The following is a 141,310-nucleotide window of genomic DNA, read 5'->3' as shown; positions in this document are numbered from 1 at the left end:
AATTGTGACCAAATGTCCCTGCCCTGGACAGGGTGGGTGTACTTTTATTAAGCCCCTCCCCAAACCCTCACCTTGGGCTTGTGCTGCCAGCTGCCTGACAGGCTCTCTCTGTCCCCTCCCCTGTCCTCCTGTCCCCTCTATTGTCACTGCACCCAGCTGGGGCCCACACCTACCTCCAGCTCCACCTGGCCAGGTGCAGCCTCAATGTCTAACTGTTTGACTGCAACAGTGAACGATCTGAGATTTCCCCACTTGCAAACAAATAAGTTACACTGCCACAGTTTTATAGATACTGGCCGAAAACACCAGGCCCTGGGTCAGAGACAAAGGAGTTTTACTCACAATAACAGTATGAGTTTTGCATTTGCATCATTCATGTTGGCCCCACAGCCCGGGGGATGACCAGAGCAGTCCAAGTGGGTGCTGCGCACAGTAGTTCGTGCCCTTCCTGGGTAATCTGAGCCCAGAAATCCTCAATCTTATATGGCGGCTACTAGCACATTTGCCCTACCTTTGCCCTAGAGACAGAGATTATCTTTATGATACTGGATCACAAAACAGAACTATTGTGAAGGGACAATATATTTACTGTCCTGGACAGTGAACAAATTAGTTCTGGTGAAAATATCTTTATCATCAAGGACAGTGAACAAATCTCTACTGGAGAGAGACATTATTTTCTTACTCTGGACAATAAACAAACGTGCTCTGAGGGAGGAGCTGTCCTCCAGGCTGTTTACTAAGCAGCTTGCGTGAGGAGGCAGCACAGAATGAGAAGGTGGGGGTGAGGGGTGTGCTTTAGGGTCCGAATCTGTGAACACATGTGTGTGTGCACACGTCTCCACGCCTCAACTGTACATATTCATATACACATGTGGACGTCTCCACTGTGATTCTTGAAGCTGGAACCCAGGTGCCATGGATTAGTTTAAAGTGCTGTCCCTGTCAGTACCTAAGTGTGAGGCCTAGTTGTGTATACATGCACAGCCATGGCCTCGTGTTGCTGCATTCACGTCCTCAAGTTTGACTACGATGTCCAGCCTCTGAGGCTAAGACTGTCACACATGAGTGGTCACATCTGCTTGATGTCTATGACTACAGGAGATAAGAAAAAGCAAAGTCTTTTTCCTACTCTCACACATCACTCAACACGTTTCTGACACGAGATTGTGGGGCTGTTTCCCAAGCAATTCTCCAGCAAACACCAGATGGGTGTCCTCTGATTCAACTCAATTCTTACACTATCTACCTAGACGTAGCATCAGATCCCACAAGTGAAGTGCTCAGTTCCACAAGACTGCCCCCTACTTCAGGCAGGCGAGATGGCTCACGCCTACAATTGTAGCACTCTGGGAGGCTGAGGTGGGAGGATCGCTTGAGGTCAGGAGTTCGAAACCAGCCTGAACAAGAGCAAGACTCTGTCTCACTACTGAAAAATGGAAAAAAAAAAAAAATAGCCAGGCATGGTGGTGTGCGCCTGTAGCTACTCGGGAGACTGAGGCAGGAGAATCACTGCAGCCCAGGAGTTCGAAGCTGCAGTGAGATGTAATTGTGCTACTGCATCCCAGCCTGGGTGACAGAGCAGGACTATGTCTCAAAGGGGGGGAAAAAAGGATATAATAAAGGATACAGATGAACAGCTGATGAAAAGATACACATAGAAAGGTCTGGAAGGGTCCCGAATGCGTGCAGTTGGGGTACACCACACTCCTGACACACAAATGTGCTTGTCATCCTGGAAGTTCTCCAAACTCCACAGTTCAGAATTTCTATGGAGGCTTCATCACATAGGCATGATGGACTATTAACTCTAGAGAATACAGGGATGGGCTGAAAGCTCCAATTTTCAAGCTTCTAATCTTTCTGGGGCCCAGCCCCCTCCAGAAGCCCACCAAGAATTGCCTCATTAGAACAACAGACGCTTCTACCACCCAGGAAATTCCAAGGGATTCAGGAGCTCTGTGCCAGAGACTGGGGACAGAGACAGACAGACAGATAGATAGTTCTTATTATTCTGCAATGACAGATGGGTGGCCTTGAATGACTCGCTCCAGTCAACCCTCTCTGAACCTGTACCCAGTGCTCCTGTCACATCCTCCAGTCACAGGGAGCTTTTGCCTGCTGGTCCTTTTCCCTCCCGTCTCTCTCACAGGCCCTGCAGAAAATGGGGTAGGGGTGAGACAGGAAAGTTCTGGAGATGACGGGCAGAGGAAAAGCTAGAGAGGGAGGGCAGTGGTTCATCTAAAAAAAAATCAGAGACTTCTGCAGAAATTGGTAGAGGCAACCATGAAGAATCTGCAGGAAGGAGGGGGTCAGGGAGGGGCAGGGGTGAAGGAAAGGCCCCTGTCCTCAGAGATCCTTTACCCCCTCTCCCAAGCAGCCCAGGATAGTATTAAAGTAGAGATCACAAGACCAATGGAACAGACTCTCTATGGCAGTAAGATACCAAATTATAAACAAATCCTGAGGCTACGCCCCAGCAAGGCTTAAGTCGCACCCCTACGCTTCAAGAATCAACTATGTTCTACCTGCCACGAGTGCCTTTGTGTTCCCACTTCACCTTTTGATATATAGGCCCTAATTGTAATACATTTAAACGTTAAGTCTCTACCCCAAAGTGAACATAGGACATATGTAACATATATGTTTGCTTATAACACATGCATGTGACACCTTTTCATGAATATTCATACCTCATCCTATGGCCTGTTAAACATGTGTACTTGGCCATTCAGCATAAATCCCTGTTCCACCCCACCCCCACCTCAAAGCCCCTGCTTTGCAGGATGGCTAGCCAGCAGGCTGTAACCCTTTATAAGAAATAAAGCTCTCCTTGCACAATTTATAAATGTTGTCATTTTTTCAGTTGATGATAGTGACAAGATCCCGGAAGGTGAGGAGTGTGTGCCCCACTCTCAACTGTTGGGAAAATATGATTGAGGAATTAATGAGATGTAGCTCATAAGACCATTATTTTTATTGTATCGCCGTGTATTACTATATTAAAGACAGAAACAGGAGTTTGCAGGGTTTTGCCCTGAAGAAATGTGTGGACTCAATGGATCACTGATTAGAGGCTGCTATCATGGGAGAGCTCTCAAATCTCCAGTAGGGATGTTTTCCAGGATTTCCGATATCTCAAAATCTATGAGTTTCCCTGTGTCTTGAAAGACAAGGCAAGGCAAATATGGCCCACAGGATGGGAGCCGGAGACAATGAGTGCACTTTGCCCAGAGATGAGCCCCGGTGGTTATAAACAACCTATTTATTATAGATGGGTTTCCTGCTCTCTCCTGTCTACCTTTAAGTCCACAATAACTAATCAAAGAAATATAGAGTCACTATACCTCTTTTATTATACCTTTGTTAATTGACAACTACTTCTTAGAACTTAGAAGTTAGCCCCTGAAAGACTTTGTACCTGTTTGTTCACCTAGATAGATTAGAAGCCCCTTGAGAGGACTTTTGACCCCAACCCACTACCTGTATCCCCTAGCAACTGCATTCCCTGATATGCAGATATGTTACCCTGACAACTGGTGATTGATGTCTGTGATTATAAAAACCTGTATGAATCTAACCATATTGCTGGATGTTCATGGGGATATGTCCAGTCTCCTGAGTAACCCCGCTATTATAGCTGATCTTTTTATATAAAACTATAAACTATACCTTAGTCTCTGTGTATTCTTTTATTCTATTTCCTATTAGTTTCCTTATCCTCTGTGGTGACCCCTATCTTAGGGACTTGGCTCCTCAGGAGAAGCAGCTAATTTCCTCGTGGGCCTGCCTCAAACACTCCCTGCACTCAACCAAGGCAAGTGGCCCTCTCTGAGCAGGGGCACTTCGTGGTGCTTCCCAATCACACTGGGTGCTGTCCCCCGTCCATTGCCAACCCAGCTATGAAGACAGGTCCTGAGGGTGCGTGACTAGGGGTCATAAAGCCTGGGTCCTGGGGGAGGCAGAAGCTAGGGTCTGGACTGCTGGCTGTGAGGAAGGAGGGGTCCCAGACTCCTGAGTTCTGAAAGAGGGAGAAGCTATAGACCTAGCCTCTGGGTAAAGAAAGTATAGGGCCCAAATTTTAGGTCCCTGAGGGAAAATGGAGGAGACTGGTAATGTCCCGTTTCCTGAAGTCCTGGCGTGTGAAGAGCCTAAGGGGCTAAGAATCTGCCTGTTGTGGGGGCGGAGCCTGGAGGTTGAGTCCAGATGCCTATGGCATGGGACACCTTGCTTTCTGCAGGACAGGGGCTAGAAACATTGGATTTGGGGTCCTGGATGAGGGTAATAGGATCTCCAGATTCCCAAAGGGTCAGAGGACCCCAGGTTGCCCACTCTTTGGACTGTCCGTCACTCAACTTGCAGGGAACCACCCACCCACACAGCTCCCTGAGAATATGCCTGAGTGAAGAGAATTTGCACAAGCACAATGGCCCAGAGCCGCTGTGGGCTGTTTGTCACTTCTTGGCGTGCCTCCCTGGGCGCTGCCCACACCTACCGCTGGTGGCTTCAGCCTGCATGGTGTTGAGCTGGGGCCTGGTGCCACACCAGGAAACCACAGGGAGCCTTGTGTCGCAAAGTGCAGGAGAGGGACTGGATGTTGGCCCTCCAGGAACCCCAGACAACAGGGCTCCTTGTCAAAGGTGATAAAGGTCAGAACTTATGGATCTCCTCCAACTCCACTGTCTTCTCCAGTGAGTCTCCCAGATACATCAGCATTCTCTCGGCCACACTTTGTAATGAGGACCACCCAGGGTGCTTGATGAACACCATGGTGCCTGCAGGTGTGGAGGGTGGAGGCATGAACTGCTGTGAGGTCAGAGCTGAGATGAGGCCATCAGAGTGAGAAGAGGGATGGGGACAGGTTTGCAAGTGACAGTGGATTTGGATTGGGTTTGCATTGGGTGGAAGAAGATACCAGGGGTAGGCTTGTGAATGAAATAAAAAAGAGCAGTTAATAGGGGTAAGGTTGGGGCTAGATAAGAGGCAGAGCTAGGACTATGCATGAGTTGGGTTTGGGATTGACAATGTGGGGCTTGGATTGAGATGCCATGGGTGGGGTTGGAGATGGGAATGGGTTTGATTTGCTTTTGAATAGGAACTATGTGGGGATTGAATTGGGGATGGAGGGAGATTTGATTTGGGATGTGGAAGACGTGGAGATGGGGTTTGCTAGAGTTGTAAGGATTACCATGAGTTCAGTTTCATTTGGGATGAGGAAGGTATAGGGGAGTGGGTCGGGTTAGGTTAAATTGGGTGGGTTGAGTTGAGTTGCACTGAGGTTGTATGAGGTGGGTTCGGATTGGTTTGGGTTAAGTTGGGTAGGGCTGAGTAGCCTTGGGTGTGGATTGTGTGCAGTGTGGCTGGTCTGGGTTGGGCTATATTTGGTTGAGTTGTCTGGGCTTCTGTAGGGTTGATTTGGATCGGGTGGGGTTGAGTTGCATTGGGTCTTGGTTGAGGTTGTAGACTGGAATAAAATGGAGACGGAGCACTGGATCTAGGAGGCCCTCACACAAGCTCAGGCACCCTTCTCTGCACGTGGGAACCTCTACTGTGAATGTGAGGAAGTGCTGGGATCCAACCTATGGCTGAGTACCTCTTCTACCCAGACCTTATGGCCTTACATTTTGATTATCTTGTCCACTTCCGTCTTGCTCATTATTCTGGGAGCTTCTCTGTTTCCTCAGCTAGGAAAGAAGGAAGATTTTATCAAGGTCTTGACACACAGCTGTGGCTGGCCACACGTGACCTCTTCAGGTTTTACTCAACGGCAGAGATAACCAACTTGTTGATTCTCTTCTTAAACCCCAAAATGTTATTTTCAAGGCCACTGAACCTTGAGGTGCATGAACCTGGCACCTGAGACCTAAATATTTTATAAGGTGGGGTAAGGGGTTGTATTTTGCGGAGAGGACACTCTTGATATGGAAGAGCAGGTCAGCCAGGAGCCTTGGGGCCTTAAGTGCCCAGATCTGGAGAATGAGGAGTGAGGGCCATTGGGACCTCAACTCTGTTTTAGAGGACATTGGGCTTTGGAATGATAGGGAACTTGCTCAGGGGGAATCTCTGAGGGCAGGCAGGAGAGATGGGGACAGTGTGACTGTGGGGGATCGAGGGCAGTTAAAAACCCTAACCCTAACTTAGAAGTCCTAAGAAAGCTTTGTAGAATTTTTAACTGGCCTCGATCCACCCCTTGCCTGGTTCAGTGACCATCTTGAAGATGGCAGCCTGCATTCCCAGTGTGGGCCCCTGGCCCCTGATTCTGGTGGGAGCAGAGCAGACCTTATTCACAAATTATAGTGTTTTCTCTCCTAACCTTTTTATGGACTACCTGAGACCCTGAGGCAGGACACTTATCTCTGTTGCTCTTAACTAGAAATCAGTCAGGGAGGAAAAATGCCAGAGATTGTTCAAAAACAATTTCTGTGGGTTTTTACTTGCAAGGCAAACAAAAATTCGTGCTGCCTGGGACAAAAGATTACAGTGGAGACATAAAATGGACTACCTAAAGCCTGGGGGCAACATGGGAGACAGTATCTTAGCAAATGGGGATGTTTAAAAGGGCCTGTTTGTGCTGGGAAATTAAAAAATCCATGGTCCTGCTCAGGACAGATCACATACTCAGAAAAGATGGGAAGAGGTCCTAAGCTTTCACCTCTCACTGGTCTCTAGGCTGAGCACCAGCAGGAAGTAAAGGCAAAGGCAGAATCACAAAAGACCTACCTAAGTGTTAAAGGAATGACACAACACAGAGCCAATCAGTCTGAGGAACAAAAGAAAAACAAAAAAACAGGGAACAAGGCCGAAGGGACATGAAGGATGACATCAAGTGCACCAACATACACATTATGGGAGTCTCAGAAGGGGAACAGACAGAGAAGAGGGAAGAAAAAAATGTTCAAAAAAGTAACAACCAAAAACTACCCCAAAGTTGATTAAAGGCATGGATTTACATCCTCAGAAACTCCAAAGAAGACCCAGTAGAAAATATGCATACCAAGATATGTTATAACTAAGGTTTTAAAAGAAAAACACAAGGAGAGACTCTTGGAAGCAGCAAGAGAGAAGCTGCTGATCATGTACAAGGAATTCTCCACAGCCAATTATTCATCACAAAACGCGAAGGCTAAAGACATAGGATGACATATTTAAAGTGGAAAAAAAGTATTAAACAAGAATTCTTCATCTGAAAGAAACTATCCTTCTAAAATGAGTAAGAAATTAAGACATGTCAAGATAAACAAAAGCTGAGAGGGGAGATTACAGAACATCTGTCTACAAGAAACTCTAAAATGAGTCCTTTCGGCTGAAATGAAACAACACTACACAGCCACAGAAAGAAATCAATATCTCCAGAAAGGTAACTACTTAGGTTAATATTAATATAAAAGCTACTCCTATTGTATTTTTTTTGGTTTCTAACTCCAGTTTTTTTTGTTTTTTTTTTTTTTTTTTTTTTTTTGAGACAGAGTCTCGCTTTGTTGCCCAGGCTAGAGTGAGTGCCGTGGCGTCCTAGCTCACAGCAACCTCAAACTCCTGGGCTCGAGTGATCCTTCTGCCTCAGCCTCCCGGGTAGCTGGGACTACAGGCATGCGCCACCATGCCCGGCTAATTTTTTTTATATATATATCAGTTGGCCAATTAATTTCTTTCTATTTATAGTAGAGACGGGGTCTCGCTCTTGCTCAGGCTGGTTTTGAACTCCTGACCTTGAGCAATCCGCCCGCCTCGGCCTCCCAAGAGCTAGGATTACAGGCGTGAGCCACAGCGCCCGGCCTCTAACTCCAGTTTTTAATTTTCTACTTCATTTAAGAAACAAATGTATGAAATAATTATTTTATTGGGCATACAATGGTAAAAGATATAATTACTGAAAACAAAAACATAACGGGGGGTGGAGCTGTATATGAATAGTTTTTGCATGCTATTAAAGTTCGGTTGGTATCAATTCAAACTAGCTTGTTATAAATGTGGGATGTTAATTGTGATCCTCATGATTAACACTAAAAAAACATTAAAAATGCATACACAAAGGAAACGAGAAATGTAGTGCCAAGTGTTTTATCATATTACTGAGCATTTACTATGTGCCAGGCAGGGTGATTAACACTTATGGATGTTTATCTAATACTCACAACATCCCTAGAGAATGGGCTCTGCTGGCCTCATTTGACAGATAGGAGCTTTGACCCAGAGAGGAGCAGCCACCAACAGGGAGCAATTTTGAGGATTTGGGGCTGATCAAGAAAAAATATCTCTGGCAGTAGCATATAAAGGCTACATTTGGGCATGACTTGGACAGGTTTGCATTCAACATTCACCCATGGCATGACACCTTCTGGTGGATCAATGCACCATGCACAAACAGAGGAAGGCAACACAGAGGAGAGGAGGGTATAGAAGAGGTTCACACCTGTCTAGGTGGTGTCACTCAGCAGCCAGACAGGAAGTCTCCAGATAAGGAAGATCAGGAGGGCCTCAGTTGCATGCGGCCTTACAATTACAGTGGGGTCTTATCAATCAGCAACAGCTGTCCAGCACGGGTTTGCAGGGAATGCAAAGCACGTAGGCTCTGAATGGCTAAAAATCTGCTCATTTGCACTATTGTTAAATAAATGGATGTGCACATATTTGAGTACTGTGACAACAGGCTTTGAGGTAATGCATGTCAGCCTGCAGTGAAGAAATCAACATTGGGGCCAGTATACGGAGGCCATCTTTGATCCATTTATGTAACACTAGGCTAAGGTCACCATGAGTACAGGGGAATCCAAGCACCACCACATGCAGACAACTTCACTGTCACCTGCCCAAAGAGCTGGCTGTGTGCTTGCATTAGGCGCGACCCCCAGCTGGGGGGTCCCACAGATCTCCTCCACACTCCGAAACTCCTGTCACCTTCTCTCTGTGCCCTCTCCCCAACTGCCCCCACCTGCAGCCAGCTGGGTCACCTCCTACCTCCCTCTCCAGATAGCCAGGTGCAGTCTCAGTGCCCAACTGTTTGTCTAGATCTCTGAAGCACCAGAGATTTTACCTAACCGCAAATATGTTAGCTGCCTGTGTTTGAGGATATTGGCAGAACACACGAGATTCTTGGGTCACAGACAAAGGACTTTATTACTCATGGCACAGCCACAGTGGGCAGCATGAGGTTCAGGGTCACATCAGTTCGCCTTGTCCCTCAAGTCCCACAGGGTGACCAGAGTCGCCTAGGTGGACACTGTGCACACAGTGGTTTGTGCCAATGCTGGGGAACCTGAGTTTACACATCCTCAGTCATACAAGGAAGCCCCAAGGAAATCTGCCTGACCCTTGAACTTCAGGGAGATATTATCTTTATTATCTTGGATCCCTGATAGACCTGCCCTGAAGGAACAGCATATTTACTACCCTGGACAATCAATAAATCTGTTATGGAGGGACATTATCTTTATTACCTGCATAGTAAATAATCTTGCTCTGATGATCTCCAGAAGCATCATTGAAAACACAACCCAGAACTAAAATGTTGCTAATCCCCTTTTCAGAAGACACGTAGAGGGCTTAGAGGGCCTTGGAGAATTGTCTCCCAACACTGTTTAGTTTGAAGCCTTGATGCTTCCCTACAGTAGGACCTCAAATTTTCTTGGCTAAAAACCTCTCCCACCATATCTGCATTCTGAGGCCCCACCAGGGTTCAGCGCATGGGGACAGGAGCCTGTGTTCATGTGTGGTTTGGCATCTTAGGAAACTGAGAGACGGGCTGGATCCATTAGCTCCAGGGTATTTGGAGACAATAATGGGATCTCTGGGTTCACAGAGGGTCAGGGCACCTTAGGTTGACCACTCTTGGATCTTTCCATTTGCTCCTCACTCCACTTGCAGATAACCCCCTGCCCAAAAGCTGGAGGCAGGAGCTTCTAGGCGACACAGTCTGCACCCGTGAGAAGTCCCAGAGCAACTCTGGGCTGTTGGACGCATAATTCAGCAACTCTGCGTTAGGCAGGCAACCACCGCCAGGACATCGTGTTGCTGCCACTGGCCCCAACACCACACCTCGCCAGTCGTGTGCACACCCATAATGTCTGACTTAGCCTGGTATCCGGCAAGGAGTCAGGAAATAATGGGTGCTTGAGACTGGCCACATGTCGGCTTTCTATCACCCTTGATCTCTAGTGCTTCTGGCAGAGGGGGAAAGGGCTGAAATGTAGGTTGGGTCCACTTTCCTCCCCAGATACTTTGCTTTTTGCCAATATCAGCGCTACATCAAACAGGGGACCCGGGTGAGTGAATGAAACTGAATACAGTAGTTACTGAAGGTGTGAGCCAATGAATGAAGTGAATGAAGAAAAATCACCAGGCGGGCCTGCCATGACCTGCTACCTTAATATTCCATGGACGAAGAAGTACAACTCAGTCAAACCTCTGCTCATGCAGACTAAGAGAATGAGGAGGAAACTGCGACAGACATAAACAGGCAAAGTGACAGACACCAGGCAGAGAGAGGAGAAGCCATTAAGAGACACCTAGGCACACACCTGCAGCAACCCAGAGGCACGGAAAGAAGAATGAAGGGGAACAGAGATACAGAGGGGACAGAAAGAATAACTCTAGAATAGCAGAGGGAACTGTGAGGAGGGCTCTGGGGACTGTATCCTTGCTCAGGGGTCTTCTTCCTGGGTCCTGGCCCCTACTCTTGCCCAGGGCACTGTCATAAGGGGCAATGAGCAGGGCTGTCTGGGGAGCATGGATGGGAGTTGCTGCCCTGAACACCTCCACCCCACCGTGTCTGCTGTCCCAGGTGAGACAGCCCAGACTGGGTGTGATATAAGGACACCATGGCCAGGATCTCAGCCAACAGTGAGCATCCTGCCGAGTGTCTTCTTCAGGGATCAGGGGAAAAAGGGAAAAAGAAAGAATAGACATTCCCTAAGTAGAAGTCCCCAAACGTACCTGCATTCCCATCCTGACCCCAGATGCCAACACCAAGACCACAGGTGGAACCTGCTAGACTTGGCCTGTGGGGTCTCTGGTCCTCTGTGTCACAGGTCTCTGAATATGCATGAGAGGAAATGTAGTGTGAGGTTGTGTCTCTGTCTGCAACTGGCTGCACACCTGTGTGTCGTACCTCCCACTGGATGAGTTGCTTCATCTGTGTGTGTCCCTGTGGTGTGTGACAAATTGAGTGAGGCAGATGTGACTGTCACTGATTGAGCTGCAACTGTGTGCAGCTCTGTGTATGTCAGACTGTGTGTGTGTGTGTGTGTGTGTGTCTGGCCAACCTACCTGCTGTCTTTGTCCCCATATAGGGAAGAGGGCCAGGAACTCTCCAAAGGACCCAGGGGACCAGCCTGGAGGAGGACAGGGGCACGAGAATGAGAGTTATGGGCACCTGGCCTGTTTTGGGAGAGCAGGGAGGAGGCAGGAGCTAGGAAGGTCGGGAGAGGGGTCTGTGGTCCCACTCCTGAGCCCCACCCTCCTTCCCGCTGTAGCAGCTCCCACTGCTTTGACTCAGGGAGCAGGGCAGACACACACAACTCACTCACTCACACATTCCCCCAGCTCTGCCCCCAGAAGCCCTAGTGAAACTCAGCCCCAGCTACTCTCACATGAATGGCAAGGACTGCAGCCCACACTTCCAGCCGACTCTTCCTCAACAAGGAAGTCTGACTGGCGAGGGTGTCCTGGTGCGTCCACACTGCATGCTCACTGGGGAGCAATGACCCCAGCAGTGGGTCTGGAGCCTGTGAGCCTCAGGGGGGGCTCCATGCCCAGCTAGGACTGGGGAGTGGCCTTGGTGCTGTGGGCGGGCCTGGAACAGGGGTGGCCTCTATTTAGGGGGCGAGGCCTCAGCTCATGGGGCATGGGCAGGGTTCCAGGGATGGGGCCTGGAAGGGGACAGGGAGAGGTGAGGGGAAGTGCAGGCTCTGTGTGCCGCTGTGGCATGGCCTCTGCCAGGGGTGTGGCCCTAGCCCAGTGGGTGGGCCAGATCTCCCAGAGGGAAGGAGTGGTTTCAGATAAAGGAGAGGGGGGAAAAGGGCACAGCCCAGGTGTCATTTGGGGGAATAGGTGCCAGACCCTGCCAGAGATTTCACAGGAAAAAGCTGAAGAGAAGAAAAGGAAGAAAAAAAAGGTATCAGCAGAAAACAACCCCGGAGAAGCTTGCGCCCTGATGGAGAGTGTAGGTGAATGTTTTGTTTCTGCTTCCCTCACACCTCTGGTAGTCAGATGGCCTCTCAGCTGCTTGGGAGCTTTCCCACCCTCAGGAGCTCAAGGGCTGCTGCAACCCGGTAGTGGGAACATCATGAAAACAAAGCATCAGGCTTCCAGCCCCTTCGGGTCGCTCCCAGTAGCCACGGTCAGGAGCCACAATGGAGGGTGCCATGCTGCTTCTCCTCCTAGAGTGCCCCTTGGTCTGCCCCGGGGAGCTCCAGCCCTTCAGTTTTCACCTGTTCCTGCACAGACAGCTCCCAACTCCTGCCCAGACTGAGGTGGGCTCCAGAGAATTTGTGTGAGCCCAGACATCCCATGTGGGCTGCCTTCCAGGGAGAGAGACCAGAAGGGCTAGAGTGTGGACTCTCCTCCGTTCAGACTCCTTTCCTCCCCTGCCCCTCCACCGCCCACTGTAGCTGAGAGGGCCGAACAAGCTGAGACTCTCAATAGCAGCTGTTGCCTTTCTGTTGGTGCGCCCAGGAGTCTGTGCTTTCCACACCTTTCCCTTTGTGGACCTGCAGCGGAAATAGGGGTGCTCAGCCAGGGAGTTCCCTACCCACTGGTACTCCTGGAGATGCCCGCTGATGGGACAGGGACACAGGCTGCCTCCTGTACCCCCCGGACTTGATTGGGTTGCTTGGGGACACCGAGGGGAGATTTGAGAACTAAACTTGAGAGGCAAGGGAGCCCACGTGGACAGAACTGATAGGACAGTGCAGCGTGGGTCCAAGCTGCAGCAAACTGGTGGAACACCCATCCCGCCACAGTAAAGGTGCGCTTTCAGACTGGAACAGGACCTCAGTCAGGAAAGTTCTCAACTCATGGCACCATCGCTGGCAAGCTCAGCGAGTCTGGCCACCCATCTCCAACCAGACACTGCAAGAGGACCCACAGGGCAGGGCCAGAGGGAAAAGAGCAGGAAACAGCCAATCTGGGAATCTCAGATGGCCCCTCCCTTACCAGCAGAATTTCCAGTTTGGTGAGGCCATTTCAGCCTCTTCCCAGAGCTCTCCCCCACTGGCCTGGGAGCCAACCTTTGATCCCTGCTAAGACAGTTCTAGGGCCTACCTCTATGGAGCCTAAAGGCAGGCTCACCTGACCTAGCCCCATTCAGCTTTGCTCTCCACCCTGTTCTCCACTGGATGAAAACAAGGAATCCCCTGGGAGCTCCAGGACCCCTCCACCTCCTTGGGGCATTTGAGTGCTTCTCCTGTGGGGACAGAGCCAATCACAGACCCCAGAGAACAACAATGTAACTGCCTCATTTCTGCAAGAAGCAACTACTGACAGGGAGAACAACTGGTGCAGCTGTTGAAGTTAAGTTGGTATCAATTCAAACTAGCTTGTTATAAATACAAGATGTTCATTGTGATCATCATGGTTAACACTAGGAAAATATTTTTACACAAAGGAAAATGAAAGGTATTGCTGTGTTTTCTGATATTGCTGAGATTTTAGCATGTGCCAGGCAGGGTAATTAACACTTATTGATGCTCATCTAATCCTCACAACATCCACATGGAATGGGCTCCACTGGCCTCATTTGACAGAAAGGAGGGCTTTGACTCAGAGAAGAGCAGCCAATAGGAGTAGGGAGTGAGTCTGAGGATTTGGGAGTTGATCAAGAAAAAAATATGTGGCACCATATAAAGGCTATATTTGGGCATGACTTGGACAGGTTTGCATTCAACATTCCCCATGGCATGACACCTTCTGGTGGATCAATGCACAGGGGCCACCATCCACAAAGGGAGGAAGGCAACACAGGAGACAACGATGCAGAGGAGGTTCACCTGTCTGGGTGTTGGCACTCAGCAGCCAGACAGGAAGTCTCCAGGTAAGGAAGATCAGGAGGGCCTCAGCTGCACGCGGCCTTAAAACTACAGTGGGGTCTTATCAATCAGCAACAGCTGTCCAGCGCCGGTTTGCAGGGTATGCAAGGCAGGCAGACTCTCAAAGGCTAAAAATCTGCTCATTTGCACTATTGTTAAATAAATGGATGTACACATATTTGAGTGCTGTGACAACAGGCTTTGAGGTAATGCATGTCAGCCTGCAGTGAAGAAATCAACATTGGGGCCAGTATACGGAGGCCATCTTTGATCCATTTATGTAACACTAGGCTAAGGTCACCATGAGTACAGGGGAATCCAAACACCACCACATGCAGACAACTTCACTGTCACCTGCCCAAAGAGGTGGCCGTGTGCTTTCATTAGGCACGACCCCAGCTGGGGGTCCCACAGACCCCCTCCACACTCCTAAACTCCTGTCACCTTCTCTCTGTGTCCTCTCCCCTCCTGCCCCCACCTGCAGCCAGCTGGGTCACCTCCTACCTCCCTCTCCAGATGGCCAGGTGCAGTCTCAGTGCCCAATTGTTTGTCTAGATCTCTGAAGCACCAGAGATTTTACCTTCCTGCAAACAAATATGTTAACTGCCTGTGTTTTGAGGATATTGGCAGAACACACGAGAATCTTGGGTCACAGACAAAGGACTTTATTATTCATGGCACAGCAGGCAGCATGAGGTTCAGGGTCACATCGGTTCGCCTTGTCCCTCAGGTCCCACGGGGTGACCAGCGTGGCCCAGGTGGACACTGTGCACACAGTGGTTTGTGCCAATGCTGGGGAACCTGAGTTTACACATCCTCAGTCATACAAGGAAGCCCCAAGGAAATCTGCCTGACCCTTGAACTTCAGGGAGATATTATCTTTATTATCTTGGACCCCTGATAGACCTGTCCTGAAGGAACAGCATACTTACTACCCTGGACAATCAATAAATTTGTTATGGAGGGACATTATCTTTATTATCTGCACAGTAAATAAACTTGCTCTGATGCTCTACAGAAGCATCATTGAAAACACAACCCAGAACTAAAATGTTGCTAATCCCCTTTTCAGGAGACACAGCAGAAAGGTTAGAGGGCCTTGGAGAATAGTCTCCCAACACTGTTTAGTTTGAAGCCTGGACGCTTCCCTACAGTAGGACCTCACACTTCTTGGCTAAAAACTTCAGGGATCCGCCACCCCCTCTGCAGTTGGCAATGATGTTGCTAAGATCCCACAAGGTGAGAAGTGTCGTCATGAGGTGCTGCCCTCATCTGCCCACACTGGTGCTCTCTGAGGCCTACTGCCAAGCTGAAGGCAGGGTTCAGCTGGGCACAGTGCTCACACCTGTAATCCCAGCAGAGTAGGAAGCTAAAGCAGGATTCCTTAAAACCCAGGAGTGTGAGATCAGCCTGGGCAACATAGTGATACCCCATCTCTATGTAAATTTAAAATTTGCCCTGGCATAGTGATCACACTTGTAGTCCCAGCTACTTGCTAGGCTTAGGCAAGATGATTGCTTGAGCCCAGGAGCTGGAGGTTGTAGTACGTTGTGAATGTGTCATTGAACTCAAACCTGGGCAAAAAAGAGAAATCTTGTGTCAAAAAAAGACAATGTTCCTGGTCTCCTAGCACCTTCTCTGGGGTACCAGAACTCCAGCATGCGCCCCATAGAAGAAAAGGCTGGAGGCCCACACTCCTGGATCTTGCTCCTGATTCTCCTCTGTGACCCCATAAAAGGATTTTCAACACCCCTTATTCCTGAATTGCAAGATTGTGCTTCCTGCTGTGTGCCGTGGGTCCGCCCTGCAGTCACAACTAATCCTGAGGTTGAGACTGGAGGATCCCTTGACTCCAGTAGGTCAAGAGCAGCATGGGAATGAAAGTGACACACAGCCTCAAAAAACAATAAATAGTGTGGCTTCTGAGAAGTAGATAATTTATTCAGCATGCAATGCAATTTCCAGTAAGGATAATCTTCACATGGGAGGGCAGGTGGTCCAGCATCCCTGGGACCTCAAGTGCCAAGTCTGTGAATGAGGTGTGGCGGTCTTTGGGAGCCCAACATTGTGTTAGAGGATATGATTTTGAAATGCCAGAGAAATTGCTTTCGGGGAATGCTGGAACTTAATATTTCTTCACCTGGAGGCGCAAGGACTGTGGATCTTTGAAACCCCACTGTTTGTGAGTAAAATATTAACAGATTTGGGTAATGAGATTCTGAGTATGTGAAGAATAAAGAAGTTCCATTCCAGAGCACACAGGAAACTGGGCTGCTGGCATCCAATTGGTGCACAGATCAGAGAGACTCAGAGCCACACTGCTGATATTTGAGGGCACATGGGGTCTTGGGGATTGAGGTCTTGACGAGAGGTTTACTGGTATGAGGCTTTCTACCAGTAATGGGTCAGTGGGTCAGTGATACCCCTCCCTCCTGTTTCTGCCCACTCGCCCCAGCCTCTCCTCACTGTCTCTCTCCACAAGAGAAATGTCCCAGGAGCTATAAGCACATGTAGCTTCAGCCCCTTGCAAGGTACCCAGAGTGATCGAGGACAGATAGGACAGCAGATACAGGCTGTCCCTCCTCTTCCAATGCCCTGGGGGTAGGAGGGGACTGTCTGGTCCCCATCAGCATGGGTAGGGCCTTGGCAACCATCTGGGTGTCAGCAGGGCAGGGTGTCATATAACGTGGTGGTGGGTGGGAGACACAAACTTTTAAAGGCTCCCCGAGGGAGGGTCTCCGGCTCCTAGCTCACACCTGCCCCTGGACACAGCAGTCACCATGTGGCTCCTGGTGCTGTGCCTGGCTCTGTCCCTAGGTGGGGGGCACTGGTGAGTAGCAGAGGGCATGGGGGAGGGGAAGTGACTGACTCTCCTGCTGCCCTCCCCTGCAAAAGCCCTTCCCCTCCCACGCAGCACCCAGGTCCCGGCCTCCAGCCCACAGGCCACATCACATCAGGGTGGGGGCTCCTTCCTGTGTCTCTTAGCCCCACCCTACAATCCCACCCCAGCCCCTGCACATTCCCAAGGCCCTCCCAGTGCTCATCCCACACTGGGGCCCTGCCCCCTCCCACTTACCCCACAACTCTCTCCTCTTCCCAGGCCAGCACCCTGTTTCTACTCTCTGGGTCACCAGGGCACATCCTGGGCCATCTCTGTCTCTCTCTGTCTCTCTCTGTCTCTCTCTCTCTGTCTCTCTCTCTCTCTCTCTCTCGGAAGCTCTGGCTCTGCCAATACTCCCCAACCCCACCAGACCCTGGGACCTTGATCATCCCCTCCTACCCTCAGTATTCTGTGGCCCAGCGGTCTGACCACTGAGGCCCCAAGTCCCACCACCCCTGGTGACTGTGACCACCCAGCTGTTAGCTTTGAGTCCTGTCTGCCAGACCCTGACTTCTGGTTCCCCCAATATTCCCAAGACCCCAGAATGCCACCAGCATCTCCTGCTCCTTCCCAACTACACTGCCTGGAACATGACACCAGATCAGCCTCTCCTCCTGCTAGGAGGACTCTGTAAGTTTCCCTTCTGCCCTGATTCCTTCCATCAAGCCCCCTTCTAGTGACCCCAACTTTCTCTCCCATGAAAGACATGCAGAACCCCCTACAAGTCCTCATGGAATTCATATCCCTCCCTAGGCTGAAGCCTTATGCCAGCTGAACCCTTCTGGAGAACTCTGGATTCCTGGGACCCCCCAAGATCCTCAAAACCTTCTGAGCCCAGCTGTCCTCACTGACTCCTCCTGTGCCTCAGTGAGGGAGTCCCGCACCCCACATCAAGCAGACCCTTCACTCTCTTCCACATCTGCTTGGTCCCCATGTCACCCCTTTTCCATTCCCGTGCTGGGACCACCCAGACAGAACCCCAGATCCCTCCTGAACGCTCAGAGCCCTCATTTCCTTCAAACAAAGAGCCATCTCTCAGCCCAGCCTGGAAGGACTGTCACTAAGCCTTCCTCCCTCCCAATGCCCATCCCACCCCTGACTGAAGCCCTGTCCCCGAAGCCCCCGGCCCCTTAGATGCCACTGATGTTTCACAGCACCCACAAACCTCACAGGACCCTGCTTAGTTCTTAACCCTAACCTATCTTGCACCTTTGGACCTAGAACCCCAAATTCTCATAACTCTTACAGCCCAGCTAAGCTCCTCCAGCCTCAGTCTGAGAAACTCCAATTCCCCAGTCCAGAGACTCTTTCTTGACCCTCTACACCTCATTCCTTAAATGTATATCATGTTCACACCCCAAACCCCAACACAGACTTCAGTGGATTCCCCAGCTTGGAACCTCTCAGAGCCCTCCACATTCCTGCACTCCCAGCCTGTCACCGCCTCCCTTGATGCTGTTACTTGGCTTCTAGAATAGGGATTCCACCCTCCAAACACATTGCCTCCTATCCCCCAGTCCACGGTCCCAAATTACCTGAAGCAACTGGACCCCCACACTCGCCCCCTGCTCCAGATGCTGCCTGTGTCTCCCACCCGGGTCCCCGGGTCTGCTCCACACTCAGAGCATAAACTCTCCCCACCCAGCACCAGCACTATCACCGAACTGCACACCCAGGGATGGCTCAGGACTCTGGGTCCTTCCCAGCACCTCAGACCCCAGTCCTGGTCCTCTCCGGCTATGCCCTGCCAAGCACAGCACAGCCCGCCCCTCCTGCCAACCTTCCCTGACCCAGCGCCCCCTCTGCAGGCACCACGCCACCGCCCACTCCGCGATAACAGAAGCCCGTGACTGTGAGAGGAATTTACAGCCCTACCTGGTGGCAGTGCTCCATCACAGCAAGCTCGAGTGCAGGGGTGTCCTGGTGCACCCGGAGTGGGTGCTCACAGCTGCCCACTGTATGAGTGAGTGAGTCTGGCCCTGGGGTCTAGGGAGGGGGTATCTGTGCCCCTCAGGCACAGTAGCCGGGCAAATACACTGGGTAATGTCAGGCAAGGCTGGGGGATTGAGAGACATAGGGAAGGTTCTGGTCCAGGTGCATGGGGAGGCAGAGATGAGGCTGGCCCACCCTCCCATGGCTGCTGGGGTCCTTCTCAGGGACTCTTCCTGGGTCTCACCCCTCCCCCATCACCACTGAAAACACAGTCAAGATGGGTCTGAGGGGTCCCCGAGAGAAGGAAGGGCTTTAACCCCAACCTGTGTGCATGACAGGGTGCCCCTCACTCTGCCCAGCCCCCCTCAGGACATCAGTATACTCTGGGGAGACACAGGGAAGGGCTGGTTTCAGCTGGAGCTGGGTGGGGCCACTGGAGGAGGAAGAGGGACCAAGAAAGGGAGAGGAAGGAGGAAGGAAGCTGGAAGGAAGGGGGGATGCAATATCGGGCTATGACCAGGCCACCCCCGCTGTGGGGAACCCCCACAGCCCCAGCTGCAGCTCAGCCACTCTCAGGACGCCCCTCCCCTGCCAAGCCCCCCACTTTCTCTCTCACTCCCTAGACCCCTGGCTTCCTCTCTGCCTCTGGCCCTCACTCTCCCTGACTTCCTGCCTCCACTCTCATTGGCTGTCCCTCACTCCTTCCCTGTCCTGCTCTCTCCTTCCTCTTCCCTGAGTGTTTCTCACTGCCTCTGCCTTGCCTCTTTCTCAGCCTCTTTTTCGCTCCTTTTGCTATTTCTCACTGTTCCCTGTCTGCCTTTCTCACTTGACTATGTTTTGATTCCTCCCTTGCTCCGTACCTTGAGTCTTTACCTCTTTTACACCCTCCCCCGTGACCCCACCTTCCTGTAACACTGTCTGATTTTCCAGAGAGGGTGTGTGTGTCTCCCTGATCTCCTGTTTATCCTCCCCTCCCCCCTGCCGCTCTGCCCCATCTCCTGCCCCTTCTCTACCCCCACCCCTTGCATCCTTGTCTCCTCAGCAAGTACCACGTGTGGCTCGGCCGCAACAGTCTCTCTGATGAGGACCAGTGGATCACAGCCATGCGCAGCTTTCCGCATCCCAAATTTGACATGAGCCTCCTGACTCCTGAGACGTCCCCTCAGAGTGACTTCAGCCACAATATCATGCTGGTCCGCCTGAACAATCCTGCCAAACTCACAGATACTGTGCGCGTGGTGGACCTTCCCACCGAAGATCCCAGAGTGACCAGCACCTGCTACACCTCCTCCTGGGGCAGAGGCGACCCAAACAGACGTATGCCAGGGCCCCTCACCTAGTGGGTCAGACACCTGGGCCTGAGGAAGGAGGGCGCTGGGGGTGGGGACCCCTGAGTCTGATGGCAGAGGGGCCTGGGCATGGACTCCTGAACCTGAGAAAGGAGGGGGCTAGGGGCCGCCCTCCTGGGGCCCCGGAAGGAGGGGCAGGGGAGCCTGGTGGGGTCGGGTACAGCCCTGTTTCTCCATTACTCATAGCCAAGAGGCCGGACGATTTGCTGTGCTTGGAACTCAGAGTCCTGCCCAATGACACATGTGTCAGAGACCTTGGCAAGACACCAAAAAACACCATGGTGTGTGCTGGGGACTGGGAAGGCAGCATGAGCTCGTGCCAGGTGAGCCAGCCTTGTGCCCATCCACTCCATTCCCTCCTGGCCCCAGAGGGTCATACGAATCTGAGAACTGACCTTACCCCATCCCTGCTCACAGCAAGCCATGGTTCCCCAGTGCCCTGCAAAGGAGGGCGTCTACTAAGAGAAAACTTCCTAGACAAGTGGTCTCTGCCATGAGCACTGTTGGGGGCGGGTGGTCCTGCAGAGGGTCCTGCTCCTCCCCCTGCTGACTTGTTTATTGACTATCCTCTCGACCCTGTCCCTGCACCGGAGCTGACCCAGAAGTCCTTTCCTCCTTGTCCAGGACCCAAGCCACCATCCCCTCTATTGGAACCCTGCCTCCCTTCTTCTGCAAGTGGCTCCGGAGACCTGAGGTCTGACAACTAGGCCTCCAAGGCAGAACCCAGGCCCTGCTGACCTTTTGCATTCTCTCTTCCTTCTGCTCCCAGGGTGATTCAGGGGACCCACTAATCTGCAATGCTATTCTACAAGGCATCGCACTGTGGAACAAAACTCCATGTAGCAAGCCCCATTTCCCCACCTGGTACACCCCAGTGCTGCCATATGTGCAGTGGATCAGGGACACCATGGCGGCCAACCCCTGAATGTCCTGCACTGAGCCCTGACATCAGTAAAATCAAATGTTCTTCAACCTCTAGTGTCATCATTCCAAACAGGAAGCACCTGGAAGCTTCAGACTCAGGTGGCTGAGGCTAGAGCCCCGTCCCCCCTCCCCCCGCCCTGCTGACCTGTGTCCTGAGGTGTGGAGTCAGGGGAAGGGGGAAAGGACGCTGCAGCAGCAGACATGTCCCAGTGCTTCTGCAACTGGGCAAGCTTGTCCCCTCCACTCACCACGCCCCACCCCAGGGCACACTGGCAATTTCTGGTCACCTCCTCTCACACGGTTTCTATGAAGACACACACAGGAGGTGAGTGTCTGTGTTATTTGTGTGGTGCAGAGATGGAGAAGGAGTAGGCTCCTCCTGGGAGAGTAGACAATGACACCCTGGGGACGCACTGCACAGAGCACTGAGCAGGAGCTGTAGGCGTGACACAGCACACAGCAGGATGGGCCCTCCAGCCTAGCCCGAGGGACATGTGGGAACCCGGGATGAGACCTCTCATGTCATACCCGCACATCCACTAAACTGCATGCCACAAACACTCCACTAGAGCACAGTCACGTAAGAGATCCTCCTGAACACTCTGGGGAGCGGGTGGGACCCAAGTGTGGGGATGAAACCGAATACACTAGTTACTGAAGGTGTGAGCCAGTGAATGAGTGAATGAGTGAGTGAGTGAATGAAGAAAAATCAGTAGGCGGGCCTGCCATGAACTGCTACCTCAATATTCCATGGACTAAGAAGTACAACTGAGTCAAACCTCTGCTCATGAAGACTAAGAGAATGAGGAGGAAACCATGATAGACATAAACAGGCAACGTGACAGACACCAGGCAGAGAGAGGAGAAGCCATTAAGAGACACTGAGGTACACACCTGCAGCAACCCAGAGGCACTGAAAGAAGAATGAGGGGGACAGAGATGCAGAGGGGACAGAGAGAACAACTCTAGAACGGCAGAGGAAACTGTGAGAAGGGCTCTGGGGACTGTGTCCCGGCCCCTACTCTTGCCCAGGGCACTGTCATAAGGGGCAGTGAGCAGGGCTGTCTGGGGAGCATGGATGGGAGTTGCTGCCCTGAACACCTCCACCCCACCGTGTCTGCTGTCCCAGGTGGGACAGCCCAGACTGGGTGTGATATAAGGACACCATGGCCAGGATCTCAGCCAACAGTGAGCATCCTGCCGAGTGTCTTCTTCAGGGATCAGGGGAAAAAGGGAAAAAGAAAGAATAGACATTCCCTAAGTAGAAGTCCCCAAATGCACCTGCATTCCCATCTTCACCCCAGATGCCAACACCAAGACCACAGGTGGAACCTGCTAGACTTGGCCTGTGGAGTCTCTGGTCCTCTGTGTCAGAGGTCTCTGAATATGCATGAGAGGAAATGTAGTGTGAGGTTGTGTCTCTGTCTGCAACTGGCTGCACACCTGTGTGTCGTACCTCCCACTGGATGAGTTGCTTCATCTGTGTGTGTCCCTGTGGTGTGTGACAAATTGAGTGAGGCAGATGTGACTGTCACTGATTGAGCTGCAACTGTGTGCAGCTCTGTGTATGTCAGACTGTGTGTGTGTGTGTGTGTGTGTGTGTGTGTGTGTGTGTGTGTGTGTGTGTGTGTCTGGCCAACCTACCTGCTGTCTTTGTCCCCATATAGGGAAGAGGGCCAGGAACTCTCCAAAGGACCCAGGGGACCAGCCTGGAGGAGGACAGGGGCACGTGAATGAGAGTTATGGGCACCTGGCCTGTTTTGGGAGAGCAGGGAGGAGGCAGGAGCTAGGAAGGTCGGGAGAGGGGTCTGTGGTCCCACTCCTGAGCCCCACCCTCCTACCCGCTGTAGCAGCTCCCACTGCTTTGACTCAGGGAGCAGGGCAGACACACACAACTCACTCACTCACACATTCCCCCAGCTCTGCCCCCAGAAGCCCTAGTGAAACTCAGCCCCAGCTACTCTCACATGAATGGCAAGGACTGCAGCCCACACTTCCAGCTGACTCTTCCTCAACAAGGAAGTCTTGACTGGCGAGGGTGTCCTGATGTGTCCACACTGCATGCTCACTGGGGAGCAATGACCCCAGCAGTGGGCCTGGAGCCTGTGAGCCTCAGGGGGGGGGCTCCATGCCCAGCCAGGACTGGGGAGTGGCCTTGGTGCTGTGGGCGGGCCTGGAACAGGGGTGGCCTCTACCTAGGGGGCAAGGTGTCAGCTCATGGGGCATGAGCAGGGTTCCAGGGATGGGGCCTGGAAGGGGACAGGGAGAGGTGAGGGGAAGCGCAGGCTCTGTGTGCAGCTGTGGCATGGCCTCTGCTCACAGGGCTGAGGCCCCCTGCTCAGTGGGTGGGCCTGGGCAGAGGCATGGCCTGGGCTCCCTGGGCAGGCCTGCATAGGGAATGTGGACTAGGCTGGCTGTTCTGTGGGCAGCTCTAGGTTGGCACTGTAGGAAAGAAGGCTCTCCTCAGGAAAGAGTAGGTGACCCAGATATGTATACCTAGCCTGGAGGGAATGATTGGAACTGAGACAACAGGATGCAGTAAGGAGAGCAAAGGTGTTTTCATGGAGAGACTGATTCGGCTCTCGGTCCAAATCCCAGCTCGACCTCTTGGGCAATGAGCGAAATCAGCTGAGCTGCTCCCTGAGCCCCATTTCCCATCGTTGAGATAAAGGATGGAAATGTAACCGGAGATGAGGGAGGACGCGGAGGTGCAGCTGGGGTGGCAGTGGGAATGGCGATGAGGACGTGGCTGACCAGGCACCAGCCTGCCTCCTGGTCCTCATCTCCGAAACTAGCAGCTGGGAACCCAGCACTGTACTAGAACTGCACCGACCTCACCCAACAGTCACAACTCTCTACAGCCAATAGGAACATCTCTCCACTTTCTAGGTGCAGAGGCTAGAGGAGGGTAAGTCCCGTGTCTGAGCCACACGCTTCAACTCAGGCAGCCTGACGCCAGTTCCCACGCTCCCCAGCACAGTACCATGGAGAGGGCAGAAAAAGACACACAGAGAGGAAACGCAGAGATGGAGAAACAGGCATGACAAGGAGTAGAGAGAAAGGGAGAGAGACCTACCACCCACAAAGGGAGTGTCATCATAAAAACTGAGACACTTAGGGAAGACACAATTAGAGACATTACAACACAAATACACAGGAGACATAGCAAGAAAATGTAGAGGAATATTTTTATAAAATAGAAATGAGGAAGGATTTTCTTAGACAAAACTCCACATAAATAAACACAAGGCAAGAATGCTATGGAGAATTTAGTATCTAAACAGCAGTGTGGAAATGACCTGGCTTCACTCCCTCCCACAGAAAACAAAAAACAAATACACAGTGCCAAGATCATCTCCACCAATATTCCAGAACTCAAATATGAGGATGAGACAGTACCCACGGCTACAAAGTGAAAAAAAACAAAAACAAAAAACAAACCTGTGAGCAGGTCGTATGCAAATCAGACTTCCATATTGACAATCTCCCCTGAGCCTTCCCAGCACCAGGTACGTGGAAAATTTCCCCTCAACTGACAGTTTCTGTACTGGAAAGTGTAGGATCAAGTTGGACAATCAACTTCCCCACCATCTTGGGTTCCCTGGCAGGAGATCTGTCCCTGCCTCAACCCACAGGAAGCAGTGGCAAGGCCTGAAGGGAGAGCTCTCCCTGAGCACAGCCACAGAGGAAGTGGGGAGGTGGGACTAGCATCCCCAACACTGGGTGTTCCACTCTGTAACTCAGTCAAAGGAGATGCCAAATCAGAGTGGCTGTGCCGCAGCACCACACTGTGGGAGGTTCATTCCACAGGTCCCCTGGGCACAAGCTCTTTCCCAGCCTTCCCACACTACCAGGACATCCCCTTTGGGCGCCCTCATTCAGGACAGGGGCACTCTGATCCTTAACCAGCAGAGGCAAATCTGGACATATGGCGCCATCTAGTGCTAAAAAGGACACAGTGACATGGGGGAAGGGGCAAGGAAGAAAATCAGGAAAATTACATAGAATCAATCTCTAAGCAAACACATCCAATAAAAATCAAAACAACCCAGACAATACTGCAATAAATAACTAATCCTCAATGCCAATACATAGATGTAGATCCACAAGGAGCAACAGGAACTGGGAACCATGTCCTCCTCCAAACAGACAAAGCAAGGAACCAGTGACTGACCCTACTGAGACAGCCATAGTGAACTCTCTGCCCAAGAATTCTTTATACTCGTTTTAAGGAAACTCAGTGATCTCCACGATAACACAGAAAATCATTTCCAAAATTCATTTCAAAAATTTAACAATGACATCGAAATAATTTTTAAAAATTTAACAAAAGAAGTACCAGGCATAGTTGCTCAGGCCTGAAATCTTAGCACTTTGGGTTCTGAGCAGCGAGGATCACTTGACGCCAGAAGTTCAAGACCAGCCTGAACAAGAGTGAGACCTTGTCTCTATTAAAACTAGAAAAATTGATTATCCAAACGAAAACCTAAAGGTAAGAAGCAACAATTGATCCAGATGGGAAGAAATCAGCAAAGGAACTCTGAAAATATGAAGACTCAAATGGAAAGCACACCTCCAAAGAGGAACAGCCCGTTAGAAATGGACATCAACCAAAATAAGACTACTAAAATGACAGAAGAAGAATTTCGAACATGGGTCATAAGAAAATTCAATGATTTGCAAGAAAAACTGGATAATCAACAGAAAGAAACCACAAAAAGATTCCAGGACCTGTAAGAAAAATTCACTAAAGCAATTGAAATAATAAAGAAAAATCATACTGAACTTCTGGAAATGAAGAATCAATTCAGGGAACTACAAAACACAGTGGAAATCCTCAAGAACAGGATAGATCAAACAGAAGAAAGAATCTCAGAGACTGAAGATAACACCTTCCAATTAAATAAATCAGTCACAGAGATAGAGCAGAGAAGCAAGAGAAAAGAGCAAAGCCTACAAGAGATGTGGGATTATGTGAAGAAACCTAATGTGAGGGTTATAGGGTTACCAGAAGGGGAAGAAGAAAACATTCAAAGGTTGGATAAACTATTTGAAGATATAATAGAGGAAAATTTCCCAGGCCTTGCTAAAAATCTCCAGATACAAGTTCAAGAAGCTCAAAGGACCCCTGGGAGATTCAATCCAAACAGGAAGATGTCACGACATGCAGTCATCAGACTGACCAAAATATCAACTAAAGAGGCCCTTCTATGAGCTGTAAGATGAAAGAAGCAAGTAACATACAAAGGAAAGCCAATCCGAATAATGCCAGACTTCTCTACTGAAATCTTACAAGCAAGGAGAGACTGGGGCCCCATTCTCACTCTTCTGAAACAGAATAATGCCCAGCCTAGAATCTTATTTCCTGAAAAACTAAGTTTTGTATATGAAGGAGAAACCAAGACATTCTCAGATAAGCAAAGACTGAGGTAATTCACCAAGACCAGCCCTTCAAGAAGTACTCAAAACAGCATTACCCACAGATCAGCACAATAAATACTCATGAATGTAAATCTACTCAAAAGTTAAAGATCAAAGCCCAGATACCACAATGGCTCAAGAGAGAAAACACAGCAACAAAGTTCAACCCAACATAATGAACAAAAATCTGCCCCACCTATCAGTTATCTCAATAAATGTGAATGGCTTGAACTCCTCACTCAACAGACATAGGCTAGCCAAACAGATAAAAAAAAAAAAAATACAAGCCAAATATCTGCTCCCTTCAGGAAACACATCTAACCTGCAAGGATGCAGTTAGACTAAAGGTAAAGGGGTGGAGAACAATATTTCAAGCAAACAGAAGCCAAAAGAAAGCTGGCGTGGCGGTGCTGATTATAGACAACTTAGTTTTTAAATCAATAAAAGTAATAAAAGACAAAGAAGGTCACTATATAATGGTGAAGGGTACAGTTCAACAAGAAGACATAACAATTCTAAATATTTATGCACCCAACCTAGGTGCACCCAGATTCATAAAGCAAACTCTACTTGATCTAAACAAATGAATAAACAACAACACCATAATAGCCGGAGACAGCACCCCGCTGACAGCACAGGACAGATCATCCAAACAGAAAATCAACAAAGAAATAATGGATTTAAACAGAACTCTAGAACAAATGGGCCTGACTGACATTTACAGGACATTCTACCCCCAAACCACTGAACATACGTTCTTCTCATCAGCTCATGGGTCATTCTCTAAGACTGACTGACCATATCTTAGGACACAAGCCATGTCTCAAACAATGTCTCAAACAAATTTCTATTTAAAAATAGAAATTATACTATGTATCTTTTCAGATCACAATGGAATAAATATAGAAATCAACCATAACAGGAACTCTCATTCCTACACAAAGTCATAGAAACTAAACAACCTTCTGCTGAATGATTACTTCATAAATGAGGAAATCAAGATGGAAATCAAAAGATTCTTTGAACTAAATGACAAAGGAGACACAAGTTATCAAAACATGTGGGACACAGCTAAAGCAGTCCTGAGAGGAAAGTTTATTTCCATAAATGCCTATATCCAAAATTCAAAAAGATCACAAATAGACAACATAATGAATCGTCGCAAAGAGCTGGAAAAAGAACAAACTGACCCCAAACCCAGAAGAAGAAGTGAAATCATTAAGATCAAATCAGAACTAAATGAAATTGACAACAGAGAAACTATACCGAAGATTAATAAAACAAAAAGTTGGTTCTTTGAAAAAATAAACAAAATTGACACACCTTTGGCTAGACTGACAAAAAGCAGAAAAGAAAAATCTCTAATAAGCTCCATAAGGAACAATAAGGAAGAAATTACAATGGATGCCATGGAGATACAAGATATAATTTATGAATACTACAAAAAGCTCTATATACACAAACTGGGAAATGTGGAGGAAATGGACAATTTCTTAGAAACACACAGCCTCCCTAGGTTCAACCAGGAAGAAATAGAATTCCTGGACAGACCAATATCAAGTACTGAAATTGAAACAGCAATAAAAAACCTTCCTAAAAAGAAAAGTCCTGGACTAGATGGTTTCACACCAGAATTTTACCACACCTACAAAGAAGAACTGGTACCTATACTGCAGAAATTATTCCACAACATTGAGAAGGATGCAATCTTCCCCAACATATTTTATGAAGCGAACATAACCCTGATACCAAAACCAGGAAAGGATGCGACAAAAAAAGAAAACTACAGACCAATATCCCTTATGAATATAGATGAAAAATTCTCAACGAAATCCTAGCCAATCAAATCCAAGTGCTTGTCGAGAAAATAATCCATCACAACCAAGTGGGCTTCATCCCAGGGATTCAGGGATGGTTCAAAATATGCAAATCTATAAATGTAATTCACCATATAAACAGAAGCAAAAACAAAGACCATATGATCCTCTCAATAGACGCAGAAAAAGCATTTGACAAAATTCAACACCCTTTTATGATAAGAATACTCAACAAAAAAGGCATAGACGGGGCTTACCTAAAAATGATATAAGCCATAATGACAAACTCACAGCCAATATCATACTGAATGGGGAAAAATTGAAAGCATTCTCACTTAGAACTGGAATAAGGCAAGGTTGCCCATTATCTCTACTTCTATTCAACATAGTGCTGGAAGTCCTTGCTGCAGCAATCAGACAAGAGAGCGGAATTAAGGGCATTCAAATGGGAGCAGAGGAGATCAAACTCTCACTCTTTGCTGATGACATGATATTATACCTAGAAAACCCCAAGGATTCAACCAAGAAACTCCTTGAATTGATAATTGAATTTAGTAAAGTCTCAGGATACAAAATCAATACACAGAAATCAGAGGCATTCATATACACCAACAACAGTCAAAGTGAGAACCAAATCAAAGACTCAATTCCCTTCAAAATAGCAACAAAGAAAATAAAGTACCTAGGAATGTATTTAACTAAGGAGGTAAAAGACCTCTACAGGAAGAACTATGAAACACTGAAGAAGGAAATAGTAGAGGATGTAAACAGGTGGAAGAACATACCATGCTCATGGGTTGGCAGAATCAACATTGTTAAAATGTCTACACTACCCAAGTGACCTACAGAGTCAATGCAATCCCTATTAAAACACCATCATCATTTTTCACAGATACAGAAAAAATAATTTTACTCTTCGTATGGAGCTAGAGAAGACCCTGTAGAGCAAAATCAATCCTAGGCAATAAAAACAAAATAGGTATCAATTTACCAGACTTCAAACTATACAACAAGGCTATAGTAATTAAAACAGTTTGTTACTGGTACAAGAATAGGGACATTGACCGGTGGAACAGAATAGAGAACCCAGATATAAAACCATGCTCATATGGCCATCTAATCTTCAACAAAGCAGACAAAAACATACACTGGGGAAAAGAATCCTTATTCAATAAATGGTGCTGGGAAAACTGGATAGCCACATGTAGAAGAAAGACTGAAACAGGACCCACACCTTTCACCTCTCACAAAAAATCAACTCACACTGGGTAACAGACTTGAAACATTAGATGTGAAACCATTAGAATTCTAGAGGAAAACATTGGAAACACTCTCCTAGACATCGGCCTAGGCAAAGATTTTATGAAGAGGACCCCAAAGGCAATCACAGCAGCAACAAAAATAAATAAATGGGACATGATCAAACTACAAAGCTTCTGCACAGCCAAAGAAATAGTCATGAAAGTAAACAGACAACCTACAGAATGGGAGAAAATTTTTGCATCCTATGCATCCAATAACGGACTGATAACTAGAATATACTTAGAACTCACGAAAATCAGGAAGAAAAAATCAAACAACCCTATCAAAAAATGGGCAAAAGACATGAACAGAAATTTTTCAAAAGAAGACAGAATAATGGCCAACAAACATATGAAAAAATGCTCGCCATCTCTAATCATCAGGGAAATGCAAATCAAAACTGCAATGAGATATCACTTATCTCCAATAAGAAAGGCCTTTATCAAAAAGTCCTCAAACAATAAATGTTGGCATGGATGCGGAGAGACAGAAACACTCCTACACTGCTGGTGGGACTGCAAACTAGTTCAACCTCTATGGAAGGCAATATGGAGATATCTTAAAGCGATACAAGTAGATCTACCATTTGATGCAACAATTCCACTACTGGGCATCTACCCAAAAAATCAAATGACACTCTACAAAAAAGACACCTGCACTTGAATGTTTATAGCAGCACAATTCACAATTGCAAAGTTGTGGAAACAACCCAAGTGCCCATCAATATACAGGTGGATTAATAAAATGTGGTATATGTATACCATGGAGTACTATTCAGCTTTAAGAAACAATGGTGATATAGCACCTCTTGTATTTTCTTGGATAGAGCTGGAACCCATTCTACTAAGTGAAGTATGTCAAGAATGGAAAAACAAGCACCACATGTACTCGCCAGCAAATTGGTATTAACAGATCAACACCTAAGTGGACATATAGGAATAACATTTATCGAGTGTCGGGCAGGTGGAGGGGAGGAGGGGATGGGAATACATACACATAATGAGTGAGATGTGTAATGTTTGGGGGATAGTCACACTTGAAGCTCTGACTCAAGGGGGGAGGGGGACATGGGCAATATTCATAACCTTAACATTTGTATGCCCATAATATGCTGAAATCAAAAACTAAACAAACATATTTTTTAAAAACTAGAAAAATTAGCCACCTGTAGTTCCAGGCGTGTACCTGTAGTTCCAGCTATTTGGGAGGCCAAGGCAGGAGGATCACTTCAGCCCAGGAGTTTGAGGTTTCTGTAAGCAAGGCAGATGCCATGGCACTCTAGCCTGGGCAAAAGACCGAGACTCCGTCTAAAAATAAAAACAATTAAAAAAAAAAAGAGGCAGAGAGAAACTTAAAAGCAGCAAGAGAAAAGAAGCAAAAAAACACATAAAGTAGTTCCAATGTGTCTGCTGAAAGACTTCTCAGCAGCAACCCTAAATGCCAGGAGGGAGTGGGACAACATTTTTAAAGTTCTAGAAGAAAAAACTTCCATCCAATCATACTGTATCTGGTAAAGCTATCCTTCAAATATGAAGGAGACATAAAGTAATTGCCAGACAAAGCTGAGATAATTCACCACCACCAGAAGCATCTTACAGGAAATGCTAAAGAGAGTTCTTCAATCTGAAAGATAAAAAACATCAACATGCAAAAAGAAAACATTTAAAGGTATAAACCCTTGAGTAAAATTAAATACACCGACAAACCCAGAATACTCTAATACTGTAATTGTGGTATCCAATCCACTCATAACTCCACTATCAAACTGAAAAACAACTCCACCAAAAATAACAGCTACAGTAACCTGTCAAGATATAGGCTGTATAAAAATATATAAATTGAGACAACATAAAGTCAGTATATGGGGGGGGTGGAGTTAATGTCTCAAACTGTTTTCATTTTTGTATTTGTTTCTTTTCTTCGTGATCTAAGTTGTCATCCCTTTAAAATAACTTCTTATATCTATAAAAGGTTTCCTGTAAATCCCCTGGGAACCACAATGCAAAAACTTACACTAAATTCACTAAAAATAGAAAACACTGAATTAAAACATACTATGAGAGAGAATCACTCAAGATGGAAGGAAGGAAGAGAAGGAAGGGAGAGTGGAGTTACCAAAAAGCCAGAAAACAAGATTTCAAAAAATTCAAGAAACTTAAAAATTCACAAAAGTAGAAATCCTACCAACTGTCTTTTTTGACCACAATGGAATAAAACTGGAAATCAATAGCAAGAGAAACCTCAGGAAATATGCAAACACATGGATGGACAACAAACAACATGTTCCTGAATGATCAAAGGAAGAAATTAAGAAATTTAGAAATTTTTTGAAACAAATAAATTGGAAACACAACATACCAAAATCTATGAGATATGGCAAAAGCACTATGAAGAGGGAAGTTTATAGCAAAAAATGCCTATATAAAAAAAGTAGAAAGAGAGCTGAGCATGGTGACTTGTTCCCATAATCCCAGCAATTTGGAAGCCTGGGGAGGGGGGAGGATTATTGGAGGCCAGGAGTTCGAGATCACCCTCAGCAACAAAGAGACACCCTGTCTCTATAAAGCATTTAAAAAAGTAGAAATACTTCTAATAAACTATCTAACAATGCATCTCAAGGAACTAGAAAAGCAAGAACAAAACAAACCCAAAATTAGTAGAAGGAAAGAAAGTTCAAAGCAAAAATAAATAAAATGAAGACTTAAAAAATACAAAAGATCAATGTAAAGTTGATTTTTTGGAAAATAGAAACAAATTGACAAACTTTTATCTAGACTATAAAAAAAAGAGAAGATGCAAATAAATGAAATAAGAAAAGAAAAAGGAGATAAAACTATAACATCTGAGACCACAGAAATACAAAGGACCATTAGAGGCTGTTATGAACAACTATATGACAACAAAGTAGAAAATTTAGAAGACATGCATAAATTCCTAGACACATACAAACTACCAAGATTAAAACATAAAGACATAAAAAACCTCAACACATCAATAACAAAGCTGTAATAAAAAATCTCCTATCAAAGAAAAGCCCTAATAGCTTCACTGCTGAATTCTACCAAATATTTAAAGAGAACTAATATGAATTCTACTCAAATGCTTTTAAAAAATTAAAGTGGATGGAATACTTCCAAATGCATTTTACAAGGCCAGCGTTACCCTGATACCAAACCCAGAACAAGCACACAACCAAAAAAAGAAAATTACAGGCCAAATTCACTGATGAACATAGATGCAAATATCCTCAATAAAATACTAGCCACAAAAGTTCAACAAATCATGTACCATGATCAAAGGGATTCATCTCAGAGATCCAAAGATAGTTCACATACCCAAATCAGTAAATCTGATACATCACATTAACAGAACCAAGAACAAAGATCACATGAACATTTCAATAGATGCTAGAAAAGCACTTGATAAAATTCAATAAACTGGGTTTGGAAAGAACATATCTCAAAATAATAAAGGCCACATGTAACAAACCCACAGCTAACTCAACAGGGAAAAATGGAAAGTCTTTAAGATATAAACAAGATAAGGATGCCCACATTTACCATTTTTATTCAACATAATACTGGAATTCTGAGCCAGAGCAATTAGGAAGGAGAGGAAAATAAAGGGCATCCAAATTAGCTTTCTTCACAGACATGATCTTATTATACCTAGAAAAACCTAAGATTCCACCAAAAAAAAGTTAGAATTTAAAAAGAAATTCAGTGAAGTTGCAGGATACAAAATCAATATGTATATTAAGAGTATTAACATACACCAACAGTGAACAATGTGAAAAGGAAATCAAGAAATCAATCCCATTTATAATAGCTACAAAGAGTATAAACTACCTAGGAGTCATTTAAACAAAGAAATAAAAGATCTACATTAGAAAAACAATAAAACTCTGATGAAAAATTTGAAGAGGATGCCAAACACTGGAAAGATATTCCATGCTTGTGGATTGGAAGAATTAATATCATTAAAATGAAAATACTACCCAAAGCAATTCACAGATTCAATGCAATCCCAGTCAATGACATTATTCACAGAAATAGAAAAACATCCTAAAATTTATATGGAACCACAAAAGACCCCAAATAGCCAAAGCAATCCTGAGCAAAAACAACAAAGCTGGAAGCATTACACTACCTCACTTTAAAATATACTACCATGCTACAGTAACCAAATCAGCATGGTACTGGCATAAAAACAGACAGATAGACCCATGAAACAGAATAGAGAACTGAGATATAAATCTACACATTTGCAGCCAACTCATTTTGGACAAAGTCCCCAAGAACATGCAATGCAGAAACAACAGTCTCCCTTAGTAAGCCATGCTGGGAAAACCAGATAACCATACATAGAAAAATAAATCTGGACCTCTATCTCACACACACGAAAATCAAATCAAAATGGATTAAAGACTTAAATATAAAACATAAAACTATGAGACTACCAGAGGAAATGCTCCACAACTTTAGGCAAGGATTTTTTGTGTAAAACATCAAAAACACAGGCAACCAAAACAAAAATAGACAAATGGAATGACATCAAGCTAAAAAACTTCTGAAGAACAAAGAAAACAATCAACAAAGTCAGGATACAACTCACAGAATGGGAGAAAATATTTACCAATTATCCACATGACAAGGGATTAATATCTAGAACATATAAGGAGCTCAAACAACTCAATAGCAAAAAAACAACACCTTAAAGTGGGCATAAGATCTGAATAGACATTTCTGAAAAAAATAAAAAGAGAAAGAGAGAAAGAGGAGAGAGAGAGAGAGAGAGAGAGAGAGAGAGAGAGAGAGAGAGAGAGAGAGAGAGAGAGGAAGGAAGGAAGGAAGGAAGGAAGGAAGGAAGGAAGGAAGGAAGGAAGGAAGGAAGGAAGGAAGGAAGGAAGGAAGGAAGGAAGGAAGGAAGGAAAGAAAGAAAGAAAGAAAGAAAGAAAGAAAGAAAGAAAGAAAGAAAGAAAGAAAGAAAGAAAGAAAGAAAGAAAGAAAGAAAGAAAGGCAGGCCGGCCAAGAGGTATATGAAAAACTGCTCAATGTCACTACTCATCAGAGAAATGCAAATCAAAACCACAATGAGATATCATCTCACACCAGTTAAAGTGGCATTTAACAAAACACCAGGGAATAATGGATGCTTGTGAAGATATAGAGAAAGGGAAACCTGGGTATACCATTTGGTGGGAATGTAAATTAGTACAGCGACTACGGAAAACTCTATGTAGGTTCCTAAAAACCTAAAAATAGAACTGCCCTATGATCCAGAAATTCCACTCCTGGGTATATATCCAAAAGAAAAGAAGTCAATACATCAAAGAGATATCTATACTCCCATGCTGCACTATTAACAATAGCCAAAATACAGAGTCGACCTAAATGTCCATTAATTGATAAAGAAAATGTGGTATAGGCCGGGCGCAGTGGCTCACGCCTGTAATCCTAGTACTCTGGGAGGCCGAGGCGGGCGGATTGCTCAAGGTCAGGCGTTCGAAACCAGCCTGAGCAAGAGCAAGACCCCATCTCTACTATAAATAGAAAGAAATTAATTGGCCAACTAATATATATAGAAAAAATTAGCCGGGCATGGTGGCGCATGCCTGTAGTCCCAGCTACTCGGGAGGCTGAGGCAGAAGGATAGCTTGAGCCCAGGAGTTTGAGGTTGCTGTGAGCTAGGCTGACGCCATGGCACTCACTCTAGCCTGGGCAACAAAGCGAGACTCTGTCTCAAAAACAAAAACAAACAAACAAAAAAAAACAGAAAATGTGGTATATATACACAATATGATACCATCGAGCCATAAAAAAGAATGAAATTCTGTCATTTTCAGTAACATGAATGGAAATGGAGGTCATTTTGTTAAGTGAAATAAGCCAAGCACAGAAAAACAAATATCCCATCTTCTCATTCACATATGAGAGCTAAAAAGGTGGACGTCATAAAGACAAAGAATAGATGGCTAGTTATCATAGGTCAGGAAGGGTTGGGGCATGAGGAAATGAAGAGAGAATGATTAATGGGTACTTAATATGCAGGTTGGTAGAAGAAATAAGACCTAGTGTTTGATAGATCAGTAGGGTGACTATGGTTTATTTCTATTTATTTCAAAATATTAATAGCTAGAAGAGAACAATATAAATATTTCTAGCATAAAGAAAAGACAAATATTTACGGTGATAGATATTCAAATTACACTGATTTGATCTTTCCAAATTATATAAATCATCACATGTATCACAAAAACACGTACATCTATTATGTGCCCTAAAATTATATCAAATAAATGTTATAGATTTTATTATGTCAAAATTAAATACATCTGTTCATTGATTGACAACATGAACTAAGCAAATAAGCAGATGAAAAAAATGTTTTTAAATAGTGATTATGTTCCAAACTGACAAGGGATCCATATCTACAATATACAAGAAACTCCTGCACATAAACAACAAAGAGATGGCATGTCCTATAGAGACATATGCAATGTGATATGAACACACATCGTCCAAAAGGTAGAATCCAAAGAGCTAACAGTCAAAGGATAAAATGCTCAAAACCATTGGTACTCAGATGAATGCCAAGTAAAACAACTGAGCAGTATGTTCTCACACCTTTCAAAAGGCTGACATTAGAAAGTTGGATTAATGACAGATACTGACATGGGCATGGACATGTGAGAAACTTCAACACAATCCTAGTGAGTCTGTAGATTGCTACAGACATGTTGCAGAGCAACCTACACAGCTGGCCAAATTGAGAATCCATACTCCTAGGACCACAAATTCTATTGTGCAGAAATATTCTCACACTTTGATGAGAGAGCCACAAAAGGATGTTCCCTGCCACATTGTTGTGGTGGGGAGTGTGGGCTGCAGGCAGCATGAGCTCCTGCACTGGGGAGTGTGTAAGTCAGTGCAGGGAAGGCAGAGTGCAGCATTCTGCAGACTCAGACGTGCTCAGTTAGGGACAGAGATGCTGTAACCAAGAGACAAGAGACAGAGAGAGAGAAAGGGAGAGAAAAAGCCATTATTTTCAGAGAGAGCTGACAAGGGAGAATAATGGCCTCAGAAATGGGATCAGGGATCTGCTCCTCTTTGCCTGCTCCTGAGCCCTCTCCTGGCACCCTTATCTAGCTCTTGGATCACAGTAGCCCAAGGGAGTTTGGCTGAAAATTGGCTGGCCTTGAGAAATGTCCCCTGTCTCCAGGAGCAGGACACCTCAGACTTAACATGCTCATGAACCCATCAGCACCCTCTCCCTCACCTTCCCAAGGAGTCAGCATACAGGAGCATAGGACCCAAGAGTCCAAGGGTAGGTCCATGAAAGGCCTGGTGATGCATCTACTAGAATTGCTTTCTCTCTGAGCCTTACTCTCTGGCACTGTGTCTCCATCAACCACCCAGAGGATTCCCTCTATCTTTCAGCCTCTGGGTGTCTGGGGCTCTACTGTTTCCAGGACTCTGCTCTCTGTGTGCCTCTAATTCAGTCTTCCTGTGTCTCTGACTCTGTGTCTCACTCTGTTCATGTCTCAGTTTCTCAGTCTCCGTCTCATCACCCTCCTCCATGTTGGCCTGTGGTGCTGGACCACATCGCTGTGCAGTGCCATCTCTACAAGTCACTGGCCCTCTGCAGCTTCCTCTCCTTCTCCCTCTCTCTGCAGTGCACACTCTGATCTGCTGTCCTCCTATGTGCCAAGACTCAGGGCCATGATTTCAAAACCACAAAGCCCCACCCTGCCCAATGACCACCTCAGGAAGGCAAGACAGGGAGAAGCAGCAGCTGGGGAACCTGGGCTAGAAGTCTCCAGACTCACCGGAGTCCTCGTCTTCCTCTCAGGAACAAATGTGATGAAACTGACAAAAACTCTCTCCTAGACTAGACATTACATAGGCTCCTCTGAGGCCTGCTCTCAACTACACCTCCACCTTGAGCTTCTGTGTCCACCCTTGAAGAGTCCACCTTTAGGAAAGTTCTAGGAAAGTCATAACTGAAATGAAAAAAATCTCTAGAAAGTTTCAAGACAATAAGTGTTAAAACAGACAGAAGAAAAAAACAACAACAAATTTCAGACAGGTCACTGAAGTTATCCAGTTTGAAGAACAGAAAGAAAAAGAATAAAACCAGTGAAGAAAACCAAAGGGACCTGGGGGAAGCCATCAAGTGGACCAACATGGACATTATGGGAGTCTCAGAGGGGAACAGACAGAAAAGAAAGAAGAAAAGTGATTTAAAAAGTAACAGCCAAAAACTTCTAAATTTGATTAAAAGTGTAAATCTGGCACTATCAACAATTTCAAGATACAGTAGAACACTTCCACATCAAGATATAATTAAGCTATTAAATGACACACACAATGAGATAATCTTGAAAGCAGCAAGAGAGAAACAACTGATCGTGTTCAAGGGATTCTAGACAAGATAAGCAGCCAATTATTCATCACAAACCATGGAGGCCAAAAGACAATAGAATGACATATTTAAAGTGAAAAAAAAAACTATCAAATAAGAACTCATCATCTGGAAAAAACTATCCTTCAAAGATGAGAGAAATTAAGACATTTCAAGATCAACAAAAGTTGAGAAAGGAGGTTACTAGAACATCTACTCTATAAGAAACTCTAAAGGGAGCCCTACGGTTAAAATAAAACAACACGAGACAGCAACACAAAGGAATAAAGATCTCCAGGAAGGTAAATAACTCGGTAAATATATTAGCAAGTCTTACTGTATTTTTGGTTTTGAACTCTGGTTTTTTATTATGTCCTACTTCATTGATGAAAAACATGAGTGAAAAGTAATTATAAATCTCTTTTACTTAGCACATAATGGTTAAAGATCCAAGGTGTAAAAATGACAACATAAATGGGAGTGGAGCTGTCTATGAACAGTTTTTGCATGCTATTGAAGTTAGGTCCTCATGGTTAAAACTAAGAAAATGTTTTTAAAATATATACACAAAATGAAATGAAAAATGTAGTGCTGTGTGTTTGCTAATGTTGCTGAGCACTTAGCATGTGCCATGCAGGGTGATTAACACTTAATGATGCTCAACTAATTCTCACAACATCCATATAGAATGGGCTCCACTGGCCTCATTCACAGAGACAGGGGATTTGACTCAGAGATGAGCAGCCAGTAGGAGAAGGGAGTCTGAAGATTTGGAGGCTAATCAAGGAAAAATATATGTGGCAGTAGCATATAAAGGCTATATTTAAGTATCAGATGGACACCTTTTCATTGAACATTTCCCCATGGTATGAGACCTTCTGGTGGATCAATGTAAACAAGCCACCATCCAGAAAGGAAGGAAGGCAACCGAGAAGAGGACGCTGAACAGGAAATTCACCTGTCTAGGTATTGTCACTCAGCAGCCAGACAGGAAGTCTCCAGGTAAGGAAGCTCAGGAGGGCCTCAGCTGCATGCGGCCTTACAACTACAGTGGGGTCTTATCAATCAGCAACAGCTGTCCAGAGCGAGCTTGCAGAGTATGCAAAGCAGGCAGACTCTCAAAGGCTAAAAATCTGTTCGTTTTTACTATTATTAAATAACTGGACAGGCACATATTTGAGTGTTGTGACAATAAGCTTTGAGGTAATGGATGTCAGCCTGTGGTGAAGAAATCAACATTGGGGCCAGTATACAGAGGCCATCCTTGGTTCATTTATGTAACACTAGGCTAAGGTCACCATGAGTACAGGGGAATCCAAACACCACCACATGCAAACAACTTCACTGTGACCTGCTGCTCCTGCCCAAAAAGGTGGCAGTGTGCTTGCATTAGGTGCAACTCTCATCTCTGGGGGTCCCACAGACCCCCTCCACACTCCTAAACTCCTGTCACCTTCTCTCTGTATCCTCTCCCATCCTGCCCCCACCTGCAGCCAGCTGGGTCACCTCCTACCTCCCTCTCCAGATGGCCAGGTGCAGTCTCAGTGCCCAACTGTTTGTCTAGAACTCTGAAGCGCCGGAGATTTTACCTACCTGAAAACAAATATGTTAGCTGCCTGTGTTTTGAGGATATTGGCAGAACACACGAGAATCTTGGGTCACAGACAAAGGACTTTATTACTCATGGCACAGCAGGCAGCATGAGGTTCAGGGTCACATTGGCTCACCTTGTCCCTCAGGTTCCACAGGGTGACCAGCATGGCCCAGGTGGACACTGTGCACACAGTGGTTTGTGCCAATGCTGGGGAACCTGAGTTTACACATCCTCAGTTATACAAGGAAGCCCCAAGGAAATCTGCCTGACCCTTGAACTTCAGGGAGATATTATCTTTATTATCTTGGACCCCTGATAGACCTGCCCAAAGGAACAGCGTATTTACTACCCTGGACAATCAATAAATCTGTTATGGAGGGACATTATCTTTATTACCTGCACAGTAAATAAACTTGCTCTGATGACCTACAGAAGCATCATTGAAAATGCAACCCAGAACTAAAATGTTGCTAATCCCCTTTTCAGGAGACATGCAGAAAGCTTAGAGGGCCTTGGAGAATAGTCTCCCAACACTGTGTTAGCTTGAAGCCTGGACGCTTCCCTACAGTAGGACTTCACACTTCTTGGCTAAAAAACTCTCCCACCATATCTGCATTCTGAGGCCCCACCAGGGTTCAGTGCCAAGTTCCCAACCATGGCATTCAGAGTGTGGCATTTCTTCAGGTTGTGCAAAACCCAAGTTCCTTGTGAGTGACTGAGGGGCTGTGGCTTGGGGAGACACATCCACGCTGCCCATGTGTATGTGGGGTCATGGCACTGTGACCTTGAATCATTCCTATTTGTGTCCTTCTGCATGGTGCAGGTGTGCGTGTGTGTGTATGTGTGTGTGTGTGTGTGTGTATGTTTCAGGGCAGAGGGTTATACAAGACTGTGTGTGTCACATCCAAACCACACACATGAATTATGTCCGCATATGAGGAGCCAGGTGAGTGACGTTCAACACCGAGTATCTGACATTAGCTCTTATATAATGGAAAAATATAACATGTCCTGGCCTTGCAACCAGTGTCTCCAGGAAAGGGTCTTTCACCTTCAGTGTCCAGCCCTGTGTCTGGGTTTCTGGCCTCTGGATGTATGTCTGAAACTTTGACTCTCCTCCCAAGTGCCTTGTGGATGAATCATAGTTTTGACTTGAACATTTTTATCTGTCTGCATATAGGTCTGATTTTCTTTGGCCGTATTTGTGTCTACCACCTGAATATCTATCTACACGTACGTCTCCAGAACAAATCCATATGTCCTTGGGTAAAAATGGCTAATATTTAGGAAGCAGTTATTATATTTGTAATAAATATATGTTTTATATTTTTGTCATGTTTGACCCATACAAGAACTTACAAATGATGAAAAAGAAGCACAGAGGTCCAATAATTAGCTCAAATGTCCCTGGGACAGGGAGGAAGAGGGAATTATTGCAGGGAAAGAAGTCCTCTGAGGTTGTGCTGAAGACAGTAACACTGTACAGGGGCTCATACAGATGCTTTTGTGGAAGGAGTCATTGAAGATTAGTGATATGTCACAGACATTAAATGGATGTTGCCACTCCATAAGTATGACACACGGTCCCAGCCCCACAGTTAAGGTGTCATAAGGGGCATGGATGTGGCTAAGATGTTTGGACCCAATAGGTCACACTCTGTATACACTATACCACCAGACTATAGATCCATGACTTCCAATAGGTCTTGGGAAGCCTGAGTACCCATCCGTGTCTCTTCTCGTGTACACTGATTAAGGATGCCATCTTGTATGTCCACATTCTGTGTACACGTGTGCATCTGTCACCCACACTACAGACTCAGCTCTTTGGGAAGCCAACACAGGAGGATCACTTGAGCTGAGGACTTTGAGACTAGCCTGGGGAATACATCAAGACCTCCTCTATGAAAATTTAAAATTCACCAAGGCACAGTGGTGAGCACCTATAGTCCCAGCTACTTGGGAGGCTAATGCAGGATTGCTTGAGTCCAGGACCTGGAGATTGCAGTGAGTTGTGAATATGTCACTGCACTCCACCCTGGGCAACAGAGAGAGACCTCCTCTCAAAAAAACACACAAAACTCTTGGGTTCCTCGAACCTGGGGTGTCAGAACTCCAGCACACAAACCCTGCAAACGAAAAGTCTGGAGGCCCACACTCCTGGATCTTGTGAGAAGTGGGCGATGGGGTCCTGGATTCCTGGGTCTGAGAGGGAACAGAAGGGGCCAGACTCCTGTATCCTGCAAAAGGAGGCTAACACATGGGGACAGGAGCCTGAGTTCGTGTGTGGTTTGGCATCTTAGGAAACTGAGAGACGGGCTGGATCCATTAGCTCCAGGGTATTTGGAGACAATAATGGGATCTCTGGGTTCACAGAGGGTCAGGGCACCTTAGGTTGACCACTCTTGGATCTTTCCATTTGCTCCTCACTCCACTTGCAGATAACCCCCTGCCCAAAAGCTTGAGGCAGGAGCTTCTAGGCGACACAGTCTGCACCGGTAAGAAGTCCCAGAGTAACTGTGGGCTGTTTGACACATAATTCAGCAACTCTGCGTTAGGCAGGCAACCACCGCCAGGACGTCGTGTTGCTGCCACTGGCCCCAACACCACACCTCGCCAGTCGTGTGCACACCCATAATGTCTGACTTAGACCTGGTATCCGGCAAGGAGCCAGGAAATAATGGGTGCTTGAGACTGGCCAGATGTCAGCTTTCCATCCCCCTTGACCTCTAGGGATTCCGGGCAGAGGAGGAAAGGACTGGAATACAGGTCTGGTCCGAGTCCACTTTCCTCCCCAGATACTTGGCTTTGTGCCAACATCAGCGCTACACCAATTTCATCTTGAACACCATGAGGTGTGCAGGTGTGGAGGCCAGAGGCACAGACTCCTCTGACGTCAGACCCCAGAAGGAAAACAGGGATAGGAAGGGGCACATGGGCAGCTTTGAGAGCTGGGATAGGTTTGTAAATGACTGCTTTGTCCCAGAGAAAATTCTGGGCATGGGACTGGAGATGGAGAGGGAAGAGCAGACAAAGTAAGGGAGTAGTGAGTCTCTGGGGTTAGAAGTAGGAAAGGAGTTGGGATTAGATTGGCTTGGCTTTGAACTGGACCATGTGATGGTTGGTGTGGGATGGCCTGGGTTGGGGGAGAGAATGGAAATGGGACCAGGTTTGGTTCACTGTTGGATATGAAATATGTGAAGGTTGAACTGGGAATAGGAGAAATGTTGGCTTTGGGATACACAAGACATGAAGAGAGGGATTAGAATGCATTAGATGTGAGGAAGCATATGAATTTGCTTTGTTTTTTAATCAGGAAAATGTGAGTACTGGGTTGGATTATGTTAAATTGGTTAGGGTTGGGTTTAGTTGAGGGTGTTATATGGGGCGAAGTTCTGGTGGGTTGAGTTGGATTGGGTTGTGCTTTGGCTGAGGTTGTGGGAAAAGGGGTTAGGATAGGAGCAGGGGAAAGATCCAGAAGGTCCTTGCTCAAGAGGCACATCTCTCCACACCAGGTGACTCTGGGAAACCTCTGGAATGAGTGTGTCACAGGAAGCCAGGCCTCTGAATATATGGCTGTACCTCGGTCCCTATGAGCTTAAGTAGTGACTGTCTGTATCCATTTGTGTCTCACTCTCTCCTGGGAGCTTCTCTGGTTCCTCAGCTGGGAAAGGGAGAAGCTTTATACCAAGGTCTCCACGCACAGCTGAGGCAGGACCCACATGGGTTGCTTTGCTTTTGCTGAACAGATGAGATAACTAACTTGGTGCGAACCAAGAAAACCTTACTGGGCAAGCAGCAGAGGCCATAAGGCTCTTGTCCTTAATTCTCCTCTCATTCCCCATAAAATGATTTTCAATGCCACCTAACCCTGAAATAAAGGCTGTGGACCCTCCGGTGTGCCATGGCTCAATCCTGTACTCCCATCTACAGTAGTTTGAGACTGGAGGATGCTTGAGTCTAGTAGGTCAAGACCAGCCTGGGAAGGAAAATGAGAAACTGTCTCCAAAGAAAAAAAAGAAATAAGAATGTGGCTTCTGAAAGTATTAATAGATAATTTATTGAGTATACATTGGGCTTGCCAGTAAGGACGATCTTGACCTAGGAGGGCAGGTGGTGCAGCATCCCTGGGACCTCGAGTGGCATGTCTGTGAATGAGGTGTGGTGATCCTTGGGACCCCAACATTGTGTTAGTGTATATGATTTTTGAAATGCTAGAGAAATGGCTTTCTGGGAACCCTGGAATTACATATTTCTTCACCCCAGGGAGCTGGGATTGTGGATATTTAGAACCCCACTGTTTGTAAGTAAAATAGATTTGGGGAATGCGATTCTGAGTTTGTAAGGAATGGGGAAGTTCTATTCCAGAGCACACAGAAAATTGGGGTGCTGGCACCCAATTGGTGCACAGATCAGGGAGACTCAGAGCCACACTGCTGATATTTGAGGGTATATGGGGTCTCTGGGACTAAGGTCTTGACGAGAGGTTTACTGGTATGAGGCTTTCTAGTGGGTCAGTGATACCCCTCCCTCCTGTTTCTGCCCACTCGCCCCAGCCTCTTCTGTCTCTCTCCGCAAGAGAAACATCCCAGGAGCTATAGGCACCACGTAGCTTCAGCCCCTTGGAAGGTACCCAGAGTGATCGAGGGCAGATAGGACAGCAGGTACAGGCTGACCCTTCTTTTCCAACACCCTGGCAGGAGGGGCTTTATAGCCACCATCAGCGTGGCCGGGGGGTTGGCCACCATCTGGTTGTCAGCAGGGCAGGGTGTCATTCAAGGTGATGGGGGGACACAAACATTTAAAGGCTCCCCAGGGAGAGTCTCCAGCTCCTACCTCATACCTGCCCCTGGACACAGCAGACACCATGTGGCTCCTGGTGCTGTGCCTGACTCTGTCCCTAGGTGGGGGGCACTGCGGAGAAGCAGTGGGGGAGGGGAAGTGACTGACCCTCCTGCTGCCCTCTCCTGCATGAGCCCTTCCCCTCCCTTGCAGCACCCAGCTCCATGCCTCTAGCTCACAGGCCACCTGGCATCAGGGTGGTGGCTTCTTCCTGTGATCAGTGTGGCCCAGGTGGACACTGTACACACAGGATTTTGTGCCAATGCTGGGGAACCTGAGTTTACACATCCTCAATCATACAAGGGAGCTGCAAGGAAATCTGCCTGACCCTTGAACTTGAGGGAGGTATTATCTTTATTATCTTGGACCCCTAATAGACCTGCCCTGAAGGAACACAGCATACTTACTACCCTGGACAATCAATAAATCTGTTATGGAGGGACATTATCTTTATTACCTGCACAGTAAATAAACTTGCTCTGATGACCTACAGAAGCATCATTGAAAACACAACCCAGAACTAAAACGTTGCTAATCTCTTTTTCAGGAGACACGTAGAAAGCTTAGAGGGCCTTGGAGAATTGTCTCCCAACACTGTTTAGTTTGAAGCCTGGACGCTTCCCTACAGTAGGACTTCACACTTCTTGGCTAAAAACCTCTCCCACCATATCTGCATTCTGAGGCCCCACCAGGGTTCAGTGCCAAGTTCCCAACCATGGCATTCAGAGTGTGGCATTTCTTCAGGTTGTGCAAAACCCAAGTTCCTTGTGAATGACTGAGGGGCTGTGGCTTGAGGAGACACATCCACGCTGCCTATGTGTATGTGGGGTCATGGCACTGTGACCTTGGATCATTCCTATTTGTGTCCTTGCATGGTGCAGGTGTGTGTGTGTGTGTGTGTGTGTGTGTGTGTGTGTGTGTGTGTGTGTGTGTTTCAGGGCGGAGGGTTATACAAGACTGTGTGTGTCACATCCAGCCCACACAGATCAATTATGTCTCTGTATGAGAAATCAGGTGAGTGACCTTCAACACCAATAATAAACTCTCCATAGTCAAGGATAAAAAGAGCTCCCCAAAAGCAGGAAGAGAAAAAGAGCAAAAAACATAGAAAGTAGTTCCAAACTGTCTGCTAACAGACTTTTCAACAGCAACTATACAGGCCAGGGGGGAGTAAGACATTGACAAAGTGCTCAATGAAAAAATCTTCCATTCGATCATACTATATCCAACAAAGCTATCCTTCAAATATGAGCCTCAGTTTCCCCATCTGGAAAACAGGGGTTTTGATAACAGGGTTTCAGGGACTCAGATAAAGGTGCCACACCTGGGAGATTGAGAAACATAGCTTCTTCCTGTCCCGATCGGCCACTGCCCTGTGGTATCTGCGAAGCACCCTGTTTAACCACCCTTCCCCAGGATTCTGTTCTCGAGGAAACAGGATTGATAATAATGGCCCAGGATTACTCAGCACTAAGTGCCAGGCATAGATTTCAGGCATTAGCACTTCAAAACACTGCTATAGAAAAAGCAGAAGCAGTTATTATTCCCACTTTATACATGAGGCAACTGAGGTACAGAAAGGCTAAATGATTTGCCCAAGGGTGCACAGTACTACACATAGCAGAGGCAGGATTCAAACCCAGGTTACCTGCCTCCAGAGTCCATGTCTGAATCATGTGCTGTGTTAGCTGGTCTTTCAACCATCGGCCTAATTTCATGATTTACACTGCTCCATGGGATTACCTCATCCAACCCCTGCAAGGTCCCGGCTCTTTCTACCCCACCCCAGCCCAAGACCCTTTCACAGATGAGCACCCGACAACCAGAGAGGTAGGGAGGGGCGGGTGAGCTCTGAGCATACAGAGACCAACAGGAGTGGCAGTGGGAGAACAGGGAGCAGGCTGGAGTGTGGGTCCAGGGAGCAAGGAGATTATCTGAGCTAGAGCCAGAGAGTGGAGGAGATGGAACAGAGAGAGACAGAGGCAGAAGGGACAAGGGACAAGGGACAGAAGGGAGGTAGGGGATAAGGGGAGAGAAGGGGTGAGGATGGTGCCTGGGAATCAGGCCACATGACTGGGTGGACTGTTGGGCTGTCCTTGACATGGGGAACATAGGAAGATGAGAGAGTCTGGGAAAAGAGAAATGAGTTAAGACATGGTGAGTGAGAGGGGCCTACATTGGGACAGAGGGGGAGTGGCACCCACACGCAGGTGGCTGCCAGAGCCTGGAGTTCAGGGTCAGACGGAGGAGACTTGCGTGGCTGGTGACTAAAAGAAGACTCCCGGGGAGTGTTCTCAGGAGGAGGAGGAGGAACAGGACAGAAGGCGGGACACAGGCCTCGGTGGAGGTGAAGCACATCTAGAAAGGTGTCCAGAGGGACATGGATCTATCACAGGTGTCTGACCAGGCCAGAGCCGCGGCCACGGAGCACGGACGTCAAGGTGTCAGGGACGGGGCCGGGCGCCCTCCCAAGGAGCTGGCGCGCTGACTGGGTGTGCGCCCAGGCCCTGCATGGTGGGCGCTCAGTTGGTGCCCCCATTGGTACCTGCCTGCGTGGGTTAGTAGGAGGAGTGCGGGCTCCATCGTGATGGAGAGTGCTTAGCACAGGCCTGGCACTGGCGAAGCTGTCATTATTGCCCCAGTGGCTCACCTCCCTTCCCTCAACACTACTGCGCTCCAAAAAACGGAGGCAGTCCCAGGGGTGGGTGCGAACGGGCCAACCAGGTGGTCCTGGAGTCTGAACACAGGATTCCTCTTCCCCTTGGCCTCTTGCCTTCTGCATGCCCTTTGCCTGTGCCACCCCCTCTCTGGGCCTCAGTTTCCTCCATATTAAAGAGGAAGCTGTAATAACCACCTCACAGGGCTGTCAGGAACATAAACAAGAAAATGCAAGGACAGCACCCAACCCCTGGGAGTGGCCTGTAGCCAACATTCTATAAATAGGGGCTGCTCAACTGAAGCTGTGGCCCAACAGGAGGCCCAAAGACTTTAACCTTCTTAGTGCGGCAGGCCGAAATATCGGCAAAAACACTAGAGGCAAAAGCCGATATTTCCGCCCGTTGCACTAAGAGGTTTAAGCATGAATTTGTGGGGAGACAAAAGGACAAAGGAGTTCTAGAATAACTTTCAGCCTGGGAATCCAGAATGTCTGTAGGTCTGGGTTTGTAGGTTATCTGGAGACCCAAAGTTCTAGAATGCCTGAAGGTCATGGAGCTCCAGAAAGTTGGAGGCTCCAGGGTTCCAGTGTGTGTGGAGATCTGTGGTTCTAGACCATTCAAACATCTCAGATTCCAGATTGGCCAATGACCTAGACTGCCAGAATCCTTAGGGCCTGTGGTTCTAGAATCTGAAAGTCTGGTATTCTAGAAATTTTGAGGGCCTATAATTCTGGAATGGATGAGCCCCATTCATGCAACTCCTTCCCAAAAAGGTGATGGCTTTCTAAATATGGAAAGAGACCATCTTATAACAACTCCCATCTCTTCACTGGGTGACTTGAAGTCAGTCCCTCCTGCTCTCTGGACCACCTCATTAGTTAAGTCACGATAGACCCTAGACAATTGCTCGGGGCCCTGTGGAGTTCTGAGCCATTAGAAGACAGCCTCAAATACCCAAAGGCTTGGGTCATCTTAGTGATTATCTCCACTCTCTGGATTTGAGAATCCAGACTTCAAGCTCCAGAGCATAGAATTAAGACTGTAGGATCCATAATGCAGAGCCCGGGCACCCAGTCTCTAGATTCATAGTACAGAGTAAATTCAAGCAATCTCAGAATCTTGAAAGCCAGGCCCCTGTCTCTACAGTCCAGCCCCTTAAATGTGCTATGCAGATTTGAAACTCCAGACTTCACACTTCAAGTCTGCCCATGAAATCTCAGAGTCTAGATCCAGACTCTAAAATTCAGACCCGAAATTTTAAAATCCAAACCTACCATTATACTGTAGGCCCCAGACTTCACACAGCAGGTACAAAGGTTCCCAACCTCAAGTCCCGGATTGCAAATACCAGACTCTACACTAATACTCGGGACTCTAGCATTCAGAATCTAAGCCCAACACCTGTCACTTAAAGGCCTGATTCAGGGTCCAAATTCCAGACCAAAGTCCCCAGAATTCACACTTTAAACCTTTGCACTCGCTTGCTTTTTTCTCATTATCCACTCGACATTATCCACACTCGACATCCAAGTGCAAAGGGTTAAAATCCACATTCCAAACTTCAGGTCATTAATACCAAACTCGAGACACCCAAATCCAGAATTCAAAACCCAGATCCAGAAGCAAAGATCCAGATCCAGAATCCTGCCCCAGGTGACTCTAGGAGCCAGTTTCCACACTCTAGACCCAAATTCCAGGCTCTGTATTTTGATGTTCTCCAATTTTCTGCTCTAGCCCTCCCATCCCCTCCCCCATGAGGAACTGGCCCTGGCCAGGAATTCCTCCCTGTAGACTTGGACAATAGCTTCAGCCTAATAAATGCTCATTAGGCCAAGTCCCCCGCCCCACAAGCCACCCAGGCATTCCTGCTTATAAACCTGAATCTCAGCCACCTCCCACCCCACCCTACATCACCCCACCTCCAGACCCAAGTGGGGCTGGGAGCTTATAAATTCAGGCATTCTGGTGGCTGCTCCCCTTCTCTGGCATCCAAGCTGCCCTAGATGCTGCTGGAGGATCTGGAGAAGGTGAGATCTTTGAGAAAGATGTCTGGGAAGGGCAGTGAGGAGAGACACAAAATACAGAATGATCTCAGGGGAAGATATGAACCACCCTTGGGGAATTGAGTGTCAAGGGCACTGGGTAGGTCTATGTCTCCTTTATTGAGGCCCCAAGTTGAACCTGAACCAAGAAAATGTCCTGGAGCCACTAGAAGGAGCTACCATGACTGTGGGCGGGGGGGGGGGGGGGGGGGAGGTGGAAGTGATGGAGTGAATCATCAGGAGGACGTCCCTGAAAACACTTGTACTGGAGCCAAGAACATGATCAAGAGTTATCAGAGGCTCAAATCAGTTCAGTACAACGTCCCTTGGTCCGAACAACTCCTTGGTCCCTGAGGGGCAGGGGCCAGAACCATCGGCTTCAGGGTCTTGGGAAAGGGTAGGGGCATCTTGAAATTCCCAAAGGATCTAGGGACCCCAGGTCGCCCACTCTTTGATCCGTTGTCTACTCCTCACCCCACTCGCCCGCACAGCTCCATGAGAGTGCGCCTGGGTGAGCACAACCTGCGCAAGTGGGATGGACCAGAGCAACTGCGGGCTGTCTCTCGAGTCGTCCCACATCCTGGCTACGAAGCCCGCAGTCACCGCCATGATGTCATGTTGCTGCGGCTGGCCCGGCCCGCTCGCCTGACCACCCAGGTGCGCCCAGTGATGCTACCCACCCGTTGCCCTAGCCCCAGTGAGGCCTGTGTGGTGTCTGGCTGGGGCCTGGTGACCAACAACGAGCCCGGGACCACAGGGAGCCCAGAATCACAAGGTGAATGAAAGGATGGAGCTGAGTGTGAGGCCTCGAGGAACTCTATTCTCCAGGGTTCTTGGGTGGCGGGGACAGGGCTGGGATTTATGGGTCTGCTCAAACTTCACTGTCCTCCCCAGTGAGTCTCCCAGATACACTGCATTGTGCCAACATCAGCATCATCTCAGACACATCTTGTAACAAGGACTACCCCGGGCACTTAATGAGCACCATGGTGTGCGCAGGAGCAGAGGGCGGAGGCACGGACTCCTGTGAGGTCAGAGCCCAGAGGAGGCCATCAGGTGGAGGAAGAGGGATGGGGACGGGTTTGAGAGTTAGGATGGGGCTGGGTATTATTTGCTTTGGGTCAGAGAAGATGCTAGGATGGAAGAGCAGTCCAACCTAGAGAGATGGAGAAGGAAGAGCAGTTAGAATGGGGGTGAGGCTGGAGTTGGGGTTGGAAATGGGGATTCGGTTGTGTTGTGTTTGAGGTGCATGGTGTTGCAGTTGGGTTGGGGTTGAGAATGGGAATAGGTGTGGTTTGGTTTCTGATGAGAAATACGTCAAGGTTGAATCAGGAAGGGGTAGATTTTGTTTGATATGCAGAAGGTATGAAAATTAGGATTGGATTGTGAGGATGGCAATGGCTTTGGTTTGATTTTGATGGGGAACATGTGGGGATTTGATTGAGTTGGATTTAGCTTAGTTCAGCTGGGTTGGGGTTGCAAGGGTATAAGGTTGGACATGCATTGAGTTAGTTAAGTTGGGGTTGGGTTGGATTGGTTTTGGTTAAATTGGACTGTATTGAGTTGAGTTGGGATGGCCTGGGGTGGGCATGCAAATTGTGACTAGGAAGGAGATGGGCACACTAGATCCAGGAGGTTCTCACTCATCCTGAGATCCTCCCTTCTCTCCACAGGGTGACTCTCGGGGACCCTTGCAGGGCATTGTGTCCTGGGATGATGTCCCTTGTGACACCACCAAGAAGCCTGGAGTTTATACCAAAGTCTGTCACTACTGTGTTTCTCTGAAAATAAGACAGGGTTTTATATTTATTTTTCCTCAGGAAGACAACCTAGGGCTTATTTTCAGGGGATGTGTTACTTTCCCCTCAAAGCCTCAGCTTGCAGCACGCAGAGGGTGGCCGGGACCTGACAGAGGGAGCCAACCTTATTGGTGGGGCCGCCCGCACCTTTCTGGTCACTTCTGGGATAGTAGCTGTCACGATGGGGCAGATGAGAAGGGCTGATCGTCCTCTTTACCACTCTGCGATGAAATGCATGGGTTGTGCAGATATGTTGCGTAGCCACGCCCAACACTAGATCTTATTTTCAGGGTAGGACTTCTATTGGGCAAATGATTAGAAATCCTGCTAGGGCTTATTTTATGGGTAGGTCTTATTTTCAGGGAAATATGGTACTTGGAGTAGAACAGGGAAATCAGGAAGAGGAACTGACTATCTCGGCCTACTTCCTATATCCTAAGCAGAAGCCCCCATGCCTGGCCAACACCCCTGTCCGGACTTGGAACAAAATTAAGCCATCCTTCAAGAACCTGTCCAAGGCCCAGGTGTTAGCCAAGGACTTGTCCCTCCCGCCTAAAGGCAAAGCTGGTGCTCAAGGTCACCTAGCCTTTAACACCGAGATAACAGAGAGCACTGATCCAAGTTTCTCTATAGGAGTTTCTGTGACTTGCTTCTGGGGATGAAGGTAAACTGGACACAAAGATTGGGTGGGGAACCCACAGACACTGTGCACTGTTTTCACCCACTGCCCCAATCCTGAGGGGAGGAGAAAGGGCTTAAAGCAAGGCTCTCTCCATCCAACGTGTATGACCAGATATGTGATCTTGAACAAGAGGCCCAATCTCACTCAGCCTACGTCTGTCCACATGTAAAATGGAGATCATCATATTGCTTAACTTACAGGGTTGCTGGGAGATTAAATGAGGTAATTCATGTGAACAGATTAGAATAGTGTCTGCCACTGGGTAAATACGCTGTATCTCTGGATCCCAGTTAAAGGACCCAGCAAATACTAGATTACCAAGAATGACTTTTTCTTCAAGACTTAGTTCTGAGCTTCCTGATAGCCATACAAAAAGAAAAATACTGTTCTTCCCTTACCCAGGTTCCTGACATACAGCTGACTCTGGGACCTTATGAGTTTCTTTTTTTTTTTTCACTAAAAAGCCAAGATACCATGTTGGAAGCCTACAGGTTTACCATTGAGGCTGCAGGAATCAGGAATCTAGGTCCTGATTCTCTTCAGAGACCCAAAAAGTGATTTTCAAGGTCACTGAACATTGAAGTACATGAACCTGGCTCCTGAGACCAAAATATTGTATTGGCAGAATGGGGTGGCAGTAATTGGAATTTGTGGTCAGGATGATCTTGACCTGGGAAGGCACGTAGTCCAAATCTCTGGGACTTTGGAGGACATGGCCTTGACAACCTAGATCTGGGGATCAAGGGTAGAAGGGTCAATGGGCCAGTGACATTGTTTGACGGGAACATTGGATTTTTATAATGCTAGAGCATTTGCCTTGGGAGACCTCTGAAACTGCATATTCCTGGATACTGGGGCACTAGGTTTGTAGTGATATGTACCCCAGACTTTTATTATGAAAGGAACAATAGCTTCCGGGACCTAGATCCTCGGTCTGGAAGTGTAAGAATCAAGGAATTTTGAAAGCCAAAGGCTTAGATTTCAGAGAAAGGCTGACAGCTAAGTTGGTATCTTGTCTCTCTGAGTGGTGCAGAGAATTGGAGCCCTCACCGCTGGTATTAAAGGGTACCGGGTCTTGGGGTGCAGGGCTTTATTTACGGGTTAAGTATATGGGGCTCTTACTGGGGGTTTCCATCCTCCTGTTTCTCTTCCCCCTTGCCCCACCATGCCTCACTGGCTCTGTCCCCCAGAGCAAAGCCCCAGGAGCACAGGCCCTGCCCCACCTGGCCTCAGCCCCAGGAATGTATCCAGCGTGATCCAGGGCCTGCAGAACAACAGGTGGTGGCTCTCCCTCCCCTTCACAGCTCTGGGGATAGGAGGGGGTTGTCTGCCCCCAGGCAACAGGGGAAGGACCTTGGCCAGCATCTGGGTGCCAGCAGGGCAGGGGCGGGGCTCTGGGGGTGGGGGGAATGAGGGCCTTTAAAAGGCTCCCTGGGGAGGCTCCTCAGCTCCTAGCTCACCGCCTGCCGCCTGACACCTCTGTCACCATGTGGTTCCTGGTTCTGTGCCTCGCCCTGTCCCTGGGGGGGACTGGTGAGACAGTGGGGGGAATGTGGGAGGGGGACTGGTCCCTGACTCTCATGCTACGCTTGCCCTCCGTAACTCCTTACCCTCTAGCACCCCAGCCTGTGGTCCATCCCAGACCAGGGTGCCAAGCTCTTTCTTGTCTCTTGCAGCCCCATCCCAAAATCCCACCTCTCATAGTCTGCATTCCCACACTAGGTCCTCACCCCCTCCCAGGAACCCTCAGGACTTTCTCCTCTTCCCTAGTCAGCTCCTGCCCCTGCTGCTTTCACAAAGGGGCAGGCCTTGGGCCATCTCTGTCCCTCTCTATGGAGGACCCCTACCCCACTGGACCCTGGGACCCTGAGGCCCTCCTACCTCAGTTCTCTGTGGCCCAATGGTCTGGCTCTGGAGTCTACAAATCCCACCTCAGTGACTTTTTCCATCCAGCTGTCAGCTCTCAATTGTGTCCTCTAGACCCTGACATCTGGTCCTCCCAAGTCCCCCAAATTCCACCAGCCAGCCCTGCTCCCCAAACTGTGTGACACCAGATGGGTCCCCATCTAGCCCGGGGGAATCTACAAATGCCCCTTCCTCCTCTCTGACACAGAACCCCATCCGGCACCCCCAGCTCTCCGAGGAAAACACGCAAGCCATCCAACCACACACTCCTTTCCTTGCAGAATTCCCATCCCTCCCCAGGTCCAGCCCTTCCCCACCTGAATCCCTCCTGCACAAACCTGGTTTTCAGGGGCCACACCTGCAAGATCCGGAACACCCTCCCAGCTAGCCAGCCTGCCCCCACCTGCCCCAAGTATAGCAATATGTGATTCTAAAACCTCACATTAGAGGCTCCTCCACTCTCTTCCCACAACTGCTTGGCCCCTGTTTTGAACACTTCCCATTCTTATCCTGGGACTGCCACCAAGAGAACCCAAATCCCTCTAATACTATCACACCATGAAACCCACCCCATGAGAAACAAGGAGCCTGTCCCACACCCTATCCCATGGTGACTATCACTCATCCCCTCGCTCTTCCTGAGCCCCGTCCTAGTCCTCACCCCAAACCTGTTCTCAGGGCCTCTACCTCTTGGATTGCCACTATTGGGCTATAGGAAGCACCCCAAAACCTCACGGGAGCATACCCCCAGGCTAAACCCTAACCCTTTATTTTATCCTTTAACCTGGAAATCCCAAAATCTGACTTGTCCAGCCTAGCTGACCCCTCACAGTCCCAATCTAAACACCCCAAATCATGGCCCCAACTCCCCAACCCAGATGCGCTTCTTGACCTCTCAGACCTGGTTCCCTAAAGCTGCATCTTTTCCTGAACCCCAAAAGCTCAACCCAGGCACAACTGTTTGCCCAGCCTGAGAGCCCTTTAACCCATACCTTTTCTCTCCCAGCATTGGATCCTCTCCTTTGGGGCCTTTATCCTTCCTTTCTGGAGTCCCTTTCTACACTCCTAACCCACCACCTCCCATCATCCCCAGCCCAAGAACCCAAGTCACCCCAAATGACCTGATGTGTGCTCCAGACACTGTTTTGTGTCTCCTGCCCAGATCCCTGGGGTTTGCTCTGTGCTCAGAGCACAAACTCTCCCCACCCAGGACCAACTAACAACCCAGGAATAGTTCCAGAGTTCTGGAACCTTCTCAGCACCCCTTGCCATGTCCCCAGGCCCCCAGCCTTGTTCCTTTGCCCCCACACCCTTCCAAGGGCACAGCTCCCTCCCAGCCCAGTCCCCCTGCCCCTTCTGCCAACTCCACCCTCCCTAACCCAGTGCCCCTCTGCAGGTGCTACAGCGGCCATCGAGTCTCGGCTGGTGGGAGTCGGGGAGTGTGTGCTCTATTCCCAACCCTATCAGGTGGCTGTGTACCATCACAAAACCTTCCTGTGTGGTGGTGTCCTGGTGGACACCCAGTGGGTGCTCACAGCCGCCCACTGCAAGAGAGAGTGAGTCGGGGCCTGGGGTCTGGGGAGGAGGGCACCTGTACTCCCTCAAGATTGATCAGCCAGTGCCATTGCTCTTGGATAACCTGAGTGCGAGGCTAGGGGACTGAGGGACAGAGGGAAGGTTCTGGTCCAGGGACATGGAGAGGCAGAGGTGGGGCTGGACCACCCTCCCATGGCTACCTGGGTGTCTCTCTGGGTCTCTGTGTCTGGCCTTTTCTGGCTCTGGTTGTGTGTCTGACCATGACTGTGTTTTGGTCTCTATCTCCTGCTCTGCCTCCATGTGTCTGCATCTCCCCTGTCCCTGACCCTCTCTGGGTCACTTTGTGGTCATCTCTGTCACCATGGGTCTCACCCTCCATCTCTCTGTCCATCTCTCTCCCTGGGTCTCTGTCCCACGCCCTCCGCCATCACTACTGAACACACCCACGATGGGCCTAAGGGGACGTCAGAGAGAAGGAAGGGCTTTAGCCCCAACCTGTGTGCATGAGGGGGCACCTCTCACTCTGCCCAGCCCCCCTCAGGACATCAGTCCACTCTGGGGAGACACAGGGAAGGGTTGGTTTCAGCTGGAACTGGGTGGGACATCTGAGGAAAGGAGGGATGGAGAGGGGGAAGGTGCTGACAGGGAAAGGGGGACCCGACCTTGGGCGCTGGGCCAGATCCTCTAGGGAGCCAGCACAGCCTCAGCTACAGCTGAGCTGCTCTCAGGCCTCTCCTCCCCTGCCAAGGCCCCCCTTTTTCTCTTTCATACCCCAGACCTCTGGCTTCCTCTCTGCCTCTGGCCCTCACTCTCCCTCTGACTTCCTGCCTTGGATCTCATTGGCTGTTCCTCACTCCTTCCCTGTCCTGCTCTCTTCTTCCTCTTCCCTGTGTGTTTCTCCATGCCTCTGCCTTGTCTCTTTCTCAGGTTCTTTTTTGCTCCTTCTGTTATTTCTCACTGTTCCCCGTCTGCTTTTCTCATTCCCTCTGTCCTCTATAAATTTTCACTGTTTGTGTCTCTGCATCTGCCTTTTTCACTCACATTTCTTTCTTTTCTCACTCATTGTCTGTCTTTCTCCTCTGTTACCACCACCCCACAGTTCTTCTGTTTCTCTTTCGAGACCCTACCCCTACTCTCCTGATCCAAGACCCTTTCCCCGTCCCCTCTGCTCATCCCTCCATCCCCCTCTTTCCCCAGCAAATACCAGGTCTGGGTGGGTCAACAAGGCTTGCCTGAAGAAGAATACACACCCCAGTTTGTCCATGTCAGTAAGAGCTTCCCACACCCACAATTCAACCTGAGCCTCTTGAAGAACTTCACCCGCCAGGAAGACGAGGACTACAGCCACGACATCATGCTGCTCCGCCTGACAGAGCCCGTTGAGATCTCCGACGCTGTGCAAGTTGTGACACTGCCTTACAAGGAAGAACCCGAACTCGAAGTGCCGAGCATGTGTTTTGTCTCTGGCTGGGGCAGCATCAAACCAAAGAACCTGAGTATGCCTGGGTGGATGGTAGAGACTGGAGGGGGCACAGGGACTCCTGGGTCCAGGGAGAAGGGTCCAGGTGGGGTCTGGCCTCAGCCCCTTTTCTCCCTATTTTGTAGTTGCATACCCAAAGGAACTCCAGTGTGTGGCCATTGAAACCATGCCAAATGATATGTGTGACAAAGCCCACCCCCAGAAGGTGACAGAGTTCATGCTGTGTGCTGGGCACTTGGATGGTGAAAGAGACATCTGCTTGGTAAGCCAGCCCTTCCCCTCAGGGTCTTGAAGGCCTGGGGGAGGGGACTTAACTTCTGAACTGGGTCCTGAGAGCTAACCAGGCATCTGCCACCCACCCTAGGGTCCCCAGTGCCTCCATTCCTCCCAACCCCCTCCCCTTTCCACCCCCACCACCCAGTTCCCACGTGCAGCTCATCCCCTTGCATTGTAGTTCACCGGTTCCTGCATTCAACACACATTTACCATCTAGTCACAGAAAACTTCCTGGAGAGGGGGACCCTGCGATGAGCCCTGCTGGGGGCTGGGGAGGGGCAGCAAGGAGGTCCTACAAATGATCCTGCTCTGCTCCTCAAGCCACTGACCTGTCTGCCAAGACCGCCCTCCTGAACCCTGCCCTGCACAAGAGCTGGACCTGAAGTTCTTTCCTAATTGGCCAGGACCCAAGCCACTTTCCCCTTCTTTTGACACAGAGTCTTGCTCTGTTGCCTGGGCTAGCATGCAGTGGTGTCAGCCTGGCTCACAGTAACCTCAAACTCCTGGGAGCAAGCAATCCTCCTGCCTCAGCCTCCCAAGTAGCTGGGATTACAGGCAGAGGCCACCACACCTGCCTCATTTTTTCCATTTTTAGTGCCCAGCCAATTTCTTTCTATTATTAGTAGAGACAGGGTCTCAATCTTCCTGAGGCTGGTCTCAAACTCCTGACCTCAAGAGATACTCCCGCCTCAGCCTCCCAGAGTGTTAGGATTACAGGCGAGAGCCACTGCGCCAAGCCCACTGTCCCCTTTCTATTGGAATCCCTGCTTACCTTCTACTGGGAATCGGTCCTGGAGGCCCTAAGTCTTGAGAGCTGGGGCTTCCCAGGCAGAACCCGGGCTCTGCTGTCTCTCCTCACACTCTCTCTCCTCCCCTTGGGCTCCTAGGGTGACTCGGGGGGCCCGATCATCTGCAATGGTATGCTCCAAGGTCTCGTATTAAGGGAACAAGTCCCGTGTGTCAACTCCAAGATGCCTTCACTCTACCTGAAACTGCACAGGTACATTGGGTGGATCAGGAACACCATAGAAAGCAACTTGTGAATGCCCAGCCAGTCGCCTACCATAAGTAAAATCAGATGTGCATCAAATGCGCCTCAAGTTCTGCCATAATCTCGCCTTCCAGACTCCAGACTCCTAAACACTTGGGACCCACTTGGCTGAGGTTAGAGCTGCCTCAGCTGTACCAACCTTGTGCCCAGACGCCTGAAGACATGAGCAAGTAGGACAAAGGAAGGGGCCCTAACAGATCTACATAAACATCCAAGAAAAGGCTGAGATCCCAAAAGGCAAGTCAGGGATACCAGACCCCTTTGCTCACACTGGGCCTGACCCTGCCTTGTGGGGGAGATGGGGGCAGTGGAAGATGGGATATGGAGATATTGGATAGCCCCACTCTTTATTGTGATGAGGAAGCCAGGACAGGGGCCAAGGGATGTTATCGCAAGCCACGCCTTCAGGGTCCTGTCTACACCAAATGCTGAGGGTGCCATGTCTACCTGGGAGCAAGAGTGGATGTGGGGCGGGGCTGGAAGTCTGGGAAGAGGGGTTCTGATGGAGACAACCCTGGCTGAAAGGACAGACAGTGGGTTCAGGGCATGGCCTGTGAGGGCTCGGCACCCTGGGGTGGGGCCACACAAAGCAGCCATACCGCAGGGCTCAGCTGAACGCTCAGAGGGACAGATCGGGAGAGGGGTATAGGACTTCCGGAATGGGGCACTGTGAGGCCCCAGTGGACAGACACAGAACCACAAAGGGTGGGCCCTACAGCCATGGTTGGGGTTTGTCACCTGTCCTTGGAGGACATGGCCTGGTCTCAGGGAGTGGGGTCTCAAGGAGGTGTAATCTCGGGGGTGTGGCCACACTGAAGGGGCTGGGCCCAGCATCTGGCCACGGTACCGGTCAGTGTCCTGAGAAGCTCAGGTGCTATTCCTGGCAGAGACTTGGGGGCTCTCCTGGATGCTGTGGGAATTGGGCAGGTGCAGGATGTGCTCAGAGTTGATGTCTGAGTTCCGGTGATTGGATGCGCACCTCTGGACAAAATGATGTATGGCCCACCGGCGCTGGCTCATCCGCCGCCGCTCCACAAAGGTTATCCTCCTGCTCCACATGCCCACTTGGTTTAAGTAGCACAGGGCTCCTGGGGGAGAGAGCTAGCTGGGTCTTTGGACTCCAGCCCCACTCTAGGCCCCGCCCCATCGCCCATTCCTCCAGGCTTCCCCTCCAGGTCCGCCCACATCCAGCCCAAGGTCCCGCCTCTCCTTCTCCCCCTCCCGACATCCGCCCCTGACCTGCTGAGGTCCCGCCCCTTCCTGCCGACGCCTCGCCCTCACCGGCCCACAGCATCAGGGCACTGGCACACCAGCACAGGTAGAAGGCCACCTGGTAGGATATTCGTGGTCTGGGATGCACCGTCTCACAGTTGACTGCAAAGAGCGTCAGGCTGAGGAAAAGCAGGAGCCCTGGGTTGGGGCCAGAGACGGACAAGAGGCTGGACAGTGTCTCTGGGACCCCGGCAAGAGAAGAGAGACGGAGACAGACATCTTCTACCCACCATGACAAGCAGAGAGAAACACACACACGTGACACAAAGAAAGATACTTGGAGAAAGTAGGGTGTGGGGGAAGAGAGGGAAACAGCGGGAGAGATACCCTCCCCCCACACACACACACACATACCCCAACTGAGAAAGACAGGGTAGAACTCAGGTAAACACAGAGGATCAGGCAGAGATCCCAAGAGACAGTCCAAGACAGAGACCTAGCAGATAGCAGGGCTAAAGCCTAGATACTGTTCCTCAAAGCCAGAAAGAGACGCTGGGGTTAGGAACACCCCCACCCCACCCGAGCCAACACTTACCAATGCCGATGCTAAGGGAACTGAAGACAAAGTCGACCTTGTACAGGCGGCGGAAGAAGGGGCGGAAGGAGAGACCCATGGCAGGGAGGAGGAGGAGGCACAGCCCCAGGGACAGTAACATGAAGCCTTCACTCATATGGATAAGAACTGGGAGGACGGAGGACAAGTGTCCCAGGATCACTCCCAGACACTCCTCAAGGTCACCCTCCAAAGTCATTCCCACTGACACCCATGAGCAGCCCAACAAACATCCCCAAAGTCTGGCTGCAGACATCCTCAAAACACCGCCATTCACATCACCAAAGTCACCTCCTAGTAACCCCAAAATAACTCTACTCTCACTCACAAAGTCACCTCCAGGTACCCTGAAAGTCAACTCAATGTCATCCTACTCATAACCCAAATCACCCCCATTTACCTCAGTTTCACAGTCCGACACTCTCATAATAAACCCCACATACCCCCAAGGTCACCCCATAGATGACCCTCCCAAGGCATCCACATCCTCAAGGTCATCCCACAGAACCATTTCAATCATTTCTAGAGTTACCCACACAGACACCCCCAAAGCAACCCTATCGTACTCCCAAAAGACATTCCACACCAACTCACATTAACACCCATAGTATCACTCCCAGACAACCCCAATAGCACCCTCAAGTTACCCGACACTTGTCACCCCCAGTCATCTCCAAACACACCCTACATCTGCTACAGTCTCTCCTAGTCATACCCCAAGGTTCCTTAGTGACCCCATTCACATGCTCAGACATCCCAATATCACCCCCGTTCATACCCTACAGCCCCTCAACAAGCAAACACACAGATGTACACACAAGAAAAACTTCCAAATCAAAGACTCTAAAATCAATGAGCCCAAAAGCTCAGTTCCAGTTTACAACTGATATTTAGCCAATTCACATTTCCAATATGACAAGAATGCTTCAGCTCTGAGAATTACATCTCCTCCTTTTAGCCCTTTTTCTACTTAGTCAACTTTGAACAGCACAAAGCTGTTTTAGACAAATGAGCTAAGCTCTCATCTGCTTTGTTTCTGGAAAACTGCGTATCTCTCTAACACCTGACAAGAAAGTGAAAGTTTCATCATATATACAGAACAGCAATAGCACTGTCAGGATTTGGGGAAACCCCAGTCTTGCCCTAAACCTTGGTTCTTTCTGCTCATTGGAGAGTCAAGAAGCAGAGGTCCGGGACAAGGGACTCAGCCAGACATCAAGGCCCTGAATGGAGAATTTCATGTGCCCATACAGCAGCCTTCCGTCTCTCAAGGGATACCCTCCACTCCACTCAGATAATCCTGGTTCAAGGCTTCTCATGACATATCCTGCACTCTGGGCCACAGAGGTATTCATACGACTCAGGCTGAGCCAATCACTGTCCTTTGTGCTTCTGCCCCTGTAATAGGTCCAAAGATGGGGACATGACCAAAGCTAACCAACCAAGGTCTTCCCTGGGACCTTTTCTAATCAAAGCTGTCAGGGAAGAGCCCTGTCTCCTCTAGGAAAGGGGATTTATAAGCCTGGAGCTGCCTGAGCCTTGGACCCAGCCTCATGGGGATAGAACTGAGAATAAAACTAAGAAGGAAAAGCAGACAAGAGAAAGAGAGAAAGAGCCATGAGATGACGCTCAAGTCCCTGACTTTCAACATCCCAGAGACCAGCCCACCCTGCGCTTTGGTCAGGAGGAGTGCACGTTTACAGCTTCCCTCCATGCATTTCCTCCTCCTACCCATGCCACACTCTCAGCCCTAGCTATTAGCCAATCAGCACACTGCATTGTTTGGGCCACAGAATTAGTGCAGGCTGCCCAAGTGCCTCAAGCCACACAGGACTTTTGCAAGAACTCTTGACGTCTGTTTTTCTACCAGATTTGGAAATCGTTAGCAATTCTGCCAAGGTGTTAACAGATTTACCAGTTATTTGTCCATCTGCCCCCAAATCATTCCCCACCTTGCCCTGTTCTGTATTGCAAGGACTATATTTCTCAGCCTCCTTTGCCTACAGGTTTACCAGTGTGTTTGCCTGATGAGAACTGGTAGAAGACTGGCTCTGGAAACAGAGGACAAGCCAGGGTATTTGTCCCCCTCTCTATGTAAGCCACTGGTGGTGTCTTCGGTAGTAGTTGAATCTCTTCTCTGATTCTAGCCACTGCTAAGTAAACCCAATCACGGTTGTATGCCTTCCAGATGGCTGCCGTTTCTGGCTTCTAGTAATACCACCTCCACCGTTTGTCCTTCTGGCTGAGGGGAGTAGCAGCTTCCTGTAGCTTATAACATCTGGTTTTCCTCAGTATTCCCTACTTGACTTCTCAGCTCTTCTGTTATCCATTGTTGTGGCCCATTTACAGGACGGAGGATGAACACAGAACACAAAACAAAAACACAGAACACAAAGAAAAATGAGGACATACATACGGACAGTTGACTCGAGTAATAATACACCGGGTCAGTTTTATTTTTATACTCTAAAAACTTAAAGTTTGTTCTTTATACGTAATCACCCAGGCATTTCAGCAATGGCCATAAATTCCGGAACACGTAGCCTTAAGGATACAGAGGTCCTCTGACTCACGGTTTCCAGGTGGTTGCTTTAGGCACCAGGCATAGATCATGGACTGACATTACTAAGGATGGGCAAGGCAGGCACAGGGGGCATTTCTCATCCCCAGTTTCTCTTAGCGTGATCTCCTAAGATCTTAGGCTGATCCCTGCAGCTGTGCATGGCTTAGGCTTCCCCTCCCTTGAGGGGTCTTTCCGTCATTGACTCACCAGTCATCTTATGGGGCTCAAGCAGCAATCACAGGAACAATGTGTTTATTGTGTGGCCTCCAGACCCGCAATGCCATGGGACTGGGCAGCTCTTGCCTACTTGCAGCTCATGTCCTTTGTTATGCCTCTAGGCAATAGCTGTGTTTATCACAGGAATCTTGTCCGGAGCACGTTACTTTTAAATGCTCTGGGCAGAGCGTATGTTACTAAATTTCATTATTAAACCAGGAAAATATAATGTCAGTCCCCTACATCTCCCCCATCTTATTTAATTTTGAAGGCGAACACACTGGAACACAGCCATGATGTTTTGTTTTCGCTGTGGCTGAGTTGCTTGCCTTTTTTTCCAGCATCTGTAGATTAAGAGCACAAAATATAATCCAAGGAGGAGAACACCCAAATTACTCCCAATACTACTAAGCATAGTTTTTAAAGAAGCCAAAGGGTAGGCCTGCGACAATCCACTGGCCAGGCCAGTAAAGAACTCATCATTACTAAAATTTGGCAGATTGTCTTGAAAAACAGAGGTGATTTCTTGTTCTAATTTTTGGAGTTCACCTGTTAGGTTTTGGCCTCTGTTTAACAATTTTCATAATGACATCCAATGTTGACTACTATTGAAAGGAATAGGAGTGACACAAAAACGGGAAGAATTCCAATCAGAACAGAGAAAAGACTGAGTTGTCAAAAACCTGAATTTAGTCTCCCAGCCACCGAACTGTACTCTGCAACTGAATAACTTTGCCTTTTCTGTATCAATTTTCTGGTGATGTTGCCATAATTTACTATGTAAGGATTTATTAGAAGTAGCCCATGAAGTGAAGTTTACAAAAGTAAATAGGGCACAATTACCAGGGTAAGTCAACTTTCCTGTACACTGATTCCAATAAACAGTTTCCATGAGTAAAAGATAAGGATAAGGAATGCATGCCAGTAAAGTTTTAGAATGGCAATGCTGGAGGTGTACTTTTACTCCTCCCTTCTCATCTGAGGACATATTTCCCACCCAAATTTTAAGGTTTCCTCCTGTAGCCAAAGAGTTTTTAGATGTGCCCTTGTTTTTACCCCACCCCCCCACCCCCGCGTAAGTGAGACTGTGGAGGGGAAAGGCCTTTATCATGCCAGATAACCATCTCATTAGCAATGGCCTCGATAGTGTCTTCATAAACATGCCAGCGCAAGGAGTGACCAGAAAACTTTTTCTTAAAGTCGACATAGGGGCTCCAGTCAACAATCTTAGGATTATTGTGTACTTCTTTTAGAACTTTACCTCTACATACGCTCCACTCAAAATGAGTTACAGGAGGTTCAATGTGAAGCATAGAACAAAGGGGCAGAGATGGAGGTCTTTCAGTTGCGTTAGAAGGCATCCCTTTAAAACCCTTCATAGATAATAGTATAGTGAGGGCTGCGAAAGTAGAGGTGTTATATTGCAGACCCCAAGCTTGAGTAGAGGGTACCAGACAATGCTCTCCTGCTCCAAAACAAATGAGATACCCTTGAGCATAAGTAATTAGAAACTAGTCTCCCTTCATCCCCGGGATGCAGTGATTGATATTGGTAAGGAGGAGGCAGCCATTTGGAATCATTAGTATAGACGGCTCCCCCCAAGATACCGCTTAAAATGGGGAGGTTAGGTAACATAAGCCCAATATACATGCTGAGCATCAGCAGAAATAACCTGATCAACCAGAGAGGAGCATAAAATTAGTAGAAAGGCAGGTAGGTTAAAGGGCAGCCCCACTGCCAGCGTTACTGCCCGCTTTCTCTTCTTTTGTTTGGGGCACCTCAGTCCCATCTTGCGTGGTTTTTTTGGTGTGGATATCGTCTTTTAAGCTAACATACAGGGACCCACTCACAACCTTGTCCCATGGAGACATAAGCATATCCCCGACTCTATTATAGAACTTCTCCCTCAATCCATCCTCCAGTAGGAGTGGCAACATACACGGGATCACAGGCCTTTTGTAAAGAAAGGGAAGAAGCATGTAGGTCCTGCCAAAAAATTTAAAAATTAAGGGTATAGAGGGCACAGAGAAAATGTCAGTGAGGAGATTCCTTGACTCGCCCTTTTTGTTTTTGTAATTGAAGGTTGAGAGTACCATTAGCACACTCAATGATGGGTTGCCCTTGGCTGTTAAAAGGAATTCCAGTAATATGTTGAATGGAATATAGTGTTAAAAAGTTAGCAAGTTTTTGAGAAGTATAAGCTGGAGCATTATCTGTTTTTAATGTCACCGGAAGTCCCATGACAGCAAAATAGGAATAAAGATGAGTAATTACTGCATTGGCCTTTTTAGAGCTATGAGCCATAGCCCACTGAAAATAAGTGTCAATTGTATGATGAACATAGCGAAGTTTTCCAAACGAGGTGACATGGGTAACGTCCATCTGCCAAATATGATTACTATGCAACCCTCATGGGTTGCACCCAGGGGGGAGAGAGGGAAGAATGAGAAGGGCACAGGCAGAACACAAGCGGACAATAGCACAAGCCTGTTTTCTAGAGAGAGAAAATCGTTGTTGAAGGCTTTCAGCATTAGTATGATGGAAGGCATGCTCCGCCAAGGCATCTTGAACCGAAGCTACAAGTAAAGAGTCAATATTGGTACTGCCTTGTGATAAGGGACTGGGCAGTCTGGAATGTGAATGAATGTGCACCAAATAAATAGGAAAATGTCGTTTGAGAAGAAGGGTCTGTAAGTGAGAAAACAGCTGCTGTAATGTTGTAGAGGCATTAAGTGGTAACGAGGCAGTAGGTAATTGGCAGGTAACATAAATGGCATATTGAGAGGCTCATTGGGAAGGTCTTGTAGCACCAGACAAATAGCATAAAGTTCACTTTGCTGGACTGATGGAAAAGGAGAGATAACAACCTTTTGCACCTGGGAACTCCAATAACCGGTTTTGCGAGTGCTGGAAGCATCAGTAAAAAAAGTAGGAGCAGATAGAGGTTGATAAGCTATAATTGTTAGAGGGAGGACAGAATGTATACATTAAAAAGAATACAATTTGTGAGGAGGATAGTGGTTATCAAATGTTCCAACATAGTCAGCACAGGCTACCTGCCAGGCGGTAGAAAGTTCAAGATTAGTTTGAATGTCATTAGAATTCAAATTTGTAACTATATTTTATCAGGATCTCATCCGGACAATTGGTGACTTTGGCGCTGGCCCCTGGTGATTAAATAAGCAAGTTTATCTAAGTAACTAAGGAGTTTCTTATTTTGATTATTAGGTAAAAAAAAAAGCCACTCGAGGATGCCAGCGTCTTGGCCCAGGCATCCAGTAGGAGAATGATAGGTATGAAAGAGATAGAGAATAATCGGAGAGGAAGGTTGAAGAAAGGTAAGAAATCCAGAGCTAAGTCGTTGTTCCACAAGTTGCAGCTCCTCCTCAACCTGTGGGGTAAGAAAGCGAGGACTATTGAGAACTGAGCTCCCTTCTAACGTAGCAAACAAATGTTGCAAAGCATAAGTAGGTATACCTAATGAAGGTCATAGCCAATTTATCTCTCCAAGGAGTTTTTGAAAGTCATTGAGTGTTTTTAAATGATCTCTCCTAATTTGTAAGGTCTTAACTGTTTTTGAGGTCTTAACTGTTATTCAGATAAACAATATCCTAAATAATCACTAGGCAACTCAGTTTGAATTTTTTTAGGAGCAATGACAAAATTGTAGGATTTAAGTTGATCTTGGAGATCGCTAAACACAGCCTCACACAGCACCTGAAGGCGATGTGGAAGGCTCTATATGTCCAGCTCTAAGCTGTTTAACAACTAAAATTTTTAAAGCCTCGAGTTTTTTTGTTGTTGTTAAAGGCCACTTGCTCTATCCATACAGGCTGATCGGTAAGCCAATGCAATGACATAGCTTGAGGGGTTTGATGAGCAGTGGCAACTAGTTTAAAGGAGAGGATGTCTCCTCAGAAGCCTTTTAAAAATGTATGGGATCAGGCCAGGTGCGGTGGCTCACGCCTGTAATCCTAGCACCCTGGGAGGCCGAGGTGGGCAGATTGCTCAAGGTCAGGAGTTTGAAACCAGCCTGAGCAAAAGCCAGACCCCGTCTCTACTATAAATAGAAAGAAATTAATTGGCCAACTAATATATATAGAAAAAATTAGCCATGCATGGTGGCACATGCCTGTAGTCCCAGCGAGTCGGGAGGCTGAGGCAGGAGGATCACTTGAGCCCAGGAGTTTGAGGTTGCTGTGAGCTAGGCTGACGCCACGGCACTCACTCTAGCCTGGGCAACAAAGTGAGACTCTGTCTCCAAAAAATAAAAATAAAAATAAAATAAAATGTATGGGATCATAGCCCATTTTTAACATCAATGTTTAACGTTGGCAGGTAAGCAAGGAATAGTCACAAAAGCTCCAAATTGATGTAAAAGATCCCGTCCCCACAAATTTACTGCAATATCGGTAATATAAAATTGTAAAGAAGCTTTTTGACCTTCTGGTCCTAAGCACATGAAAGTATCATCACTGCGATAAACACGTTGAGCCTGGCCCAGTCCAGAAAGTACAGTGGGCATGGCACTCTTGGGCCATTCAGGGGGCCACTGAGCAAGACAAATAATGTAGACATGGGCCGCAGTGTCTACCAACCCTTCAAAAGAGCGGTCTGCAACAGTGAGATTAAGAACCAGTCGAGAATCTTGAATTAAAGTTTCCCCAAACACCTTTGTGCCTGTACTGACAAAACCCCCTTTATGATCGGCATCTCTAGTGGGAAACAGGGTATAAGGCAGAAGTAAAATCTGAGCTATGCCAGTTCCTACAAAAATTTTTGTAGTCTGAGAAACTGAAGCCATAACTTGAATTTCTCCAGTATAATTAGGATCAATGACTCCCAAGTGTATAAAAAGACCTTTTAGGATGTTATTACTTTTTCCAATTATCAACCCAATTTTTCCCTGAGGCATGGGACCAAAAACTTGAGTAGACAGCTTATGAACGCCCCCTGCTGGCGTTAACGTATACGTTCTAGCCACAGAGAGTTCGGCCGCTGAACTGCCTTTGGTGACAGTGTATAACTGGGTAATTTTTAAGCATTGCTCCTCTGAAGAAGGGGTTGTTCATCTGTTGTCCTATCGCTCTCTGGTTACTGCTAAAAGTGAGGCCACATATTGTTTTGGGGGCCCCTCAAGAAGTCTCCCGACTGGGGATCTGAAAGGGGATTTCTATCTTTATCAAATTTTGATCTACATTCATTAGTCCAGTGACCTATTTTACCACACCAGCCACAAGGCTTTGAAGGCAAAGGTTTTACGGGCTGGGCATTTAGCCCTCCTCGTTTGCATTCTTTTCTAATATGTCCCATTTTACCACAATTAAAACATGTAGGATAATTATTCCCCTTTTGAATGGCTCCAGCTATTAAGGTGGCATGGTAAGCAGCGCCTCCCACACTGGCACAAGCTCGGACAAACTCATTCAAAGTAGCGCCGCTAACTTTTAACGGGCGTAAAATTTTTTGACAATCAGGATTATCGTTTTCCACAGCCAAAGACTGTAAGATAATAGTAGCAGCCTCTGTGGAATTAATGCTTCTCTGGACTGCCTCTTTAAGATGGGATAAAAAATCAATATATGGCTCAGTGGGGCCTTGCATAGTTTTGGTACAAGACAGCCCCACCGTTCCAGAAGTTTCAATCTTTTTCCAGGCTTGGATAAAAATAGATTTGATCTGAGCTAAGGCTGCATCTCCAAGTCCCGCTTGGGCTTCTAAGATTTTATACTGCCCCGAGCCTGTAAGCTCGTCCTCCTTCGGCCCTGGAGGATTTTGTTGAGCATTAAAAGATGAGCCTGGATACGAGCTCCCTCCACCCACCAACTACGAAGTTGTAGCCACTGGGGGCTCTCCCAGGTAGTTATTCCTGTTTCCAATCTAAAGGAATAAGAGTATTTTGACTTGAAAAGGCATCAATAAGACCAGTAACAAAAGGAGATTGGGGACCGTATGATTGAATTGCTTGCTTAATTTCTTTTAAAACTTTGTATGGGAGGCCCTGATATCTAATATTAATGCCTCCTGGCCGATGGTTAGCATCTACCCCCAGGCCAAAAGCTTTTCTAACAATAGGAAACACCTGATGCTGTGGGAAAGTGAAAGTAGTGCCCAACCGTGGCATTAAAGGCGGGTTATCATCAAAATCAGGAGGAAGAGGGGAATCATCATCAGGCCCCTGAATGCTTAAAGGGAAAGTAAAAACGTGCTTGGGAGAAGGCGCAGTAGGTTGGGCAAGATAGGCGGCAAGAGGAGGAGGCGGTAGCAGACCAGCCCCTATAGCCATCTTACTCTTTTTAAACATAGAGATTCACTCCTGCATTTTCGATAGAATGAGCTCTTTTATCTTGGCTCAGGCAGGAACGTCAGCAGGGGGGCTAACTCTCTTCTGCCTTAACAACTTGTTGCCAGCTATGAAGATCTAACTGTACCTGAGACTGATACTGAAACCAATGACAATGTTTCTGCACTAAAGCAAACAACCGCTTTAGGGTTCCTTCTTTTACTTTCACCCCAACAGAGTTTAACAACCCTGAATTAACTTTCTGTATTCCCACACTGCCGCGGAGGGGATATTTCCCATTTTTCCCAAGAGTCTCCTGTTGGGTGACCATTAGCCAAAGGGGTGCCCTCTTGGTTCCCATTTTTTCCTGAGAGTCCACTATTGGATGCCACCTACCAATAGCCAAAGGGGTACCTGCTTGGTCCTCCACCCCGAAATGACGCAGACGCTGCTTGCTGCGCCACTTGTCGCGGCACATTTACGGGACGGAGGATGAACACAGAACACAAAACAAAAACACAGAACACAAAGAAAAACACGGACATACATACGGACAGTTGACTCGAGTAATAAAACACCGGGTCAGTTTTATTTTTATACTCTAAAAAATTAAAGTTAGTTCCTTATACATAACCACCCAGGCATTTCAGGAATGGCCATAAATTCCGGAACACGTAGCCTTAAAAATACAGAGGTCCCCTGACTCAAGGTTTCCAGGCATAGATCACAGACCAACATTAGCAAGGATGGGCAAGGCAGCCACAGGGGGCATTTCTCATCCCCAGTTTCTCTTAGGGTGATCCCCTAAGATCTTAAGCTGATCCCTGGCAGCTGTGCATGGCTTAGGTCGTCCTTCCCTTGAAGGATCTTACCCATCATTGACTAACCAGCCATCTTATGGGGCTCAAGCAGTAATCACAGGAACAATGTGTTTATCATGGGGCCTCCAGACCCCCATTGCCATGGGGCTGGGCAGCTCTTCCTTACTTACAACTCAGGTCCTTTGTTATGCCTCTAGGCAACGGCCTTGTTTATCACAGGGACCTTGTCCAGAGCACATTACTTTTAAACGCTATGGGCAGAGCGTGTATATTACTAAATTTAATTCTTACCCAGGAAAATATAATGTCAGTCCCCTATACCCATGAAACCAATTCCCTGTGAAGAATTTAGAATCTTCCTTCTGAAGAATCTATAATGATTTGTTTTCCTAACTGAATCCTGACTTGCCACTACAGAGAGCCTTGAGAATGAAACCAACTCAAGTAGCCAAGAAACAGCAGTATCTAAAGCTACCACTTGGACCTCTGAATCCAGCCATGCCTGAAAGCATTCCTACCACCACCATTTTTCCCTCAGGTAACCCTATAAATTCCTTCACTTTAGCTAGTTCAAATTAGATTGTCACTTGTGACCTACAGATTCCTAATTCAGGTCCCTTCCTTAGGTTAGCAAGGAGCACAGAAGTCAATGTTCCCTGCATACCACCCACCAAAATCACAATAAAGCCCTAAAAGAGTAATGAGTTTTTTTGAAACAGCGTATCACTCTGTTGCCCAGGCTAGAGTGCAGTGGTGTTATCATAGCTCACCACAACCTCAAACTCCTAGACTCAAGCAATCCTCCTGCCTCAGTCTCCCAAGTAACTGAGACTACAGGCATGTGCCACAAGGCCCAGCTAATTTTTCTATGTTTTGTAGAGATGGGGTCTCACTATGTTCCTCGGGCTGGCCTTGAATTCCTGGCTTCAAGCAATGCGCTCATCTCGGCCTCCCAAAGTGTTACGATTATACACATGAGCCACTGTGTCTGGCCTAAAAAAAATGTTTTGTTTTGTTTTGTTTTGTTTTTTTTTTGAGACAGAGTCTCGCTTTGTTGTCCAGGCTAGAGTGAGTGCCGTGGCGTCAGCCTAGCTCACAGCAACCTCAAACTCCTGGGCTTGAGTGATCCTTCTGCCTCAGCCTCCCGAGTAGCTGGGACTACAGGCATGCGCCACCATGCCCGGCTAATTTTTTATATATATATCAGTTGGCCAATTAATTTCTTTCTATTTATAGTAGAGACGGGGTCTCGCTCTTGCTCAGGCTGGTTTTGAACTCCTGACCTTGAGCAATCCGCCCGCCTCGGCCTCCCAAGAGCTAGGATTACAGGCGTGAGCCACAGCGCCCGGCCAAAAAAATGTTTTTAACATAATTGAATGTTCATCAAAAATCTTGAGGGAGAAGAACTTCCCGATGCCAAGAAGTAATCAATAAAGTCATAGAGACAAAGGAAGAGATGGCCCCAGGATGGTTTCACTGCCCAAGATGGTTCCCACAGCCTGGGATGTTCCTCTCAGCCCTAGGATAATCTTTACAGCCCCAGGATAGTCCTCACTGCGTCAGGATGGTCTTCACTCCCCTGAGATAGTCCTTGTAGCTCTAGAATGATCCTCAAAGCTTTAGAATGATCCTTACTGTTTCACCTCACTTCTCACTGCCCAAGAACCTGTCCTCACCCACCCAGAGATATATCCTCAGTGCTGAGAGATCAGCTTCAATATCCCTTCTTTAGAACCCAATTTAAATTTCCTTAAAATTAAAATAAATAATTTGCAAGGGAGAGGGTTTAAGAATACTCCCAGACTACCTGGTGACCCTCTTCCCCATGCCCAGAGCCTGAGGACCAATCTTGGTGTTCCTGATTCTCTTCCTTCCCCAGACTTGCGGGACCTGGCCTGGGCCTTCCTCATCTCCAGCATAGCCAGCCTCTGCCTCTGCGTAGCCCTAATGAGCACCATCTTCTTTACCAGCTCCAACCTGCCCATGCTGGATTTCTTCAGCAGCAGCAGCAGCATCCTGACAGGCACAGCACTAAGATCCTTTCCTTGGGAACTTCGCCCAGTGGCAATCATGAAACCCAACCCCATCCCCACCACACTCCAATCCCATCCCCATCCTCACCTTCATCCCAAATCCTAATCCTATTTCCTTCCAAATCTCTAACCCATCCCAATAAAAAATATCAACCTCCAGTCCAACCCTATCTCCATCACCAACAAATGTCAAACTCATGCACATCCCTTTCCCCGATGTCCATCCCCACTCTGACCCCATTCCTAGTTTATCTTCTTTCCAATTTCCAACCCATTCCCATTACCATCCCAATCTCTTCACAAACTTCAATACCCAACTTAACCCCACACCTAATTATTCTCAGCACTTGTTTCAAATTCAACCCACTCTATCACCTGTGAACTTCAACCTCCAACTCAACCTCTGTTTCCAACCTCTACCTTCCAACCCCATCTTCTTCCCAATCCCCAACCCCATCCCTATCACTCTCAAACTCAACCCAACCCATTCCCAACTCCATCCTTTTACCTGTATCCGATCCATCCACAACTCCAACCACAATCCTGTCCCAACCACAACCCATCCCCATCCCAACATCATCCTCAATTTCAACCTCCACCTGATTGCCAACCCCATTCAAAATCCTGTCCCACCACCAACTCTGTGATTCTGTTCCAGCTACTTCCTCTTCCCAAGCCACAGTTTTCTCATCTGTAAGACTGGGACAAAATTTCCTACCATGTGGAGATGTAGTGAGGACTGAATTAGAAAATGTCAGTCCTTGATGTTTTGCACAAGTCCTCACCATGATAACCTCCCATTCCCACCCAAATAACTCAAAACTGATATCACAATTAGAATAGTTTAGTTTTCTATTTGCATCCCCAACCATATTTTAAAATCGGGAATTTAATCTGGAAATGAGGGATATTGTGTTTCCATCCCTTGTAGTAACAAATCACAACTTTTACTTACATCAGGAAAACATTCTTGGAGAGTGATATTAAGGGCAACAATATAGAACACCCAGATTCCTGTTTCGTGTTAGTAACTAGCACTTATCCAGTTTATCTAAGAGTTCTTCCTAATTGTTTAAATATAAAGTACCAAGTGTAGAAAACACATTGGTTTTAAATCATCTATAACAGCACATTTTTCTATAAGAAAATCATTCTGTCCATTCCCCCCCTTTTAATTAAGCATAAAAACATCTACATTATTTTTCGATAGCCAAAGGCAAAATTTCCCAGTATTCGACTATCTGGGAGAAAAATGGAAGTCTTTTCTCATTTGCAAATTATCTTTAATTCATGTTATTTCAAATATCCATAAGGACCAAGTTCTTTGTCCATTGCTTCACAAGCCCAAAATTAAAGCCCAACATAATATTAATGATCATCCCAATCTTTGAGGGCTTACTATGTGCAAGCAAATGTACCTGGCACCTAGTCAATAACTCCTCCTGAGAAAATATTTGCTCTCTACACATCCGATAAAAGGCTGATAACAAGAATCTATCCAGAACTTTAAAAAATCAGCCAGGAAAAATCAAACAACCCCATCAATAATTGGACAATGGAAATGAACAGAAATTCTTCTAAAGAAGACAGAATAACGGCCAGCAAACATATTAAAAAAAAATGCTCAACATCTCTAATCATTAGAGAAATGCAAATCAAAACCACAATGAGATATCACCTAAGCCCAGTGAGATTGGCCTCTATCAAAAAATCCCTAAACAAATGCTGGCGAGGATGTGAAGACACAGGAACACTCTTAAACTGTTGGTGGGAATGCAAATTAGTACAACCTCTGTAGAAAAGAATTTGGAGATACCTCAAAGAAGTAAAAATAGAAAGACCATTTGACGTAGTGCCTAGCACTATTAGGCATCTACCCAAAACAGCAAAACACATTCTATAATAAAGACATCTGCACCCAATGTTCATGGCACCACAATTCACTATTGCAAGGATGGGGAAACAGCGTAAGTGCCTGTCAATTCATGAGTAGATTATTAAAATTTGGTATATGTATACAATGGAATATTACTCATAATTATAAGAATGATCTAGCCCCACTTACATTTTCATGGATTGATCTTGAGCCCATTATCTGAAGTGAGGTAACACAAGATAGGAGGAATAGGCTCCACTTGTACTCGCCATCAAATTGGTACTGACTGATTAACACTATGGTGCCCCCATGGCAGTAATATTCTCCATGGCTGAGGGATGAGGGGGTTAAACTCACAACTATAGGACACGGTAACCATTATGGGAAGAAGGGCATGCCTCTAACCCCTCCTAGGGAGAGGCAATGACATAAAATATAACCTAAGTGGCTGTACTCTCATAATCTCCTGAAATTAAAGAAAAAAACCTCCTCCTGACACCCCTAGGATTAACACTACTCAACATGAGGGAATTGAGGCACAGTGAGATGGAGCGGGTGCCCTAAGGTGACAGGCAGAGGCAGAAAAGAGCCCTCTTCTGTTGGACTCAAAGCCTGTGGTTTTAGACACTATTATTAATTAATTGTCAATTGACAGATTATTATTAATAATCTGTATTTTCTGTCCCAAATATTCTTTAATTTAGTTCAGTACTTTGGAAGTATTCTGTGGAACTACCATCGCTCTCTAGGGCCATCCTGGGTACAGGGAAAGGGAAAGGACTCAGAGGGAAGGGGCTTGAGGCACAAGGTCACCAAAAACACAGGGCCAATGGTCTCTGGCAGACAGTGCCCAGAGAGAACAGAGGACAGATCTCTAGGGGCCTCAGTAGGCCACAGTGAGAAGTTTGCTTTTATCCTGTAGTAGACAGCAAACCAGTGACAGAAATGGCTCTTATTTCCTTAAGAGAGGAAGTTAGGTCTGGTCTGTTTCCTTCAGACCACAAGTTTAATGGAAGGAGCCTCCTCAGTAGCAGGAAGAAAACCCAATTGACCAAGGGGACCCGCTAAACAAAGTGTGTTCTATTCATACAAAGGACTCCTTTGCCTTTGTCACTGTTAAATGAATGAGATAATTCTCTACCTAATGCTGTGGGGAGACTACTTACAGGACAAAGGAGAGTGAAAGAAACATCTTTACCAGTAAGGTGTGTGTGTGGCTAGGAAGTAAAAAGTCCATGCCAAATTGTTCCTAGTAGTCTCTGGTGAGGGGGTATTGGAGTTGAGAAGTTTCCTATTTTTAGCTTCCAAATATTTTTTACACTCCCGTCAGTTGAAACATACTCCAATCTCCAATACTCCTCAGATCTCCAATCCTGCCAAAAATCCAGGCCCGCGGCCTTAGACCACGGAAACTGGGGTGAGCCCCAAACCCCGGCCTCTCTCACCCCCAGTGTCCGCGCGCCCAACCCCTCTTCTCCCAAACACAGGAATCCTGACCCCAGCCTCTCCGCATCTGACCCAGGGGTCCAGACCCCCAGCCCCTGCACCCTCAGACCCCAGGTCCCGCCTTCCGGACGCTGCGTCACCGCTCCGGCCCGGCCTCTCATCAGGCCAGCTCTGCGCCCCGTGGGCGCTTTCCCACAATGGCGCCCTGTCCCTCCCCGCACCGGCCGCGCCTCCCGCTCCGGGGCTGGGACTTACCCCGGGTTCCGCCCCTCAGCGTCGACTCCGCCTCTGCAGCCACAGCTCGCGCCACTGTCGCGCGGGCAATTCCAGACGTCTAGCTTTCCGGCCCCGCCCGCCCGCCAGGGCTTTTTTCCTCACAGCCCATCTTTGGTGCTGTCCTCAGATTTGCCTGACGCGGGTCACTTCACATTATTTTCCCAGTGTGTTCTCGCTCCGTTTTTCCACCTCCGGATACAATGTGTTATCGTCTATTGTGGAAGATTCTGAGGGAAACAAGCATCATTCCCTTCAGCAATCATCAAAGCTGGGTTTCTCCAACAGGCGCGCGTCCTGGACGCCTCGGGCGCGGCCCGGCCTGGCGCCGCGGGCGGGCCTTGCGAGCGGCGCGCTCTATAAAGTGGGGCGAGCGCCAAGGCGCGCACGCTTTGGAGAGGGTAAGGGTTGGTTTGTGTGTCGTTCTTTTTTCTCCTGTCTGTGTGGCGGGGCGTTGGGATGAGGGACACGCGTGCCGCGAGGGCTGGGAGTCGGAAGGAGCAGGTACGCGGTCTCTTGGACCGGGCCTTCGTCTGCACCGGGCGAGCCTAGGTGTTCCCTGTGGAGATGGTGGTGGCATTTGTGGGGTACTCGGTGGGTGGCGATTCCTACGGCTGGGGCGAGCGGGGTATTGGGAGTGCGGGAGGCGGGCCCTCAGTTTGCACCGCGGCCGGGCTTCGCCGTTTATGTTGCCCGCGTCGCTGGTCTCCGCCATCTTGATCTCGGCGCGGGCGTTGGGGGGTGACTGAGTTGTTTCTAAGGTTCTCTACCCGCTAGCTACAAGTGCTTTCCTCAGTTTGGGCGGCTGGCATTTTTTGTACAACCCAGAAGAAGGACCTTGGGGGCTGGAAGAGGAAGGGATGTCTCTGTAGGGGCAGAGACAGACTGTCGACTTATTATCAAAGTGGGAGTGAGGTTTATAAGTGAGTTACCAGGTAGGAGTGGCCTTAGGAGAAAGCAAAGGAGGCCTTTGTTCCCGTGCAGGAATCATTCTCACAGTTCGCATCAACTACCAAAGGATTTTGCTAGCGTCAGGTTTGGGCTTCAGTCCTTAAGGTCGTCTGGAACACCGATTTCCCTACTGCTGAGCGATGCCACAACCCTGCCAAGGAGGCCCAGCCTGGAGGCAGGTAGCTGAGCTTCACGACACAGCAGAGATCCCCCTCATTTGAATTTCCTTCTTTATAGGCAACCACTTAGACTTTCCCCTAACTACAGGCAATCCCCAGATTACGGAAGACCAGACTAAGGATGTTCTGCACTTACGAACAGGCTTCCAAGGCTCCTCAACACTTGTAATTAAATTAATAATTGGAGGAACCAAGTTTCTTCCACGCATGTGAACAAACCCGTATGGCATAAACAGTTTGCTGGCACAGTGTCTTTACCCCGCAGGATAGTCTATATGGTTGGTTATGGACCGCATCGCTTTTTCTAATTCGATTTTATCAGTCTGTATTTACTCTTACCGCCATGTCTCCAAAGCGAAAATCCACTGCAAGTCTAGGTGAGCCTGCAGCGAAGAGAAAGACGGTTACAGTAGAAACAAAGCTGGATATAACTAAACGTTTGGAGAAAGGCCAGACGCCATCATTCATTGGGAAAGCACTAGGTTTTAGTTGCTCCACTATTGGAACACTTACTGATATTAAGGAGAAAGTGAGAATGATGGAACATGTGACAGGCGGTGCTCCAGTGAAAGTATCAGTTATTACTAAGCAGAATAGTGGGTTAATTATTGAAATGGAAAGGTTATTGATTTGGTTAGGAGATCAGAAAATAAAGGTAACATTCCCATTACCTGTAGGGAAAAGTTCAAAGCATTTTCAGTGATTTACAAGCTGTGTGTAGAAAGCAGAGGCAGTGTAATGAGGAATTTGTTGGAAGGAAAAGTTGGTTTAATCGTTTTTTAAATAGGGCAATGAAAACTTTCTGCTTTTTGTAAACATAGGGTCTCACTTTTGCTCAGGCTGGTCTCAACCGCCTCACCTCAAGTGATCCTTCTGTCTTCAGCCTCCCAGAGCACTACAATTGCAGACATGATCCGCTGCCCGGCCAACTTGAATTTTTAATACTGCCACTTGCCATCTGTTTTGTATTTGTTGTTTCTAAGTCTTCTCCAAAATGTTTTTTACAACTGATTTGTTCAAACTTGGTTTAGTCGAGGGTCTCTGGTCATTGCTTATATTGCTTACAGCCTGGCTTTGTTTTTATTCTAGAATAGCCCCCTTTCCTCCTCTCAGTGGGTTCTTCCTGGGGATTTGCATATTGGTAGCTTTCCCTATTCAGGGTTACTAGCAGGTATAGCTAGTGTTGAGAAAATCTGCAAAACTGGGCAAGGGAGGAGTGGACATTAGGACTCTCTTCGTGGAGTGGGTTTAGAGGCCTGTCCCATGTGGACAGTCCCCTATGGACCTGTGACATTTGGGAGGTAGGGACATCCCAGTGTTTACATCAGCAGAACTGCTCATTCATTACCTTCCTGGTGGGTTTTGTGTTTCTTGGGTGCTAAGTTCTATAAGCTTGGCTTCTGTCCCTGAGGATAAGTGGCCTTGGGACCTTGTTGCACAGCAGGTGGGGCTCCAATGATGTCTAGCACTGGGCTCCGATCACCCCTGAGGACACAGTGCCCCCCAGGACCTTTGACACCTGGGGGTCTGAGGGGCCCTGGTTTTGATGTTCTTCTGGACTTGAAGACTGTTTGCTCTCCCCCTAACCAAGTTCTTCTGTGTTACAGGTGTATCTTCAAGCTGAGGGGCCACCTTCCACCACCCCCATCATAAGAAGCTTTGCCCCTGCTCCGTGATTTCGCAGGTTTAACATACCTCACCATCTAGGATGACTTCAAAACAAATCTCTGGGACCTAATTTATATACCAACAGTTATACTCAGGATTCACATATACTAAACATAGCTGTGGAGAACCAGGCAGGCAGCCTGGGTCCCCATCCCAGCTCTGCTGTTCATGGGCTTGGAGATGTTCATCAAGCAATCCTGAGCCTTGGTTGCTATGTCTAGAGAAAAAATATTTGACATTCAGAGAAAGGAACTAATCAGAAACCTAACTGTCAAATGGCAGTGAGGGCTGGGCATGGTGGCTCACACCTGTAATCCTAGCATTCTGGGAGGCTGAGGCGGGCGGATTGCTCGAGGTCAGGAGTTCGAAACTAGCCTGAGCAAGAGCGAGACCCCATCTCTACTATAAATAGAAAGAAATTAATTGGCCGACTAATATATATAGAAAAAAAAATTAGGCGGGCATGGTGGTACATGCCTGTAGTCCCAGCTACTTGGGAGGCTGAGGCAGGAGGATTGCTTGAGCCCAGGAGTTTGAGGTTGCTGTGAGCTAGGCTGATGCCACGGCACTCACTCTAGCCTGGGCAACAAAGCGAGACTCTGTCTCAAAAAAAAAAAAGGCAGTGAGAATTCAGCAGAAAGGTTCTCAACATTATCTCCTGTCACATGGAGGGTTTTGTACATGAAGTACAGTGTACTTTGGAGCAAAGCTTAGTCTCCAGATAATCATGTACATAAAACTCATACAATTGAGCACTTAATTTACATGATAGCCATTGCTGAAGTTACAGGATTTCTCTGGGGAGTGTTTCACAAATGTTTCAAAAAGCTACATCAGAGGCTGGGTGCAGTGGCTCACGCCTGTAATCCTAGCACTCTGGGAGGCCGAGGCAGGCGGATTGCTTAAGGTCAGGAATTTGAAACCAGCCTGAGGAAGAGCGAGACCCCGCCACTACTACATAGAGAAAAAATTAGCTAGGCAGGTGGCACATGCCTGTAGTCCCGGCTACTCCGGAGGCTGAGGCAGTAGGATTGCTTGAGCCCAGGAGTTTGAGTTTGCTGTGAGCTAGGCTGATGCCACGGCATTCACTCTAGCCTAGGCAACAAAGTGAGACTCTGTCTGGAAAATAAAAAAAATTTAAAAAAAGCTACGTCAGTGTGTGCATGTTACTTACCAAAAAGAAAGAAGTGCTCTGAGCCTTTGGAGGATTTGCGTTTGTCCTTTAGATGTCAGGAGTGGTGAGAACATTGGCTGCAGTGAGATAAGAGTGAAAGTATTGTCTGGGTTCATGGAGGTTTTCCTGAAGGCCTGTCTTGGATTTCAGATCTTCCAAATATCTTTCCGAGGGAGCTGATCATTAGGTATGGCAGGCTTAGAGGGGATTTCTGGGGACATGGAGTAGGGACTTGTGAGAGGTGAGGAGAAAATCACTGGGTCAGGACAGGAAAGATGAAAGGGACCCGTAGCATGTAAGGGTTCTAAGCCATAGAACTGCCAAGTTGCAAATGTTCCTCCCATTGTTCATTCTGGTGGCCACTGACCACAGCAGGGTCTTAAGCACCTTGAACATGGCTAGTGTGTGTGGGAACTGGGTTTCTAATTTATTTATTTTATTTAACATTTGAGGAGCGGTTGCCTCTTTGAACAGCATGGTCCTACACAGTAGATTTGGGTGTTTGTGGTTGCTAAATAGCATTTGACACTCAGCGAGCAGTTGCTGTGTTGTAGTACTTGGAGAATGAACTCAACAAATCCTACCAGGGTCCCAGGGAGCAGCAGCTAACCTTTCCCTGTGCAACAGGTTCTGGTGAGTTCTCTTCCCAGAGTTAAAGGGCCATGCAGCTTGAAAGTGCTGGGTTGGGGGAGCCCACCTGAGGTGTGGGCAGAAGCAATCAAGGAGTGTGCTCATTAGGGTGGGATGTCTAAGCAGGGGTGAGCGGTGCCCTGTCCTCTGACTGAACTCTGCAGGTGTGCCCTCTGCAGGGCATCTCTAGTCCCATTTTCCACATGGAGAAACAATCTCAGGGGCAACTTAGGTCAGTTGGCTGCAGATGGTATACAAGGAGTAACATCCAGATTGAGCTGGACAGTCAAGGGTTACCTTAGGGACCTAGCATTAGAAAGCAAGTCCTGAGGACTTGCCTCATTATCCACAGGACCCAGGTAGAACGGTTGTTTTTTAACTGGGATCTCTGAGCTGTCTTCTGCCTAGTCCCCCTTAGGACACAGCAAGTGGCACTGGGGCCTCCATGATGTCCAGCACTGGGCTCTGATCCCCACTGAGGACACAGTGTTCCCCAGGACTTTGACACTTGGCAGTCTGAAAGGCCCCTGCTCTGGGGAGGGGATGATGGAGGTGCCATGGCTGCCCTGTACCCCACTGAAATCCTTCCCCCATGCCCCCTGTTTTGTTCCTTCCTGTCTACAGGTGGCTTCTCCAGGCATAGGACATCCACTCCACCAATCCCTCTCTAAGATCAACAGGCTGCCTCTTATTAGTGGTGGCAGTAATAATGCTCACAGATTAATGCTCACCCTGTGCTCTGAGCCAGGTGCTGTTGTAAGCAACTAGAATTGTTTAACATGCTGACTAACACAGTAGAAAAAAACGATTTTTTCCTTGGGGCCACAGTGTTTTATTATGAAAATAGAATAAAAACTTTGAAAACAAAATGATCCTTACTAATTTAATTATTTAACTAAAAATTTTATTTTTTATTGTTTTCTGTGTGTGAGTTATATGCAACTCATGCCAATTTTTACAATACACACCACATGAGTGTTGCATGTGACTCACGATATACTTCCTGAATTTATTTCTGATAATTGAGTATTTTTTCATTCCACAGGTATTTAGTTGTGTCTGGAGTAGACCTTGAGTGGTCCTGGATGACGACCTCATACCCCTTAAGTATGTGCAACAGTGTCTCATTGCCACATGGTGTTCCATTGATTTTGTTCAAAGGGCTGCCAGGCAAACATTCAGGTGGAAATGCGCAATTGGAAGTTATGGTGATCGGAGAACAGTCCAGCATGTGTGGCACACTTGGGCAGGCCAGCTGGAGCAGGTATAGCTTCTGTACCCAGAGCTGTGATCCTCATGTAAGTTTATTATGCTTTTTTTTTTGTTCTCAAGAGAAAATGTCTAGGGAAAATGGGAGTAAAGAATTGTTGGAAGAAATAGTGAACAAAGTTTTGGACCCGAGTGATGAAGATGTTGGTCTATTTAGTGATGATTCAGAGGAGTGCCGTCCTAGTGGAGATCGTGAGGACAGTTCTGATAGCAGTTGCAGCCCACTGAGAAAAGCTAGAAGATCATTACATGTAGATCTTTTCAGTGGGAAAGGTGGTTCAAAATCGACTGAAACAGTTGAAGCAGTTGTAGCTGATTTCAGGGAGAGTGATTCTTCATCAGATGTTCTGAAGAACTAGTGTAAGTTCTCTGACCTGGAGTCCAGTGTCAGGAAGTAACATGAAGATTTTTGACTTCATTCAAAGTAACCCTGGTGTTCCCACTGAAATTGCAGTAAATCTCCGTGAAAAAACACTTTATGATTTTTTTTTTTTTTTTTTTTTTTTTTTTTGAGACAGAGTCTCGCTTTCTTGCCTAGGCTAGAGTGAGTGCCGTGGCATCAGCCTAGCTCACAGCAACCTCAAACTCCTGGGCTCAAGCGATCCTCCTGCCTCAGCCTCCCGAGTAGCTGGGACTACAGGCAGGAGCCACCATGCCCGGCTGATTTTTATATTATATATATTAGTTGGCCAATTAATTTCTTTCTATTTTTATGGTAGAGACGAGGTCTCGCTCAGGCTGGTTTTGAACTCCTGACCTTGAGCAATCCGCCCGCCTCAGCCTCCCAGAGTGCTAGGATTACAGGCGTGAGCCACCGCGCCCGGCTCACTTTATGATTTTTTCAAATTCTTCATAACAGATGATGTGATTGATTACGTGGTGAAGGAAACTAATATCTATGCCAGTCAGACTTTACAAAAGGGTAATGTCAAACCCCACTCCTGACTAAAAAAGTGGTATGATGTTACTTCTCAAGAAATGGAGTGATTTGGGGGAGAATTGTTTTGGATGGGCCTTAACAAGAAGCCAAGACTTTCGGACTATTGGTCAAAAAACATTTTGTATGACAATTCAGTGGAAGAGTTTACATAACATAACCGCTTCGAAATGCTTCTGAGAATGTGGCATTTCTCTAACAATGAAGAATGTCCTCCTGGTGACCATCTCTTCAAGATCCAGCCACTTCTTGATCGTCTTTTTGAGAGGGTTTCAGGTTGCTGTAGTTCAGGTAAGGAAATATGTATTGACGAAACAACGATGCCATTTCATGGTCGTTTGAGTTTCATGCAGTACATAAACAAGTGCTATAAATTTGGAATAAAACTTTTGAAACTCTGCCTAAAAGACGATTACACCTGGAATGTGAGAGTTTACTGTGGGAAGGAAGCAAGATCTGGCATTCCCTTTTGTCCTCAGTTGTCATGGAGCTATTAGAAGGTTAACTAGATAGTGGGCGTGTTTTGTACACGGACAGCAATTACACCAGCGTCTGCCTAGCTCATCGACTCCTTGAGTGCTCTACGTATCTGGTAGGCACGCTGAGGAGTAACAGGAAGCTAAACCTGCTGGATATAGTGAAGGCAAAACTGAACAAGAATGAAGTAATAGCTCAAGAAAGTGACACAGGAGTCGTGCCCAAATGGAAGGACAAGGGAGATGTGCTCGTGCTAAGTACTATATGTAGCGAAGACAATAAAGCAGTTGAAATGAGAAAAAGTATTGTAGAAAAACCATATGATTGTCAATTATAATAATTCAAAGGTGTTCATTGAACTCTCAGATCAACTGAAGGTGTATTCGTGTTCTTTGAGACATGGCATAACGTGGTTCAGAAAATTAGCCATAGAGCTAATCACAGGATCAGCTTTGGTGAACTCGCTCGTGCTCTACAGAGCTGTGAACAAAAAGAAGATCTCGATAAAGTTCAAAGAACAAGTTTGCCTCAGACTGCTCCAGACAGATGAAACACCTCCTGCAGTGCTGTCCCTCCCGATGCCATCTGTGACTTGGTTCCTGTCACTTGATCCCTTCTGGCACTGCCAGAAGAAGATGTACTGTGTGCTACAAGAGAACACAAGCTGAGAAATGGTGGAGGTATGCCAAGAAGAGTTGTAAACAGACAGCATGGAGATGCAGCTAATGCAGTGCATACTTTTGTGTAGAATCAATAAAAAAGTAATGTGAAAACTTGAAAAGGTTCATAAGGGTAAAGTGTTTTTCTTGACTTTTCAGGCTTAAGTATAATTTAAAGGTGAGTATAAGTAGAAAAACAAAGTTTATTGACTTCATTTAATCTACGTTTTTAGAATTGTCAATGTTAATTGTAACAATAAGAACATCAACAAGTAATTTTTGCCCAGGTGCCACCAATCACATGTTGCCTGCGCACTACATGGCTCCCAAGATACACATGTGAGTCACGTGTTTCACAAGACCCTGGGCTCAAGACCAGTGTGAGTTATAGACAAGTCACATGGCAGTTAATGTGTTAACCTTCATAATCGTGCTACGTGCCAGGCCAGGGGATCATAACAGAAAGTAGGTTTTGGGGGGCTGGGTTGCAGTGAGATGTCCTATGTCAGGGTTCCTGAAGAGGCTGTACTTGGGGACCCCCCCCTGATGTTCAGCACTGAGCTCTGACTGCCCATGAGAACACTGCCCCTAGACCTTTGCCACCCGGGAGTCTGAGGGGCCCGACTCCCACGCGGTGCTGTGTGAGGGTGCGGGCATTTCCCCGTGCCCTGTGCCTCTTCTGTGTCCTTCCCAGCAGCGTCTCTCTGGGCTCTGCAGTTTCCTGCCTGGGAGCCGCCAAGGCCTTGGCTGAGAGCGTTGGCGCCCGCCTAGGCAGGCCGGTGGGGAGCAGGGGTGCCAGTTCTGCTTGTACTACATGTACACTGAGCTGCTGGCAGGACCCCAGCCAGCTCATAGTCACCTGGATCCTGTAGGCCTATGACCAGGTGGCCAGGCCCTTCCCTGAACTCCAAGGAGCCAGTGCTGCTAGCCTGACCCTGAATGCTGTCTTCATCTACCACTGCGAGCCCATGTAGGGGGACAGCTGTGCGTCACTGCTCACCTGCCTGCTGGTGGCCTGGTACTTCCTGATCTTTGTCCCTGGACTACCATGGAGGGACATTCAGTTGCTATGCCACTCTTGGTCCCCTCATCTCCCTTGCCCAAGCTGCCTGAGGACTCGCCCTCCACTCAGGGACCTCAAGCTGCAGCTCCCGCTGCTAAGCCCACTGGCCAACGGCATGGCAGTGCTGGAGGCCGTCATGGAGAGCCAGGTGGTGGCCACACTGGGCTCATGCTGGGGCCCAACCCAACGCCCATTCACCTCACTGGCTGGCTCCTCTGCCCTGACATGACCAGGGAGAAGATGTGTAAACAGCCACCGAGGTCCTGGAGCTGTACATCAGGGAATAGGCACAGACCTCACTGCTCTGTCATTGTGACCAGGCCCGAGGGGAAGAGCCTCCAGCTCCATGGCTAGCAACTGGGATGGGAGGGAAGGGTCCAGGAGAGCTGCCTTCACTTTGAGTTGGGGGAGTCAGGGAGACTGGGACATCGTTAAGAGGAAAAAAAGCCTTGGTCAGTGCTTTGCCAGTGTCTCTCTCCAGCTTCCTGTGGGCCGGCCATGCTGTTACACCATGTTCTATGGCCTCAGAAGAATTGATGTCCTTGTCCCCACCTGCCACTCCCACCATGGGTGTTACTGGCCAGCGCTGATGGGGGAGCAACCCCTGGTGGCCACTTGCACGAGTCCCTTGGGTGCAGTGGCTTCCCTGGAGGGAGCCAGCCCCTGGGACACAGTATGCATCCTGTTATAGGGGTGGGCACAGTGGTGTGTCCGCCCCTCTGCCACGTGAGCCCTCAAAGCACTACAGGCCAGGAGGGAGACCCCACGGCCCATGACGTGAAAGGATCTTGAAGTTTTTACTCTGAAAATTTTTTACGTCCAATATTTCTACTCAATACTTTGAGCATTTGTGACACTTTGGTTTCATTTCTCCCTTTGTGAGGAGTCTACATCAAGACTCTAGAATTCAGACCCAAAAGTTCAAAATCCAAAACCTGCCATTTGTACTCTAGGCCCCAGACTTCACACAGCAGGTGCAAAGGTTCTCAATCTCCAGTGCCAGATTACAAACACCAGACTCTAGACTCCTACTGTGGACTCTAGGATTCAGAATCCACACCCACGACCTGTCACTTAAAGGCCCAACTCCAGGCTCCAAATGCCAGACCCCAGTCCCCAGAATTCACACTTTAAAATCCACATTCTAGACTTCAGGTCATTAATACCTAACTCCAGACCCCCAAACCCAGAATTTAAGACTTAGATCCAGAAGCAAAGATCCAGATCCAGAATCCTGCCCCAGGTACAGGAAGGATGACTCTAGAAGCCAGTTTCCACACTCTAGACCCAAATTCCAGGCTCTGTATTTTGATGTTCTCCAATTTTCTCCTCTTGCCCTCCCATCCCCTCCCCCATGAGGAACTGGCCCTGGCGGGGAATTCCTCCTTGTAGACTCAGACAATAGCTTCAGCCTAATAAATGCTCATTAGGCCAAGTCCCCCGCCCCACCAGCTACCTAGGCGTCCCTGCCTATAAACCTGAATCTCAGCCACCTCCCACCCCACCCTACACCACCCCACCTCCAGACCCAGGTGGGGCTGGGAGCTTATAAATTCAGGCATTCTGGTGGCTGCTCCCCTTCTCTGGCATCCAAGCTGCCCTAGATGCTGCTGGAGGATCTGGAGGTGAGATCTTTGAGAAAGGTGGCTGGGAGGGGCAGTGAGGAGAGACACAGAATACAGAATGCCCTGGTCTCAGGGAAGACAGGAACCACCCTTGGGGAATTGAGTATCAAGGGCACTGGGTAGGTCTATGTCTCCTTTACTGAGGCCCCAAGTTGAATCTGAACCAAGAAAATGTCCTAGAGCCACTAGAAGGAGCTACCGTGACTGTGTGGGGAGAGGAGGAGATGGAGTGAATCAGGAGGACGTCCCTGAAAACACTTGTACTAGAGCCAAGAACATGGTCAGGAGTTATCACAGGCTCAAATCGGTTCAGTACAATGTGCCTGAGGCCACCTACGTGCCAGGCCCCAGGTTGGGCAGTGCTGGGGACAAAAAGAGGACCTGACCTGAGCTCCTTTTCCCCCATCCTCAAGGGTCTGGATGGGGGAAAAAAAGGACAGGCCAGACCTCAGCATCTGTGGAGGCACAGTGGTGGGTGGGACACAGAGAGACACCTGTTAGATAATATGGCCTCTGTGAAGAAGTGGGGGCTGAGCCTCAGAGGACAAAAACTAAGTTGGAAGATGAGGGAAAGAAGGACTTTAATTCATTCCCAAAGCTTCCCAAGGCCTCCCAGGGACCAGACCCTGCACCAGGCAGTCCTGGGGATCCAGAGTTGAGTCAAACCAGGCCCACCCTCAGGGAGTTGCCAGGCTGGTGGGGGAAGCAGACACCACTGAGAGTCAGGGGAGGTCAGGAAAGGCCTCAACGAGGAAATGGGTCTGGAGAGGAATGGCACACCTAGTAGGTGGAACAGCCTGAGCAAAAGCATGGAGGCATGAAATTGCAGGAGAGAAAATAGCGGCACTAGCTGTGTCTAGAAGGACAAGGTCATGGGAGACTCGGGCAGAAAGGCTGGAAAGGCAGAAACCACTCAGGTCCTTGAAAGTGAAGCTGAGGGGCTGGACTTGATCCTGGGAGTGCCGGGGATCTAAGAAAGGCTGTGCATGGGAGGGTACAGTCAGCTCTGGATGTAGAAAGACCCTCTGAGCCTTGGGTGGGGGACAGGCTGGGCAGGAGGGGAACCCAAAAGACCAGACAGGAGACTAGACAGGGTCTTGACCAGGGGCCTTGGGGCTGGAGCGAGATCTGGGGGCCGGGGTCATGGTGCTGGGGGATGACAGGCTGTGGGAGTATCCTGGTGCCCAGAGGAACGGTGGACCCTCCAGAGATGGGGGACCTGGACCTGCAGTGGGGGGAGGGGGAAGGGGGACATGTGGAGTATCAAAAGAAGTTTCTTAAGCAGCAGGTGGGATGAGTTTGTGTCTGGAGGGATCCCCGAGGGCGAAGAGGGGTCCAGCCTCATCTCAGTTCTCTCTCTCTCTCCTCCATGACTGCAGCTGAGTCCTGGTCCCTCCTCTACAATGTGGCTTCTCCTCACCTTTTCCTTCCTGCTGACATCTACAGGTGAGCTGGGCCAAGGTGAGGTCTGGGTCTGTGGTGCCCTGTGATCTGCCTGCCCCTACCTTACCCAGAGACCACCTAAAGATCCTTCCCTCACCCCTGCCCACACCTGAGCCACCTGCCAATGTTCCTCAGTCCTCACCTGAAGAGCCATCATGGGCCTGGGGCTGCTCTGGAGTTGCTGGGATCTGGGGCCTCTCACTGTCCATGATAATGAACACGATCCTGGGGCTACAGATACCTGAGCTGAGTCCTGGGCTGCCCCTTCTTTGCTGTGTGACCTTGAGGAAATTGATTCAGCTCTCTGGGCCTCAAGTGCCATCTCTGTAAGACAGCACCTACCTGTGACAATAATGGTGAGGTCTCAATAGTGTAATGTAGGTAATGCACATAACAACCATTAAACAAGTGTTGAGAGGCCAAGAGCACAGACCTCGGGCTCGAATCCTGCCCCTGCCACCCCCTAGTTACTTAATGTCTCTGTCACCCAACTGTACAATGGAGACAACAGTCCTTCCCTCACAGCGTTGTTGTAAGGATTACAACATACGTGAGGCACTAGCATGTACCTGTCCACAGGTAGCACTGTCTAAGGCGTGCAAGCATTGCTGAGCACTTAGTATGTGCCAGGCACGGCACTCAGCGCTTACATACAACATCTATGTGAGGTGGGCACCACTGACTTCATTTGACAAGAGAAGGGGCTGTGGCCTAGAGAGGGATGGCCACAAAGTCAAGGTCACCCTGGGTGGTAGGCTTACTCCAGACCAAATTCATGGAGAAATTAATTGTAACCTGATGCCTCTATCCTGGAGAAATGGGGGGGGGTAGATTTTCATTAACCTGCTGCCCCATATGACCCTCACTCCTGGAGGCCCCTGAGACCTCCCCCGTGCTTCCAGCCTCCCCTCGGGCTCTCTCTGTGCTCTCTCCTCCCTGCCCCGCCTGCCCGCTGCGCCCGGCTGGGGCCTCCACCCTGCTCCAGCTTGGACTGGCCAGGTGCAGTCTCGGTGCCCAGCTGTTCAGCCCCTGTCCTCCACCCTTCTCCACAGACCTCACCCTTCCTTTGTTAAGCCCCTCATCCACCACATCCGCATTCCCCTGGCCTCGCCAGCACCTTTGGCCCAGTTCCTGACCCTGGTGGACAGGCTTTGGGCAGTTGATCTGACGCTGCAAATCCTGCCCCAGTGTAGGTGTCTGTGACCTTGAGGGGACACATCCGTGTTGCCCAGTGTAGAGGCTCATGGTCTTGTGACCTTGAAATGTCCCTAATTATGTCCTTGTGCATGGTGCCATTCTGTGTGTGTGTGTGTGTGTGTGTGTGTGTGTGTGTGTGTGTGTGGTGGGCGCACAGGGCCCTGTGTGTCCACATCAAGCCCACTTGTGGGAACCATGGGGGTGAAACCCAATGAGTGACCTTCAACACTGTGGGTCTGGCTTGGGGGCTGACCTAGAGATGGATAAATATATCCTGTCCGGCCACTTGTGTCTCCAGCTATATCTTTGACCTTGAATGCCCAGCCCTGTTGCCCCGTAGTTGGATTCAGTGGGTCCACAGCTGAGTGGTGGCCTTCTGGGGTGGTGTCTGCAGCTTTGACTCCCTACAAAATGTCCTGTGGAGGAATCAGTTTTTACCTTGACTGTGTCTGTACAGATGTGTCACTTACTTTGATCACATTTGTGTCTACAACCTGAACATCGATATGTATGTATCAGAAATAAATCTATGCCCTTTGTTAAAAATAACTAATATTAATATTATGCAGTTTCAATGGGCCAGGCATCACTCACCACTCACACACTCCTATGTCATTGTTACAACAATCCCCATTTTATAGATGAGGAAAAAAGGGCACAGAGAGGTCAAATGATTGCTCAAAGTCTCACAGCTAGTATGTTTGAACCCAGAGTTAAGGACCTACCTTCTCTGTTCAGACCCTATGTGCAAATGTCTGTGACTTCGGATGCCAACCTCCACACTGGAGACTGTGAATTTAGGTCTGGTCTATATCCAGTTCTCTGTGTGTGCCTGTATCCGTGTCTTAACCATCCACATTTAAATACACATATGAACATATGTGCTGTGGTTCTTGAAGTTGCAACCTATGTGTGCGAGTGAATTTTAGCTTTAAAGAGCTGTTGATATCTGTCCCTAAGTTTGGAAGCCTAGATGTGTGTGTATGTACGTCCATGACCTTGTGTGACCACATCTGTGTCTTGTATTGTACACTGAATTTGGCTGAGATGTCCAGGTTCTGCAGCCAAGACTGTACGTCATACATATTGAGTGGCCACATCAATTTGGGTATGTGACAATTTGGTGACCTTGAATGACTGGTTCCAAGTGACCACCTGTCTGACCTGTATCCAATGTCCCTGTCTCCACTCCCAGTCACAGAGAACTTCTCGCCCTTTGGTCCTTTTCCCTTCCTCTCTCTCCCAGAGTCCTGTAAGAAATGGGGTAGGGGCTAGAGATCTGGAGGAAACAGGCTGCAGTTGTAAATAAGCAGCAGGGACTTCTTAAGAAATTCGGTAAGGCACAGGTGAAAAATAGTGGTGAGGGCAGGGTGCATGGAAGGTGCAAGAGGCAATAAAAAGGTCTCTGTCCTCCGGTTCTTCCACCCCTTCTCCCAGCAGCACAGGAAGGTGACAAGTTGCTGAAAGGTGAGGAGTGTGCGCCCCACTCTCAGCCATGGCAAGTGGCCCTCTACGAGCGTGGGCGCTTCAACTGCGGTGCTTCCCTCATCTCCCCACACTGGGTGCTCTCTGCAGCCCACTGCCAGACCCGGTATGACAGCGGGGCTCAGGGGCCTGGCTGGAGGGTAGAACTCCTAGGGGGAAGGTGGAGACTGGTGCCAGGACCCCGGGGTTCTGAAGCAGTAAGAGGCAAGAGGTCAAGCTCCTGGGTGAGGAGAGGGTGCGTTCTGAACTCTTAGGTCCCTGAAGGAGGAAAAAGAGGACAGTAGCGTCCCAGCTTTTGATCTCCTGAGGCAGGATGAATCCAGGGATGTTGTAATTCTGCAATCTGAGAAAAGGAGGGTGGAAGCCCAGGAGGTTCAGTTCCAGATGTGTGCCTGACTTGGACTCCTTGGTCCCTGAGGGGCAGGGGCCAGAACCATCGGCTTCAGGGTCTTGGGAAAGGGTAGTGGCATCTTGAAATTCCCAAAGGATCTAGGGACCCCAGGTCGCCCACTCTTTGATCCGTTGTCTACTCCTCACCCCACTCGCCCGCACAGCTCCATGAGAGTGCGCCTGGGTGAGCACAACCTGCGCAAGTGGGATGGACCAGAGCAACTGCGGGCTGTCTCTCGAGTCGTCCCACATCCTGGCTACGAAGCCCGCAGTCACCGCCATGATGTCATGTTGCTGCGGCTGGCCCAGCCCGCTCGCCTGACCACCCAGGTGCACCCAGTGATGCTACCCACCCGTTGCCCTAGCCCCAGTGAGGCCTGTGTGGTGTCTGGCTGGGGCCTGGTGACCAACAACGAGCCCGGGACCACAGGGAGCCCAGAATCACAAGGTGAATGAAAGGATGGAGCTGAGTGTGAGGCCTCGAGGAACTCTATTCTCCAGGGTTCTTGGGTGGCGGGGACAGGGCTGGGATTTATGGGTCTGCTCAAACTTCACTGTCCTCCCCAGTGAGTCTCCCAGATACACTGCATTGTGCCAACATCAGCATCATCTCAGACACATCTTGTAACAAGGACTACCCCGGGCACTTAATGAGCACCATGGTGTGCGCAGGAGCAGAGGGCGGAGGCACGGACTCCTGTGAGGTCAGAGCCCAGAGGAGGCCATCAGGTGGAGGAAGAGGGATGGGGACGGGTTTGAGAGTTAGGATGGGGCTGGGTATTATTTGCTTTGGGTCAGAGAAGATGCTAGGATGGAAGAGCAGTCCAACCTAGAGAGATGGAGAAGGAAGAGCAGTTAGAATGGGGGTGAGGCTGGAGTTGGAGTTGGAAATGGGGATTCGGTTGTGTTGTGTTTGAGGTGCATGGTGTTGCAGTTGGGTTGGGGTTGAGAATGGGAATAGGTGTGGTTTGGTTTCTGATGAGAAATACGTCAAGGTTGAATCAGGAAGGGGTAGATTTTGTTTGATATGCAGAAGGTATGAAAATTAGGATTGGATTGTGAGGATGGCAATGGCTTTGGTTTGATTTTGATGGGGAACATGTGGGGATTTGATTGAGTTGGATTTAGCTTAGTTCAGCTGGGTTGGGGTTGCAAGGGTATAAGGTTGGACATGCATTGAGTTAGTTAAGTTGGGGTTGGGTTGGATTGGTTTTGGTTAAATTGGACTGTATTGAGTTGAGTTGGGATTGCCTGGGGTGGGCATGCAAACTGTGATTAGGATGGAGATGGGCACACTAGATCCAGGAGGTTCTCTCACTAATCCTGAGACCCCCTGTTCTCTCCACAGGGTGACTCCGGGGGACCACTGGTCTGTAGTGGAGTCTTGCAGGGCATTGTGTCCTGGGGTGACGTCCCTTGTGATACCACCAAGAAGCCTGGAGTCTATACCAAAGTCTGTCACTACTTGGAGTGGATCAGGGAAATCATGAAGAGGAACTGACTATCTCGGCCTACCTCCTGTGTCCTAAGCAGAAGCCCCCATGCCTGGCCAACACCCCTGTCCGGACTTGGAACAAAATTAAGCCATCCCTCAAGAACCTGTCCAAGGCCCAGGTGTTAGCCAAGGACTTGTCCCTCCCGCCTAAAGGCAAAGCTGGTGCTCAAGGTCACCTAGCCTTTAACACCGAGATAACAGAGAGCACTGATCCAAGTTTCTCTATAGGAGTTTCTGTGACTTTCTTCTGGGGATGAAGGTAAACTGGACACAAAGATTGGGTGGGGAACCCACAGACACTGTGCACTGTTTTCACCCACTGCCCCAATCCTGAGGGGAGGAGAAAGGGCTTAAAGCAAGGCTCTCTCCATCCAACATGTATGACCAGATATGTGATCTTGAACAAGAGGCCCAATCTCACTCAGCCTACGTCGGTCCACATGTAAAATGGAGATCATCATATTGCTTAACTTACAGGGTTGCTGGGAGATTAAATGAGGTAATTCATGTGAACAGATTAGAATAGTGTCTGGCACTGGGTAAATACGCTGTATCTCTGGATCCCAGTGAAAGGACCCAGCAAATGCTAGATTACCAAGAATGACTTTTTCTTCAAGACTTAGTTCTGGGCTTCCTGATAGCCATACAAAAAGGAAAATACTGTTCTTTCCTTACCCAAGTTTCTGACATACAGCTGATGCTGGGACCCTATGAGTTCCTTTGTTTTTACTAAAAAGACAAGATACCATGTTGGAAGCCCACGGGTTTACCATTGAGGCTGCAGGAATCAGGAATCTAGGTCCTGATTCTCTTCAGAGACCCAAAAAGTGATTTTCAAGGTCACTGAACATTGAAGTACATGAACCTGGCTCCGGAGACCAAAATATTGTATTGGCAGAATGGGGTGGGAGTGGCGGTAATTGGAATTTGTGGTCAGGATGATCTTGACCTGGGAGGGCATGTAGTCCAAATCTCTGGGACTTTGGAGGATATGGCCTTGACCACCCATATCTGGGGAACAGGGTAGAAGGGTCATTGGACCCCTGACACTGTTTGAGGGGAACACTGGATTTTATAATGCTAGAGCATTTGCCTGGGGAAACTCCTGAAATTTCAAATTCCTTGATCTTGGAGGACTAGGTTTGTGGTGATATGTACCCCAGACTTTTATTATGAAAGGAACAATAGCTTTGGGGACTTAGATCCTGGGTTTGGAAGAGTAAGATTCAGGGCATTTTGAAAGCCAGGGCATAGATTTCAGGGAAAGGCTGACAGCTAAGTTGGTATCTTGTCTCTCTGAGTGGTGCAGGGAATTGGAGCCCTCACCACTGGTATTAAAGGGTACCGGGTCTTTGGGTACAGGGCTTTATTTACGGGTTAAGTATATGGGGCTCTAACTGGGGGTTTCCATCCTCCTGTTTCTCTTCCCCCTTGCCCCACCATGCCTCACTGGCTCTGTCCCCCAGAGCAAAGCCCCAGGAGCACAGGCCCTGCCCCACCTGGCCTCAGCCCCAGGAATGTATCCAGCGTGATCCAGGGCCTGCAGAACAACAGGTGGTGGCTCTCCCTCCCCTTCACAGCTCTGGGGATAGGAGGGGGTTGTCTGGCCCCCAGGCAACAGGGGAAGGACCTTGGCCAGCATCTGGGTGCCAGCAGGGCAGGGGCGGGGCTCTGGGGGTGGGGGGAATGAGGGCCTTTAAAAGGCTCCCTGGGGAGGCTCCTCAGCTCCTAGCTCACCGCCTGCCGCCTGACACCTCTGTCACCATGTGGTTCCTGGTTCTGTGCCTCGCCCTGTCCCTGGGGGGGACTGGTGAGACAGTGGGGGGAATGTGGGAGGGGGACTGGTCCCTGACTCTCATGCTACGCTTGCCCTCCGTAACTCCTTACCCTCTAGCACCCCAGCCTGTGGTCCATCCCAGACCAGGGTGCCAAGCTCTTTCTTGTCTCTTGCAGCCCCATCCCAAAATCCCACCTCTCATAGTCTGCATTCCCACACTAGGTCCTCACCCCCTCCCAGGAACCCTCAGGACTTTCTCCTCTTCCCTAGTCAGCTCCTGCCCCTGCTGCTTTCACAAAGGGGCAGGCCTTGGGCCATCTCTGTCCCTCTCTATGGAGGACCCCTACCCCACTGGACCCTGGGACCCTGAGGCCCTCCTACCCCCAGTTCTCTGTGGCCCAGTGGTCTGGCTCTGGAGTCTACAAATCCCACCTCAGTGACTTTTTCCATCCAGCTGTCAGCTCTCAATTGTGTCCTCCAGACCCTGACATCTGGTCCTCCCAAGTCCCCCAAATTCCACCAGCCAGCCCTGCTCCCCAAACTGTGTGACACCAGATGGGTCCTCATCTAGCCCGGGGGAATCTACAAATGCCCCTTCCTCCTCTCTGACACAGAACCCCATCCAGCACCCCCAGCTCTCCGAGGAAAAACACGCAAGCCATCCAACCACACACTCCTTTCCTTGCAGAATTCCCATCCCTCCCCAGGTCCAGCCCTTCCCCACCTGAATCCCTCCTGCACAAACCTGGTTTTCAGGGGCCACACCTGCAAGATCCAGAACACCCTCCCAGCTAGCCAGCCTGCCCCCACCTGCCCCAAGTATGGCAATATGTGATTCTAAAACCTCACATTAGAGGCTCCTCCACTCTCTTCCCACAGCTGCTTGGCCCCTGTTTTGAACACTTCCCGTTCTTATCCTGGGACTGGGACTCCATTCTTATCCTAGGACCAAGAGAACCCCAATCCCTCTAATACCGTCACACCATGAAACCCACCCCCATGAGAAACAAGGAGCCTGTCCCACACCCTATCCCATGGTGACTATCACTCATCCCCTCCCTCTTCCTGAGCCCCGTCCTAGTCCTTACCCCAAACCTGTTCTCAGGGCCTCTACCTCTTGGATTGCCACTATTGGGCTATAAGAAGCACCCCAAAACCTCACGGAGCATACTCCCAGCCTATACTCTAACCCTTTCTTTTATCCTTTAACCTGGAAACTCCAAAATTTGACTTGTCCAGCCCAGCTGACCCCTTGGAGCCCCAATCTAGACACCCCAAATCATGGCCCAAACTCCCCAGCCCAGATGCGCTTCTTGACCTCTCAGACCTGGTTCCCTAAAGCTGCATCTTTTCCTGAACCCCAAAAGCCCAACCCAGGCACAACTGTTTGCCCAGCCTAGAGCCCTTTAACCCACACCTTTCCTTTCCCAGCCTTGGATCCTCTCCTTTGGGACCTTTATCCCTCCTTTCTGGAGTCCCTTTCCACACTCCTAATCCACCACCTCCCATCAACCCCAGCCCAAGAACCCAAGTCACCCCAAATGACCTGATACATGCTCCAGACACTGTCTTGTGTCTCCTGCCCTGATCCCTGGGGTCTGCTCTATGCTCAGGGCACAAACTCTCCCCACCCAGGACCAGCCACCAACCCAGGAACAGTTCCAGAGTTCTGGAAACTTCACAGCACCCCTATTCCAGTCCCCTGCCCCTCCTGCCAACTCCACCCTCCCTAACCTAGCACCTCCTCTGCAGGTGCTGCACCAGCCATCCAGTCTCGGGTGGTGGGAGGCTGGGAATGTGAGAAGCATTCCCACCCATGGCAGGTGGCTGTGTACCATTTCAGCAACGTCGAGTGTGGGGGCGTCCTGGTGCACCCCCAGTGGGTGCTCACAGCCGCCCACTGCATCAGTGAGTGAGTCGGGGCCTGGGGTCTGGGGAGGATGGTGCCTGTACTCCCTCAGGATTGATCAGCCAGTGCCATTCCTCTTGGATAACCACAGGCGAGGCTGGGGAAGTGACGGACAGAGGGAAGGCTCTGGTCCAGGGACATGGAGAGGCAGAGTTGGGGCTGGACCACCCTCCCATGGCTACCTGGGTGTCTCTCTGGGTCTCTGTGTCTGGCCTTTTCTGGCTCTGGTTGTGTGTCTGACCATGACTGTGTTTTGGTCTCTATCTCCTGCTCTGCCTCCATGTGTCTGCATCTCCCCTGTCCCTGACCCTCTCTGGGTCACTTTGTGGTCATCTCTGTCACCATGGGTCTCACCCTCCATCTCTCTGTCCATCTCTCTCCCTGGGTCTCTGTCCCACGCCCTCCGCCATCACTACTGAACACACTCACGATGGGCCTAAGGGGACGTCAGAGAGAAGGAAGGGCTTTAGCCCCAACCTGTGTGCATGAGGGGGCACCTCTCACTCTGCCCAGCCCCCCTCAGGACATCAGTCCACTCTGGAGAGACACAGGGAAGGGTTGGTTTCAGCTGGAGCTGGGTGGGACATCTGAGGTAGAAGGAAGGAAAGGAAGGATGGAGAGGGGGAGGGTGCTGGCAGGGAAAGAGGGACGTGACCTTGGGCGCTGGGCCAGATCCTCTGGGGAGCCAGCACAGCCCCAGCTGCAGCTGAGCCGCTCTCAGGCCTCTCCTCCCCTGCCAAGGCCCCCCTTTTCTCTCTCATACCCCAGACCCCGGGCTTCCATTCTGCCTCTGGCTCTCACTCTCCCTCTGACTTCCTGCCTCGGATCTCATTTGGCTGTTCCTCACTCCTTCCCTGTTCTGCTCTCTTCTTCCTCTTCCCTCTGTGTTTCTCTATCCCTCTGCCTTGCCTCTTTCTCAGCCTCTTTTTTGCCCCTTCTGTTATTTCTCACTGTTCCCTGTCTGTCTTTCTCATTCCCTTTGTCCTTCTGACCATTAATTTTTCACCCTGTTTCTAAGTCTGCATCTGCCTTTATCATTCACATTCCTTTCTTTTCTCACTCACTGTCCGTCTTTCTCCACAACTGTGCATCTTTCTTCCTCTGTCACCACCACCACCAGCCAGTGCAGTTCTTCTGTTTCTCTTAGGGGACCCTCCCCCTACTCCCCTGCCCCAAGGCCCTTTCCCCCTCCCCTCAGCTCACCCCTCCATTCCCCTTCTTCCCCAGCAAATACCAGGTCTGGCTGGGTCGCCACAACTTGTTTGAAGATGAAGACACAGCCCAGTTTGTCCATGTCAGTAAGAGCTTCCCACACCCAAAATTCAACCTGAGCCTCCTGAAGAACTTCACCCGCCAGGAAGACGAGGACTACAGCCACGACATCATGCTGCTCCGCCTGACAGAGCCAGCCGAGATCACAGATGCTGTGCAGGTCCTGGACCTGCCTTGCGACGAACCCGAACCCGAAGTGGGGAGCATCTGTTTTGCCTCTGGCTGGGGCAGCATCAAACCAGAGAACTGTATGCCTGGGCTGACCTTGCAGCCTGGAGGGGGCACAGGGACTCCTGGGTCCAGGGAGAAGGGTCCAGGTGGGGTCTGGCCTCAGCCCTTTTTCTCTCTGTTTTGTAGTTTCATACCCAGATGATCTCCAGTGTGTGGACCTTGAAATCATGCCAAATGATGTGTGTGACAGAGCCCACCCCCAGAAGGTGACAGAGTTCATGCTGTGTGCTGGCCACTTGGCTGGTGGTAAAGACACCTGTGTGGTGAGCCAGCCCTTCCCCTCGGGGTCTTGAAGGCCTGGGGGAGGGGACTTAACTTCTGAACTGGGTCCTGAGAGCTAACCAGGCATCTGCCACCCACCCCAGGGTCCCCAGCGCCTCCATTCCTCCCAACCCTCTTCCTTTCTCCCCCTCCACCACCCAGTTCCCACCTGAAGGTCATCCCCTTGCATTGTAGTTCACCTGTTCCTACCTTTAACACACATTTACCATCTAGTCACAGAAAGTTTCCTAGAGAGTTGGACCCTGAGATGAGCCCTGCTGGGGGCCGGGGAAGGGTGGCAAGGAGATCCAACAGATGGTCCTGCCCTGCTCCTCAAGCCATTGACCTGTCTGCCAGGATGATCCCCCATCCACCCACTGACCTGTTTGCCTATGTACAAGAGCTAGACCCTAAAGTCACTTCCTCATTGGCCAAGACCCAAGCCACCATTCCCTTCTTTTGAGACAGAGTCTTGCTCTGTTGCCCAGGCTAGCATGCAGTGGTGTCAACCAGGCTCACAGCAACCTCAAACTCCTGGGAGCAAGCAATCCTCCTGCCTCAGCCTCCCAAGTAGCTGGGATTACAGGCAGGGGCCACCATGCCTACCTAATGCTTTCTATTTGTAGTTGCCCAGCTAATTTCTTTCTATTTTTAGCAGAGACAGGGTCTCTCTCTTCCTGAGGCTGGTCTCAAACTCCTGACCTCAAGAGATACTCCCGCCTCAGCCTCCCAGAGTGTTAGCATTAGAGGCATGAGCTAGCACACCCAGCCCACTGTCCCCTTTCTGTTGGAATCCCTGCCTACCTTCTCCTGGGAATGTGTCCTGGAGGCCCTAAGTCTTGAGAGCTGGGGCTTTGCAGGCAGAACCCAGGCTCCGCTGTCTCTTCTCACACTCTCTCTCTCCTCCCCTCGTGCTCCTAGGGTGACTCGGGGGGCCCGCTGATCTGCAATGGTGTGCTCCAAGGTCTCATATCCTGGGGCCACGTCCCGTGTGCCAACCCCAATATGCCCTCGCTCTACCTGAAACTGCAGAAGTACATTGAGTGGATCAAGGAGACCATGGCAAACAACCCCTGAATGCCCAGCCAGTCCTATACCCCTAAGTAAAATCAGATGTGCATCAAATGCGCCTCAAGTTCTGCCATAATCTCGCCTTCCAGACTCCGGACGCCTAACACTTGGGACCCATTTGGCTGAGGTTAGAGCTGCCTCAGCTGTACCAACCTTGTGCCCAGATGCCTGAAGACATGAGCAAGTAGGACAAAGGAAGGGGCCCTAACAGGTCTACACAAACAGCCAAGAAAAGGCTGAGATCCTAAAAGGCAAGTCAGGGATACCAGACCCCTTTGCTCACACTGGGCCTGACCCTGCCTTGTGGGGGAGATGGGGGCAGTGGAAGATGGGATATGGAGATATTGGATAGCCCCACTCTTTATTGTGATGAGGAAGCCAGGACAGGGGCCAAGGGATGTTATCGCAAGCCCCAAGCCACGCCTTCAGGGTCCTGTCTACACCAAATGCTGAGGGTGCCATGTCTACCTGGGAGCAAGAGTGGATGTAGGGCGGGGCTGGAAGTCCGGGAAGAGGGGTTCTGATGGAGACAACCCTGGCTGAAAGGACAGACAGTGGGTTCAGGGCATGGCCTGTGAGGGCTCGGCACCCTGGGGTGGTGCCACACAAAGCAGCCATACCGCAGGGCTCAGCTGAACGCTCAGAGGGACAGATCGGGAGAGGGGTATAGGACTTCTGGAATGGGGCACTGTGAGGCCCCAGTGGACAGACACAGAACCACAAAGGGTGGGCCCTACAGCCATGGTCGGGGTTTGTCACCTGTCCTTGGAGGACATGGCCTGGTCTCAGGGAGTGGGGTCTCAAGGAGGTGTAATCTCGGGGGTGTGGCCACACTGAAGGGGCTGGGCCCAGCATCTGGCCACGGTACCGGTCAGTGTCTTGAGAAGCTCAGGTGCTATTCCTGGCAGAGACTTGGGGGCTCTCCTGGATGCTGTGGGAATTGGGCAGGTGCAGGATGTGCTCAGAGTTGATGTCTGAGTTCCGGTGATTGGATGCGCACCTCTGGACAAAATGATGTATGGCCCACCGGCGCTGGCTCATCCGCCGCCGCTCCACAAAGGTTATCCTCCTGCTCCACATGCCCACTTGGTTTAAGTAGCACAGGGCTCCTGGGGGAGAGAGCTAGCTGGGTCTTTGGACTCCAGCCCCACTCTAGGCCCCGCCCCATCGCCCATTCCTCCAGGCTTCCCCTCCAGGTCCGCCCACATCCAGCCCAAGGTCCCGCCTCTCCTTCTCCCCCTCCCGACATCCGCCCCTGACCTGCTGAGGTCCCGCCCCTTCCTGCCGACGCCTCGCCCTCACCGGCCCACAGCATCAGGGCACTGGCACACCAGCACATGTAGAAGGCCACCTGGTAGGATATTCGTGGTCTGGGATGCACCGTCTCACAGTTGACTGCAAAGAGCGTCAGGCTGAGGAAAAGCAGGAGCCCTGGGTTGGGGCCAGAGACGGACAAGAGGCTGGACAGTGTCTCTGGGACCCCGGCAAGAGAAGAGAGACGGAGACAGACATCTTCTACCCACCATGACAAGCAGAGAGAAACACACACACGTGACACAAAGAAAGATACTTGGAGAAAGTAGGGTGTGGGGGAAGAGAGGGAAACAGCGGGAGAGATACCCTCCCCACACACACACACACACATACCCCAACTGAGAAAGACAGGGTAGAACTCAGGTAAACACAGAGAGTCAGGCAGAGATCCCAAGAGACAGTCCAAGACAGAGACCTAGCAGATAGCAGGGCTAAAGCCTAGATACTGTTCCTCAAAGCCAGAAAGAGATGCTGGGGTTAGGAACACCCCCACCCCACCCGAGCCAACACTTACCAATGCCGATGCTAAGGGAACTGAAGACAAAGTCAACCTTGTACAGGCGGCGGAAGAAGGGGCGGAAGGAGAGACCCATGGCAGGGAGGAGGAGGAGGCACAGCCCCAGGGCCAGTAACATGAAGCCTTCACTCATATGGATAAGAACTGGGAGGACGGAGGACAAGTGTCCCAGGATCACTCCCAGACACTCCTCAAGGTCACCCTCCAAAGTCATTCCCACTGACACCCATGAGCAGCCCAACAAACATCCCCAAAGTCTGGCTGCAGACATCCTCAAAACACCGCCATTCACATCACCAAAGTCACCTCCTAGTAACCCCAAAATAACTCTACTCTCACTCACAAAGTCACCTCCAGGTACTCTGAAAGTCAACTCAATGTCATCCTACTCATAACCCAAATCACCCCCATTTACCTCAGTTTCACAGTCCGACACTCTCATAATAAACCCCACATACCCCCAAGGTCACCCCATAGATGACCCTCCCAAGGCATCCACATCCTCAAGGTCATCCCACAGAACCATTTCAATCATTTCTAGAGTTACCCACACAGACACCCCCAAAGCAACCCTATTGTACTCCCAAAAGACATTCCACACCAACTCACATTAACACCCATAGTATCACTCCCAGACAACCCCAATAGCACCCTCAAGTTACCCGACACTTGTCACCCCCAGTCATCTCCAAACACACCCTACATCTGCTACAGTCTCTCCTAGTCATACCCCAAGGTTCCTTAGTGACCCCATTCACATGCCCAGACAACCCAATATCACCCCCGTTCATACCCTACAGCCCCTCAACAAGCAAACACACAGATGTACACACAAGAAAAACTTCCAAATCAAAGACTCTAAAATCAATGAGCCTAAAAGCTCAGTTCCAGTTTACAACTGATATTTAGCCAATTCACATTTCCAATATGACAAGAATGCTTCAGCTCTGAAAATTACATCTCCTCCTTTTAGCCCTTTTTCTACTTAGTCAACTTTGAACAGCACAAGGCTGTTTTAGACAAATGAGCTAAGCTCTCATCTGCTTTGTTTCTGGAAAACTGCATATCTCTCTAACACCTGACAAGAAAGTGAAAGTTTCATCATATATACAGAACAGCAATAGCACTCTCAGGATTTGGGGAAACCCCAGTCTTGCCCTAAACCTTGGTTCTTTCTGCTCATTGGAGAGTCAAGAAGCAGAGGTCCGGGACAAGGGACTCAGCCAGACATCAAGGCACTGAATGGAGAATTTCGTGTGCCCATACAGCAGCCTTCTGTCTCTCAAGGGATACCCTACACTCCACTCAGATAATCCTGGTTCAAGGCTTCTCATGACATATCCTGCACTCTGGGCCACAGAGGTATTCATACGACTCAGGCTGAGCCAATCACTGTCCTTTGTGCTTCTGCCCCTGTAATAGGTCCAAAGATGGGGACATGACCAAAGCTAACCAACCAAGGTCTTCCCTGGGACCTTTTCTAATCAAAGCTGTCAGGGAAGAGCCCTGTCTCCTCTAGGAAAGGGGATTTATAAGCCTGGAGCTGCCTGAGCCTTGGACCCAGCCTCATGGGGATAGGACTGAGAATAAAACTAAGAAGGAAAAGCAGACAAGAGAAAGAGAGAAAGAGCCATGAGATGACGCTCAAGTCCCTGACTTTCAACATCCCAGAGCCCAGCCCACCCTGCACTTTGGTCAGGAGGAGTGCACGTTTACAGCTTCCCTCCATGCATTTCCGCCTCCTACCCATGCCACACTCTCAGCCCTAGCTATTAGCCAATCAGCACACTGCATTGTTTGGGCCACAGAATTAGTGCAGGCTGCCCAAGTGCCTCAAGCCACACAGGACTTTTGCAAGAACTCTTGACGTCTGTTTTTCTACCAGATTTGGAAATCGTTAGCAATTCTGCCAAGGTGTTAACAGATTTACCAGTTATTTGTCCATCTGCCCCCAAATCATTCCCCACCTTGCCCTGTTCTGTACTGCAAGGACTATATTTCTCAGCCTCCTTTGCCTACAGGTTTACCAGTGTGTTTGCCTGATGAGAACTGGCAGAAGACTGGCTCTGGAAACAGAGGACAAGCCAGGGTATTTGTCCCCCTCTCTATGTAAGCCACTGGTGGTGTCTTCAGTAGTAGTTGAATCTCTTCTCTGATTCTAGCCACTGCTAAGTAAACCCAACCATGGTGTATGCCTTCCAGATGGCTGTCGTTTCTGGCTTCTAGTAATACCACCTCCACCGTTTGTCCTTCTGGCTGAGGGGAGTAGCAGCTTCCTGTAGCTTATAACATCTGGTTTTCCTCAGTATTCCCTACTTGACTTCTCAGCTCTTCTTTTACCCATGAAACAAATTCCCTGTGAAGAATCTAGAATCTTCCCTCTGAAGAATCTATAATGATTTGTTTTCCTAAGTGAATCCTGACTTGTCAATACAGAGAGCCTTGAGAATGAAACCAACTCAAGTAGCCAAGAAACAGCAGTATCTAAAGCTACTTCTTGGATCCCTGAATCCAGCCATGCCTGAAAGCATTCCTACTGCCACCATTTTTCACTCAAGTGATCCCATAAATTCCTTCACTTTAGCTAGTTCATATTAGTTTCTGTCACTTGTGACCTACAGACTCCTAATTCAGGTCCCCTCCTTACGTCAGCAAGGAGTACAGAAGTCAATGTTCCCTGCATACCACCCACCAAAATCACAATAAAGCCCTAAAAGAGTAATGAGTTTTTTTTGGGTCAGCGTCTCACTCTGTTGCCCAGGCTAGAGTGCAGTGGTATTACCATAGCTCACCACAACCTCAAACTCCTAGGCTCAAACAATCCTCCTGCCTCAGTCTCCCAAGTAACTAGGACTGCAGGCATGTGCCACAAGGCCCAGCTAATTTTTCTATGTTTTGTAGAGATGGGGTCTCGCTATGTTCCTCAGGCTGGTCTTGAATTCCTGACTTCTAGCAATACGCTCATCTTGGCCTCCCAAAGTGTTATGAGCCACATGAGCCACTGTTCCTGGCCAAAAAAAATGTTTTAACATAATTGAATATTCATCAAAAATCTTGAGGGAGAAGAACTTCCCGAAGCCAAGAAGCAATCAATAGAGTCATAGAGATAAAGGAAGAGAAATCAGACTACATAAAAATTCTAGATTTCTAGAATTAGAAAATTTATGAACAAAATAAAAACCTTCAAGATTTGTAAGTCACACCTTTATGCCAATCAAAAAGATCTGTAGATTCTCAGCATTCAATAAATGTGATTTGCCTTCAAAAAGAGAACTATAATATTGCCATGTACTTTTAGAAAATTAAAAAACACATGTCTACACATACCTATATATGTGTATATGTAATCATATGTGTGTGTAGTCATGTGTGTATAGTTTTCTCATATATGCAGAGAACACCGTTAGGTTCATCTGTGTGGGTATTCTCTGGTCCCCCTGTTCCCAGTGTGCAGAATGAGTACTGGTACCAACTCGAGCCAATAACGGAGTGATCCCAAACACAGAGCAACTTAATACAAACAGTTCATCACATAAAAGAAAGAATGAGCCGGGCGCGGTGGCTCACGCCTGTAATCCTAGCACTTTGGGAGGCTGAGGCGGGCGGATCGCTCAAGGTCAGGAGTTCGAAACCAGCCTGAGCGAGACCCCATCTCTACCAAAAATAGAAAGAAATTAATTGACCAACTAAAAATATATATACAAAAAATTAGCCGGGCATGGTGGCGCATGCCTGTAGTCCCAGCTACTCGGGAGGCTGAGGCAGTAGGATCGCTGAGCCCCGGAGATTGAGGTTGCTGTGAGCCAGGCTGACGCCACGGCACTCACTCTAGCCTGGGCAACAAAGTGAGACTCTGTCTCAAAAAAAAAAAAAAAAAAAAAAAAGAAAGAATGAAAGGGAGCTACACAAAGGGAAAATACATTCCAGAGAGAGTGGAACCGGTCAGTCTCCAGGAGAGGAGAAACACCCTGGAGGCTGAGCACATGTTACCTTTCATTAGCCTACTAGCTTGTCCCGCCTTTCTGCTGCCAGGATTGGTTGCTGTTTCCTGTCTTTGGGGGGGTGATTGACAGGATGATGTCATATAACAGATCCTATATGCCAGGTTACATAACAGAGTAGGTTATATAACAATTTCCCTTTTTGCGCATGCATCTTTTCCAGAATTCTCTGTGAAGCTCCACCCATGTTATGCTAATTATTTAGGTACTGAGCTCTGAGTCAGTTAAAGGTTACTAGGACTTTTTACTATGTATGTTCCCAACAGGGAACAGTTTGTAGTGGCAGTTTGGTTCCTAGCTTCAATTCAGTTATCGTTCTTCATCCTTAGCCACCTTTTTGTCACCTGTTTACCCTCCACCAGACCTAACAATATGACTAGAAGAACACACAAGAGCTTAAAAATTATTTAGTAACCTGTGCTGTCTCCAGAGAGGGGAACTGATCAGATACAGGCCCGAAATAAGGGGGAGACTTTTGTACTTTTTCAGATGTTGAACCACATAAATATATAACCTATTCAAATAAAATAAAAGTAATTTAAGTTTTAAAATAAAAGTTTCTAAAAATTACACCAAGATCAAGTTTTAGAACAAAATGGAGATGCAATGGACATTTGTCATTTTGCCTTTTTTTTTTTCCTTCCTGGCACCTCTGAACACCAGTCCTATGTTTGGGGAATTTCCCAAACTTAGGCATCCACACCTCCCAGTGAGCAACCCAAACAACTGCTTTCCCAAGCCTCCCTTGCAGCTAGGATGACCAGGCTCCACCAGAGGGATAGAGTCAAGCTAGACATGGAACTGGCAGCCACAACAAGTAGGCTGGAATCCATCCTGGTGGGGGTCACCACAGCTACTTCCAGGGTTCCGGGGCAGCAGAGAAACAGACTCCCCAGAGGAGTCCAGGGCCTGGAGATAGTGGGGTCCACAGGGCAAGTACCAGGGTGTGTGCCAAGCCAGCCAATGCTCCTGCGAGTTTTGGGGCATGTTCCTGATCACTGCCCCAGAGCCCAGTTCTCTGGCCCTGCAGAGATTCTGCAAGCTCCCCACATCCTTTATAAAACTACTTTCTGCTTAAAGCAGCTTGAGTTGGCTTCTGTTTCTTGTTCTGAGAAGCCTGACTTCTATTGTGAGCATGTATCAAAGCCTTACAAAGATTCATCATCCCTTTTGAAGCACTGCTATTCTGCTCTTGGGAATCTACCCTCAAAGTAATTATGGTCAAATAAAATATCTTAAATATAGAGGGACATATCACACAGTTGTTTTTGTCCACCCAGCATCCATTACTGTTCTTCTGGCAACAGCAAATATTCTTGATTTTGTTCAGAAGAATATTCTACCCACCCTCTGTTCTAACAGAAAAAAACCCTCCACTGACTCTTAAGTAAATTGAAGCTGGGCACCATCGCTCACACCTGTAATCCCAGCACTCTGGAAGACCAAGGCAGGAGGATCACTTGAGCTCAGGAGTTCGAGACTAGCCTGAGCAAGATCAAGACCCCGTCTGTACTAAAAGTAGAAAGAAATTAGCAGGGCAACTAAAAATAGAGGAAACAAAATTAGCCAGGTATGGTGGTGCATGCCTGTAGCACCAGCTACTGGGGAGGCTGAGGCAGGAAGATCACTTGAGCCCAGGAGTTTGAGGTTGCTGTGAGCTAGACTGATGCCATGGCTATCTAGTCTGGGCAACAGAGCGAGACTCTGTCTCAAGCAAAGAAAAACGAAAAGAAGAAAGAAAATTGGATGAGCCATACCCACCCAATGACAGCATGACATCCTCCTGGCCACAGCAGCTGCTTCAGGGAAGAATGAGAAATCTCAGGGAAGTAAATTGGATCTGATGAGAGCTAATGCTTAAGAGTGACAGAAGGGAACCTCTTCTCTTTTCCCGTTTGTTTCCAGGAGCCGCCAATGGCCCCCAGCCACAGCTTCCTGAAGGGCCCAACACAGAGGAAGCCTTCAGGAAGAGATGATAGGAGACAGATTCCTAATGACATCTTTTGGGCACCTACATACAGCACCTGAACCTGGACAGGTCTATGCCTCTGGATTTTTCCACAACTTAAGCCATAAACTATTTGTTCAACTTATTTATGCCAGCTTGGGTTTGGGAGACGTAAGAGAAAGAGGTATTCAAAATAAACAAATAAGATTAATGCTACACATTGTTCTGGAATTCTCATAAGCACTTAGTAGAGATCCAAAATGAAGATAGGTGCATTGGCTAAAAAAAAAAAAAAAAATCCTTATAATAATAATAGGTACCCTTGGCATAGACAGCCACTGTTCTAATTACTTTACATGCTTTAATTCACTTGTTTCCTCAAACAACCCACAAACAGGTACTACTACCACTGCCATTTTAGAAATGAGGACACTAAGGTATGGAGAAGTGATGGATTGTGCTCAAGATCTCTCAGCTCCCAAGTGATAGGGTAGGGATGCAAACCCAGGCACTCTAGCTACAGGCTTTGGACTGCCTCCTGTTGCAATGTTCAAAAGCACTTAAAATGCAGAGACCTACAAGGAGGCAAGATGTTTCTGAAGGAGCTGAAAGGCTCTTGTCACCTTAGGAAAACACTATCTTAGAAAGAGAGACAGAGAATGATGGTGCCCTTGGCAATCTAACCATCACACAGAGGCTGCAGCCCACAGTGGTGCCCCCTTCCTACTCACGACGGTCGTGTTACCTGAGCGGCCACACAGAACTTTAGGAGACTCCTTCACGAGGCCTTCAAAGAATCTCCAGAGACTCCACGGAGAATCCTAAAGACCCTCTAAAAAGAACACCCAAAGAAACTTCCCCAGACACTTCCACCACACGTCATTTCCAGAGACCCCTCTACAGAGCCTCACAGCATGTCCAGGCTCACACTGACCGGTCACTTGGCCCAGGTTGGCACACTTGTGCCTCCTGCAGTTAGTCCAGAAGCCCAGGTAGCCATTGTAGGGTCCCTTCACATAGGCCATACGCCCATCCATCACGCTGAGAATCATCAGGGTCGCGAGGATGCTGAAGACGAGAGACCAGCTCCGCAGGATGAACTTGCGGTCCTCCTCCCAGGAAAAGCCCAGGTCCGCTGGGAAAGAATAGAGTTCTGGGGGCCTGGATCTTTCTCCATCACTTTGCTGCATCCTGGTCTCCATCCCCACCCCACCCGAACTTTGCCTTTTATCCTGTTTCCAATCGCCTTCCACTCACAACCATCCCCCATCCCCACCCAAACCACAACCTAAACCCCATCTCTATTCCTGTCTCATCCACAACTTTAACTTCACCTCCAGCACCATCCATAATCCACCCCATTCACATTATTCTCCCTATCCTAAACCTCAGACACAACTCAATCCCTGTCTCTAACTAAAAAATACCCCCATTCCCATGACTAACTCTAATACCCTAACCGTAACCCCACCCTAAGCCCAAACCTATTTGTTTAGTCTCCAGCCCCATCCTCTGGTCCCTCTTCCCCAAACCCCAGTTCCATCTCCACTCTCAACCCCATCTCCATCCCTGTCCCGAATCCCAATCCGGAACACAAACAACTATAACACAGGTTCCAAAGTATGTTTATGAGGGCAGGACCCATGATGTCAAAAGAAGGAATATGGATGGTGTATCCAACATTCTCAAGGCACCTGTGATTCTGTCAACTTTACCATTATCATCTCACCTTCCATCCTCCCGTTACTCACTTACCTCCAGCCACACTGGACCACAGGGTTTCTCCCACTACCAAGGGTTTTCTTACCTTGGGGATTTGACACAGTTCAGGCTGTTCTCTCTGCCTGGGACAGTCATCCCCCACATTTGCCCAGCCTGTCCTAATCACCCCATAGGTCTCATCTCCAATGGCACTTTCTCTACATCTGAGCCCAGCCCCTGCCTCAGTTCTTGATCAGGTCGCCTATTAGATGATCCCATAGTGCAGTGTATTTCTCCTTTTCTGGCAGATCACAGACTTAGGATTAACTACTTGACTGATATTTTTCCTATCAATCTTCCCCAACAGACCTCCATGGGCATAAGGAACAAACTATTTTGTTTCCTGCTATATCCCCACTGCCTGGTATGGAGCCAGTGACATTTGTTAAGGAGGAATGAATAAATGAATAAATGGGTGGATGCATTAACAGTATTCAGTAATAATAATTCTTTCTCATCCTCTGTGGTACAGCTCATTGTGGATTTTGGAGGAAATTGGGTATACCAGTCCAGAACACAGGGAAGAATTTAGAGGATGGAGAAAGAAACTTTTATAACTCAATCAATAGCTATGACATATAAAAACTCAACAGGTTTTTATTACAATGGGTTCTAAGTGCTTTTACATGTTATTCACCCATTTCGTCTTCATAAAAACTCTATGAAGAGTATTTGTCTCCGTTGACAGATGGGGAAACAGAGGCATAAAGTTAAATGCCTTGCTCAAGGTCACACACAGCTGGCAAGGAAAGAGCCAGGACTCTAATCCGAGTTATCTTGCCTCAGGGTCCATGATTCACACCCTTAACTACTATTAACTATACTGCCTTTCATACCCTTAATATGCAAACAGCTTCTACAAATCGATACAGAAAAGATGAATACTCAGCAGGGAAATGGGCAAAGAGGAAGAATAGACTATTCAAAAAGACAGAGATACAAAGGCCCATTATCATGGGAAAGCATGCTCAACCTTATCACTTATCAAAGCAATAGAAATAAAAATAAGGAAGTAATAATTTATATCTATTAAAGTGTCATGAATTAAAGCAACTGAAAATGTACACGCTGATAAGAGTATTGCAACCCATGCACCCTTGGGGGTTACATAAGTTGATGGAATTTTTTGAGAGAACAGCTTGGTGGGAAGAAACAGATAGGGAAAAACATGGTGCAGGCTTGGCTAGCTGAAACGGAGGTGCTAACAACGCTGTTTTTATTATTCTCATTTTCAGATGGGGAAACTGAGGCATAGAGCAGATAAATGATAGACATGATAAAGAAACAGCCTGCTATGTATACGTTATAGCTACACACCCAAAGGTGTGAAACTGTCAGGGCAAAATACCCTCAGTGGACTTCTTGCTAGCTAATGGCTCAACGATATACCCACGGACAGGAAAAGGAAACTCACTGTTCTAGCATATATACCACATGGACGGGTACCTGGATGGATGAATAGATAGACTAAGATACAGAAATAAACAGATATATCTTCAGATTTTCCTTCTTCCCCTCCTCCTCTTGTACAAATCCTATTTTTGCCTTTTTTCAATGAAATCAATCCATTATTAATTTCCTTGTATACAAGTAAATCACATACTGGAATTACCTATGTGTACTCTTTGAGGTATTCTTTGACTGTAAGTGTCAATATCTTTTTTCAAAAGTATATCCTATTTGGCTCAGAATTTCTAAGAAATTACCCTATCAAAATAAAAGGAAAAGAAACAAACAAAATGTCATTGCAGGCTAGGCACAGTGGCTCACATCCATAATCCCAGCACTCTGGGAGGCTCACTTGAGACCAGGAGTTTGAGACCAGTCTGGGCAATATAGCAAGATCCCATCCCAACAAAAATACTTTATAAATTAGTCAAGCTTGGTGACATGTGCCCATAGTCCCACCTATGCCAGAGGCTGAGGCAGGAGGATCACTTGAGCCCAGGAGTTCAAGGTTATAGTAAGCCATGGTCATGGTAGCACCATTGCACTCCATCTTGAGCAGCAGAGTGACATCCTGTCTCTTAAAAAAAAGTCATTGCAGTATGTTTGGACTAGGCATAATAAAGAAAAAGAAAATAATGTATTCATTCAATAAATGTTTACTAAGCAACTACCATGTGCCAGACCCTGTGCTGAGTGCTTCAGATAGAAGTGGAAGCAGACAGAGCCCTAGCTCCTAGCCCTCTTGGAGCTTACAATGTATCTAAAAAGGCAGGCATCATACCAACAATCACACAAATATATCGAGACCAAATGTGATAGGTGCTATGAGAGTTAGAATAATCTAAATGTCCAACAGGAAGAGATTGGTTGAAAATACAACAGGCAAACAGTGGGTGGCAAAGTCTGCTAATCTTCCCTTTATGCAATAGAACAAAAGCCAAACTCTTTAACTGGCCAAAAACATACCTAGAATAAAGACATTTCCCAGCTTCCCTTTCTACTCAGTGTGGCCATATGACAAAGGGGTGGTCAATGAGATAAATGGGGTATGAACAAAAGTGGTTCATGCTGCAAAAGGAAGGGGCTTATTACCTCCCTTCTTTCCTTCCCTGGATGGAATGTGAGCAGACAACAGCTAGTGGAGCAAAAAGACAGAAGGGGCCCAAACATTAGCATCAGGGTTCATATGGGACAGAAATAACTTTTTATAATGCAAACTACTGTTGTCTTATTTTCAGTCCCTGTCCAGTATCCAAACAAATATCTCAACTAATCCACAAAAGAATACCACATTTTACTGATTCTAAAATGCACATTTTCCACATTTTAGTACCTCTAAACTTGGGGTGCATCATGCCATTGGTACTATCTGAAAATCACCTTTGGCCCTTTAGCTTTTTTAAAAAAAAATTTAGAGACAGGATCTCTCTGTTATCCAGGCTGGAGTGCAGTGGCTATTCACTGGTGTGATCATAGCTCACTGCAGCCTCCAACTCCTGGGCTCAAAAGATCCTCTCACCTCAGCCTCTCGAGTAGCTGAGACAACCAGCATGTGCCAGCAGGCCCAGCTTTGGCCATTTTTTAACATGACAGCATCTACTAAGGATAGTGTCTTAGATTCTATGAAATGCAATGCTATGTAGTGGTTAAAATAAAATAACCTGGGTATTCATGTAATTAAAATCATAAAAGTTTGTGTTTCTTCTTTCAAAGGATATTCACAAAAGCCAAAGGAAAGAATGGGGAAACAGTGAGTTGAAAAGTCCCCACCCCTCACCCATATGAGAGGTCACACATATAGCTTTGGGTTCCTGCACCTCTGATGACTTCTCTGATCTCCTCTTATCAAGCTGTCACTGGGTCTGCCTCCTCTCCATCACCTGGAATGGGAAGTCTTTGAGAGTGAGGAGCAGCACTAATATTCATTGGGTCCCTGAGACCCCAGGTAAAGGTGTAGAGAAACAGAGGAAGAACAGAACAAGGAGAGACATAGAACTTGAGAAAGGAATAAAAGGATGAAAATGACTCAGAAAAGACCCTCAGAAGTATGGGGGGGAGAGTGGGTAGTGAAACCATGCCAGAATTAAAGAAACCAGCAACTAACAAATTCCTGAGCTTACAGGATAGCATATAAGAAAAGAAAAAACTTGTTGAAACCACTGAAACTCTCTCTGCTAGTGTTACAGCAAGGTGTACAGCTAGTGTTACAGCTCTTGACCAAGGAAAGAACCAAGCAGCACAGGAAGAGTCAGAGAAGTCTTCTTCCAGCAGGCTCAGCTGACTTCTGACCCCCCTTTCCTTGTTCTCCTGCTTTTACACACTTGGTAGGCCTCAAAAAGCGTCCAATCAGCAACAAGCTTTAACATCCAATCAGCAACAAGCTTTAACATCCAATCAGCAACAAGCTTTAACATCCAATCAGCAACAAGCTTTAAAATCCAATCAGCAACAGTGGGATTCAAAAAGTGTCCAATCAAGATCTCACAGCCAGTGTGAATGGAGGACAGGAGCAGGTGGGGCTCAGGCAGATGCTAGGCCAGGCCCCAGCAGTGTGCACCCTCTGTGGCCTCCAGCTGGCCCCGAGCAGCACCGGCCCACAGGGATGCGGAGCCCAGCTGCATCCTGGCAGTCAAGGGTTTTTCCCTGTCACTAGTAAAATAACAAAACTGGCTGAAATCTGTTGGAACCAATATGGCCAACTGGCATCAACACAGATTGAACGTGCTGACATCACAGCCAAAATTCACACTAACTCCACCCAAATTTGCACATGCAACCCTTGAGGAGACATGAAGAGATAACTGTGCATGCCTGAGGACTTTTCAGATCTCCCCTTTTCTTCCACCAATCATCTACTAATCACAGAATCCACCCCCTAAACCTTTTCTAATTAAAGTACTACCTGAAAGCCAGCACTGGGAGACAGATTTGAGCTGGATTCCTGTCTCCTTGTTGGTCAACTGGCAATAAAGCTTTTCTTTTCTCAAAAACCTGGTGCCATAGTATTGCTTCTAGCACAGTGGGCAGCAAACCCCTTTTGCTAACAGTAGGAAGAGGGAATTATAAATTCAGATGCAGGCCCTCCAGAAAATGTTAGAATTCATTGAAAGGACAGCCTTGCTAATAAATTATCTAACAGAGAAAAATAAACTAACAAATAAAAAAGAAGAGTAAAGTCACAGCATATAATTTGCCCCTTTGAAGGGAAAGACCACAGCACAACAACCCCTTGTCTAATTAACCACCTCAGGCTTCACTTGCTGTCTTTTAAGATCAACCACCAGTGTGGCTTAACTTGTTCTCTTAAGAGTGTGTTTTAACGGGCACCACTGAAGAGCCCTGAGCAGACAGCAGGGGTGCGAACTTTCCCCAGCCCCAGCTGTCAGCAGACCACATTCCAAGAAGACTGAGAAGCTAGCGTCAGAGAAAAGAGAGAGAGAGAGACAGAAAAAGAGAGAGAGGAAAAACAGACACAGCTGCTTCACAATCATTTTTGCTATCAGTTGTCAGCAATCACTTTTTTTTAATGCTCACTGGCCCCATAAAAACCCCAAACCCCCTATTCCTGTGGTTGGCACTTCTTTCTTTCTCTTGTGCTGCACCGTTCCCTTCCTTGAGAAGTAATATAAAGTTTCTTTAAAACAATTCTCATCTTTGTGTCGAGAATTCTTTCTCAGACTGCATTACAATGCAAGTTGCCACCCTAACATTCATCCTAGAGATGCTGTTGACCCAGGCCTGCCTCAGCCCTGCCTCAGCTCTGGCCCCTAGCCTGGCCCCTCTCTGACCCACTGCCTCCAACCTGACTCCTCCCTTACCCCATCCCATCCCATCCTGACCCAGTCCCAGCCCCCATGTCACTCACATAAGGTGGAGTCTGAGGCCATGGCCAAGGTGCCAACCTCCTGGAACCCCTCCAACTGTCATGGAACCTCCCCCCAACCTCAACTGAAAGCCAGACTGAATCCCTGAGCCCTGCCTGTGGATGGCAGGAGAGACCAAGAAACACAGAAGAAGGGCAGAGAGATCCAAATGCCAGGGGACAGAGTCTGAATTCCAGAGAGAAACCAACAGGCTTCCAGGCAGCCACTGAAGTGCCTAGAAGGAGGGGCTGAGAGGCAGGTGGCAGGCTGTTGAATGCATCTGGGGACTGGCCCTGCCCTGCATCTCCACATGGCTCAGAGGCCTCAATCTGACCTACAGAGTACCCAGTCAGGTTTCCTGCCAGCAGCAACCAACAACACCCAAGCCAAGACCCAAGACCCTCCACCAATTATCTACAACCCTCAAGTCAATACCCAACACCCTCCACTAGCTATCGGCAGTCACCTGGTCAATATCCAATACCCTCTGCCAACTGTCAAAAGTCGCTCAAACAGTATCCAAGACTCCTTGCCAATTATCCACAGTCACCGGGTAAGTATGCTAGACCCTCCACCAGCTGTCAGCAGTCACCGGAAGAGTAGCCACGACCCTCCACCAGCTGTCAGCAGTCGCTGGAGCAGTATCCAAGACCCTCCACCAGCTATCACGACTCGCTGGGTCAGCATCCAAGACCCTTCACCAGCTGTCACCACTCGCTGGGTCAGCATCCAAGACCCTTCACCAGCTGTCACCACTCGCCGGGTCAGTAGCCAAGACACTTCACCAGCTGTCACCACTCGCCGGGTCAGCAGCCAAGACCCTTCACCAGCTGTCACCACTCGCCGGGCCAGCAGCCAAGACCCTTCACCACCTGTCACCACTCACCGGGTCAGCAGCCAAGACCCTTCACCAGCTGTCACCACTCGCTGGGTCAGCAGCCAAGACCCTTCACCAGCTGTCACCACTCACCGGGTCAGCAGCCAAGAACCTTCACCACCTGTCACCACTCGCCGGGTCAGCAGCCAAGACCCTCCACCAGCTGTCACCACTCGCCGGATCAGCAGCCAAGACCCTCCACCAGCTGTCACCACTCACCGGGTCAGCAGCCAAGACCCTTCACCAGCTGTCACCACTCGCCGGGCCAGCAGCCAAAACCCTCCACCAGCTGTCACCACTCGCCGGGTCAGCAGCCAAGACCCTTCACCAGCTGTCAGCAGTCGCCGGGTCAGCAGCCAAGACCCTTCACCAGCTGTCACCACTCGCCGGGCCAGTATCCAAGACCCTTCACCAGCTGTCACCACTCGCCGGGTCAGTAGCCAAGACCCTTCACCACCTGTCACCACTCGCCGGGCCAGCATCCAAGACCCTTCACCAGCTGTCACCACTCGCCGGGCCAGCATCCAAGACCCTCCACCAGCTGTCACCACTCGCCGGGTCAGCAGCCAAGACCCTTCACCAGCTGTCACCACTCGCCGGGTCAGCAGCCAAGACCCTTCACCAGCTGTCACCACTCGCCGGGCCAGCAGGCAAGACCCTCCACCAGCTGTCACCACTCGCCGGGTCAGCAGCCAAGACCCTCCACCAGCTGTCACCACTCGCCGGGTCAGCAGCCAAGACCCTCCACCATCTGTCACCACTCGCCGGGTCAGCAGCCAAGACCCTTCACCAGCTGTCACCACTCGCCGGGTCAGCAGCCAAGACCCTCCACCAGCTGTCACCACTCGCCGGATCAGCAGCCAAGACCCTTCACCACCTGTCACCACTCGCCGGGTCAGCAGCCAAGACCCTTCACCACCTGTCACCACTCGCCGGGCCAGCATCCAAGACCCTTCACCAGCTGTCACCACTCGCCGGGCCAGCAGCCAAGACCCTCCACCAGCTGTCACCACTCGCCGGGTCAGCAGCCAAGACCCTTCACCACCTGTCACCACTCGCCGGGTCAGCAGCCAAGACCCTTCACCAGCTGTCACCACTCACCGGGCCAGCAGGCAAGACCCTCCACCACCTGTCACCACTCGCCGGGTCAGCAGCCAAGACCCTCCACCACCTGTCACCACTCGCCGGGTCAGCAGCCAAGACCCTTCACCAGCTGTCAGCAGTCGCCAGGGAAGTATCCACACCCCTCCACCAACTGTCAGCAGTCGCCGGGTTAGTATCCAAGACCCTTCATCAGCTGTCAGCAGTCGCCAGGGCAGTATCCACACCCCTCCACCAGCTGTCAGCCGTCGCAGGGTCAGCAGCCAAGACCCTCCACCAGCTGTCAGCAGTCGCCAGGGCAGTATCCACACCCCTCCACCAGCTGTCAGCAGTCGCCGGGTCAGCAGCCAAGACCCTCCACCAGCTGTCAGCAGTCGCCGGGTCAGCAGCCAAGACCCTTCACCAGCTGTCAGCAGTCGCCAGGGCAGTATCCACACCCCTCCACCAGCTGTCAGCAGTCGCCAGGTCAGCAGCCAAGACCCTCCACCAGCTGTCAGCAGTCGCCGGGTCAGCAGCCAAGACCCTTCACCAGCTGTCAGCAGTCGCCAGGGCAGTATCCACACCCCTCCACCAGCTGTCAGCAGTCGCCGGGTCAGCAGCCAAGACCCTCCCTCAGCTGTCACCACTCACAGGGTCAGCATCCAAGACCCTCCCTCAGCTGTCACCACTCGCCGGGTCAGCATCCAAGACCCTCCCTCAGCTGTCACCACTCGCCGGGTCAGCATCCAAGACCCTTCACCAGCTGTCACCACTCGCCGGGTCAGCATCCAAGACCCTCCCTCAACTGTCACCACTCACAGGGTCAGCATCCAAGACCCTCCATCAGCTGTCAGCAGTCGCCGGGTCAGCAGCCAAGACCCTTCACCAGCTGTCAGCAGTCGCCAGGGCAGTATCCACACCCCTCCACCAGCTGTCAGCAGTCGCCGGGTCAGCATCCAAGACCCTCCCTCAACTGTCACCACTCACAGGGTCAGCATCCAAGACCCTCCCTCAGCTGTCACCACTCGCCGGGTCAGCAGCCAAGACCCTTCACCAGCTGTCAGCAGTCGCCAGGGCAGTATCCACACCCCTCCACCAGCTGTCAGCAGTCGCCGGGTCAGCATCCAAGACCCTCCCTCAACTGTCACCACTCACAGGGTCAGCATCCAAGACCCTCCCTCAGCTGTCACCACTCGCCGGGTCAGCATCCAAGACCCTTCACCAGCTGTCACCACTCGCCGGGTCAGCATCCAAGACCCTCCCTCAACTGTCACCACTCACAGGGTCAGCATCCAAGACCCTCCATCAGCTGTCACCACTCTCCGGGTCAGCAGCCAAGACCCTTCACCAGCTGTCACCACTCACAGGGTCAGCATCCAAGACCCTTCACCAGCTGTCACCACTCGCAGGGTCAGCATCCAAGACCCTCCCTCAGCTGTCACCACTCACAGGGTCAGCATCCAAGACCCTCCCTCAGCTGTCACCACTCGCCGGGTCAGCATCCAAGACCCTCCCTCAGCTGTCACCACTCACCGGGTCAGCATCCAAGACCCTTCACCAGCTGTCACCACTCGCCGGGTCAGCATCCAAGACCCTCCCTCAGCTGTCACCACTCACAGGGTCAGCATCCAAGACCCTCCCTCAGCTGTCACCACTCGCCGGGTCAGCATCCAAGACCCTCCCTCAGCTGTCACCACTCACCGGGTCAGCATCCAAGACCCTTCACCAGCTGTCACCACTCGCCGGGTCAGCATCCAAGACCCTTCACCAGCTGTCACCACTCGCCGGGTCAGCATCCAAGACCCTCCCTCAGCTGTCACCACTCGCCGGGTCAGCATCCAAGACCCTCCCTCAGCTGTCACCACTCACCGGGTCAGCATCCAAGACCCTCCCTCAGCTGTCACCACTCACAGGGTCAGCATCCAAGACCCTTCACCAGCTGTCACCACTCGCCGGGTCAGCATCCAAGACCCTTCACCAGCTATCACCACTCGCTGGGTCAGCAGCGAAGACCCTTCACCAGCTATCACCACTCACTGGGTCAGTATCCAAGACCCTCCATCAGCTGTCACCACTCCCCGGGTCAGTATCCAAGACCCTCCACTACCTATCACCAGTCACCGGGTCAGTATCCAAGACACACCATCTAATACCTACAGTCATTGTTTCAGTATCCAAGATACTCAAACAATTTTCCAAATTCACCACAAATGTATCCAAAGTTCTCACTCCTTGACCAATGTCAAATCAGTCACCCACAGTAACCACGACCATATCCAAAACCACCTGCCAACAACCAAGACTTCCCATTTTAGTATTCAAATTCCCACATCACAAAGCCGGGCCAGTGCTGATGTCCCCCCATCAATTACCCACAGCCCTGAGGTCGGTATCAAAAGCTTCGAATTGATTATCTGGGATTTCCAGGAGAGTTTCTAAGAATATGTGCACAGCTCCCAGCTCAACCAAATTCCACTTGACGATAGCCACAATTTTTCATCAGGCAACTCCACGGGGACCAGTTCTGGTGGGTAAGAGGCAGGGGCCCAGGCGGTAGGCCAAGCTCTGGGCTAGAATTCTGAGGGAGGGGAAGCAGCCAAAAGTCAGGGACCTGAAGCATGGTTGGTTTACCAGAAACTACACGTGTAGCAGGGCTTGGAAGCTAGATCTAAAGGCCGGCCCCAGGTAGGGCATGGCATAGAGGCAAGACCTGGGAGATAAAGGGCATGGAGGGTGGCCATGGGGTACACACTATCTAAGGCTGGACCTGGGGTGGCTGGGCAGGCTGGCTAGATTCAATGCTGACACTGGCGGTGGGCAATCTGCTGCAGGTTTCAGAAGAGTAGCTGCCATTCACTGCTGTCTGTATGCTGGCAGCTGCTGCATGAGGCCAAGAAGATCAGCCACCGGCTGAGCCTGGTGTTCAGCCTGGCCAGTGTGGGGATCATCACTATCATCACTCTAGTCCAGCCCTGGGTCCAATTCCAGGTGCCACTGATGCCCGCTGAGGATGCTGCTGGCTCCCTGACCATGCTCATCAACACCATCTTCTTTGTGCAGTGCTCTGACATCTCCTGCCGGCATTGGAACAACCATGATGCTTGTAATCCCTGCCCTGTCCTCACCACTCCTGGGACTCATCTCTCTACTTTTCCCAGGGACCCTTTCACCTATCACAGAATGGATTCTTCCTTCCCTAAAATGATCGTCTTTAGGCCCTGTGTGGTCCTCATTGCCCCCAGATGATCCTCCTCAATGCCCCAGGACAGTCCTCTGAGACCCAGGAAGATCCTCACAGCCTAGATGGTCTTCATGGCCCCAGGATGGTCTCATTGCCCAAGATGGTTTCCACTACCTGGGATGGTCCTCATTGCCTGGAATGTTCCTCTCAGCCCTAGGATAGTCTTCACACCCCTAGGATAGTCCTCACTGCCTCGGGATGGTCTTCACTACCCCGAGATAGTCCTCACAGCTCTACAATGGTCCTCAAAGGTCTAGAATGGTCCTTACTGTTTCCCACCTCACTTCTCACTGCCCAAGAACCTGTCCTCACCCACCCAGAGATATATCCTTAGTTCTGAGAGATCAGCTTCAATATCCCTTCTTTAGAACCCAATTTAAATTTCCTTAAAATTAGAATAATTTACAAGGGAGAGGGTTTAAGAATACTCCCAGACTAACTGGTGACCCTTTTCCCCATGCCCAGAGCCTGAGGACCAATCTTGGTGTTCCTGATTCTCTTCCTTCCCCAGACTTGCGGGACCTGGCCTGGGCCTTCCTCATCTCCAGCATAGCCAGCCTCTGCCTCTTCGTAGCCCTAATGAGCACCATCTTCTTTACCAGCTCCAACCTGCCCATGCTGGATTTCTTCAGCAGCAGCAGCAGCATCCTGACAGGCACAGCACTAAGATCCTTTCCTTGGGAACTTCGCCCAGTGGCAATCATGAAACCCAACCCCATCCCCACCACACTCCAATCCCATCCCCATCCTCACCTTCATCCCAAATCCTAATCCTATTTCCTTCCAAATCTCTAACCCATCCCAATAAAAAATATCAACCTCCAGTCCAACCCTATCTCCATCACCAACAAATGTCAAACTCATGCACATCCCTTTCCCCGATGTCCATCCCCACTCTGACCCCATTCCTAGTTTATCTTCTTTCCAATTTCCAACCCATTCCCATTACCATCCCAATCTCTTCACAAACTTCAATACCCAACTTAACCCCACACCTAATTATTCTCAGCACTTGTTTCAAATTCAACCCACTCTATCACCTATGAACTTCAACCTCCAACTCAACCTCTGTTTCCAACCTCTACCTTCCAAACTCATCTTCTTCCCAATCTCCAACCCCATCCCTATCACTCTCAAACTCAGCCCAACCCATTCCCAACTCCATCCTTTTACCTGTATCCGATCCATCCACAACTCCAACCACAATCCTGTCCCAACCACAACCCATCCCCATCCCAACATCATCCTCAATTTCAACCTCCACCTGATTGCCAACCCCATTCAAAATCCTGTCCCACCACCAGCTCTGTGATTCTGTTCCAGCTACTTCCTCTTCCCAAGCCACAGTTTTCTCATCTGTAAGATTGGGACAAAATTTCCTACCATGTGGAGATGTAGTGAGGACTGAATTAGAAAATGTCAGTCCTTGATGTTTTGCACAAGTCCTCACCATGATAACCTCCCATTCCCACCCAAATAACTCAAAACTGATATTACAATTAGAATAGTTTAGTTTTCTATTTGCATCCCCAATCATATTTTAAAATACGGAATTTTAATCTGGAAATGAAGGATATTGTGTTTCCGTCCCTTGTAGTAACAGATCACAATTTTTACTTGCATCAGGAAAACATTCTTGGAAAATGATATTAAGGGCAACAATATAGAACACCCAGCTTTCCTGTTTCCTTGATAGTAACTAGCACTTATCCAGTTTATCTAAGAGCTCTTCCTAATTGTTTAAATATAAAGTACCAAGTGTAGAAAACACATTGGTTTTAAATCATCTATAACAGCACATTTTTCTATAAGAAAATCATTTCTGTCCATTGCCCCCCACCTTTTAATTAACCATAAAACATCTACATTATTTTTCGATAGCCGAAGGCAAAATTTCCCAGTACTCGACTATCTGGGAGAAAAACGCAAACCTTTTCTCATTTGCAAATTATCTTTAATTCATGTTATTTCAAATATCCATAAGGACCAAGTTCTTTGTCCATTGCTTCACAAGCCCAACATAATATTAATGATCATCCCAATCTTTGAGGGCTTACTATGTGCAAGCAAATGTACCTGGCACCTAGTCAATAACTCCTCCTGAGAAAATATTTGCTCTCTACACATCCAATAAAGGGCTGATAACAAGAATCTATCCAGAACTTTAAAATATCAGCCAGAAAAATCAAATAACCTCATCAATAATTGGGCAAGGGAAATGAACAGAAATTTTTCTAAAGAAGACAGAATGGCCAGCAAACATATAAAAAAATGCTCAACATCTCTAATCATTAGAGAAATGCAAATCAAAACCACAATGAGATATCACCTAAGCCCAGTGAGATTGGCCTCTATCAAAAAATCCCAAGACAACAAATGCTGGAGAGGATGCAGAGAGACAGGAACACTCTTACAGTGTTGGTGGAACCTCTGTGGAAAAGTGCAAATTAGTGCAACCTCTGTGGAAAAGAATTTGGAGATACCTCAAAGAGGTTAAAATAGAAATACCACTTGACCCAGCAATAGCACTATTAGGCATCTACCCAAAAGAGCAAAAGACATTCTGTAATAAAGACATCTGTACCCGAATGTTTATGCCAGCACAATTCACTATTGCAAGGATAGGGAAACAACTAAAGTGCCTGTCAATTCATGAGTGGATTATTAAAATCTGGTATATGTATACAATGGAATATTACTCAATTATAAGAAACAACAGTGATCTAGCACCTCTTATATTTTCCTGGATTGAGCTTGAGCCCATTATCCGAAGTGAGGTAACACAAGATAGGAGGAATAGGCTCCACTTGTACTCACAACCAAATTGGTACTGACTGATTAACACTATGGTGCCCACATGGTAGTAATATTCTCCAGGGATGGAGGGTTGGGGAATTAAACTCACAACTATAGGACATGGTGAGCATTGTGGGGGGAAGAGCACGCATCTAACCCCAGCAAGGGAGAAGCAATGATATAAAATGTAACCAAAGTGTTTGTACCCTCATAATACCCTGAAATAAAAAAAATAATAGTAACTCCTCCTGACGCCCCTAGGAGGTCCTATAATTAAGCCTACTCTACCTGACAGAATTGAGGCTCAGTGAGATGGAGCGGGTGCCCTAAGGTGACAGGCAGAGGCAGAAAAGAGCCCTCTTCTGTTGGACTCAAAGCCTGTGGTTTTAGACACTATTATTAATTGTCAATTGACAGATTATTATTAATAATCTGTATTTTCTGTCCCAAATATTCTTTAATTTAGTTCAGTACTTTGGAAGTATTCTGTGGAACTACCATCGCTCTCTAGGGCCATCCTGGGTACAGGGAAAGGAAAGGGAAAGGACTCAGAGGGAAGGGGCTTGAGGCCCAAGGTCACCAAAAACACAGGGCCAATGGTCTCTGGCAGACAGTGCCCAGAGAGAACAGAGGACAGATCTCTAGGGGCCTCAGTAGGCCACAGTGAGAAGTTTGCTTTTATCCTGTAGTAGACAGCAAACCAGTGACAGAAATGGCTCTCATTTCCTTAAGAGAGGAAGTTAGGTCTGGTCTGTTTCCTTCAGACCACAAGTTTAATGGAAGGAGTCTCCTCACTAGCAGGAAAAAGAACCACTTGACCAAGGGGACCCGCTAAACAAAGTGTGTTCTATTCATACAAAGGACTCCTTTGCCTTTGTCACTGTTAAATGAATGAGATAATTCTCTACCTACTGCTGTGGGGAGACTACTTACAGGACAAAGGAGAGTGAAAGAAGCATCTTTACCAGTAAGGTGTGTGTGTGGCTAGGAAGTAAAAAGTCCATGCCAAATTGTTCCTAGTAGTCTCTGGTGAGGGGGTATTGGAGTTGAGAAGTTTCCTATTTTTAGCTTCCAAATATTTTTTACACTCCCGTCAGTTGAAACATACTCCAATCTCCAATACTCCTCAGATCTCCAATCCTGCCAAAAATCCAGGCCCGCGGCCTTAGACCACGGAAACTGGGGTGAGCCCCAAACCCCGGCCTCTCTCACCCCCAGTGTCCGCGCGCCCAACCCCTCTTCTCCCAAACACAGGAATCCTGACCCCAGCCTCTCCGCCATCTGACCCAGGGGTCCAGACCCCCAGCCCCTGCACCCTCAGACCCCAGGTCCCGCCTTCCGGACGCTGCGTCACCGCTCCGGCCCGGCCTCTCACCAGGCCAGCTCTGCGCCCCGTGGGCGCTTTCCCACAATGGCGCCCTGTCCCTCCCCGCACCGGCCGCGCCTCCCGCTCCGGGGCTGGGACTTACCCCGGGTTCCGCCCCTCAGCGTCGACCCCGCCTCTGCAGCCACAGCTCGCGCCACTGTCGCGCGGGCAATTCCAGACGTCTAGCTTTCCGGCCCCGCCCGCCCGCCAGGGCTTTTTTCCTCACAGCCCATCTTTGGTGCTGTCCTCAGATTTGCCTGACGCGGGTCACTTCACATTATTTTCCCAGTGTGTTCTCGCTCCGTTTGTCCACCTCCGGATACAATGTGTTATCGCCTATTCTGGAAGATTCTGACGGAAACAAGCATCATTCCCTTCAGCAATCATCAAAGCTGGGTTTCTCCAACAGGCGCGCGTCCTGGACGCCTCGGGCGCGGCCCGGCCTGGCGCCGCGGGCGGGCCTTGCGAGCGGCGCGCTCTATAAAGTGGGGCGAGCGCCAAGGCGCGCACGCTTTCGAGAGGGTGAGGGTTGGTTTGTGTGTCGTTCTTTTTTCTCCTGTCTGTGTGGCGGGGCGTTGGGATGAGGGACACGCGTGCCGCGAGGGCTGGGAGTCGGAAGGAGCAGGTACGCGGTCTCTTGGACCGGGCCTTCGTCTGCACCGGGCGAGCCTAGGTGTTCCTTGTGGAGATGGTGGTGGCATTTGTGGGGTACTCGGTGGGTGGCGATTCCTACGGCTGGGGCGAGCGGGGTATTGGGAGTGCGGGAGGCGGGCCCTCAGTCTGCACCGCGGCCGGGCTTCGCCGTTTATGTTGCCCGCGTCGCTGGTCTCCGCCATCTTGATCTCGGCGCGGGCGTTGGGGGGTGACTGAGTTGTTCCTAAGGTTCTCTACCCGCTAGCTACAAGTGCTTTCCTCAGTTTGGGCGGCTGGCATTTTTTGTACAACCCAGAACAAGGACCTTGGGGGCTGGAAGAGGAAGGGATGTCTCTGCAGGGGCAGAGACAGACTGTCGACTTATTATCAAAGTGGGAGTGAGGTTTATAAGTGAGTTACCAGGTAGGAGTGGCCTTAGGAGAAAGCAAAGGAGGCCTTTGTTCCCGTGCAGGAATCATTCTCACAGTTCGCATCAACTACCAAAGGATTTTGCTAGCGTCAGGTTTGGGCTTCAGTCCTTAAGGTCGTCTGGAACACCGATTTCCCTACTGCTGAGCGATGCCACAACCCTGCCAAGGAGGCCCAGCCTGGAGGCAGGTAGCTGAGTTTCTTTCACGACACAACAAAGATCCCCTCAGTCATATATCCTAACTACAGGCAGCCCCCAGATTACAGAAGACCGGACTGAGTCCTTTCTGCACTTACGAACAGGCTTCCAAAGCCCCTCAACACTTATAATTAAATGATTAAATTAATAATGGGGGAACTAAGTTTCTTCCACGCATGTGAACAAACCCGTATGACATAAGCAGTTTGCTGGCTTATCAGTCTGTATTTACTCTTTACTGCCATGCCTCCAAAGCGAAAGTTCACTTCAAGTCTAGGATGGTTACAGTGGAAACTAAGGTGGACATAACTAAACGTTTGGAGAAAGGCCAGACGCCATCATTCATTGGGAAAGCACTAGGTTTTAATTGCTCCACTATTGGAACACTTACTGATATTAAGGAGAAAGTGAGAATGATGGAACATGTGACAGGTGGAGCTCCAGTGAAAGTGTCAGTTATTACTAAGCAGCATAGTGGATTAATTATTGAAATGGAAAAGTTACTGATTTGGTTAGGAGATCAGAAATAAATGTAACATTCCTATTAGCTGCAGGGACTGGGCCAAGGCATTTTCAGTGATTCAAAAGCTGTATGTGTAAAAAGCAGAGGCAGTGTGATGAAGAATTTGTTGGAAGGGAATGTTGGTTTAATCATTTTAAAGGCCAGGTGCAGTGGCTCAGGCCTGTAATCCTAGCACTCTGGGAAGCTGAAGCGGGCAGATTGCTGGAGGTCATGAGTTAAAAAACCATCCTGAGCAAGAGCAAGACCCCCATCTCTACTATAAATATAGAGAAATTAATTGGCCAACTAACATATATACATAGAAAAAATTATGCATGGTGGTGCATGCCTGTAGTCCCAGCTACTCGGTAGGCTGAGGCAGCAGGATTGCTTGAGCCCAGGAGTTTGAGGTTGCTGTGAGCTAGGCTGATGCCATGCCACTCACTCTAGCCTGGGCAACAAAACGTGACTCTGTCTCAGAAAAAAAAAAAGTTTTAAAAATAGGGCAATGTAAATTTTCTGTTTTTTTGTAAAGATAAGGTCTTGCTCTTGCTCAGGCTGGTCTCTAACTCCTCACCTCAGCTGATCCTCCGGCCTAGGCCTCCCAGAACGCTAGGATTACAGGCATGATCCACTGCCCGGCCACGTCTGAATTTTTAATACTGCCATTTACCATCTGTTTTGTATTTGTTGTTTTTAAGTCATCTCCAAAATGTTTTTTATAACTGATTTGTTCAAACTGGGTTTAGTCGAGGGTCTCTGGTCATTGCTTATATTGCTTACAGCCTGGCTTTGGTTTTACTCTAGAATAGCCCCCTTCCTCCTCTCAGTGGGTTCTTCCTGGGGATTTGCATATTGGTAGCTTTCCCTGTTCAGGGTTACTAGCAGGTATAGCTAGTGCTGAGAAAATCTGCAAAACTGGGCAAGGGAGGAGTGGACATTAGGACTCTCTTCATGTAGTGGGTTTAGAAGCCTATCTCAGGTTGGGCGCTGTGGCTCACGCCTGTAGTCCTGGCACTCTGGGAGGCCGAGGCAGGCAGATTGCTCAAGGTCAGGAGTTTGAAACCAGCTCTGAGCAAGAGCGAGACCCCGTCTCTACTATAAATAGAAAGAAACTAATTGACCAACTAATATATATATAGAAAAAAATTAGCCAGGCAGGTGGCGCATGCCTGTAGTCCCAGCTGCTTGGGAGGCTGAGGCAGCAGGATTGCTTTAGCCTAGCCAGGAGTTTGAGGTTGCTGTGACCTAGGCGGATGCCACGGCACTCACTCTAGCCTGGACAACAAAGTGAGACTCTGTCTCAAAAAAAAGAAGCCTATCTCAGGACAGTCTCCTGTGGACCTCTTGACATTGGGGAGGTAGGGACATCCCAGTTTCTCCATCAGCAGAACTGCTCATTCATTTCCTTCCTGATGGGTTTTGTGTTTCCTAGGTTCTAAGCTCTGCAAGACTGGGGCTCCAATGATGTCTAGCACTGGGCTCCGATCACCCCTGAGGACACAGTGCCCCCCAGGACCTTTGACACCTGGGGGTCTGAGGGGCCCCGGTTTTGACGTTCTCCTAGACTTGAAGACTGTTTCCTCTCCCCCTAACAAGTTCTTCTGTGTTACAGGTGTATCTTCAAGCTGAAGGGCCACCTTCCACCACCCCCATCATGGTAAGAAGCCTTGCCCCTGCTCCCTGACCTCCCAGGTTTAACATACCTCACCATGTAGGCTGACTTCAAAACAAATCTCTGGGACCTAATTTATATGCCAACAGTTATGCTCAGGATTCACATATACTAAACATAGCTGTGGAGAACCAGGCAGGCAGCCTGGGTCCCCATCCCAGCTCTGCTGCTCATGGGCTTGGAGATGTTCATCAAGGGATCCTGAGCCTTGGTTGCTATGTCTAGAGAAAAAATATTTAACATTCAGAGAAAAGAACTAATCAGAGACCTAACTGTCAAACGGCAGTGAGAATTCAGCAGAAAGGTTCTCAACATTATCTCCTGTCACATGGAGGGGTTTTTTTTTTTTTTTTTTTTTTTTGAGACAGAGTCTCACTTTGTTGTCCAGGCTAGAGTGAGTGCCGTGGAGTCAGCCTAGCTCACAGCAACCTCAAACTCCTGGGCTCGAGTGATCCTTCTGCCTCAGCCTCCCGAGTAGCTGGGACTACAGGCATGCGCCACTATGCCCGGCTAATTTTTTTTTTATATATATATCAGTTGGCCAATTAATTTCTTTCTGTTTATAGTAGAGACGAGGTCTCGCTCTTGCTCAGGCTGGTTTTGAACTCCTGACCTCGAGCAATCCGCCCGCCTCGGCCTCCCAAGAGCTAGGATTACAGGCGTGAGCCACAGCGCCCGGCCTTTTTTTTTTTTTTTTTTTTTGAGACAGAGTCTCGCTTTGTTGCCTAGGCTAGAGTGAGTGCCGTGGCGTTAGCCTAGCTCACAGCAACCTCAAACTCCTGGGCTCAAGCAATCCTTCTGCCTCAGCCTCCCAAGTAGCTGGGACTACAGGCATGCGCCACCATGCCTGGCTCATTTTCCTATATATATTAGTTGGCCAATTAATTTCTTTCTATTTACAGTAGAGACGGGGTCTGGCTCTTGCTCAGGCTGGTTTCGAACTCCTGACCTCGAGCAATCCGCCCGCCTCGGCCTCCCAGAGAGCTAGGATTACAGGCTTGAGCCACCTCGCCCGGCCTTCATGGAGGGTTTTGTACATGAAATACAGTGTACTTTGAAGCAAAGCTTAGTCTCCAGATAATCATGTACATAAAACTCATACAATTGAGCACTTAATTTACATGATAACCATTGCTGAAGTTACAGGATTTATCTGGGGGGTGTTTCACAAATGTTTCAAAAAGCTACGTCAGGCCGGGCTAGGTGGCTCACGCCTGTAATCTTAGCACTCTGGGAGGCCGAGGAGGGCGGATTGCTTAATGTCAGGAGTTCGAAACCAGCCTGATTGAGACCCCATTTCTACTATAAATAGAAAAAAATTAATTGGCCAACTAATATATAGAGAAAAAATTAGCCAGGCATGGTGGTGCATGCCTGTAGTCCCAGCTACCCAGGAGGCTGAGGCAGCAGGATTGCTTGAGCCCAGGAGTTTGAGGTTGCTGTGAGCTAGGCTCCCACCACGGCACTCGCTCTAGCCTGGGCAACAAAGCAAGACTCCGTCTCAAAAAGAAAGCTACATCAGTGTGTGCGTGTTGCTTACCAAAAAGAAAGAAGTGCTCTGAGCCTTCGGAGGATTTGCCTTTGTTCTTTAAATGTCAGGAGTGGTGAGAACATTGGCTGCAGTGAAATAAAAGTGGAAGTATTAACTGGGTTCATAGAAGTTTTCTTGAAGGCCTGCCTTGGATTTCCGATCTTCCGAATATCTTTCCGAGGGGCCTGGCCTCTTAATCTTTTATATCCTCTGCAGAGCAGTAAATGGAGCTGATCATTAGATATGGCAGGCTTAGAGGGGATTTCTGGGGACATAGAGTAGGGACTTGTTAGAGGTGAGGAGAAAAGCACTGGGTCAGGACAGGAAAGAGGAAAGGGACCTGTAGCATGTAAGGGTTCTAAGCCATAGAACTGCCAAGTTGTAAATGTTCCTCCCATTGTCCATTCTGGTGGCCACTGACCACAGGAGGGTCTTAAGCACCTTGAATGTGGCTAGTGTGTGTAGGAACTGGGTTTCTAATTTATTTTATTAGTTTAACATTTGAGGAGCAGTTGCCTCTTTGAACAGCATGGTCCTACACAGAGTAGATTTCTGTGTTGCTAAATAGCATCTGACACTCAGCGAGCAGTTGCTGTGTTGTAGTTCTTGGGGGAGAATGAACTCAGCAAATCCTACCAGGGTCCCAGGGAGTGGCAGCTGACCTTCCCTGGGCGAAAACTCTGGTGAATTCCCTTCTAGAGTTACAGGGCTAGGCAGTTTGTAAGAGCTGGGTAGGGGGAAGGAAGCCCACCTGAGGTGTGGGCAGAAGCAGTCAAGGAGTGTGCTCATTAGGGTGGGATGTCTGACCAGACTGGGTCTGAGCAGGGCTGGGTCAGACCCTCTCCTCTCACTGAACTCTGCAGGTGTGCCCTCTGCTGGGCATTTCTAGTCCCATTTTTCCATAGGGAGAAACAATCTGAGGGCAGCTTAGGTCAGTTGGTTGCAGATCATATACAAGGAGCAACACCCAGCTTCAGCTGGACAGTAAGGGGTGACCTTAGGGACCTCACATCAGAAAGTAAGCCCTGAGGACTTGCCTCATCACCCACAGGGGCCAGGTAGAAAGGTTGTTTTTTTTGCCAGGATCTCTGAGTTGTCTACTGCCTTGTCCCCCTAGGACAGTAAGTGGCACTGGGGCCTCCATGATGTCCAGCACTGGGCTCTGATCCCCACTGAGGACACTGTGCCCTCTGGGACTTTGACACTCAGGGGTCTGAGAGGCCCCAGCTCTGGGGAGGGGATGATGGAGGTGCCATGGCTGCCCTGCACCCCACTGACATCCTCCCTCCATCCCCCATGTCTTGTTCCCTCCTGCCTACAGGTGGCTCCGGCTCCTCCAGGCATTGGACGCCCAGCCCAGCCATCCCTCTCGGTAAGATCAAGAGGCTGCCTCTTATTAGCGGTGGCAGTAATACTGCTCACACAAGTTAATGCTGAGTGTTTGCTCTGAGCCAGGCGCTTTTCTAATCACTGGAATTGTTTAACATGCTTAGTGCAACAGTAGAAAAACACAATGTTTTCCTTGGGGCCATGGTGTTTTATTATGAAAATAGAATAAAAACTTTGAAAACAAAATGATCCTTGGTAATTTGAGGAAAAATTTGTTATTTTTTATTATTTTCTTTGCATGAGTTATATGCAACTCACGCAGTGCTAGGATCAATTTTTACACTGCACACCACGTCGTTGTTGTATGTGACTCATGACATAATTCGTGAATTTATTCCTGAGAATGGATGTTTTGTCATTCCACAGGTATTTAGTTGTGTCTGGAGTAGACCTTGGGTGGTCCTGGATGACAGCCTCTGAATCATACCCACTAAGTATGTGCAACAGTGTCACGTTGCCACATGGTGTTCCACTGATTTTGTTCAAAGGGCTGCCAGGCAAACATTCGGGGGAAATGCGCAATTGGGAGTTACGGTGATCGGAGAATACAGTCCAGCACGTGTGGCGCACTTGGGCAGGCCCGCTGAAACAGGTATAACTTCTGTGACCAGAGCTCTGATCGTCAAATAAGTTTATTTTGCGTTTTTTTGTTCTCGAGAAAATGTCTAGGAAAAATGAGCGTAAAGAATTATTGGAAGAAATGGTGAACAAAGTTTTGGACCCGAGTGACGAAGATGTTGATCTATTTAGTGATGATTCAGAGGAGTGCTGTCCTAGTGGAGATCGTGGAGACAGTTCTGATAGCAGTTGCAGCCCACCGAGAAAAGCTAGAAGAACATTACATGCAGATCTTTCTAGTGGGAAAGGTGGTTCAAAATTGATTACTGAAACAATTGAAGCAGTTGTAGCCGATTTCAGGGAGAGTGATTCTTCAGACATTTCTGAAGAACCTGTAGTGACTAGTGTAAGTTCTCTGACCTGGGGTCCAGTGTCAGGAAGTAACATGAAGATTTTTGACTTCATTGAAAGTAACGCTGGTGTTCCCACTGGAGTTGCAGTAAATCTCTGTGAAAAAACACCTTATGATTTTTTCAAATTCTTCATAACAGATGATGTGATTGACTACATGGTGAAGGAAACTAATATCTATGCCAGTCAGACTTTACAAAAGGGTAATGTCAAACCCCACTGCCGACTAAAAAAGTGGTATGATGTTACTTCTCAAGAAATGGAGCGATTTTTGGGAGTATTGTTTTGGATGGGCCTTAACAAGAAGCCAAGACTTTCGGACTATTGGTCAAAAAACATTTTGTATGACAATTCATTGGAAAGGTTTATATCACATAACCGCTTCGAAATGCTTCTGAGAATGTGGCATTTCTCTAACAATGAAGAATGTCCTCCTGGTGACCATCTCTTCAAGATCCAGCCACTTCTTGATCGTCTTCTTGAAAGGTTTCAGGTTGCTGTAGTTCCAGGTAAGGAAATATGTATTGACGAAACAACAATGCCATTTCATGGCCGTTTGAGTTTCATGCAGTACATAAACAAGTGCCATAAATTTGGAATAAAACTTTTGAAACTCTGCCTAAAAGATGGTTACACCTGGAATGTGAAAGTTTACTGTGGGAAGGAAGCAAAATCTAGCATTCCTGTTTCATCCTCAGTTGTCATGAAGCTATTGGAAGGTTTACTAGATAGTGGGCGTGTTTTGTACACAGACAGTGAATACACCAGTGTCCACCTAGCTCATCAACTCCTTGAGCACTCTACGTATCTGGTGGGCACGCTGAGAAGTGGCAGGAAGCTAACCCCGACAGATGTAGTGCAGGCAAAACTGAACAAGAACGAAGTAATAGCTCGAGAAAGTGATACAGGAGTCGTCATCCTCAAATGGAAGGACAAGAGAGATGTCCTCATGCTAAGTACTATGCATGGCAAAGACAATAAAGCAGTTGAAACGAGAAAAGGTGTTGTGGAAAAACCTCATATGATTGTGGATTATAATAATTTGAAGTCGTTCATTGACCTCTCAGCTAAACTGAGGGTGTATTCGTGTTCTTTGAGACATGGCATAACGTGGTTCAGAAAATTAGCCATAGAGCTAATCACAGGATCAGCTTTGGTGAACTCGCTCGTGCTCTACAGAGCTGTGAACAAAAAGAAGATCTCGATCACAAAGTTCAAAGAACAAGTTTGCCTCAGACTGCTCCAGACAGATGCAACACCTCCTGCAGTGCTGTCCCTCCCGATGCCATCTGTGACTTGTTCCCTCAGGAATATGGGCACTGCCAGAAGAAGATGTACTGTGTGCTACGAGAGAACACAAGCTGAGAAAGGGTGGGAATATGCCATGAAGAGGTGTAAACAGACAGCATGGAGATGCAGCAAGTGCAATGCGTACTTTTGTGTAGAATGCTTTTTCCTAAAACACACATCAATAAAAAAGTAGTATTAAAACTTGAAAAAGTTGATAAGGCTAAAGTGTATTTTTGACTTTTCAAGCTTAAGTGTAATACAAAGGTGAGCATAAATAGAAAATTGAAGTTTATTGACTTCATTTAATCTACGTTATTAGAATTGTCAATGCTAATTGCAACAATAAGAACATAAACAAATAAGATTTTTCACAAGCCAACTGCAGAGTGTTTGCCCAGGTGCCACCCATCACATGTTGCCTGGGTGCCACATGGCTCCGAAGGTACACATGTGAGTCATGTGTTTCACAAGACCCTGGGCTCAAGACCAGTGTGAGTTATAGACAAGTCACATGGCAGTTAATGTGTTAACCTTCATATGCACCAGGGCCAGGGTGTCATAAGACAAAGTAGGTGTTGGGGAGTTGGGTTGCAGTGAGATGTCCTATGTCAGGGTTCCTGAAGAGGCTGTACTTTGGGACACCTGTGATGTCTAGGACTGAGCTCTGACTGCCCATGAGGACACTTACCCCCTAGACCTTTGTCACCCAAGCGTCTGAGGGGCCCGACTCCCACGCGGTGCTGTGTGAGGGTGCGGGCATTTCCCCGTGCCCTGTGCCTCTTCTGTGTCCTTCCCAGCAGCGTCTCTCTGGGCTCTGCAGTTTCCTGCCTGGGAGCCGCCAAGGCCTTGGCTGAGAGCGTTGGCGCCCGCCTAGGCAGGCCGGTGGGGAGCAGGGGTGCCAGTTCTGCTTGTACTATATGTACACTGAGCTCCTGGCAGGACCCCAGCCAGCTCATGGTCACCTGGATCCTGTAGGCCTATGACCAGGTGGCCAGGCCCTTCCCTGAACTCCAAGGAGCCAGTGCTGCTAGCCTGACCCTGAGTGCTGTCTTCATCTACCACTGCGAGCCCATGTAGGGGGACAGCTGTGCGTCACTGCTCACCTGCCTGCTGGTGGCCTGGTGCCAACACTGAGTCCTTCCTGATCTTCAAGGCCACCAAGCTGCCCTTTGGCCCTGGGCTACCATAAAAGGAAGTCCGATTGCTATGCCACTCTTGGCCCCCTCATCTCCCTTCTTGCCCAAGCTGCCTAAGGGCTTGCCCTTCACCCAGGGACAGCAGTGGCACCTGCTGACAGCAGCGCCCTCAGAGCTACTGCGGTCACTGCTCAGCCAAGGGTATGGCAGTGCTGGTGGCGGTCATGGAGAGCCAGGTGGTGGCCATGCTGGGGCCCAACCCAACGCCCCCCATTCACCTCACTGGCTGGCTCCTCTGCCCTGACATGACCAGGGAGAATGTGTGTAAACAGCCACCGAGGTCCTAGAGCTGTATATCAGAGAAGAGGCACAGACCCCACTGCTCTGTCATTGTGACCAGGCTCGAGGGGAGGAGCCTCCAGCTCCATGGCTAGCCGCTGGGGTGGGAGGGAAGGGTCCAGGAGAGCTGCCTTCACTTTGAGTTGGGGGAGTCAGGGAGACTGGGACATCGTTAGGAGGAAAAAAAGCCTTGGTCAGTGCTTTGCCAGTGTCTCTCTCCAGCTTCCTGTGGGCCGGCCATGCTGTTACACCATGTTCTATGGCCCCAGAAGAAGGGTGTCCTTGTCCCCAACTCCCCCTATGGGTGTCACTGGCTAGAGTTGATGGGGGAGAAAGCTCTGGTGGCCACTTGCACAAGTCCCTGGGTGCAGTGGCTTCCCTGGAGGGAGCAAGCCCCTGGGACACAGTGAGCATCCTGTTACAGGGTGGGCACGATGGTGTGTCTGCCCCTCTGCCACGTGGGCCCCCAAAGCACTACAGGCCAGGAGGGAGACCCCATGGCCTGTGATGTGAAAGGATCTTGAAATTTTTACTCTGATTTTTTTAAATGTATTTTTACTCAATACTTTGAGCATACGTGACACTTTGGTTTTATTTCTCCCTTTGTGAAGGTTTTTCTCAAGATTTTGTTGGTTTCTTTGCTGTGCCTTCCCCTTTGATTTTGCTGTCTCCTATTTTATGGGCGTCCAGTCCTTTCAGATAGATCTGGTCTCTCTAGCTACTTGTGTGGCCTCAGGCCCGTCTGGGTTCCAGGGGGGCTAGGTTTAGGGTGTGTTGGGGCAACGATGACAGATGACAGCTTGGTGAGGACAGCCCTGGCAGTTCTGGCTAAACAGCTCGGGTGCTGGGCACTCAGGCACCATTAAATGGCAGAGAATATCACTCTGTGTGGACTGGGTGATTGAACTGGGTTCTGGGGTCCCCAAGGACAGGGCAGGAGCCCAGCTCTGCGTGGGCCGTCTGAGCAGACCGCTGAGGATGGGTGCACCCTAGGCAGCCCACGTGAGAGCTGGTCACAGTGACAGCCTCACCTAGCACTTTGGGTCTTCATGAACCTACAGGCAAGAAGCTGGGGCCAGACAGTAGAGAGGGATTTCAGCCTTGCCCTGCCACGGCGGCTGGCATCTCTAGGGATGGCAGGGTAGTGGGCAGGTCATGGGGGGGTGGTCCAGAGGCTGCCTTCAGGCCCCGGGGCAGTTTTCCACTATGCCTGGGAAGGGAACTATGCTGGTGGCCCCATTATGGAGGAGGGATTGTCCCAGCTGCTCCATGTGAGAAGGGGACCACTCTAAGGCTGCTGGCCCCAGACCCAGCTCCTTGCTTTCTCCTGGAATGCTGGGATATTTGTCAGGCTGGTGGCTGGGAGTGGCTCTGTGTCCCCGTCACCAAAGCCCTTTGAGCCTCCCTCTGGCTACCCCATCTAATGAGTGCCAGGTGGCTGCAGCTGAGCACTCAGCACGCCAGGCTGCCCTCGACGGTCTGGTCAGGCAATGGTGCGGACGAGCCTCTGGTGCTTCTGTCCCCGCCACAGCAGAGGAGGCAGCTGCCCCACCCCGGGGTAAAGCGGCCCCGTCCCCCACAGAGCTCCGCAGCGCCTGCTGTCCTAGCACTAGGCACCAGTAACTCCTCACTGTCAGTGTCTTAAGTTTAAATAGCCACACGTGGTCCCCACCCGCTCCAAATCAGTTTCAGCAGGTGACACGACGGGCAGCCCAAGAAAATGTCCTCAGCGCCCCTGCTCTCTGCTTGTCCCTGGGAGGCTCATTTCGGGGGTCGTGGAGCAGTGCCAGCTGGCTGGCGCTGGGGCCGGGCTGCTGCGTCTTCTGCGAGCCTCCCTCTGCCAGTCTGTCTGGCCCTGGCCCCGGCCCCAAGGGCACCCTGACGCTGAAAGCTGGGTCTGACTCCTGTGAGCACGTGGCCCACAGTGAGGCTCACCACAACTAGGTTTTGTCACGTATTTGCGCAGGAACGTGTGCCACACACAGACATGCCAACATGTATATACAGACGTACCGCCCAAGCACAGAGTCAACACGCATGTCCATACACCCACCGTGCAGGTGTACACGCACCCACACGTGCCACCTCAACACAGACGTGCACACGCACACAACTCTGGCTTCCAGGCCAGGGAACCCACCCAGCCTTTGTCCGCTACACGCACAGTGAGTCACAGAAGCCAGAGCAGCGAGTGTGCACACATGTTGGGATCCAGTGTCAGCTAGGGGGAGGGGGTTCCCCGGTTTCCGGCTCACACGGGACCCCCCCAGGCCCGCAGGCAGCTCGGTCTCCAGGCCAGCAGGCCCAGCCCCAGGCACAGGGCCGCCAGCACGGCCACGGCTCCGGCCAGCAGGGGCACCACGGGGGCTGTGGGGAGAACATGCAGGTCGTGAGTTCCAGGACTCAGTCCCCCGCAACTCCCACCCCAGCACGGAGGACTGTCACCTCGGGGGGCGGCAGTCTCGTAGGAGCCATGGCAGGGGACCCCGTGAGCTGGAGGCCGGACTGGGGTGGTCAGCTGGTGGAAGCGGCTGAGTGGGCAGGGCTCTGGGCACCCCGGGAGGCTGAGAGACAGGGGCAGGCGGGCCGAGTCGTTGCGGTAGAAGAGGGAGATGGTGACATTCCTGGAGGGAGAGAGCAGACGGTGGCACCTCCCTGCCGCTGACCTTAACACCTGGAGAAACAGGCTCCTGATTCCCACCTGTCAATCTCCTGACACCATCCTACCCCATTCCCCCTGCAGGCCGCTCCTCCCTCGCTGTGCCCTCTGCCCAGCACGCCACCCCTCTTGAAAGGTCTGTCCCACCCATTCCCCGGGTGCCACCCCGTCCTCACCCTCCATCTTCGTCCACATCCCCGAGGCGCCTCCGGAACTCAAAGCCAAGACAGGCAGCATACGGCGGGGCGTGGCCATCGTAGAGGCCCAGGGCCCCCTGGAGGGCCAGCAGGGTGCTGTCATGCTGCGGGCGGGTCCGAGGGCTGAGACAGGCTCCTCTCCTGAGGTCTCCTCTCTCCTGAGCTCTAGACTTGTGCGCCCAGCTGCCACCCAGATGTCCCTCAGGCTCCTTAGAACTAACCCTGCCGACCTGCTCCTCCCTCCCTCTCTTCCCGAAGTGCCACCAGTTACAGGCATTCATTTAGTAAAGATTGGTCAAATAGATGCAAAATAAGGTTGGACAGCTCCATTAAACAACCTGTCCTTCCAGAGGAGCTCAATTCTTTCTCCCAGGACGCCATCACCTCCCTCCTTCCTGAATCTATACCTCTAGTGATACGGTCCAAGAGTAAGGTTTGGAGATATGGGTTACCCAAGGCCCTGGGCTGAGGTTCCACTGGGACCAGAGGCTGTTCCTCACACAAATGGCCATCGCCCTCATCCCTGTGCCCACTGCCTCCTTTCCCGAGCACTCACGGCTGAGTACATGACCATCTTGAGGGGCAGCCCGAGGCGCTGGACCCGGGAGAAGTTGGAGAGGATAGCATCCAGCAGGATCCCTGAGAGGGCGGGAGCAGAGAGCTCGGAACCCCTGAGAGGAAGGTGCCCCCACCCCCCGGGCTCCACACCTCACCCCCTGTCAGCTGGGCTTTCTCTGCCGCCCGAGGGGGGCCCACGTGGGCCCCGATATCCAAAGTGGAGATCTGGGCGAGTGTCCTCAGGACATCTGGGGAGGCCCACGATGGGAGGGGAAGGCCGTGGGCTTGCTGTAAGAGATGGAAAGAGGACAAAGAGACGGGCCCTCCCAGGCCTGTGCGACACCCCCTCCCCTCCCCCCTGCCCCGTCTGAGCCCCTCCTCCCTCACGGGCTGGGCGTGGCCAGGAAATCATGGCGTGGAAAACAGTGATAATTGCTAAGAGCAGCCACCGTCACTGCGCAGTCCAGAAGGCTTTATCTGAAACTCCTGGGGCCACAGGTGTTTCCGAATTCAGATGTTTGGATTTTAGAAAGGCGTGATGGTGCCAGTACTGTCCAGCGCGTACCACACAGCGACATTCCCACCGTGTGACACGGAACACTCCCATGAAGTGGCGGAAGCAAGACTGTTGCAAGCACCGCGTCACTTCGGGTCAGCTCCCGCTGCCCAAGTTTGGGGTTTTGCAGTTACGGGACTTTGGGGGGGAAATTGCCAACGTGTATATAGCCTCTGACCCGCGTGTGGCCCTCGCTACCCAGTGTGCTAGGTGCTGTTGTAGCAATTATGTGGATTAACCTGTTTGGATCGTCACAGCATCCCCGGGAGGTGCTGATATGGGTGTTGCCATCCCCTGGTGCAGATGGGGAAACTGAGGCGCGGAGGGTTAAGAAACGTGCCTGAGGGAACACAGCTAGCAAGTGGCAAAGCTGGGATTTGAAACCAGGTTGGCTGGGAGGGGGTGAGGACTCACCTGGCAGATCAGTGTGTCTAGAACTTTCCATGCCCTCCGGAGCGGCTCTCCAACCAGCGACAGACCGGTGAAGTTCTCCAGGCGCGTCAGGAAGTCCTGGATGCACCGGGCGGGGTGAGCCTCGCCTGTCCCCTCTGCCCTGGCCCGCCCCGCCCCGCCCCGCCCACGTCCACAGCCCAGCTCACCGTCCAGCCCTCCAGGGCCTCCTGGTACTCGGCGGCCTCGGTGGTCTCCCGAAGCAGTTCGTGGTACCGGGGACAGCTGCGCATGGGGAACCTCAGCAGCTGGGGGAAACCGAGGCTCAGAGAGGACAGCAGCGTGCCTGGACTCACACAGCACGCAGGGTGGCTGGGGCTCTCGGCCCTGGCCCCGGGATGGCCTCGCTGCCCCGAGCAGGCACAGGCTTCCAGAAGCCCACACAGCCGGGCCTGGAGCTGCCTCTGTCTCCGTCTGGTCCAGTGACTCTGTCCCCCTCTGTCTGTGATCCTGTCTCTGTCTCTCTCCACCCCTCCCCCTCCCCCTCCCTTCCCACTCCCGCCCAGCCCCCTGACCTTGTCCTCGGTGACCGGCACCGTGTGCACAGGGATGGGCCTCCAGTGGGCCTCCGAGCCCCCCGGGGCGGCCTCAGGGAACAGCCCGGCCAGGTTGGCCTGAGCGCTCTCCAGCGTCCGGTCAAAGTCTGTGCTGCGAATGTACACCTGGTGGGGAGAGAGCACACGGGGACCGTGGTCCGGGTCACAGCTGTGGCCACAGATCAAAAGCTGCGGATTCAGCCGGCGGTAGGTTAAAGGTCATGAAAGGGGATCAAAGGTCAGGCATCGGGAGTCAAAACTCGGGTGGGTTTGAGCATCCAAACTTTGATGTTGGAAGTTGGGATCAAGGGTCAGAGATCAATGTCAGGAGCATTCAAATTGGAGGTCAGAAGTTGGGGGAACTTGTTGGATTAAGGGGGGTCAATTGAGTCAGTGAGGGTCAAAAAAGAAGATCAGAATCGGTGGAGGCTGGAGGTTAGAGGTCAAGATGAGCAGGGCAGGTTGGAGGACTCGGGGTCAGAGTTTAGTATATGTCAGAGGTCATACATAGATCAGGGGGACTGATCCTAATTGGGTGATGTTAGAAGACAGGAGACGGGAAAGGAAGGTCAGAATTGATGAAGCATAGATGTCAAGGGCTGGAGGTCAGGAGGACAAGTAGAGTCAACATGGATCAAAGAATCAATCAAGTTTGAGGGTCAGAGGTCAGAGGTCTAAGGTCTGGTTGGAGTCAATGAGAGTCAGAGGTGGAGGCCAGAAAATAAAGTCAGAGTTGACAGAGGTCAGAGGTCAAGATGTGATTCTGGTTGAGATGAGGTCAGAGATCAAAGGTAGAGTACAGGTCAGGTTGATGGAGGTCAAAATCCAGAAGTGGAGGCCCAAAGGGAACATTGGAGTCAGTGGAGGTCAAAGGTGGGAGGTCAGGGGCCAGGTAGAAGTAGACATGGCAGTACCTCCTCCCGCCGGTACTTGGGACTCAGAAAGTCCTCGTAGCGGCTCCTCAGGAAGCGGCCCAGCTCCAGCTGCTGGCGGACACCCTCCTGGGGACAGAGCAGCCTCAGCAGACCCCTCCCCAGCCACTCCCACCCCTCACCTTCAGCCCGCTTCTCACCCCGGTCAGCTGGCCCAGGCCACGTGGCCACAGGGTGGAGACCACCTCCTTGTGCGGGTCCGTGGGGTAGGAGGCCAGTGGGGCCCGGTCGCCATGGCGGAACACCTGGGGACAGGACTGGGTCAGGGCCGGCCTGGGGACAAGAGGGGCCGGGCCGGGCGGGTGCCTCACCAGAGCCACAAACACCAGGGGTCCTTCCAGCAGGGCCTGTGGCAGCAGCACCAACAGCAACAGGAGAAGAGGTCCGGCAGGGTGGCCCCGAAACCCTGGCCCGGCCATTTCCACCAGCCCAGACGCTGAGCTCAGCCCTCTGTCTGGGCCGCAGCCCCGCCTGCGAGTTACCCTCCGCCTGAGCACCCCCATTAGCGCAGGTCCCAGCACGCCTCCCCTGGGGCCACGGCCTCCCAGTGCAGCTCCCTCCAGGCCTTTGCCAGCCTTAGATTAACCCATTTAATCTTCATCACAGCCCCAGGAGGTGTTGATACAATTACCACCATCCCCATTGTGCAGATGGGGAAACTGAGGCATCAGGGGTTAAATAACTTGCTTGGGAAAACACCTAGTGAATGGCAAAGCTGGAATTTGAACCTAGGTACTTTTAACCTGAGCGCAGACCCAGGGAGAAAGAGCCCTGCCCCCACATTCTAGATTCACATTCTCTGTTCTCCTCCCTTCTCCCTCTCCCACTCTGAATCTGTTTTTCCTTTCCTTGCTCCTTAAATGTTGGGGTTTTTCTGAGACCCTCTTGGGCTTCTTGGAGATTTCACCTTCTTCTAGTACCACCCACAGCCGGCCAAAGGCAATGGTTGAACACTCAGACTCTGGAATAGGACAGCCTGGGTTCAAATCCCAACTTCACCCCTTATAAGCTGTGTGACTTTGGGCAAGTTACTGCACCTCTCTGTGCCTTCACAAAATGGGAGGCAAGCACAATCTGTACCACAGAGTCACTTTCAGTATTAGACAAGCTCAAATACATGCAGCACTTAGAACAGGGCTTTGTGAAGAGTAACTAGTGACAGTCATGTTATTGATTGCCATATAGCAAATGACACTAAAACATAGTGACTTAAAGCAGTGAGCATTTATTATTTCTCACAGGTTTTGTGGGTTGTGAATTCAGGAGTGGCTTAGCTGGGCGGTCCTGGCTCAGGCCATTTCACAGGTTGCAGCTGCTCACGCACAGACCTCTCCGTGGAGCTGCTTGAGCACCCTCCCAACATGGCAGCTGGCTTCCCCCAGAGCGCGTGACCCAGGACACGCAATGTCTTTTATGCCTTAGCCTCAGAAGTCACGCTCCGCCATTTCCACCATATTTTACTGTAACAGGTCGGCCCCATTCTACGAGAGAGAGAATCACACAGGGTGTGAACACCAGGCGGCGAGAATCACTGGGGCCATCTCGGGGCCTGGCTCCACAATAACGTCCTCTAAATAAATAAAGACGCCTCCTCATCGCCCACTTCCTGAGTTCTGACCAGCTGCCACCTCTGAGTCTCCCACGGGCTCACCCCATTGCCGACACAGCTCAGGCAACCCCTTTCCCCTTATGACCTCATCGCAGTGACAGTCCTGAGCCCCCAAGTTACAGAGACCAATGGTATTGGCCTTGTGTTTTATTTTCTGTACTCTAATGCTTTGACATCTGAGGCCGCCCTTACTGTAGAAGGACCACCCCTCCCAGGGCTATGGATTCCCAGAGACAGGAGAGGACGGGCCCAGGAGGCCACCTTGTATATGCAAACCAACCAACCTGAGCCCTCACCCAGCCGGGCCACTAGCCACTTGCCCTGCTACCCCAGGGAAGGTACCAGGACAGCCCTTGTGCCCTGGCCTGTGTCGAAATTGTTCAGCTAGCCAATCCCAGGCCTGCTTGCCGGCCTCATCCATTTCTTCCTGCAAAACCACAAGACAGGGTCTCCTCGTGGAGTCCCCGTCACGCCCCGCCCCCTGTGGCATGCTGTGCCCCTCATCTTTGGGAACCTGTGAGTATAATAAGCTGCCTTCCATACACCCACTCAGTCAAAAATAAAAAATGAAAAAACAGTCTGTCTTTCATTGTTTCCTGATCTGCTCACACCGGATTGAGGATCAAGTGTGCAGAGCGCTGGCTGGTGGCCGTGGCCCCCTCCCTCCCTGTACAGCAGCCCCGGTCCCCTCCTGGTCGCCTTCCACCTCCAGCTCCCCTCTGCCCACTCCAGGGTCTCCACCTGACTTTAAGCAGAGACAGAGAGAAATTAAAAAAACACATTTTGGTTTTTGAATGTACAAAGTGGCATGTGGGCTGAGCAAAGGTTAGGAGAAAACGCTGGTGCAAAATCAACTAGAAGCCATGTTCTATCCCCAGAGATCCCAGGACCTTAACGTCCCCTCGGGTTTGGCTGCTGTGTGACTGCTGTAACAAGGCACCACTCACTCCATGGCTTAAAATGACACGCATTTGTTCCCTTACAGTTCTGGGGGACAGAAGTGCAGAATCGGTCTCGCTGGGAGGGAAGCCAGGTGCGGTCAGGGCCACGCTGCCTCCAAGGGCTCCCAGGCAGAGGTCCTCTCCTCGCCTCCCC

General features: G+C 49.1%; 6 protein-coding genes, 1 long non-coding RNA gene and 6 other non-coding genes across 15 annotated transcripts in view; 10 read left to right on the top strand and 3 right to left on the bottom strand.

The window, feature by feature from the left end:
- Nucleotides 1-372, bottom strand: part of LOC105865551 (kallikrein-2-like) — a 13,750-nt gene extending 13,378 nt beyond the window's left edge. Inside the window, exon 1 of the mRNA XM_012754192.2 lies at nucleotides 1-372. This exon is cut by the window's left edge and continues 4,279 nt beyond it. The gene's annotated coding sequence lies outside the window, so the exon portion shown is untranslated.
- A 56,405-nt stretch (nucleotides 373-56,777) lies between these two features.
- On the top strand, nucleotides 56,778-57,953 carry LOC109729959 (uncharacterized). The gene is made up of 2 exons (XR_012912483.1): nucleotides 56,778-56,849; nucleotides 57,751-57,953. It is a non-coding gene; the product is annotated as an uncharacterized LOC109729959 (long non-coding RNA).
- A 19,874-nt stretch (nucleotides 57,954-77,827) lies between these two features.
- Nucleotides 77,828-77,918, top strand: LOC142861525 (small nucleolar RNA SNORD88). The gene has a single exon (XR_012912751.1). It is a non-coding gene; the product is annotated as a small nucleolar RNA SNORD88 (small nucleolar RNA).
- Nucleotides 77,919-80,289: 2,371 nt separating this feature from the next.
- On the top strand, nucleotides 80,290-80,379 carry LOC142861527 (small nucleolar RNA SNORD88). The gene has a single exon (XR_012912753.1). It is a non-coding gene; the product is annotated as a small nucleolar RNA SNORD88 (small nucleolar RNA).
- Nucleotides 80,380-83,726: 3,347 nt separating this feature from the next.
- On the top strand, nucleotides 83,727-83,816 carry LOC142861528 (small nucleolar RNA SNORD88). The gene has a single exon (XR_012912754.1). It is a non-coding gene; the product is annotated as a small nucleolar RNA SNORD88 (small nucleolar RNA).
- A 3,435-nt stretch (nucleotides 83,817-87,251) lies between these two features.
- On the top strand, nucleotides 87,252-92,006 carry KLK15 (kallikrein related peptidase 15). Its single transcript, XM_075993339.1, has 6 exons — nucleotides 87,252-87,328; nucleotides 88,378-88,514; nucleotides 89,963-90,113; nucleotides 90,562-90,845; nucleotides 90,965-91,101; nucleotides 91,746-92,006. The coding sequence occupies exons 1-6, from the start codon at nucleotides 87,252-87,254 to the stop codon at nucleotides 91,896-91,898; spliced, it is 939 nt and encodes a 312-aa protein (XP_075849454.1). The 3' UTR covers nucleotides 91,899-92,006.
- Nucleotides 92,007-93,624: 1,618 nt separating this feature from the next.
- On the top strand, nucleotides 93,625-98,467 carry KLK1 (kallikrein 1). Its single transcript, XM_012754196.3, has 5 exons — nucleotides 93,625-93,702; nucleotides 95,422-95,581; nucleotides 96,806-97,098; nucleotides 97,208-97,344; nucleotides 98,264-98,467. The coding sequence occupies exons 1-5, from the start codon at nucleotides 93,657-93,659 to the stop codon at nucleotides 98,417-98,419; spliced, it is 792 nt and encodes a 263-aa protein (XP_012609650.2). The 5' UTR covers nucleotides 93,625-93,656; the 3' UTR covers nucleotides 98,420-98,467.
- A 288-nt stretch (nucleotides 98,468-98,755) lies between these two features.
- On the bottom strand, nucleotides 98,756-113,608 carry LOC105865558 (uncharacterized). Its single transcript, XM_020283567.2, has 5 exons — nucleotides 113,269-113,608; nucleotides 107,128-107,328; nucleotides 100,242-100,388; nucleotides 99,716-99,844; nucleotides 98,756-99,522 (listed from the first exon to the last, which is right to left on the bottom strand). Exons 1-5 carry the CDS (start codon nucleotides 113,288-113,290, stop codon nucleotides 99,302-99,304), a joined length of 720 nt encoding a protein of 239 aa, XP_020139156.1. The 5' UTR covers nucleotides 113,291-113,608; the 3' UTR covers nucleotides 98,756-99,301.
- Nucleotides 113,609-122,950: 9,342 nt separating this feature from the next.
- Nucleotides 122,951-131,453, top strand: LOC109729958 (piggyBac transposable element-derived protein 4). Of its 3 annotated transcripts, none has more exons than XM_020283560.2 (4): nucleotides 122,951-123,148; nucleotides 126,005-126,049; nucleotides 128,917-128,967; nucleotides 129,351-131,453. In XM_020283560.2, exons 1-4 carry the CDS (start codon nucleotides 122,951-122,953, stop codon nucleotides 129,402-129,404), a joined length of 348 nt encoding a protein of 115 aa, XP_020139149.2. In that variant the 3' UTR covers nucleotides 129,405-131,453. The 3 variants fall into 3 exon arrangements, with proteins under 3 accessions (XP_020139149.2, XP_075849381.1, XP_020139150.2); XM_075993266.1 differs by having other exon boundaries at nucleotides 123,037-123,148; XM_020283561.2 differs by having other exon boundaries at nucleotides 123,139-123,251.
- Nucleotides 125,846-125,936, top strand: LOC142861524 (small nucleolar RNA SNORD88). Its single transcript, XR_012912750.1, has one exon. It is a non-coding gene; the product is annotated as a small nucleolar RNA SNORD88 (small nucleolar RNA).
- Nucleotides 128,730-128,819, top strand: LOC142861526 (small nucleolar RNA SNORD88). Its single transcript, XR_012912752.1, has one exon. It is a non-coding gene; the product is annotated as a small nucleolar RNA SNORD88 (small nucleolar RNA).
- Nucleotides 131,454-131,879: 426 nt separating the features above from the next.
- On the top strand, nucleotides 131,880-131,968 carry LOC142861529 (small nucleolar RNA SNORD88). The gene has a single exon (XR_012912755.1). It is a non-coding gene; the product is annotated as a small nucleolar RNA SNORD88 (small nucleolar RNA).
- A 2,942-nt stretch (nucleotides 131,969-134,910) lies between these two features.
- Nucleotides 134,911-139,025, bottom strand: ACP4 (acid phosphatase 4). The gene is made up of 11 exons (XM_012754240.3): nucleotides 138,918-139,025; nucleotides 138,747-138,851; nucleotides 138,589-138,675; nucleotides 137,654-137,800; nucleotides 137,288-137,386; nucleotides 137,103-137,198; nucleotides 136,288-136,420; nucleotides 136,131-136,213; nucleotides 135,554-135,678; nucleotides 135,164-135,342; nucleotides 134,911-135,085 (listed from the first exon to the last, which is right to left on the bottom strand). The coding sequence occupies exons 1-11, from the start codon at nucleotides 139,023-139,025 to the stop codon at nucleotides 134,970-134,972; spliced, it is 1,278 nt and encodes a 425-aa protein (XP_012609694.2). The 3' UTR covers nucleotides 134,911-134,969.
- Between the last annotated feature and the right edge of the window lie 2,285 nt (nucleotides 139,026-141,310).

The sequence above is a fragment of the Microcebus murinus genome, chromosome 16 (genome assembly GCF_040939455.1).
Source record: "Microcebus murinus isolate Inina chromosome 16, M.murinus_Inina_mat1.0, whole genome shotgun sequence".
NCBI classification, from domain to species: domain Eukaryota; kingdom Metazoa; phylum Chordata; class Mammalia; order Primates; family Cheirogaleidae; genus Microcebus; species Microcebus murinus.
The sequence above is the reverse complement of the archived record's forward strand: the minus strand, read 5'-3'. Positions and strand labels throughout refer to the sequence as shown.

Bases quoted from the DNA above. Each gene is read 5' to 3' on its own strand.
- KLK15 (XM_075993339.1), top strand. From the start codon at position 87,252: ATGACTGCAGCTGAGTCCTGGTCCCTCCTCTACAATGTGGCTTCTCCT. The intron at 90,114-90,561 runs GTATGACAGCGG...TCGCCCGCACAG, and splicing joins GCAGCCCACTGCCAGACCCG to CTCCATGAGAGTGCGCCTGG. The intron at 90,846-90,964 runs GTGAATGAAAGG...TGTCCTCCCCAG, and splicing joins AGGGAGCCCAGAATCACAAG to TGAGTCTCCCAGATACACTG.
- KLK1 (XM_012754196.3), top strand. From the start codon at position 93,657: ATGTGGTTCCTGGTTCTGTGCCTCGCCCTGTCCCTGGGGGGGACTG. The intron at 93,703-95,421 runs GTGAGACAGTGG...CCTCCTCTGCAG, and splicing joins CCTGTCCCTGGGGGGGACTG to GTGCTGCACCAGCCATCCAG. The intron at 97,345-98,263 runs GTGAGCCAGCCC...TCGTGCTCCTAG, and splicing joins GTGGTAAAGACACCTGTGTG to GGTGACTCGGGGGGCCCGCT.
- LOC105865558 (XM_020283567.2), bottom strand. From the start codon at position 113,290: ATGGCCTCAGACTCCACCTTAT. The intron at 99,845-100,241 runs GTAAGTGTTGGC...GCCCCAACCCAG, and splicing joins TTCCCTTAGCATCGGCATTG to GGCTCCTGCTTTTCCTCAGC. The intron at 99,523-99,715 runs GTGAGGGCGAGG...TCTCTCCCCCAG, and splicing joins TGCCCTGATGCTGTGGGCCG to GAGCCCTGTGCTACTTAAAC.
- LOC109729958 (XM_075993266.1), top strand. From the start codon at position 129,646: ATGTCTAGGAAAAATGAGCGTAAAGAATTATTGGAAGAAATGGTGAAC.
- ACP4 (XM_012754240.3), bottom strand. From the start codon at position 139,025: ATGGCCGGGCCAGGGTTTCGGGGCCACCCTGCCGGACCTCTTCTCCTG. The intron at 137,387-137,653 runs GTCAGGGGGCTG...GGTTTCCCCCAG, and splicing joins TGCCGGTCACCGAGGACAAG to CTGCTGAGGTTCCCCATGCG. The intron at 135,343-135,553 runs GTGAGGACGGGG...CTCTCCCTCCAG, and splicing joins GATGTGGACGAAGATGGAGG to GAATGTCACCATCTCCCTCT.